The 124074-nt window shown below is 39.5% G+C and overlaps 7 protein-coding genes, 1 long non-coding RNA gene and 1 other non-coding gene across 18 annotated transcripts in view; 4 read left to right on the top strand and 5 right to left on the bottom strand.

Moving 5' to 3' along the window:
- enox2 (ecto-NOX disulfide-thiol exchanger 2) overlaps window positions 1–7076 on the bottom strand; it is a 209965-nt gene extending 202889 nt beyond the window's left edge. For 2 of the 3 annotated variants that reach the window (XM_066714985.1, XM_066714984.1), the window contains exon 1: window positions 6921–7076. The gene's annotated coding sequence lies outside the window, so the exon portion shown is untranslated. Of the gene's footprint in view, window positions 1–103; window positions 191–6920 lie in introns of those variants that run through there. The other variant, XM_066714986.1, reaches the window with a different exon arrangement.
- Window positions 7077–11150: 4074 nt separating this feature from the next.
- selenot2 (selenoprotein T, 2) lies at window positions 11151–16990 on the bottom strand. Its single transcript, XM_066714989.1, has 6 exons — window positions 16628–16990; window positions 14636–14746; window positions 14360–14486; window positions 13183–13270; window positions 12809–12955; window positions 11151–12162 (listed from the first exon to the last, which is right to left on the bottom strand). The coding sequence occupies exons 1-5, from the start codon at window positions 16840–16842 to the stop codon at window positions 12834–12836; spliced, it is 663 nt and encodes a 220-aa protein (XP_066571086.1). The 5' UTR covers window positions 16843–16990; the 3' UTR covers window positions 11151–12162; window positions 12809–12833.
- Window positions 16991–29461: 12471 nt separating this feature from the next.
- On the top strand, window positions 29462–34258 carry LOC136759883 (zinc finger protein 32). Its single transcript, XM_066714990.1, has 2 exons — window positions 29462–30108; window positions 33118–34258. The coding sequence occupies exons 1-2, from the start codon at window positions 29811–29813 to the stop codon at window positions 34014–34016; spliced, it is 1197 nt and encodes a 398-aa protein (XP_066571087.1). The 5' UTR covers window positions 29462–29810; the 3' UTR covers window positions 34017–34258.
- A 5528-nt stretch (window positions 34259–39786) lies between these two features.
- Window positions 39787–44261, bottom strand: rab33a (RAB33A, member RAS oncogene family). The gene is made up of 2 exons (XM_066714991.1): window positions 43581–44261; window positions 39787–41900 (listed from the first exon to the last, which is right to left on the bottom strand). Exons 1-2 carry the CDS (start codon window positions 43842–43844, stop codon window positions 41454–41456), a joined length of 711 nt encoding a protein of 236 aa, XP_066571088.1. The 5' UTR covers window positions 43845–44261; the 3' UTR covers window positions 39787–41453.
- Window positions 44262–44503: 242 nt separating this feature from the next.
- mars2 (methionyl-tRNA synthetase 2, mitochondrial) lies at window positions 44504–48359 on the bottom strand. Its single transcript, XM_066714992.1, has 3 exons — window positions 47631–48359; window positions 47083–47417; window positions 44504–46644 (listed from the first exon to the last, which is right to left on the bottom strand). Exons 1-3 carry the CDS (start codon window positions 47938–47940, stop codon window positions 45439–45441), a joined length of 1851 nt encoding a protein of 616 aa, XP_066571089.1. The 5' UTR covers window positions 47941–48359; the 3' UTR covers window positions 44504–45438.
- Window positions 48360–48728: 369 nt separating this feature from the next.
- Window positions 48729–60187, top strand: aifm1 (apoptosis inducing factor mitochondrion associated 1). 4 transcript variants are annotated; one of them, XM_066714993.1, is made up of 19 exons: window positions 48729–48968; window positions 50171–50301; window positions 50519–50624; window positions 51059–51085; window positions 51843–52055; window positions 52938–53009; window positions 53383–53510; window positions 53682–53812; window positions 54000–54090; window positions 54195–54279; window positions 54746–54822; window positions 56208–56316; window positions 56977–57084; window positions 57226–57314; window positions 57847–57987; window positions 58343–58485; window positions 58848–58972; window positions 59238–59434; window positions 59631–60187. In XM_066714993.1, exons 1-19 carry the CDS (start codon window positions 48884–48886, stop codon window positions 59700–59702), a joined length of 2130 nt encoding a protein of 709 aa, XP_066571090.1. In that variant the 5' UTR covers window positions 48729–48883; the 3' UTR covers window positions 59703–60187. The 4 variants fall into 4 exon arrangements, with proteins under 4 accessions (XP_066571090.1, XP_066571091.1, XP_066571092.1 ...); XM_066714994.1 differs by lacking the exon at window positions 52938–53009; XM_066714995.1 differs by lacking the exon at window positions 51843–52055.
- Window positions 60188–60993: 806 nt separating this feature from the next.
- trnae-uuc (transfer RNA glutamic acid (anticodon UUC)) lies at window positions 60994–61065 on the top strand. Its single transcript has one exon. It is a non-coding gene; the product is annotated as a tRNA-Glu (tRNA).
- A 707-nt stretch (window positions 61066–61772) lies between these two features.
- elf1 (E74-like ETS transcription factor 1) lies at window positions 61773–114170 on the top strand. 5 transcript variants are annotated; one of them, XM_066715000.1, is made up of 10 exons: window positions 61773–61950; window positions 64391–64522; window positions 102690–103101; window positions 107644–107815; window positions 108775–108912; window positions 109203–109367; window positions 109868–109951; window positions 110650–110842; window positions 110978–111343; window positions 111891–114170. In XM_066715000.1, exons 3-10 carry the CDS (start codon window positions 103030–103032, stop codon window positions 112795–112797), a joined length of 2097 nt encoding a protein of 698 aa, XP_066571097.1. In that variant the 5' UTR covers window positions 61773–61950; window positions 64391–64522; window positions 102690–103029; the 3' UTR covers window positions 112798–114170. The 5 variants fall into 5 exon arrangements, with proteins under 5 accessions (XP_066571097.1, XP_066571098.1, XP_066571096.1 ...); XM_066714999.1 differs by lacking the exon at window positions 61773–61950 and adding an exon at window positions 73138–73399 and having other exon boundaries at window positions 64430–64522; XM_066715001.1 differs by lacking the exon at window positions 64391–64522.
- On the bottom strand, window positions 64496–75123 carry LOC136759889 (uncharacterized). Its single transcript, XR_010820124.1, has 3 exons — window positions 74260–75123; window positions 65319–65482; window positions 64496–64574 (listed from the first exon to the last, which is right to left on the bottom strand). It is a non-coding gene; the product is annotated as an uncharacterized LOC136759889 (long non-coding RNA).
- Window positions 114171–124074: the final 9904 nt, after the last annotated feature.

The following is a 124074-nucleotide window of genomic DNA, read 5'->3' on the forward strand; positions in this document are numbered from 1 at the left end:
GGGCACCAGTGAGCCTGCCTTGTCTCCATGAGACAGTCAGTACTCCTAGCAACGTTTTAGCCATGTGGGCTTGCAGTGTGGAAAGAATCAAATTATAGCTCACGCTTTAGGGTGAAGAGTGTATATTGCCAGCAACTCTCGCGCACCTGTACAAAGGAGGTAGCAGTCGATAATCCTGAAACTGAAAGGGTTCAAAATTAAAATTCAAACAAAAAGAATAAATGTGTAAGGATATAGTCTTGGAAACAACTTAAAATACAGCAGTGTCTAACCTGAGTTATGCTGGTTGAAGCGAAATATATCTAGGCTGCTAAAAGGAATATTAAATTTAACCAGCTTATCTTGTTCTAAGCAAGGTTATTTCAAATGTATTCAACTAGGAAGAAGAACTCTGAAGCATGTAACTGGTTACTTGATAAGTTTACCTGCCCTACACCTCATCTTATTCCAGAGGACCTGCTGAGATGTTTTTTTGGTCAATGAGATTAATCCTACAGAAACAATAAATGCCACAAACGGTTTCCAAACTTAAATGGATCCGTTCCAGTTAAAGCAGCAAAATATATCCGTTTTTGGCTCCCCTTCATTTTTTGGTTTAAGCATTTACTTTACACACTACCTACAAATAAATATCATGAAATGGAGCTTGTCACTTGGGGAAATAGGCCTAACTATTATACATGTAATTTATAAAGTTTTAAAGAGATGGATATGCAGTCTACCAAAACAGAAGACCACATCACAATATAATTATATTTTTGCTAGTTTTAGGACTTTTTTATATATAATTGAAATAAATCCATTTAAGGCATCATTATTCCATAAATGTTTCAATTTTGTTTTAAATCAGAAACAAAATAAGAGGCCTAAATGTTTTTAAACAGAGCAGCATTTGCATAAAAACATAAATCAATAAAGTCAAAGACTATCATTTCAAAATGAAAATTAGGCCGGAATAAGCAACTGAATAGGATTTTTTTTTTTAGTTTATTATCTAGAGATTTCAGATTCAAGCTATAAATATTACTGCACGATTATGAACAATGCTGTTGTCAATGTTATTTGCAGCACCATACTAGAACTGTAATTCCATAGTTCGTAACAATAACCATTTATATCACTCTGAACATTACTAACAAAATGAGTAATAGAACTGGTCCATTACCTGCAAATAATGAAAATAAATGCATTTAGTTGAAAATTCAAACAGTCTGTCAACATTATACCTAGAAATATATATATATATATTTATAAAGCGGAGGAAATATAATATAATATTTTTCATAAGCAATTTCAGAGTCATTGTGATGCCTGATAAACTTAATATAACCACTGAGCATACATTGCTAAGTGATACCAGTGGTAGCAACACTTTCATGACACTAACAAAAAAACATAAACATACAAAACTATTGCATTGTAAGGCAAATTTGTGTCTGTTCTTCAGTAAATCTAATGAAACAGGATTGTATTCAACCAGAAGCACTCACATCAGTGTTGCACATAGCACAGATAACTTGCACAATCTGGAAAACTAAATCAACGTAGGAAAATCGGTTTAATATATATATAGGCATTCAAAAGTCACATTCCATTCAGTTAATCATTCCATCATATATATCTATAATGCTTTCAAAATACTTATTAAGCAAGGTGTCACGTTAAAGTCATTGAAGGTAATCGTCAAGCATAAAACTGAGATGCACATTTTACTTTTAACAAAACAGTTAAGCAAGAACAGTGTCATTAATGTTTGAAAGCCTGTTTACTGGATACCCCACAAATATAATTTGTGGAAAAACATCACACAAAACAAAGGCAAAGAGAGTCACCACCACTATAAAACTTGGGTTCCTTCAGTTACACAAAAGGAAAGAAAAGCGTTTTCCCCTGATTTTGGGTGCCTTGTGCAGTTGAGTATTCTGAATAAACACTTAACAATATTACACTATTGGATCATATTTTTCAAAAAATGTGCCTACACACATACAGTGAGGGAAAAAAGTATTTGATCCCCTGCTGATTTTGTACGTTTGCCCACTGACAAAGAAATGATCAGTCTATAATTTTAATGGTAGGTGTATTTTAACAGTGAGAGACAGAATAACAACAAAACAATCCAGAAAAACGCATTTCAAGAAAGTTATCAGTTGATTTGCATGTTAATGAGGGAAATAAGTATTTGACCCCTTCGACTTAGTACATGGTGGCAAAACCCTTGTTGGCAATCACAGAGGTCAGACGTTTCTTGTAGTTGGCCACCAGGTTTGCACATCTCAGGAGGGATTTTGTCCCACTCCTCTTTGAAGATCCTCTCCAAGTCATTAAGGTTTCGAGGCTGACAATTGGCAACTCGAACCTTCAGCTCCCTCCACAGATTTTCTATGGGATTAAGGTCTGGAGACTGGCTAGGCCACTCCAGGAACTTAATGTGCTTCTTCTTGAGCCACTCCTTTGTTGCCTTGGCTGTGTGTTTTGGGCCTTCAGACGGGCCTGTACATGTGCTTTCTTGAGCAGGGGGACCTTGCGGGCGCTGCAGGATTTCAGTCCTTCACGGCGTAGTGTGTTACCAATTGTTTTCTTGGTGACTATGGTCCCAGCTGCCTTGAGATCATTAACAAGATCCTCCTGTGTAGTTCTGGGCTGATTCCTCACCGTTCTCATGATCATTGAAACTCCACGAGGTGAGATCTTGCATGGAGCCCCAGACCAAGGGAGACTGACAGTTATTTTGTGTTTCTTCCATTTGCGAATAATCGCACCAACTGTTGTCACCTTCTCACCCAGCTGCTTGGCGATGGTCTTGTAGCCCATTCCAGCCTTGTGTAGGTCTACAATCTTGTCCCTGACATCCTTGGACAGCTCTTTGGTCTTGGCCATGATGGAGAGTTTGGAATCTGATTGATTGATTGCTTATGTGGACAGGTGTCTTTTATACAGGTAACGAGTTGAGATTAGGAGCACTCCCTTTAAGAGAGTGCTCCTAATCTCAGCTCGTTACCTGTATAAAAGACACCTGGGAACCAGAAATCTTGCCGATTGGTAGGGGATCAAAAATGTATTTCACTCATTGACATGCAAATCAATTTATAACTTTTTTGAAATGCATTTTTCTGGATTTTTTGTCAGTGGGCAAACGTACAAAATCAGCAGGGGATCAAATATTTTTTTCCCTCACTGTATGTATTGTCATTGTAATATGTGTGTGTGTGTATATATATATATATATACACACACACACACACACACACACTCACCTAAAGGATTATTAGGAACACCTGTTCAATTTCTCATTAATGCAATTATCTAACCAACCAATCACATGGCAGTTGCTTCAATGCATTTAGGGGTGTGGTCCTGGTCAAGACAAACTCCTGAACTCCAAACTGAATGTCTGAATGGGAAAGAAAGGTCATTTAAGCAATTTTGAGCGTGGCATGGTTGTTGGTGCCAGACGGGCCGGTCTGAGTATTTCACAATCTGCTCAGTTACTGGGATTTTCATGCACAACCATTTCTAGGGTTTACAAAGAATGGTGTGAAAAGGGAAAAACATCCAGTATGCGGCAGTCCTGTGGGCGAAAATGCCTTGTTGATGCTAGAGGTCAGAGGAGAATGGGCCGACTGATTCAAGCTGATAAAAGAGCAACTTTGACTGAAATAACCACTCGTTACAACCGAGGTATGCAGCAAAGCATTTGTGAAGCCACAACACGTACAACCTTGAGGCGGATGGGCTACAACAGCAGAAGACCCCACTGGGTACCACTCATCTCCACTACAAATAGGAAAAAGAGGCTACAATTTGCACAAGCTCACCAAAATTGGACAGTTGAAGACTGGAAAAATGTTGCCTGGTCTGATGAGTCTCGATTTCTGTTGAGACATTCAGATGGTAGAGTCAGAATTTGGCGTAAACAGAATGAGAACATGGATCCATCATGCCTTGTTACCACTGTGCAGGCTGGTGGTGGTGGTGTAATGGTGTGGGGGATGTTTTCTTGGCACACTTTAGGCCCCTTAGTGGCAATTGGGCATCGTTTAAATGCCACAGCCTACCTGAGCATTGTTTCTGACCATGTCCATCCCTTTATGACCACCATGTACCCATCCTCTGATGGCTACTTCCAGCAGGATAATGCACCATGTCACAAAGGTCGAATCATTTCAAATTGGTTTCTTGAACATGACAATGAGTTCACTGTACTAAACTGGCCCCCACAGTCACCAGATCTCAACCCAATAGAGCATCTTTGGGATGTGGTGGAACGGGAGCTTCGTGCCCTGGATGTGCATCCCACAAATCTCCATCAACTGCAAGATGCTATCCTATCAATATGGGCCAACATTTCTAAAGAATGCTTTCAGCACCTTGTTGAATCAATGCCACGTAGAATTAAGGCAGTTCTGAAGGCGAAAGGGGGTCAAACACAGTATTAGTATGGTGTTCCTAATAATCCTTTAGGTGACATATATATATATATATATATATATATATATACACACACACACACAGATCAGCCATAACATTATGACCACCTGCCTAATATTGAGTAGGTCCCCCTTCTGCCACCAAAACAGCGCTTTCAGCAGTGGACAGGGGTCAGCGTGGGCACACTGACTGGTCTGCGGCTACGCAGCCCCATACGCAACAAACTGCGATGCACTGTGTGTTCTGACACCTTTCTATCAGAACCAGCATTCACTTTTTCAGCAATCTGAGTTACAGTAGCTCATCTGTTGGATCGGACCACACGGGCCAGCCTTCGCTCCCCATGTGCATCAATGAGCCTTGGCCACCCATGACCCTGTCGCCGGTTCACCGCTTTTCCTTCCTTGGACCACTTTTGATAGGTACTGACCACTGCAGACCGGGAACACCCCACAAGAGCTGCAGTTTTGGAGATGCTCTGACCCAGTCGTCTAGCCATCACAATTTGGCCCTTGTCAAAGTCGCTCAGATCCTTACGCTTGCCCATTTTTCCTGCTTCTAACACATCAACTTTGAGGACAAAATGTTCACTTGCTGCCTAATATATCCCACCCACTGACAGGTGCCATGATAACGAGATTATCAGTGTTATTCACTTCACCTGTCAGTGGTCATAATGTTATGGCTAATCGGTGTGTGTGTGTGTGTGTGTGTGTATGTGTGTGTATGTATTAGTTGTGTGTATTGTTAAATCTAGTCAGACAGTTGGAATTAATTCATATAATTATTTTTCTATAGAGAAGGATCTTCATTACAACTCAGTATCCAGTGTAGAGCCCTGACTCAGACTTCAAACTTCTTTAATTTGCTTTGACGCATGGGAGATTGATCAGAAGACTTTTACTAAATGTTTTAGACACAATGAAGGACAATACACTGTGTGGTTAGTTGGGGGCCTGTCAAATCTTAATTGATCTCCCATTCTAGAGCTGATTCTCAACCATGGGTAACTATAGTAGCTGATCACAGGTGCAAAAGGCAGAAATATTAAACAATTATCATTGGCTAAGTGTTCTAGTAGTACACTTATCTTACAGTTTCTTTTTGGACTCAGTCATTCTCATTGGTATTTAACCACATTTAATCTTTCTAGTACACTATAGTATAATGTTTTACTTTTTAAACTGTTATGATGCAATCTTTCAAATCAGTCATCAGTTCTCAGGTAAAGGTTTGTTAATATAATGTGCATGTGCATATATCCCAATGGAACTGTGTTTCCATAGAAAAAGCACATCAGGTATTAGCCAGTGACGGCTCAGATTCAGATTGCATCACGTCTATTGTACAGCACTGTGCAAGCCCTTTTTTCCGATCTTAAAAAAAACAGCCTAGGAGATGGAGCAGCTTCTAATCCCACCTATACAGAACATAGCTGCCTGTCTTGTTACTGCACTAAAAATACTTCACATTTCAAGACAGCTCAGCTCAGTGATATTCAACTCCACAAGGTCTAGCTACTACCAAGCAATATGTATGGATGTTGTGTATGTCAAGACGCCGATGTTCCTACGTTTTTTCGGTGGCAATGTCTGCACATAACTATTCTGAAAGCGGGATATTGCCTGCGGACACACACTCCGGTAATGCAATAAAAAACAATGCCTGGATTAAGAGCAATCTATGGTTTGCAGTCCCTTCCTATGGGTCTCCAAAGCACATTTGAATGTAGACGGGGAAACGAACACCTTCATTTCAGCTCATTTAAGACGCCCCCTTCCCCTGCACAGCTCAATGGGAAACGACCTGCAGGCGGACTGCATGGCTCTGTCGTGTGCATGTAGTCTGTCAGTGGCTGTGGCGCTTGCTCTCGATCGTGTCAGGAATATCGCATAGAAATAGTAAACACGTGCAAACAAGACACAAAACGCAGCAGACAGTTTTACGGAGCACTACAAAAGCACACGGGTTGCGTTCTTGTAGCGCAGATTTCAGCAGTTCTGCACAGATCTGCGCTTTTGAGCCAGTTATATCACACGCAAAGTGCAGCTCTGTGGGAGTCTGCGCTGCAACAACGCCACCACGATACTAAACACCAGGAGAAAGTTATGGCGCACAGGCTGTGCATCCCCGCGTTTGTGTCTTTTAAAGAAACGCCGGTTTGGCCAGTGCTTGTGCCCGAGGACAGCTCTACAGTTTGTATTGACACAGATGGAGCTGAATGGGATATGAGACTGGGTGAGAGCATGCGGGTCCCCCCCGACCACCATGAGACCTGCTCGTATAAACAACAAGTGTGACGTTTGTAAACCTTGGCGATCGTGACCACAACAACTGAAACTTTACCCGCACTGTGGCGCGGAGGGGGCAGCGTCCGGCTACAGGAAAACTGTGTCGTGATGCACGGAAACCAGAACAGCAACGGGGAATATTTACATCCAATATCCACCGGCGGCCCGCGTTATTAAATTGCATATTGGTTTACTTACTTTCTCTATTTGTGAATTGAACGTCGTGCCCCGAGGTACCTTATCAACCCCGCACTTCCTCCTGGTTACCAAGCAAGCAGAGAACAAGTAACGATGCTCGCCGAACAAGAGCGACCCTGAGCAGGCGCTCTGCATTCTGGGAAGCTGGAGGACGTGTGTTTGCCTTCCTGCTTTTGTGTGGGACAGGGCGCCACCTAAAGGAAGAAGTACAGATATACAGTATGCCCAGAAATGAGTTGCCATGTTATTTTAAGTAACCAAAATAAGCAAGGTGCCCTTTGTTGTGATTGATCTGGACAGTGTTGTTTGCATTGCCTTGAAAGCATATGTTGTGTAGAAGTACAATGTATATTAGACTACATTACATTCCTGCAATACTGCACTACACTACAGTATACAAACTTTATTCTATAACACGACAGAACTACTATAAGCGAATTCGTCTACTTATTATACAGTGATAGCCCCCAAGACTAAATAAGCTTTTTCAACAAATACAAGAAGATAGGCAAAGTGTGGTACAAGGCAGCCAAAAAGTGTCATAGACGACCACACAATGTAATGCACATCCAAAAAGGCATACCCTACCAAAAATGCCTTATTGGAGATAAATAAAAAGCCATGTAGCACCTTAAAAGTGTCATACACAACTAACTATGGGACTAAAAAAGTAATCAGACTGCAACCCACTGTAATGCGCATTTTTAAGTGAAATCTGGTGGACAGCAGAGTTCATTTTCTTTCAGAGATTCGGCCTAAGATTGTTAGCTTGTGAGTTCTTTATTATGATCAGTCTGTGTGTGAAAACATGCAGTCTTGTTCTCTAGCAAGATCTTTATTATTACTTTTGTTACTTTTACTGATGCACACTACTTCTTAACCAAGAACAAAGCCAGGGAGAAGGAGAGCATAGCATAAGCAGTCCACAATGAGCTTGATTGTGTAACATAGCCAGACTACTGTTACTACAGCTGCTAATAATAATGAAGATCCTGAGAGTGAACAAGACTACATATTCTCACATGCTAACTGATTCATTTGCCACTCGAAGGTGAGCAGGGAGGGGTAAATGTAATGATATATGGCTCCCTCAACTTTACTCACCTGTCTTTTACACAGACACTTTATCTCCTCCCATAAAGATGGAAAATAAATCCTATCTATTGTCATATGGTGTAAAGACCAAGCAAAACAGACAGTCAGGAGTTTCACATTATGAAGGTTTACGATATACCAAGTGCTTAGACAGGATATATTGTAGACTATACATCATAGAATGTCAGTGGGACGCCAAGTAATGCTATGTATGTTAAGGAAATGTATCTGAATGCAGCAACATAATGCACAGGGTAGTTAAGCACCTGTAAAAACACAGTCAATTTATTACATACATGGTTCTAAGCATAAGAGGCATTGAGGTATAGGAATTAAAAATCAAACTGCTGACATTTTTATTTCAGTATATTTAGATAGTTTAACAGCATGAATACTGTATATTTTGCAATTAACCAAGTGAATTGCAACATCATGGTTGAACATCTAATGTTTTCATACTTTTGGTTTCAAATATTTTATGCTGGATGATGTTCTTAATGCTTGAACTTCTTTGAGACACAAAGTCTCATACGTAACACCTGCTTCAAGATTTTCTATTAAGTCATCACAACTGCACTTAGCAGTCTTTGAGACACAGCTATTTCACTGAATCCCACAAGAATTATTACAAATAAATGTGGGAGAAAAAGTCTGTTTCTTCCTACATACAGTTTTCAAAGCACTTAATGCAGTGTTCACTGTCAAGCCCAGGCAGTCAACCTTGTCGCAAAGAGTGCTACTTATGGTGTTTTTAGAGTCCTGTTGCAGGAGTTAATGAGGTGTTAAAATATCTAAGATAGACTGGAAGCCTGGAGACCAGGGTGGTAAGGGGGTTACAGACAGCAAATTATTGCACACTGTTCTGCAAATTAGTTTCCATCCTATGAATGCAATGACTCTTCATTGCAGTAACAGTAGGTCATTTATTTAGCAGCAGGCTTTGCCACTGGGGTTGCTAATTAAACATCAAAATCAAGGAACCAGAAATACAAATTTCTAGTACTTTACAAACTATTTTTCTTTTTTATATATATAAAATAAAATCTTAATTACAAAAGAAACAGAATAAAAGAAAAGGTATGCCTGAGAGAAAGTTAGGTCTATGTCCAGACATTATTTCAGTCCAGAGGAATGTTACTAATGCATAGGAAGCTCTAACAAAGACCCCAAACTAGTGGAGGACACATTTAAACCAGGCCGGATCAAGTGCACTGCAGACCAATACGTTTCTGTGTAACAGAATTACTTCCATCTCCTTGACAGCAACTCTGGTCTGGCAGATTCCCTCTCCAGATGCCAAGCGACTCAGCACTACCAGAGGCTTACAGCAGTGTATATTAGCAAAGATGTGGTCTATAACAGGGGTCCCAAACTTTTTTTACCCAGGAACCCCTTTGCTGCCCAGATTTTGGCTGAGGACCCCTACTTACCAAAGAATGGTGGTGGAGGTGTGGGGGAGTGGGATGCTGATGATAAAAACTTATGATAGCAGTGGGGGGCAGGGTTGCTGACGGTAAAAACATACGAAAACTTACTGACGGGCGGGGACTGACGGTATTTTCGCAGGAGTGCCAGACCGCATTTTAAAATAAAACTTTTTTGGGGGGGGGATCTTTCCACGGACCCCCTAGCACCCCCTCGTGGACCCCAGTTTGGCAACCTCTAGTATAGAAGACAGTCAATTTCCCTGTTTAACCACTACGAACCTTTACTAATAAAACAATGAAACTGCAAAAAGTGTATTGAAATATTATGAATAATTTATTCATGTTCCCAAATTGAAATTGTTCATTACATTACTCAATTTGAGGGACATTCATCCAAGTTTACAATCACCCCTTCTCCACCATGTTTATTCTGTATTATCATATGAAAACCACATGTAACAACTGTCAATGTTCACTAGGGGGAATTTATTAATAACAGCAACAACAAAAATTAAAAGAATAAAACACAAAATCAGCAAATCACTCTGGGGTGTTTTTCATTAATGGTCATTTCATAAGTTAAACGGATAGTGAGAGAGACTGGATCAGTTTCATACCATTAATGCCCTGCCCCACATTCACACCCCACATCAACTAAACTACATTTCCTATATGAAATCAAATTGGAAATTGAGGTTACAAGGGATTTAGGATTACATGCCTTTGTGTTAGTATTCATAGTTCATTATTGCATTACTTGTATCACAGAGACATTAACAAAATACAGAATTTTGGTTTTCTGTTGTAAGAAAAAAATTACTAATATAGTACATGCAATTTAAGCTCTGTTCAAATAAGTTTTTAACAATTGGGATTAGTATAATACAGACAAGCATTGCTTGAAGCTTTTAAACCAGATCAAATTTCTTAATAAGGAGAAAAAACATAGGGTTGGATTCCCCTCATCTTTAAAAAAAGTCTGATAATTTGAGACTTTTTTATTATGAAAATTGACAAGCATCTACCAATTAATAGAAAGAACATACCCTGGATAAAGCTCTAGTTATGAAGCTTGACTTAAATTACAGTTTACAGTGATGTGCATCTTTGTTATGCCTGGCTAATGGGTTCTTGAAATTCTATTCTCTGAATGCATGTAGAAATAATCTTCAAACCCTTTGCAGTTTCAAAAAGTTGTGACAGCGCACATCATTAATTAGAGGCACCAGGCTCCAGCATCTCTGCCTAGGGAAAAAAGTAATTTATAGAATAGTCCCATCTGATAACTTGACAGTTTTTCAAAGGGAATCCAAGAGGGTTTATTTAATGGATAATGTATAAAGTATGTAAATTAAGAGTAATATGGTGGGATACAGAACTGGAGTGTGTGTGTGTGTGTGTCACAATGCTTGCTTAAAGACCGCAAAATAAATGTGCACATTTTTAAGACATTTAACTCATTACACTTGTTCAGATTACCAGTTTAAATTTAAAATGCAAATTAATGGTTTAAAAACCTCTTGGGCTGTGTATAACCCAGTTAAGAGTTCTCATTTTTAACATTTAACAGTGGACTTTTCTACCATGGGTAAGCAGCTGTGGGACAGACTGTATGTCTCTTCTTCAGCAGAGATGGCAGGGACAAAGTTTTGATTTGATTCATGTAGCACTAACAGATGAAATAATGCAACAAAGTTAACAACATGAACACTTTCAACTAATGTACTTTATTGACTTAGATCAGGAGTGCACAACTCTGGTCCTGGAGGGCAGCAATACAGGAGGTTTTATAGCTTTTTGAATGATTAGCAGCTTAAAAATAAGGTAAGAATAATATTGGTTGAATTTAGCCAACATATATGTGAATACACTTACACAGTTCAGATGGATGAAAACCTAAGGACATTGCAGGCCTCCAGGATCAGAAAATTTTACAAATTAAAATATGCCTTTCAAGTGTCTGACATTTTGAGCTCCTGGGAGTGTTTCAATTAATTGCAACATAGCTCAGATTCATTACAGGCAATTTATAAACATACATTTCAGGAACATTTTGGAATTCCAACAGTTTAATTAAATAGTGGTTTTACACATCCCCCTTCTAAAAGTTATTCTGATGTGAGGTATTCATCAAGGAGATGAGAATTTCTGTTTTGCTAGTTGAATAGATTTCAGAACAGCAATATATGAAAGAACATAGAACTGAAATAAACACTACCTTTTACCGCAAAAGGTAAAACTTAATAAACACCTGAGTCATACTTTAACTTAACTAACATAAATTTCACCTATTCAAGCAAATTTTAACATTCAGCTAGAACTTTTTTTTTCCTTTAACAACTTGCAGATCCTCTCCCAAGAATAACAAAATTAAGATGATTAAAATGAAGCACATACACCTTGGCCCACATGTATATGACAAATAGAAAATCATGCTCTGCAAAATGGATTATGTTAACTTTCACTGAAGAGGCTGTCCAAGGAGAATTAATCAAATTATCATTTTCTTTTTCTTTTTGGAAATGCTGTAATAGCAGTCCAGCGAGATGATTGCCTTTATGTATGGTTTTGATTTCCGCAGGTGGAGCGTTTCCTAGAGCTGCAGCAGTGTGCACTGTGGCGGGGACATCCAGCCTGTACTCACAGCAAGCTGTTTGCAGCGCAGGCCTTCATTAAACCACAGGACAATCCCACAGATCTGGGAAACCTGCTCCGGCTGCCTGCAGGGAAAAAGAAAATAATTAAATCCAAGTTTAAAAAATGAATAATGAAGAGTCTTGGGCCACCCTGGGTTCCTGGTCTTCCACCTCTCAATCTGTTGAGGGGAGCACAGGGACTTTTCAAACAAATTACAAAAATAAGACAAGTGGATACATCCTGCAAGTTTATGGATACCGTATCACATTTTCTATAATTAGAACAAGGTAAATCGTATTGTGAATTATTGCAGGTGTATAGGGACATTTCAATTACCCTGTATTTATTAATTTTAAAGGCAGGGTGTGAACATTTTTCTGACAGGTTCTGAAACTGACATCTCATCAATATAATGAGCCATATTGCAACTGCTGATTTATGAGATTTACCATGGATTCATATGCCATAAACGTAAGATGTTAAGAATTTTAACCTGGCCTCTAAGAGGATACAAGAGATGCATAGTTACTCACAATCACTGAAAGCTAAACCTTTGAAAAAATGTAACAGCGAACAAAACATTATTTAATACATGGAGCTGTCAATCAGACTGTAGCAGTGACGGCCAAAAACTAATCATGTTCTTTCACAGGGCTTCATTAACTGCCAATCATTTGTAAAGATTGTCAACTGCTAAGCCATGATGGGCAGACTGGTTTAATTACTTACTAATCTGTCTGTTTGAAAACCAATGTTATGGAGTTGGAAAGGAGATCTTGTCTACTTGATTCATCTTCAGGTGATTATCCAGGATTTGAAAAAGCTCTTGGATGTTAGGCACATATCCCGACTGCAGCTTCGACCAGATGGGTACATCTTCAGAGAGTAGAGAAAGGAAAAGGAGGGGGGGGGAGGGAAATACAGAATCTAACTTTAGGAAACAAAAACAATATGAAAAATATACATAGACTAAAATAATGCATCTTATTTAAGGTAGAAATCTTAATATTTATTGTAATCGTTTAAAGATCAACATATTTGCCTCATTAAAAAAAAAATGTGTATCTTTCACAAAATGGGAAGCTTATGATAAAGGCACTTACCATTCAGTGTGATTTCAAAAGCACCCGTAGATAAGCACTGGGTCTCTAACATGTTGCTGAAGAAAAATGTCATGAGACAGGAAAAAATCTGATGAAAGAAAGAGAGGTATGTGTAAGAGGTTTTTTTTTTGGTCAATTCAACAAGAACCATTTTTCAACTTAAGATGACAAATTCATAAATGAAAAATCTAAAACAAATGGAACAAGTAAGTTTGTCACATCTGTGGTATATCTACATAACAATGGTTGTAGGTTGGTGTTGTTGCTGCCTTGTTTTTGGAGAGTCTTGTCCAAAAACAAGGTAGGATCACACCTCCCCCTGAATCTCCACATCAGACGCAGTGACTCATCCTACATTTTATCCGAAGGACAAACTGTGCATCGACAAACATAGGAGTCGCACACAAGAAAGACCATCGACGTAGGCAGAGGATTATTTGTTTGGTGTGTCTGGACTCATAGTTTTATCCTCATTAACACAACTCCATGTTGGAGCTGATCTGTGAAATTCATAAAGCAGATTTGCATCAAGCTTCCACGTTACAACAACTTTCAGGTGTGTGGGGTTCTGAAAAACATCCCCATGGGAGCCATCTGGCAGCTAATTTAATCGCACCAGATTTGTTTCTCCACTCACAGGGATCCTTAGAGAATAAGCTGAACACACATTTTGGGAACCAGCCTTCTACCATATTCAAATCTTGTTTAGAAACTCCTAGCAATGTATTAAGTAGACTTAATGTTAATAATAGTTTCATCATTTCATTTTCTTCACTACTTAATTATGAGCAACAGTCTGGTGAACCATCCAGATTAAGCATATGGAGTCGGAATTGAGCTCCTTTTTTCTGTGAGTATTAAAGTGCATGTGGTGTCAGTGTTTTTAAGACAAAAACACACCTATGTAATACACTGCAATGCATGAACACAGTTCTGCATAAAGATTCTAACAAATATTATTCTAAATAAATATCACTTTATTTAAATGTTACTTAAATAAAGGCATACCTGTTTGTGCCTGAAAAAACACTGGCTGGGAAAAACTGCTTTATGGGTTTGCCATGTCAGTCAAAATATATAAGGCTTTTGTATGACCTCTAAAGGAATGAGATACTTTCAAAAATGACTGGAGGACAAATACATTAAAAGATCAAAATGATTTAAAAAAATGTTTTACCTTATTCTCTTGACTCCATGTCCATATTCTTGGAGTGTCCATTCCAAGTACAGGAAAGGGATTATACCCACTCACAACCAGCGCAATTGCAAGAAGTTTAAAGTAGGAAATGAAAGATGCAATATATCTAGGAAAAAGCAAAATTAAAATGTTACACTGAAAAAAAAAATTAATGGTGAAAAGTGAAAAAATTTCTCACAGAATGATCCGAAACTATGGCAGTTATGCATGTATCACAAGTTAAGTAGGCTCCACTGTAAACATGCACAATCTTACCTGTATATAGGCTTGGCAGGGTAGTTCTCGCCTTCTATTTGGATGTCCGGGTACAACTGGCCAATAGACCGTGAATACTCCTCGAACACCCTACTGTACCCTCAGGATATGCTGAAAAGCAATTCACACACACTTGTGAAAATCAATGCTGTCTCCTCAGATAAAGACATGCTGAAATTATTGAAGAATGAAGTATAATGTGGTGGATTTCTTCAGTTACAAAATCCCACTGTAGGTAATGTTTCTATTAGGAGCCACAGCTGTCAATGATCAGTCCAGTTCAAGTAGTCTTTATTCAACTGAGTGCATGCAGGGAGGCACAAGCATCACCCATCAATATGCTTAGTGGAAATGCTTCTTGGGTGCAGTCTCAGATATAGCCATTTGTCACCTTAGGATCTATCATTATTATGCAGTGAAGCCTTTTATCACATAAACCCTGACATTTAACAACAAAATTCACATTTTTGGGAATTGAATTTACAGACTTTTGTGTCTGTGACATTCTCATGACTCTGAATTTGGCATTTTGCCTGATGTCAACACCATCTGGTCGTTGTCCATTATTTTGTGCAGAAGTATAAAAAAACAAAATCTCATAATATAAAACAGCATAAGTACATAATTAGCCTATAATACTGAGTTAATGGTGGAGGTTAAAACTGAGAACATATTGACCACTTCAACACAAAGGGTGTTTTAGTCATACATTTTAGTTAGGGTAGCCCAATATGTAGTCAGATGGGAGAGAAAAAAGGGAGAATATATACAGCTCTGGAAAAAATTGAGACAATTGCAATGTGTCTTAAATCAGCATCTCTACATGTATGGCAGCCATTCAATTCCATTCATATTTGTATTTGGAATTTGGGAGGAATGTTGTCAGTAGTTTATAGAATAAAACAAAAATGTTCATTTTACCCAAACGCATACCTGTAAATAGTAAAACCAGAGAAACTGATCATTTTGCAGGGGTCTCTTAATTTTTTCCACAACTGTATATATTTTTATATACAATTAAAATTGAACCAGTCATTGTCACACCCTAGTTTGGATTCATATAAAATAAAGACCTCTCTCCTTCCAGATGTTTATTTTATCTTTTACAAATCAACGGATTTCCAGCTGTCATCAACAAACACAAAAAGTAGTCACTTTAGAAAAGCTGCAGGTGTTATAATCTGAAATATGCAACGCTCTCAAACCTCTTGTTTAAGTGTTAGACAATAATAAATGCTGCCTTTTGGCCTAGTTATTTTTTCGGTAGTCAGAGTTGAGGCCAGTTCCAGTTCATTTCTAGTAGTAGAAAGTTAAATATAACATTTTTAAAAAATGATTACAGAATTGAAATTGGAATTGATTACATTAAATTCAGTTGGAAATGTAACTGAACTTAAGAAACTGACCACCAACTCTGGTTGAAATGGATGTGATAGACCCAGTTTACCTGATCCTAAACAAATTCAAATATTACAGCATATTTGAATGATGCATGTCTGCAGTAAAATTGAATAAATTGAAATATTGCATTTGTATCAATTGTTTGGGGTCATTGTTAGTTGAATTTCAATAAGAGCCGTTGAAACTCATGCTTACTCTTTACTTTAAAGTCTTCTCCTGAAGGCAAAGGATCAATGTTAAATGTATCTGAGCAGGTGTAAGTACCACAATGCACTGCAACAATTAACTGGCCTGTTTATGAAACAATCATCGAATTTACCTTCAATTACGTATGACATGTTCCTATGAATGATAGTAGAGGCTCGTTTGATATTATATAGATACAGTAACAAACCATTTCAATTGAAATTCAACTGACCGATTTCCCTGCACTTATTTATAGACGCATTAACATATTTATATAGCCTACCCTTTCAAATTATCCTTTGCATGAGTTAAATGACATGCATACCAAAACAATATAGTTGTATTTTAATAATTCATCGGTAAAATATTCTACTGTGCATCAACATAAGTAGACGATTTGCATACCAGAATTGAAACTTCAGCACTGGGCCGGTGTACATCTTCTGCTTGGCCGGCTTGTGAGTGTCCATGTCCCGCAGGCCGCCCGACCCTACGCCCAGGCTATCAGCGGCCTGCTGCTGCTGCTGAGCCAGGTTCTTTCCCATATAGATATCCCGCACAGTCACTACCGTGAACAGCAGCAATGCCGTCAAGATACCCGCCTGGCTATATTCCGCCATCCCACCCCGGGTAAGGGGATGCCCTGCGTGTACTGTAAACAATCCCCCAATAGCAATAAATATCGCTGCAGATCTTAATGAGACCGAACCGGGACAGATCGCCCAGCCTCCCCCACCCAGACCTGCCGTCGACGAGAAACCGTTCCTGTCTGGAGAACATGCTCCAGGTTATCCTGCTGATAGACACCACCAAGTGGCCGGAGGTCTAAATGGCGCTTACAATTTGCACGCTTAATAACTGTACCGGATGGTTTGGCAGATATGGAGCCGTTCAGGAGAAGAAAAAAAAAAAAAAAAAAAAAAAAAAAAATTATATATATATATATAGGTTTGTAGAAATATACATTGGTTTAGTTTGATATACGAGTCAAATGTATTCCACTTAATATATTTCTTAACCAATGCATATGTACAGTGCATCCAGAAAGTATTCACAGCACTTTTGTGATGCCTTATTCCAAAATTGATTAAATTCATTAATTTTCCTCAAAATTCTACAAATACCCCATAACGACAACATGAAAGAAGTTTGAAATCTTTTTAATAAATTTGCACACAAAAAAAAAAAAAAAAAAAAAAAAAAGCACATGTACATAAGTATTCACAGCCTTTGCTCAATACTTTGTTGAAGCACCTTTGGCACCAATTACAGCCTCAAGTCTTTTTGAGTATGATGCTACAAGCTTGGCACACCTATTTTTGGGCAGTTTCTCCCATTCTTCTTTGCAGGACCTCTCAAGCTCCATCAGGTTGGATGGGGAGCATTGGTGCACAGCCATTTTCAGATCTCTCCAGAGATGTTCAATCAGGTTCAAGTCTGGCCTCTGGCTGGGCCACTCAAGGACATTCACAGAGTTGTCCTGTAGCCACTCCTTTGATCATCTTGGCTGTGTGCTTAGGGTCATTGTCCTGTTGGAAGATGAACCTTCTCCCCAGCCAGAGGTCCAGAGCGCTCTGATGCAGGTTTTCAACAAGGATGTCTCTGTACATTGCTGCATTAATCTTTCCCTTGATCCCGACTAGTCTCCCAGCTCCTGCCGCTGAAAAACATCCCCACAGCATGATGCTGCCACCACCATGCTTCACTGTAGGGATGGTATTGGCCAGGTGATGAGCGGTGCCTGGTTTCCTCCAGACATGACGGTTGCCATTCAGGCCAAAGAGTTCAATCATTGTTTCATCAGACCAGAGAATTTTGTTTCTTATGGTCCAAGAGTCCTTCAGGCAAACTCCAGGCGGGCAGTCATGTGCCTTTTACCAAGGAGTGGTTCCCATCTGGCCACTCTACCATACAGGCCTGATTGGTGGAGTGCTGCAGAGGTGGTTGTTCTTCTGGAAGGTTCTCCTCTCTCCACAGAGACACGCTGGAGCTTTGTCAGAGTGACCATCAGGTTCTTGGTCACCTCCCTGACTAAGGCCCTTCTCCCCCGATCGCTCAGTTTTGCCGGGCGGCCAGATCTAGGAAGAGTCCTGGTGGTTCCAAACTTCTTCCATTTACGGATGATGGAGGCCACTGTGCTCATTGGGACCTTTTTTTTCTGTACCCTTCCCCAGATCTGTGCCTCCATACACTCCTGTCTCAGAGGTCTACAGACAATTCCTTGGACTTCATGTCTTGGTTTGTGCTCTGACATGCACTGTTAACTGTGGGACCTTATATAGACAGGTGTGTGCCTTTCCAAATCATGTCCAATCAACTGAATTTACCACAGGTGGACTCCAATCAAGTTGTAGAAACATCTCAAGGATGATCAGTGGAAACAGGATGCACCTGAGCTCAATTTTGAGTGTCATGGCAAAGGCTGTGAATACTTATGTACATGTGCTTTTTTGGGTTTTTTTATTTATAATAAATTTGGAAAGATTTCAGACAAACTTCTTTCACGTTGTCATTATGGGGTATTGTTTGTAGAATTTTGAGGAAAATAATGAATTTAATCCATTTTGGAATAAGGCTGTAACATAACAAAATTTTGAAAAAGTGAAGCGCTGTGAATACTTTCCGGATGCACTGTATGTGAACTAATATATTTATTAACCGATAGGCCTATATATATATGTATGAACTAATTTATATATATCTGAACCAATATATTTTTCTGAATCGATGTATATACATCTGAACAAGTATATATTTCTGATCCAATATAAAGCATACATTTCTGAACTGATGCATATTCTTCTGAACCGATGTATATATATCTGAACCAATATATATTTCTGAAGCGATGTATATATCTATTAAAAATTATGTTAATAGATACAATCCAATCAATATATCTAAACCATGTGTCTGAACCATAATTATGCAAAGTAATGTACATATTCATAGAATTATGATTGTTCCCCCCATAAAAAGATATGGATTCAGATTTATTGGTTCTGCGATTTAACCCTTCCCATACTATATGTGTTTAGAAAATGTACTTGTAAAAAAGTAATTAATTTACTATTTTATCCTTTAAAGCCTCCATTCATTTAGCACGATTTGATGTGCGATCCCACTATTCTCTCGGTTGCATTTTCATTCCAGACCCGGGCGACCGCATAACACACATGTCTATACGTATACAGCGTATGAACAGTATTTTAAACAGCAGTTATCTGTCCGTCTCCTTTTCTGTTTAGGAATTTAATTTGAAAAAAGGAAATCCTACCCCAAATGTTACATTCCCAATTGTTGGAAGGGAACATACACTCAAAAGGCAAGTTGAGTAACTGCTTAAAAATACATGTAAAAAAAGTGTAGAAGTAACTCGAGACATGGTGATCACTGGGTGATTGAATTCTTTATTTATGTATATTTTGATTAAAATATCTGGAGCTATAATCAATCTGCGTCCTCTTAGTCTTTGTAGAGAAGAGCATAAACTCAGATAGATGAAATAGTTGTATTAATGCATAGAAGTTATTTCAGAGGGGACGAGCGAGGCCCACAATGATGAAATGTAAAATATGCATATGCTTGTACACAAAGTACGATAATAATCTAAACTATTAGACAGACATGTAGTTGAATGGCCAAGGGTAGTGATGCACAGAGCCTCAGTGCCTCTTCCAGCCGATACAGCGACTGCATTGTGCGGACGAGCTGCTCCCGGCCGAGCAGCCACAGTTCACTATTGCAGGTGAGTTTTGCGACAGTGTCGGAAAAGTGAGAGGATCACTTCTGTTCAAATGTAGCAATAACCCAACTAGCAACCTAATGCATCGTCCATACGGAACAATGATCATCTTATCATATATCACATTGCAGCACAAAGGATGAATATAAAAGATCTGATCACTGCGGCTCTGGATGGGAAGGAGCCGCGGCTGCGTAATGCGTCACTAGAAGCGCGTCAGTCCAATTAGGGGTGACGCAGAGCCCAGTTCAATTTTACACTGGACACCCTCTGATTCAAAGAGGAAACACAAAAAACATGAACATCAGGAATGATTAGTATTATTTTCTAATGTGGTAGTGTATCTATCGCTATCTATCGCTTTCCCACCAGTTCGTCACACTCAGCTACACTACAGTGGTAGAGCATTGAAGATGACATTTGGAAATGATCATTGGACGAACGCGATGTCAATATTGTATTCGGGTTGTTGATTGGTTAGGAAGGACGTCCTCCCTTGGCGCATCTTTTTACGTGTGTTGGCCGATAACAGATACGCATGAACAAAAACGAAGTACATTCAATTGATATAAGAGATCCCGTCCTCCTCTGCCCCCCAGCACCGCTTCACACAGCCTGCCCTTTCCCCTCTGCCTGCAGGTGTCGCTGTTTAAGCATTATAATCAGAATTTCAATAATGGATTTTTTCCAAAGAGGAGAGAAATGATTTTAAAAATGATACTGAAATTTGGTAATGGTTTATTTCAGGCAATTACTCTTTTTTATATTTTGATCTCCCTCTTGCCTCTGAAAAATAGAGGAGGAGCAACCTCCTCTGCCTCTATGGACCAGCCTCCTCTGGCATGTATGTGTTTTACTTTAAAATGATGTTTCTCATTAATAACCCTAGGTATCAAAACTACTGTTGGGCTGCACTTGTGCTGTGTCCCTCTTAACATTAAAGTGTTCAATGTGCAGGATGCATTGGCTTGTGACTTCCTGAACGACCCTGAACTTCTAGATCTGGAACCAGTTCCACCGCTGACAGATATGAGGTACATTTGAACAGTTTTAACTCCATTCTGCCACTTTCTAATATTACAAAATTGACAGAATATTATATATGTTTGGTGCATCTTCAAATACATTAGCACTAAATTAGCACTTTGATCTCTTCAGTGTTACTTAAGGTAGTGAATGGAGTGCAGTGCACCTTGTGGATTTGGTAACAGCTCAACAAGAAAATACATTCTGATGTGAAAAATACATTCACGACGTTCCTATGTTATTGATTTATACAAAGGCTGAATCTTACATTCTTGATTAACTCTTCTTCCCCCCCCCTCGCTCTCTCTTCTGCAGGGAGCAGAAGGAATGTCATCGTGGCCTCAAGGAGTTTGATTGCTTGGCTATGCTGGGAAAAGGCACATTTGGAAAGGTATATCCCAGCCATCCGAGTCATCATGGTTGTAATGTGGGGCAGCTCCAAAGAATAGATTTCTGCTCGACACCACTTTTCCTAAAATATATCTTTGGACACTTTTGAACTGACACCCACCTTTTAACCTTGAACAGAAGCTTTGTCTGTGACTTACTTAGGTGCAGCATTAGTGAGGATGTATTACTAAATGCTTGTTTTGTGAATGTAGATCCTGGGTTTGAGAGGAGTTTGCTCATCTTGAATCTGTCTTGCTTTGACAGGTGCTGCTTGCCGAGCACAAGAGCTCTGGATCAATTGTCGCCATCAAGACCATAAAAAAAGCAGACGTTGTGGCCCGTGGTGACATCCACAGGTATGGCTTAATTTGTGTTCTAGTGAGGCTCCTGGGTTTGTAAGCAGAGATTGATAGATAAACCTGGTCATGTTTTTAATGCTACACAGCAAGGGACTGCAAGATCTTCGTTTACTTTTTTTACTTTCTTACTCTCACCTCAGGATCCTGTGTGAAAAGAGGATCCTGGAGACGGTGAACAAGCGAACCCTTTCTGGTTAATTTCTTCGGCAGTTTCCAGACGAAGGATCACTTATGCTTCGTCATGGAGTTCATGGCAGGGGGAAACCTCACGATGCACATGTACAGAGGGAAATATTCGGAGCCCCGGGCTGTGTAAGTGAACCATCAAGTTGGATGACGTGAGTTTAAAAAGCAATGATGAAAAAAATTGTAACTGTGTTGTTGGTCTCTTTTCTTGAACAGATTTTATTCTGCTTGCGTGGTGCTTGGTCTGGAGTCCCTGCACAAAAATAAGATCGCACACAGGTAAGTTATCACACATCAGCCATTTTGACAAACTGGGATGTGAGACATGTATGTTTCCTTTAATGGCTGACAGGAAAAAAAATAGTGTTCCTAGCAAGTCCTCTCTCTATTCTGCAATCCAAGTGATTATTCTGTATTTCCCAAGAAGGTACATAAGGACAACAAATAGTTTTGATTTCCAAGTTTAGCACTATTTATACACTCACCTAAAGGATTATTAGGAACACCTGTTCAATTTCTCATTAATGCAATTATCTAACCAACCAATCACATGGCAGTTGCTTCAATGCATTTAGGGGTGTGGTCCTGGTCAAGACAATCTCCTGAACTCCAAACTGAATGTCTGAATGGGAAAGAAAGGTGATTTAAGCAATTTTGAGCGTGGCATGGTTTTGCTGCCAGACGGGCCGGTCTGAGTATTTCACAATCTGCTCAGTTACTGGGATTTTCACGCACAACCATTTCTAGGGTTTACAAAGAATGGTGTGAAAAGGGAAAAACATCCAGTATGCGGCAGTCCTGTGGGCGAAAATGCCTTGTTGATGCTAGAGGTCAGAGGAGAATGGGCCGACTGATTCAAGCTGATAGAAGAGCAACTTTGACTGAAATAACCACTCGTTACAACCGAGGTATGCAGCAAAGCATTTGTGAAGCCACAACACGTACAACCTTGAGGCGGATGGGCTACAACAGCAGAAGACCCCACTGGGTACCACTCATCTCCACTACAAATAGGAAAAAGAGGCTACAATTTGCACAAGCTCACCAAAATTGGACAGTTGAAGACTGGAAAAATGTTGCCTGGTCTGATGAGTCTCGATTTCTGTTGAGACATTCAGATGGTAGAGTCAGAATTTGGCGTAAACAGAATGAGAACATGGATCCATCATGCCTTGTTACCACTGTGCAGGCTGGTGGTGGTGGTGTAATGGTGTGGGGGATGTTTTCTTGGCACACTTTAGGCCCCTTAGTGCCAATTGGGCATCGTTTAAATGCCACGGCCTACCTGAGCATTGTTTCTGACCATGTCCATCCCTTTATGACCACCATGTACCCATCCTCTGACGGCTACTTCCAGCAGGAAAATGCACCATGTCACAAAGGTCGAATCATTTCAAATTGGTTTCTTGAACATGACAATGAGTTCACTGTACTAAACTGGCCCCCACAGTCACCAGATCTCAACCCAATAGAGCATCTTTGGGATGTGGTGGAACGGGAGCTTCGTGCCCTGGATGTGCATCCCACAAATCTCCATCAACTGCAAGATGCTATCCTATCAATATGGGCCAACATTTCTAAAGAATGCTTTCAGCACCTTGTTGAATCAATGCCACGTAGAATTAAGGCAGTTCTGAAGGCGAAAGGGGGTCAAACACAGTATTAGTATGGTGTTCCTAATAATCCTTTAGGTGAGTGTATATGTATACTTTACATGTGTACTACAATGTGTTTTTTTCCAACTTTCCTTAATTGTTCTTGCTAGGAGTGGGTGTCACCGACAGGATGAGTGCAGTCTGTGGGACTCCCCTCTATATGGCTCCAGAGGTACTGTTGCGGGAGCTGTACACCCGCGCTGTTGATTGGTGGGCACTGGGCGTGATCACTTTTGAAATGCTGGTTGGCGAGGTGGGTGTTCTTAACACAACTTCATTTTTATACCCCTTGATTTTGGAAATACCAATCTATACCAAAATGTAATCTTCTAGCTCTTAAAACTGAAACACAAGTTAGTATTTCATTTCATACAGCTCTCTCCTGCACACAGAACCGAAAGCACATGCCTTTATTGCCAGGTTAAGATCGCAACTCTTTCAGGACACTTTGTTCACCAGGTTCAGTTCTCAGTAGGATTGCGGTTATTGCAGCCATGCATTTTCCTTTGTATTGTATAATTGATCTGCTTTAATAAGTTATGGCTAAGTTGTGAATTGACCAATTTGTTGTGCAGTGTACAATATTTGTGACTTTTGCATCCCTGGGCTCAGATTTTGAATATTCAAAGGTTCGGTCCGGAGTAAGCCTTTAATGTGCTCTCCTCTCTTTCTCCCTGTGCCCGTAGCCTCCTTTCTTTGGTGAAGGTGTACAGGAGGTGGTTGACAATATCGTTAACCAAGAAGTACAGTACCCCAAGTTCCTGTCTGCAGAAGCTTACTCCGTCCCGACACAGGGGCATTTTATACATTTCAAACAGACACACAAAAGAAATCTTTCCTACACAATTAAACTCACATACACACAAACCACATACAGCTAATTATAAAAATCCCCCTGTCTAAATCCAACCCCAGTCCCGTGCATAAGTCCAATGTCAACAATGCTTCCCATGTCCATAGTGCACCCAGCTCTCCTTCTGGAGGGATAGCCTCGAACTAGTATGTCCATTAATTCATCAATTAGCAGCGGTTGTCCCTGTCCATCCCCGCGAACTCCAGTCATTCAAAAGAGAGGGCGTTCCTAAATTGCTGAACCCCAGTTATCCTCTTCACATTCCTTTATACCTGATGCAGTAGGCTTTTTAAAAGAGAAAGGTACTTAACTGGCCAGCGGAACACTCTACCGGACCCCTCGCCCCATCAAATCTCCAGCCGGCTCCTCTCCTTCTGCTGCGCTATGCAATCCAACACCTGCCCGCACGAGCAAGACAAATGCCCCGCTCTAGAGCATCACACAGTGATATTGCGGAGGGGGAAATTCTGAAATACGGGGGTGTACGTCTATTAGGGTATGCGTGTCTATTAGGATGAATACAGCATTATAAAATAGTCTAATGAGCTTCATGACTCTTCTAGCAGAACGGGAGGCACAGGTAAGTTAAGTTCCAGGCAGTATGGATGCATTGAAAGACAATAAAAATAAGTTCTTAAACAAAAACAAGAATGGTTGGTTTCTTCTGTGAACATGTGGGTTATTGAAAGGGAGGGGATTTTGCATTTCATTTGCTCTTGTTCATCCAGGAATTTGATGACCACCAATCAAAACCCTTCCTAAGAGTGAGAAGCAGGGACTGTGTGGCCATCTGTAGTCGACACAATATTGTTATTCCTTGAACTGCACAACCGGTGTCGTCTTGCGTTCCTCCTTGTCTCTCATCCCTCACATTGATTTAAAACTGACTGCCGCATTAGTGGTTAATGTACAGTTCTCCCTCTCATTACAATGAGTCACTCTGGGTGACAGACTGTTTTGTTTCTTTAAAGCATTTTTGTCTCAGGGTTGGAAAACCTTCTGATTCCTTTCGTTTTAAAAAACAGGGATACTTGAGGAACAAATCCCATTTGCTTATTTTAACTTACTAGCTAATTAGCTAATGTAGCGTTAAGGGGGGGTGTATTTTGATAGAGCATTCCAGCCCTGAGCTGGAGCTCTGATCTAAAGAAGACTTCTCCCCCCAAAGTTACCAGAAATTCTGAGCTCATCGGCCCATGAACTGTTCTATGTCAAAATGACAGTTTAGGGAGTCGACTCACCTAGAATGAGCCAAATGACTTGGAATCCCTGCTGTGAAAATGTCTGGGGAATATGGTGTGGAGGTAATATAACCCTTTGAAGTGGGCGAGAGCCGAAATCCTGAAACAGAGCTACGAACCCAGGCAAACCGGCATTTCCAAAAGATGGCATGGATTTGCATCAGGCATGAATTGAGCCTCCTCCAACAGGACACTGGGGGCTGGCACAAATCCAACCTCACAAACTCAAGAACCAATCGCCTATGAACTGAAGGCATAATAGGCAACACACAGCACTTTCTCTCTCTCTCTCACCTGAACCAGTAACTCGCTGCCTCAACTCAACTTGCCTGTTGCCAGAACCAGGACCGGAAACCAACCAAGTCTTTGCCAGCAACAGAAGAGTTCAACTGGGAGAAGGAGATTGAGCCGTACAAAGAAATCTTTAAAGAACTTTATTAAGTATAGAACTTTAGAACCTGCGCCTGCCCGCCTGTACCCACCTGATCAGTGGAGTGTATGCAGCTGGACAAAGTCAACTGCAATACGAAAGTGTTCAGTCATTTAAATAGCTATTGAGTCTTAAGAAACTTGACCATTGGAAACGAACAGGGCCCTGCTTTCCTCAAAGACTTTGTCTTCAAGTAACTATGGTGGAAAACCCTGCTTGCCAAGAAGACATCCTGTGCACACCCTTGGAGCCTTCAAACCAGTGGAAAATCTGTGTGGAAAACACTCTGTTTTTCGCGAAACCCCAACTTCCAGGAGCATCGACTAAAGTGGAAATTATTGGAAAAAGCCGAACCGGACTGCCTTTGTTCCAAACCACACGGACCTCGTGCCGTGTGTTTATATTTGAGCCATAACTAGTGTGGTGCTACATTTTATCTTTGTTTTTAATAAATTTGAGAATGTATATCTTTGGAATTGGTGTCTGCGTCCAATTATTGCAGAAATTGAGTTCTACAAGATTATAGGATTCTTGATAAGGTGATACTTAAATTCACTTCTTTAACTGAAATGTGTACCTTACGCTACATTTGATAAGCTGAACTTGGACTGTCCCGTTAAAGTAACGAGAGAAAAAAAACATACAGCCAGCCAGCTATCTGATTTAGTTACACATTAATGAGGAATAAGCCTTGTAAAAAAAAATGCAACATTGATGAATGAGTGCATCTAGGAGGAAATAGCAGAAACAGGAAGAGATGCAAGAGGAGATGAAGGGTTGAGAATAGCGAAAAGACAGGAAGATCTAGGCATCATCTGCATAGAAATGGTAGGAGAAACCATGGGATGTGATAAGGAGGCCCAGAGAGCATGTGTAGAGAACAGGAGGGGGCCCAGGAAAGAGCCTTGGGGTATGCCTGTGAGGAGTGGTTGAGTTGTTGAACCTCGCCATGTCACTTGGTAGATCCAGGTGTTGAGGTAGGAGGAGAACCAGGCGAGAGCATTTCCAGAGATTCCGAGATCAACGAGGCATGAGAGGAGGATGGAGTGATTGATGGTGCCACAGGCTGTGTAGAGATGAAGGACGATTAGGACTGAGGAGAGGGAAGCCGCCCAATCACAGTTTGACTGCTAGGAGAGCAGTTCTGGTGGGGTGGGCAGTGCGGAAGCCGGATTACAGAGGATCGAGGAGTGAGTGATGGGCAAGAAATGAGACGTCATGGGATGTCACAGAGAGAGTGGAAGGGGAGTAGCCTCTGGAGAAGTTGAGGTCCAGCTGGTGACCTGCCCTGTGAGTGGGGGGAGAGGGAAAAGTTGAAAGAGTGGAGGAGGGGATGAAGTCTCCCAGGAGGATGGTAGTGGAGGAGAGGGAGGAGAGAAGAAGTCCAGTTCATCCAGGAAGGAGGTGAGTAGACCAGGAGGACAGTAGAGAACTAGAAGGAAGAGGTGACATGAGTTCTACTGCAAGGAATTCAGTGCTGTTAGTTGAGACCGAGGAGAGAAAGGGTGGGACAGTGAATGGGAGAGCAGCAGTCCTGTCCCTCCTTCCCACATGGTAGGACGAGGGGAGTGGGACAGTACAAATAGAGGACAGGGCTGCAGCGGTAATAGAGTTATCAGGGGAAATCCATGTCTCGTTGAGAGCAAGGAAATACAGAGAGGTGGGAGGCAATAGCGGAGATGAAGTTGGCTTTGTTGGAAGCTGTGGCAGTTCCACAGGCCTTCTGAGAGGGGAATGGAGGGGAGGGAAGATTAGTGAAGGCAGAGAGATGAGTTTGGAGGGATTAGGGAAGCAGTGGCGAGCAGGTGACTGCCGAGAGGAAGCAGATTGGAGGACAGGAATCAGAGAGATGGTCATAGCTGCCTAGTGTTGATGTGCAGCTTCTCCTCGCTGAAGTCTGGCAGCTAGAGTCATTGCCTTTGAAAGCCTTTGGATGGGGGGGCACTGAAGACTGCTGGTGCGGAGGTCCTGGAGACCATTAAATAGTCCACCTGTAACTAACTGGATAATGGGTCATTTGAAACCAGGAAACAACTATATACAAACTATATCTCTTTACTAACAGGCAAATTAAAAACTGGGTATACAATATGTGCAATTTAGGCAATAATACAACTGTCACAACATCAAAAAGCAATCACAATATAAAGTCAATATCCATATAATACGTCATTCAATTTCATAGTCAGATCATTCCTCATACTTTTATCCAAAGGTTATATTCTCATTACAGCAATGAACATTCATATAAAAACCAAATAAACTATACGATGAATAAGCACACCAAGTAGATCAGATAACCACACATCCTAAACAGCAATTCTAATATAAAAAGCAATACACAAACTCCAATATAAACCCACTAACACCAAATTGGTTAATTGCCATTTTAGATTAGTTAACGTAGTCCTACTCCTGCTACGGACTCACTATGGATAGTACCATACTAAGTGGATAATTATTATTACTACTACTGCTACTAATAATAATAATATTAATGATAATAAAAAATTAAGGAAAATAAATAATAGATCATAGACCGTTCATGATACTTATTTATATTATATGATTATTGTTATTCCATCCATCCATCCATCTTTGAAACCACTTATCCTGGTGAGGGTATTATTGTTATTATTATATACAGCAACAGCACAGGGGATACTACTACTACTACTACTACTACTACTACTACTACTACTACTACTAATAATAATAATGCTTTTATTCCAATACTATACAGTCTTTGATTGCACAGTGTTCTAAGCTAGAAAAATATCTTAAAATAGGTGTTACATCATATCTCTTTAGACAATAGAGCTGAATGATTATTGATGTTGTGCTTTTTTCAACAATATATTTGTTAAGGTCAATTTAATATATATATATATATATATATATATATATATATATATAGTACAACAATCATTTGTAATCAAATTGTGACTAATTTGTGATTGGCTGCAGCATCTGAAATACAATTTCCTAAAACCTTTAAGAAACACATATTTACACAATCTGTATGATTGATCATTTATTCTCCTTCACTTAAAACACCAATGACAGGTATTAAATGTACCCAATCAAAATGTGAACAAAATAATCTGTAAAAATATTATCATGATGACTCAACTTGTGTTTATGACATGTGATTGTCCTCCAAGTGACCTTGTACCCTCCAATGTAACTCCAATGACATAATATGTTTGGGACAGTTATTACACTAAACTTATTAATATATTTACATTCTTTAATATATGTTTTACTAGTCTATTAGGTCAAGTAAACATATACTAATACCTCTTAATTATTAAAACTAGGAATAGTCAATATATTGTACAAGATATTCGGATGACCATTTTGATGGAGAGTACATTAACCACCGCAACTGCAGAATGACCCAAATGTATTAAATGTCCTTGAACAAAGACATAAGGACATGTCCTTCATCACGTTTTGCTGTGGACCACTACACTTAAAAAAGAATGAAAGTTAGTGTTTTTGATTTCCGGGCTGGTTCAGGTATGTGATCTCTTTAGGACGCCCCCCTGCGAGCCGCAACTTCCCTCTGGCTTCGGCACCTGGGAGGACCGGCAGCCCTGTTTCTCTTCTCCAGCCTCGCATTTCATATGATCTCTGCTTGAGGTGAAATAGTGAAGAAACGTCGTGTTTGAACGCAGTGCACTGAACTGAACCCGGGACGATGCTTCTAGTCGAGGGCTTCAGACAGCGCCTGTCCTCGGCTCTGGGCGAGCTGGCCAGGGCCGCGCTGTGTGAGGCGTGCGGGGCGCTGGCGGAGCTGCTGGCCGAGCACCGAGTGGAAGTCACCCGCTGGCAGCGAGAGAACCGGGCGCTGAAGCGGAGGCTGCGGGAGCTGCAGGCGGCCAGGCGGTGCGAGGGGAGCCGGAGCTCTGAAGCGGACGCACAGCCGCAGAAGAGCCCAGGAAACGGGGGACTAGAGCAGAGCTGCGGAGAGAGAGAGCCCAGAGGAGCTGCTGCGGGTAACAGTTGGCCTGTTTATTGTTGTATGTATGGTGGGACAGTACTGTTTCCTTTAGATTGATAATGGTTTTATTTTGTTCATTCCGTTTTGTCTGTAAACGGTTCATACTTACTCCTGTCTGGCGGAGACTTGTACAGTTACTATTTCAGTCGGCACGAACAGTGTACGGGTTGAGTGTTTTTGGGGAACAGGTGTTTGGAAGGGAAATTGTCATGTATTATTCTTTGTAAGTACTGTATAGATAATACACTATTTTGGTTAATTGCAGTTATAACATTTATACATGTAGATTATTTAAATCCCCTCGTGTTGTTAAAACACACAGACTGAGTTTGTAGGTCAAGTTTGCACCAAAAGGCTTCAGGAATCAGCCTGTGTATAGAAAGAAATATCCAGTTTAACACTGTATTTATGCTTGAAACCTTGATATTCAAGTGTAGACATGACAACTAAATATCCAAGTTCACAATCGCAGCCTGCTTGTTATCCAACATTTCCTTTTCTTTCTCCACCTTCCTCTTCTTTAAGGAACTGTAATTCAAATAGGATGTAAGCAAGTTTAAACAGTACATGTTCCAACAGGCTACAAATAATATAGGTGGCTGAATTATTAATCTATATTTCTATATGGTATATTGTTGGCCAGCACAGAGCTATGTGTAATATCTGCATCAGTCTGGGATCAATTATATTGAACACCACAGCGTTTTGGGTCATTGACATTGATGCAATTAAAAAACAATTAAGTTATTTGCAATTATTTGTCAGGCTTCCTCCCTGGCTTTTGCAGACACAGCAGTATTGGTTTTATTCAATATAATGTCCTTTGCCTCCTCATACCCTTCCATAATAAGCGCTGAAATATGGCAAGCCAAATTATCATTGAGATATCTTAAATTCACTTAAAATAATTCCAGATATCTTGAAATATTCAAAGATATCTGCAAATAATTTAAATATCTTATTGTAAAGTACATTTAGAGATCTTTAAATCATTTGCAGATATATCTACATTATTTAAAGATATCTCTGAAAAATGTAAATGACAGTTTAGCAGATCTGTTAAGCCAAATTAACATTTAGAGATCTTAAGATAATTTGGAGATATCTGCAAATTATTTAGAGAGATCTTAAAAAGCATCTTAATTAGATATCTGTAAATTGTTTAAAGATATCTGAAAGTCAATTTAGAAAGATCTCAAAATATTTAAATTATAATTTGCTTGCCATACTGAAATAGGCAGAACGCTCTTTTGCCATCGCCAAATTATAGTTTCGGCATGCAACTGAGCACACTAATCCTCAATGAGCGAAGTCTGATTTAAGCTAATGAGCTAATTAAATCCAAGATGAACATTAGAAGAAGGGGGTCAGTCAATTTAGCCTGAATTTGTTAAACCACATAAGAAGAATGGACACCTGCAGTAATCCACACATCAAACAACAACATTAATAATCTCAAGCATATGTTAATTATTATGAATATAGTAACCCTATTTGTACATCTTTATTTTAACAAAGTGTAGTCACTTCTGATATATAACACTGCAACATATTATCTATCTCTGTAGGTTTAAAAAGGGTTCTGCAACATGAGTGATCTTTTCTTCACTTCATCTGAAAGGACGGATCCGTGTTAACCTGGGTTTATTGTTTGTAATATACTTGTTCGCCTTCTTATTCTACCTCTACATATGACTTAATGTATGTATGTGTTTTCAGTGTAGTTCACAAATTGTTACTTGTTATTGTTACTGCCATGTCCCATATGGCTTTGCATTGGCACTTGCAGATACTGCTGCACTGCATTTGTTTTTGGGTTTAGATCATTCATGGCGGGCTAAACACCATCAAAACGGTGAGTTCTGATCTTGCTCCCTACTTTCGCCTACGACAAAGACTCACTTGTGTTGAGAAGCACATGTCTAATTGTAAGTACATCTTTGCGCTCTACAATGGTTGCTCTGGCTCATGAAACACTAAAAGTAGTAAAAGTACTCCACTACATTAATTTTTAGGACTATGTGTTATGATGTTTATTTCAGCTCTAATATGTTTATAGCCCGTCATTTACATAACATTTGTTAAATATATATATTTTTTTTAAACTGTAGCTATTTTTTTTACGGTAATAGTGTCAATACAAAATGCCCCTCAACCTACAACTAAATAAACTACATCCACATCCGCATGGATTTCATGCTTTAAAATCTACATTCGTGAATTTGTCAGCTCAGTCACATCTCTAGAAATGCATTTAATTTTTTCATAATCATAACTTTCATAATTCAAACTTATGCTATTTATCTTGGAAAAAAGGTGATAGTGTTGTTATATAGTTTGTATAATCATGATCAACAATGCAGAAACACTCTGTAGTTTGTATGCTTTCATTTTAATGGTTGTGGCCCTTATAATGGAAGGACTACACTTTTGTGCGGATTTAGTGGTTTATATTTTCTCAAAACTTTTCTGCATAGGCTAGATTCTATAAAATGCACAATATTTATTCATTTTGTATGCTTTTTTCACTCAACAACTTCTACCCAAAATAACATTTTCATCTCAATATTTTTTTTAAAAACCTGCATGTTTTATGGACATTTGTGGAGTGACTTTTTTTTTTTTCGTTTATTTTATCCTATAAACCTTTCATTATTTGTATCCTGTGCCTCAAAACAAGCTGGTCCTTTTTTCTACAAAACAGAAGCCTCCTGCCAGTTGATTGGTGGCAAATCCCATTGGTTCCCTCCTACAGTCTGCAAGTCTAACATACCGCTAACACTCACTTATTGGTACTCACTCTTATCAGCTAGGTTTTCCCAGAATAGAAAAAAAATGCTAGCACTTTGTATCTTTGAAAGTTCTTAAGTCAGGGACCTACATAAGTTATTAATGTGATGATTTGATTTCTTGATGACTAGTGTATATTAAATTATAATGTTAAAGTGCCTGTCCTCAGAGCTGCTGTTGTCAGTACTCTTATTGTCTCTTGTCTCTCCACCAGGATCTGTAGAGGCCAGCACTCTCCCTGACTCTGGGGAAAGGACTCCCACTGAGCAGCAGCACTGTAAGCAGGAGTGGGGCTCCAGCCTGAGGCAGGACACAGAGCCCACAGATACTGAAGATAAACAGGGGCTAACTGAGCAGTCCAGGGGAAGACGGAGTGAAGAGGAACTCAGTGGCCTGGAGTCTGGCCACAGGGAAGAGCCCAAGACTGAGGGGTCAACACCGGGTCGACAAACAGAATCCATTGCCTTGGGGACAGAGCTCAGTGAAGGGAGTGACCGTGCAGGGAGGGGTGAGAGCCCATCGACACAGTGTAGACCACTGCATCCCAGACCCTCCAGCTCCCACACTCCCCCCTCACAACAAATTCAGAAACACCAGGGCCGCCATTGCTGCTCCCAGTGTGGGAAGACTTTTGGTAACATTGGAAGCCTTAAAGAACACCTGTGCATTCATCCAAGAAAAGGACTTTACTTCTGCTCCCAGTGTGGGAAGAGCTTCAGTGTGTTAGGAAGCCTTAAATCTCATCAGCGCATTCACACAGGAGAGAAACCATACTGCTGCTCGCAGTGTGGAAAGAGCTTCAGTAGCTTAGGAAGCCATACGGATCACCAGCGCATTCACACAGGAGAGAAACCATACTGCTGCGCCCAGTGTGGGAAGAGCTTCAGTAAGTTAGGAAACCTTAAACGTCACCAGAGCATTCACAGTGGAGTGAAACCGTACTGCTGCGCCCAGTGTGGGAAGTGCTTCAGTGTGTCAGGAAACCTTAAATCTCATCAGCGCATTCATACAGGAGAGAAACCATACTGCTGCTCCCAGTGTGGGAAGAGCTTTAGTAACTTAGGAAGCTTTACATATCACAAGCGCTTTCACACAGGGGAAACTCCCTGCTGATGCTCCCAGGCTTCAGTACATTAGGAAACCATAAATCTCACCAGCACACTCGCACAGTTAGTAGATCACACAATAAAAGAAAGTAGGAGAAAGGGGTGGGCGATATTAACTGAAATTTATATTACAATATTTTCCATCGTCCGTATGATAACATTGATATCACGATACACAAATTTGATGAGCCCCTCTAATAATAATAAGAATAATAATAAAAACCTGAAAAGGTGAGGCATTGGACATAGTATGCACCTGAATTTGTTTTATTGTGCAAATGTTTTTTTAGTTGTTTTTTTTCTGTAGCAAAATTGTGCAAACGCACAACTTAGATAAACTACCCATGGCAGTTGTACTCTGTTTTTCAACTGTCACTTTAATTTCACCCTTTTAATCGACTAATGCATCACTCTGTTGGCTTGTTTACTCAGGGTTCGTTCACATCTCGCAGACTTTCCTCATTCTATGCAGAATATGACCATTAATTCAATGAAGGCTCAGAATTTCTACAGTAAGTGTGAAGGACACTGATCTGATATTCCAGTAATACATATTGGGCGGAAAACTTATTAACCATATGAACCAGCATGTAAAAGTAAAGTGGTAAAATCTTGTATTTGACCTGAAACAAGAGGTCAAAGTCCAATAGCAAAAGCGACTCTAATCTTCAATCTGAAAGCAGTTTTATAAGGCAGAGAAACATTGAACCCAAAAGGAAGTTCAAACTTTTTTTTTTTTTCCCCAAAAGAACACATTTGGGCACCTATGACATGATTCGTGATGACTGGGAAGGGTATTGTAAACTCTAACCCTGAAATGCATGAAAATCTTATTTGACCTGGAAAGCGGTCATGCATGGATACAGCTTACATGGTTTTCTATATATGTTCTATTGTGGCCATCATTGTATCTGCCACCCATAAGACGTTATAAGCCATCAAAGTCAACATGTGTTTTGGCAATATCCCATGATCCATAGCTCCGATTGGAAAATAGAAAGCATTTCTGGAAACTTCATACTGTTTCCTATCTATATTCCTTAGTAACATTACTGATAACACTGTCCTGAAAGCAGTAATGAGATCTGAGGACACTTTCTAAAGTAACCAACCTGCAGTATCCAGTTCTGAGAAGGTCAGTGGTCAGAAGTAATGATATATTCATTTCATATTATTTCCTATTGGTGATCAATTGTAAGTATGATGCTAAAAGCAACCTATCAGTAGTTATTAGCTGTCAAATGTTTTGTGGTCCTTGGGGATGAGCAATCAGCACCAAAAGTAATAGCAGCCATTTTCAGACATAATACAGAAAGTGTGCAATGTGTCATTTTAATTGTTGAAAAAACGGTAGGTAAACTTTTACAAAAAGTGGTCAGAAACGAGAAGAAGAAAAAGAAGAAGCAGCAGCCAGAAAAATAAACTGAGAAAGAACAAGAGCTGCATTTTACAATGCACATCGTGTCCATAAATCCTTCAACAATCCAATATTTTTAGTAGATCTTTTACCCCATCTAGTGGTTGTGTAATGTACACAATCAGATTTAGGAAAGAAATGGTTTAATTTAAATGTAGTTCATATTATATGTAAATATATCAGAAGTATGCAAATGGTAACCATATTGTAGAATGATCCATATCTATCTCTCTCTCTCTCTCTCTCTCTCTCTCTCTCTCTCTCTTTCTCTCTCTCTCTATATATATGTGTGTGTGTATATATATATATATATATATATATATATATATATATATATACACACACACACACACATACACCGATCAGCCATAACATTATGACCACCTGCCTAATATTGTGTAGGTCCCCCTTCTGCCACCAAAACAGCCCTGACCCATCGAGGCATGAACTCCACTAGACCTCTGAAGGTGTGCTGTGGTATCTGGCACCAAGACGTTAGCAGCAGATCCTTTAAGTCCTGTAAGTTACGAGGTGGGGCCTCCATGGATCGGACTTTGTTTGTCCAGCACATCCCACAGATGCTCGATTGGATTGAAATCTGGGGAATTTGGATGCCAAGTCAACACCTTGAACTCGTTATTCATCAGACCAGGCCCCCTTCTTCCATTGCTCCGTGGTCCAGTTCTGATGATCACGTGCACATTGTAGGCGCTTTCGGCAGTGGACAGGGGTCAGCATGGGCACCCTGACTGGTCTGCGGCTACGCAGCCCCATACGCAACAAACTGCGATGCACTGTGTGTTCTGACACCTTTCTATCAGAACCAGCATTCACTTTTTCAGCAATTTGAGCTACAGTAGCTCGTCTGTTGGATCGGACCACACGGGCCAGCCTTCACTCCCCACGTGCATCAGTGAGCCTTGGCCACCCATGACCCCGTCGCCGGTTCATCGCTTTTCCTTCCTTGGACCACTTTTGATAGGTACTGACCACTGCAGACCGGGAACACCACACAAGAGCTGCAGTTTTGGAGATGCTCTGACCCAGTCGTCTAGCCATCACAATTTGGCCCTTGTCAAAGTCGCTCAGATCCTTACGCTTGCCCATTTTTCCGGCTTCTAACACATCAACTTTGAGGACAAAATGTTCACTTGCTGCCTAATATATCCCACCCACTGACAGGTGCCATGATAACGAGATTATCAGTGTTATTCACTTCACCTCTCAGTGGTCATAATGTTATGGCTGATCGGTGTATATCTATATATATAGTAAGTCAGTATATCAATTCCTAGAGAAGAGCCGCAACTAATATTTTCTTTGCAACATTATACACACGTGGATTTTGATATATCAGACCCTTCATTACATCTCTTATGAGAAGCTGGAGGCAGGGCTTAATGGTAGGCCCAGTATGAAGACAGAATGTCAACAGACTTCATCAAGACCCAAATAGTCAAGAGAATATTATAAGCATGTTTCTTTCCACATCTTTGATTCACACATCAAACTTCTTTTAAAGGACATGAATAGCACTGCTCTGTGTATGTTGATGAGAATACAAAATTATTTGGGATGAAAATACACTGATCCATCGACCCAAACCTCTCATGCTAGGTTCCTTTACTACATAGCAAGCTACCAGGACCCTCACCAGATATGCACCAAATACATGATCCATTATGTGAAATGTAAGTGGTAGGTCCAGGGAAAATGTAAGAACTTCATTGTTTGGTCATTGTACAATTTTAGAAGACATTTGTAAATAATCTAATGGAGGAACAAAGGCTGATTGGGCCCTTCCTTTTGGGTTCAAATTACAGGTTTTGGGGTATTTAGCTTAATTTATGTATGATTGCTGTATGAGTTTGTTTGCAGCTCTTTTGGTGGTTAGAGTATTATGGATTGTATTTTTCTCATGATTGATTGAATTGTTTGATTGCGCTGCTGTTTGTTTAAGACCTCACTTTACCCAAGAGTATGCTTGCAGGTGCAGGCAATGGCTAGGCATTTGAACCCACGAGTGTAGCCCCCCAAATATATAAATAAACAAAGCTTGTTAAAATTCAAATTGGCCTAACCGTATTATCAAACCATTCCAATCATCTGTTTGTGCTGTGTAGCAAAGTTAGGTGAAAAGCAATACCCTGTAAGGGGTGGATTTATACATTGTAGTGTTAATGAAATACTGGTCAGAAAAGTCAAATCCTTTGAAAGAGCAGAGTTTGTTTTAATTAATTATTAATTTAAATGCAACATTTTGCTAGTGCTTTGTTTCCTATGTTTTGTATGAATTTCTGTAACTGTAGAAGTACAGCAGACCTGTCAATTTACAAGACTATGTCCGCCCCAATGTAATATTGTTAAAGTAGGCAAACAAACACGATGACAATGCTACAATTCAAATAAATGTAATTTGGTACATTATTATAGGCTTAATTCTTGTTTTCCTGTATTAACTACAAATCCAATATAAGCAACATCCATCGTGTTTCCACACAGTGGTTACCAAAACAATCAGAAAAATAGGAAGCAGGAGACTGCTGTTTTTGCAGTAATGTAGGTAGACAGACAATTTGTATAGGTAGTGCTCAGTGGAGTCATGCAATGAAGATTTATTTGTAGTTTTTTGTTACAAAAATCACAGGATCTTGAACTTATTAATGAGCTCATTTATATGTAATTGTTTGGGTACTCTCTTAAGTATTGTCATTACTAATTCATGTCACTGCAGCCTCATAGAAACTCTGTTCCACATTCTGCATTTGATGCATGGGGAGCATTTAATTAGTCATAAACACAAGGTGATCTGAATGTTATAGTCTTTTTCACTCCAGGCTGGATGTAAAACAGTGTGGTCAGGGTTTGTTTATGCAATCACAATAGTGTCTCATGAATTCTATTAAATGCAATGCTAAGGACAGAGTTCTTTTAAATTATTCATACACTTAAAATATTTAGAACTTCAGTCATGTCTGCACTAATTTTGTTCCTGTTCTTTGAAATGAATTGTCATTTGTTTTTGTCAAACTCCGGCTACTTGATCAATCAAGTATCTTTCCACTTATGTTCAAAGCCACTTTGCCAATGATTCTAGTTTCCATGACGATAACTCTTCTGAAGACAGGAAGAAGGGGGAGTTATGATGCCAACTGCGCAGATAAACATTTATGCATGAAGTCCAACTACAGATACATTCTGTTGTGATTTCTGAACAAAAAAATAATAATACAGAACTGGAAAATTTGCTTAATCTTTGCAAAAGGAAAGAATGAAAAGTGGAAACTCAGATTCACATGAATTAATATGACCATAATTTAAATGCATAATGTGAAAATTCCTTTGCCTTTTAAGCATTTATGTATTTATTTTCCCTTGTGGGTAAAATGTATATTGTACTGTATGTATATTCAGTAATGAGCAATAAATGACCAATGACAGCAATAATATTAGTGTGATATGAAAGAAACAAATAATACATTATATAAGTTACCTTTCAATTCACTGCCATCAAGCATAGACAAAAACTGACTGAGATTGAATGTGTGATGTTAAAATTGCTAGAATTCACCCAGTATGATTAGGCAGCTTCTTGATTTGCTATTCCTTACCTCCATGTAACTCACTCATGCATCGCTCTGAGCAATTCAATTTCCCATATGACACTGGTTGTGAATAAGGTGTAATTCTATAATAATTCAAAGAGCGAAATAAAAACACTCATTTGGCATTTCCTGCCCACCTCGTAGTGCCCACGAGTGCTTAGGACATCAGGGAGTTGGTTAACTCTCCCAGTATTTGGCTGGTGATTGCAGGGGCAACTCTATCTCCCAGTTAAGCTAAAATATATGTATATTTGTTTTCTGGGTGGTATATTCACTCTGAAGACTCAAGAGTTGTTTGATGTTTGAAAGCCTATGACAAGACAAGGGCCTTATTTGGAGAAGAATAGTGCAGTTGTCTTTATTCATGGTGTCTGAAAATGTACCTCCTACTGCCATACACCCAATAATTATCCTGTCAAATACTGATAAGAACAAGCATAATGATAAGAAAAAGAGTCCTGCCACTAAACATTTTATTTTACATCTATTTTGTCTGTCAAAAGCCTAGAAATCCTAACAGAAGAGTGCTAGTTATTTACACCATTACAAAAATAGATCAATTAAATAAAGAATAATACAAAACAAAACATTATCTGAAAATCTCATAAGGAATGAGTGTTAGATTTAAATATGAAAATCTGCAGATGTACTATACTCACAATTCAGTCACCACCATATTTTTATATTCTTAAAAAAAAAAGCCCTTATGAAATATTCAGCCCAGTGGTTTATCATTTTCATAACTCACCATACAATGATTTTTCAGGGTTGTTTTTATTCATTTTTGTAAAAAGGCAAAGACCTCAATAAACATAAGTTCCTTTGAAGATATGTGTGACACCACATTCAGGAAGATCACAGTATAATCTCCCTACTATATACAGAGAAGCATACTTTAACAGTTCCAGATGCAACCAGGAGATGTCCCATAGCCACAGTTATAGTTCTCTTCATTCCACAGATCAGTTTCACATGGTAGTCTAAAAGATTATTTTACACAGCTAGCAAAAGGCAAACAGAATCAAAAGACTGCCCTGAACTGAGGCATATCAGTCCAAACAGCATAAGACATCTGAAGAAATCATACACCTGGCTTTAAAAAAATATTTTTAGAATATCCCCTAAAGCATTGGAGGTGACAAACAGGGCGCTTGCTCAACACCACTTAAAATTAGAACTTGTCACAAAAGGACAGCCACGTGTTTAAGGCACCAGCAGTACAGACAGTCTGAACTGGTAGTGTATCAAATGAAGCCTTAAGGACAATAAACGTATATAACATGTCTTTAAATAAAATATGTTAAATGTGTTATTGCTTGGGTCACTGCATTCTAATCAAAAGCAAATGAGTCTAGTCTTATCCACAAACATTGCAGCCCCATTCAGGCACTGACAATATGTTAGATCTATTGTAAGTTCGTGAAAGATCTTTGTATTAAAAAAACTATTTATGCAGACCTACTTAAAACTGGAAATAAATACTTTTGACAAAGCAAATTAAAATACTTATTTTATCTGGATTTCTAGTTTTAAATGCTCATATTCAGTGACAGCCAACTCATTCCATTGGGAGAGGGGGAAAAAACATCAGAGAAACAGGATGACAGGTTCCAGCTGCATCTAGCAGCCTGTACGCTCTTTCCTTGATGAAATACTGGCTCTTCATATGCTGAAACTCTGCATATACTAAACTCAGTAGAAAAATAACATAAAAATCGTAATTTTCCAGCACATCGGCTCATTACTATGGGATGTATAAAAGGCTTGCAGCTCTTTATTATTTTTCAGACTACTTAAACTGAAATGTGTTCCCCCAAAGAATGACTTTATATAGAAAATTGGTCTTTTAGGATGTCTGGGATTGCAGTCAATATTTCAGAGTTGATTTGCTGTGAAAACATCTTGTCTCAGGGGTAATAACACTTAGAAATGAAAAATGTATCCTGGTTTGATACATGTCACATTCTGATTTACATTACCAAGAAATAAATTTGCCTTATCTAACTCAGGCAGTGGTTTTGTATGAGTGCAAATTAATTTCAGCAGTGTGGACCAAGACTTTATAGAGACACAGCAGCATTGCACAACCAATTGATTTTTCAGTTCTTGGCAAATGTAACAATCCTTGAACGTCTTTTTTTTTTTTCCCCTACAGAAGGCCATAAAACAGTTATAAAGAAGAGGCAGTGCAATCTTCTGCTCAAATGTTTTCCCAAGGCAGGTGACTTCATAGAGAAAACCAAGAAGGTTTCATCTTGCAAAACATTTTTCAAGAAAAAAGCAGGCACATTCTTTCACCTTAAATTAAATTTCTTCTATTCATATATCTTTATATACATGTATATTTGGAATTCTTGAAACCCTAGTCTAGGAGGACAGAGGAGAATGAGGGGAGGAGGGACAGAGAGTGGTTGTACCCCACTCAGCAGGGGCAGGAATTTTTGGCATTGGGCTCCTGAGAAAGCTTCAGCCTCCCTTCCTCTCTCTCCACATCCCTGTACAGCAGGGACTTCTGTGCCTTCAGTCGACAGGCCAGGCACATGAAGATGGACTCCACGTTCTGGCTCTCCTTGGGGTCCTTGGCGGAAGTCTCGAACAGCAGCATGTTGTGGGCGTCTGCAAACTTCAGGGCTGTGTTGGAGGGCACCTGAATATGGTCAACCAGGTCACACTTGTTGCCCACCAGAACCCGGGGCACGGAGGCAGAGACATGGTGCCCATTGCACTCCTGGATCCAGGTCTTGAGGTTCTCAAAGGAGGCCATCTTGGTGACATCGTACACGAAGACAACAGCATGCACATTGCGGTAGTAGTGCTCCACCATGCTCTTCCGGAAACGCTCCTGGCCAGCCGTGTCCCACACCTGCACCTGCCAGCGGAGGAACCAGAGAGACAGTTAGACCAGGCCAACATAGATGCTTTCATTTGAATTTGTTATGCTTTTATTTAAGATATAATACAAGGATCATTCACACAAGAGAACATGAAAGAGGAGTCTGTGGTTGTCCAGGAGACTCAATCAAATCAAATCAGGACTCTCACTAATGCAAACTATTAATCTCCTGGACCTTCTCACACTGCAGAGAACAAAGCAAGATCTACCCTCTGCCCTTTGTAATTAGTATTAAAGATGCACTGGTTCTAATTAGCAGACTGGGCAATTTACACTTTACTCTAGACTTATTTATTTCAGAGATCAGAGGCCTTGTTTATTTTTATATAATGAATTCATTGCTAATAAAGTGTTCAAGCACAGGTTATACAGATGAGGACAACAAAGGGGGTCTGGTGCACAATGGACGGAGATGTTTTGGAAAGAGAAGTCCACATATATCCACACCAATCTGCCTGCTGCAGCATCATAACACTTTGAAGTCTAAACCATTTAGAATGAAGGACAAAAATGCAATAATTAGTAGAGATAATGTTAATTGTAATGCTTTTGCAGCAGGTTTGTTATACAGACTCTGCACCATCACATTAAAGAATACCACTTTAATAATTATTATTTTTAACTGCCTGATAATATGACTCACACAAAACAAAATCATAGTGTTTTGTATTTGTCCACATGATTAGTACAATAGTTTTTTAGTGTGTGTTTTTCACAATCGTTTGACAGATGCAATACATCATGCCCTGCTTATGCAGTGTGTTGTTTGCAGTCTCATGTGTGTTACATGCTTGCATACCAGGTTATCAAAAGTGATGCACATGTACTGTACAGCTGTGTGCTTTGCATTTCAGTGACCTGCTAGTTTGTAGTGAGTGTGACTAGTATGGGGACCAGTATGGGGACCCTGTCTGCATATCATGCTGTCTAAACCTATTTGGTTAACCTAGCTGTAATGTTCTGGGTATGTTATACTGGAAGGGCTTTCACACAGTACAACTTTCTTATGTTCTAACTTATTATTTCAAAACAGAGTTGAGACTGAGGTGTAAACTTTTGAGGCTGCTATACACATGATGCATATATAAAGATCATTTGAGGAGACTACTCCCATGCACAGTTTCCAGTCTACATGGTGAGATCATTGTAAACATAATCATTCAAATCAGGGAGCAATTCTTCTATAAACCACCAGCACGGATGTGATTCAATGCGCCAGGGTCACAGTCCAGACGCAATTATTGCGCTGCCAGTGCACACTGCATTACCGCACTTTGCTTAGCTCAATAATCTAGTACATGTATGAACAATGAACAAATAAAGCAGGTTAAGCTATGCATAGAATGGACGTAATCGCATATTAAACATGACAGAAACATGCATCCATTCACTTCTTAACCAGCTTTAGAGTCGGTTCATACTATGAAAATACCAAAATCAAAAAAATGAGCTGAATGTATTATTATCAATAATTATAGTAATAGTGGTAGTAAGCCATTATTATGATGCTATTATTTAAAAAGACAAAATAAATCGGATATACTGCAGTTGACCATTAGTCACCCTCGATCAAAAAGGGAGACACAAAGAAATGGCTTTTTTTTGTTGTTTCTTTTTTCAGGTATTAACCTCATCAAAGAAAAAAATCTAAATTACCTTAATTTTCTCTCCTTCGATCTCCACGGCTTTCTCCCTGAAATCCACGCCGATAGTGGCCTCCGTTTTGTCGGGGAAACTCCCCCCGGTGAAGCGGAAGGTTAAGCAGGTCTTGCCCACATTGGAGTCCCCGATCACGATGATCTTAAATATGCGAGTCTGGACACTTTGGTCTATAGACGAACTCATCTCTACTGAGGAGGACAGACCCTTGCTTTTGCAGCGGCTTGGTCCCTCTTCGTTAGCAAGAGAATGGTTTGCCATGATGTACAGTACTGGTGTATTATTCTGCCGTGACTGGGAGCAGGGAGGTCTGCTAAGACAACGAGAAACCAGTCCCCTTAATACATCTGTTTGCAGTAAGCAGGGTTAACATCAGAGACAGTCCGACACTTCAAGGCGATGGCGAGCTCTTTATGTTGCTTGTATTGAGTAAAGGTGAATTTCCCCGTTGTTACTCAAAATAAACCACAGATAGTACTACCCCGCCTATTGTACTCATCCAATAACATCCCAAAGCGAGCGAGTCATTGAAGGGTTAGGAAGATGATTTGTTTTCGTCTTGCAAATGATGTCAGCGCTGATAGTGTTGCGGGATTGTAGCTAAATGTCGCACGCAAGGCTACATAGTGTTGCATCCAGTGTAGATGAAAGGACGCTACTTGTGTGCTCAGATCGAGACTGTAGCAGGTGCTGGTTGAATGGTTGCGTTTTGTAGAGCATATATCTGCAGGTCTGCGCGGATCTGCGCTGCTCCACCAATGGGATTGGTGGGATTCTGCAGATGTGCGGAAATCTGCGCTACACGAACCCGACCACTGTTCCTCTGTGGCTCTCCCTCCACCTCTTTCCCTCTGGCCTGACTGAAGCCCCTCCCCACATTATAGGTGCAGTTTGCGAGGACAAAGCGGCGGACTCAGTGAGCAGGTGTACGGGTTTCTTTTTTATTGCCATCATTACGTTGCAAAGTATAAATTATAAAAACGCAGCATCGAGGGAAATACGCAACAGTAGTTTTCATTTAGATCACTTAAGTATTTTTAGAAATGTCCTGTTCTACAACAGGTCAAAAACAAGTTAAAAAAACTAACAAACAACGACACCCAGAAGAATTGTTGTAATTATCTTTGTAAACCTGAGAAAGGGAGAAAACAATATTAAAGGGAAACAATACAAACAGATAAACAAATAAATAAGAAGCCCCCCCACTCAGTGGCTTACTGATCCAATTTGTCATCAGTCCAAAGGATCTTGAAGGATCTTCAAGAATCAGCTTCTATGATGTGGCTTGGTTACCTTTTCAATACACCTGCGAGCTGCAACTCTCTGTGTTAACAAGAGCGTCTTATTTTCATTTCTGAAGGTAGCTGTCTGATGTACTTGTATGTACCTAGAATTAATGTATCAAATCCATACAAATATAGTCTGACCACAGGGAGTCGATATGAGCTATACCACAGGCATTTCAGAACCAATACATATAACAAAGCAGCCTCCAGATTTTCAAATTGTTTTGTAGCAATCCAAAAATAGCTACTAATGACAGTTATTACATGCAACAATAACCTTTTGCAGTGACTCACAGACATATGCATCCACAAACATGCAAGCACATGGGAGACCCACACTGGCTGACTACAGGGAAAACCTGGTACATTTTGATTTTTTCCATTAGTAAAAAACAAACAAAAAAACTCACACCAAAGCCAATAGTTTAGGAGTTCCTGCTTCTATTATATTTTGGAAGTGAACATCCAACAATGTACCTTTGACCCTTTTCTCTTCATATAGACAGTGTTTATTAACATTACATCAACAAATACTTAACTGCTGCAATCTCTATTTTTATATATACTTTTTAATTTGAGCCTTTTTGGTTAATTGTGGCTTTCTTAGTCTTCTTGGATTCTCTTTCTTCCTTGGGAGGCCTGTCTAGTCGGCTGAACAGGACCCCGGTGTCAGGGCCCAGCGCCCGGCCCTCAAAAGGGCAGCTCTCACCATGGTGCCGTGCCAGGAACCTCAGCCCCTCCCAGCCCCTCTCTCTGTGCCCAACGGCCAGCCTGGAGAGGAGCTTGTCGGCAATCATTGGCACCACTGGCTGCAAGAGGGCCCCATAGAGCCGGAGGCACTCCAGGGAGACATGGAGGATGGTGTCTAGCCAGCGCTGCTGTTGGGGCTGTGAGCGGTCCAGTTTCCATGGCTTGTGTCTCTGGATGAAGCCGTTGGTCTGTCGCACACAACCGGCAATGGCTTCCAGGGCCTTGTAAACCTGCAGGTTTTCAAAGCAGGTCTCCACCACCCCTGGCAGCCCTGACACACTCTCCAGCATCCTGTAGTCCTCCTGGGTAGTCCAGCTCTCACTGCCCCCAGCTGCTGGCTCTCTGGGGAAGGACAGGCTGCAGAAGCTGGGGTATACCTGCTCAGGGTTGAGGGAGGGGGCTGTGCAGCGGTTCAGCAGCCCCCCCAAGGAGTCAGCCAGCTCTGCGTTGAGCAACTTCACCACTTTGTCATCATAATAGTCGCAGTCTGTGTCTGGGACACCCTGCCTGAGGAGGAAATACCTGATCCCGTCTGTAGTGAAGCTTTGGGACCTCTCTAGGGGATCCACCACATTCCCCAGGCTCTTTGACATCTTTTGTCCTCCAGCTGTCCAATGGGAATGCACGTATACAGCCTTGGGAAGGGGAAGTCCGGCTGCCAGGAGGAATGCTGGCCAATAAATGGCGTGAAATTTCAGGATGTCTTTGCCCACCACGTGATGAGCAGCAGCCCACCACCGAGAATGGCCCTGAGGATAGCCAGCCACTGTCAGGTAATTGACCAGAGCATCAAGCCAGACATATATGGTCTGCTCTGGGTCACCAGGCACAGGGATGCCCCACTGGAGCCGGCTTCTCTGGCGGGACACAGAGAGATCTGGCAGGTCCTCCTGCAGCCACTGAAGGACAAGGTGGTGGAATCGCTCAGGCTGCACGGCCCGTGGGTTTTCTGTTAGCCACTTCAGCAGCATGGACCGAAACCCTGACAGGCGGAACATGTAATTATCCTCCTTCATCCAGTCCACCTGGCCATGGGAGAGACAAAAGTAGACTTCCATTTACTATTTGCAAATAGTACTCTGTGAATGTCAGAGAAACAATACAGTATGTATCTGAACATCTATGCAGCCATTCACATCTTATATGTTAAATGTATGGTACTACCTGTCCACTGTGTTGAACTTTCACTTAGATCTAACCCTAAACTTAATCCTAGTGGAAATGAACACACTGACCTTCAAGAAAACATCACATGGAATTAATACAATAGGAATCTAATGTCTCACTGCAGTTCCCCTTTCTGAACCCAGACTGGAGCATGTCAACCACATTATTAAAAGTCAAGGTGAAAGCAGACCTAAGGCATAACACCAGCTCTGCAGCAGACAATATCTGTCTGCAAAAATCAGATTATGCTATGGTAAAGCATGCATTTTTCTGTGCAACATCAGACTCAAACACACCTTGTGACCACTTTCCAGGGATATCTTTATTGGTCTTCCATCCACGTCTGTGCTGTCGTGCACCTCAGAGGGGGTCAGGAAGCTCTCATCCTGTGTAGAATACCATCCCTCATAGCTCCCCTTGTAGATAAAGCCCCTGTCCTGTAAGGCAGTCCAGAAATGCTCCACAGCATGGCGATGCCTGGGCTCAGTGGTCCTGATGTAGTCGGTATAAGAAATGTCACATTGCTGGAACAGAGCTTGGAATTTCTCAGATACTTCATTGCAGAAAGTCTGTGGGTCTTTTCCTGCCACTTCTGCTGCCTGTTGGATTTTTAAACCATGCTCATCTGTCCCTGAAAGTAAAAGCACATTCATTATGTAAATGAAGCTTGGAATTGGTTCAAAATAAACTGAATGAAAAAACGCTTCCAACACAATTACATCCTTCTGGAAAATAGTTTCACAACAAGTTAAAGCTTTGCATCATTAAACAAACATATGAATGATGAACTATGAAAGCTGAAAATTGCCCTGTGCATGAAATAAGGCATGTGTCTGCCGCTTACCTGTAGAAAACATGGATTTGAACCCACGCATCAGTTTGTACCTGTGAAGGCAATCTGCACTGACAACGGAGTATAAATGTCCTATGTGGGGAGCGGCGTTGACATAAAATATCGGAGTGGTGATATAATACAAGTCCTCGTTGTGAGAACTAGCGGTGACTTCCTGAATCCGCGAACATTTTGAATGAAATCGTGTTTGGCAGGGAAAGGAGGAAAATACCCCGTTTCTCGACACATGCCAATAGGAGAGCCAGTTTGTGACCTTAACACAACCAAAGCTTCTCATTACGCAAAGACGATACAGTTTCATTATGACTGGCTAAATACAGTATATTTTAGTAATCTCATTCAAACGTAATCAACTACAGCAGGGTCATTGAATTGATTGAGTTTATCAAATTGTGTTAGAACGGATGCTTATTTTTCCCCGTATGCAATTCATATATTCAGTTCAGTGTTTTCACAGTTTTCATATTTGCCATTGGAAAATAATTTCATTGCAGTCATTTTTATTTTGTTCTTCTGAATGCACATGGCATATATCGACGTTATCCGGTGCACGAACTAAAAGTAAAGTACATTACTTGAGCGTGGTTCCAATTAAAATAAAGCCCGTAAATGCAGTCTTGGTATTTAAATTATATTGACATACTGTACAGAGCTGAAAGTAAATCACTCCAAGCAAACCTCAACTCATGCGCTTTCTATGTCCATGTGACATTGAAATAGCTTCTTCCGGTAATCTTGTACAGGAAGAAAAAGAAAGACTATTGGCCAATCACGTATCACAATAGAAAACTATTCGCTCTCGCAGCTTTCCCAAATTAGCCAATCAGAGGCTTAAAAATAAGAAGGTGGGTAAAAATTAGATGGACGTCTTTAGTAAGCAATGAAATCCTGTAACTGCAAGTTGTGTGACCTTTACTTTTACAAGAGGAGGGCTTTCATAGCTGAGCGTAAAAGTGAGCCAATCAGCTGCAAGAGAAAGTGCCGATCAGGATTGATGGCTTATCTAGCCTATCACAATACAAGCTCGTAGATATTGTAACCAACCACAGGGCTGGGAAGGCGGGGTTTAGTCAGTCGAGGGACGGGGTCGGCCTTGTGCTCTGTGAGAAGGAGAGCTGACAAGATCTCGGCTCGGCGGTTTGGGGTCGGGGAGAGAGGTGGACTCGGTGTGCATTTGGCGGTGAACTGTAGTTTGTTTTTCACTTGTAGTGAGGCAGTGCCGGTGCCGGGGACATTGATCAAATATGTTGAAGTGCAGGGCATTCTGGCAGAAGCTAGCTCCATTGACGAGGAGCTCCTCCACGTTATGTGGAAAAAGCACTACCAGAGGTAAGGAACTTGGTGTATGTTGTTGATTGGTTATTTAAAAAAGGGCCACAGTTATCACTCATGTGCTCTGTCTAGCAACCAGTCCCAATGATCTTGAACCCGGGTCTAAATCAGCTCAGCGTATTTCTATTCGCTAGTACTTTACTCATACGATAAGCTAATTCAGTGCACTACCTTGAGCCTAAGTTTTAAATTACAAACCCAGAAACAGACTTAAGACAGCTGCTTTTGAATGAATATTAGCAGGCCGCACACCCGTGTTCAAGTTCAGTTTCAGTAGAAACGTCAGTGAAGTGTGCAGTTGTGTCAACAGACGTACAGGACTTCAGTGTTAAAATAGTGTCACCCATTGTAAAGCCGCTGTCTCCCGGTCGAGTTACGTTGAACTTCACCTGTATCGACAATGGATTTTGGCCTTGTGTTTACACCTTGTCGCAGCTATTTAGTATAATTGACTTCCCACAGAAAGCAGGAACTTTGCCACTTTCAAAGGCCCTCTCCTGATCAGCTCTTTGAAATGCTCGACTTTTGTTTGATCGGATAAGGAAGCGCATACATTTAATAATTGTCACCGAATTATTATTTGTGTAGCATGTGTAATGTATATCAGTCCTCGAAAGTGTTTTTGAACAGTACGATGCCAAGGTCGTACAAAACCCAAGGCAGTAACACTGCAGTACACCCCAATGAGGGCTCTCTGTAGGCCTCTATGTGCCATAGGTTGGTTGCTTCACAGTTTTCGCTTAAATATTGATTTGAAATCCAGATGCTAGGAAGGCATGTACAACTTCAGTTGCATCTCATTTTGTAATTTTATGAAGCATTCTTGTTTTGTGTGCTTTGAAGAAATTCAACTGGAGAATGCCTAATTGCTTGTCTTTTACACTGTTGCATTATTATTGGAATTGGTGTCACATTCACAGATATCAGTAATTCCTATTTATCTCATGTTGATTTATTTTTCTGTATAGAGGTGAAGGCAATATATAGTCCTCCGGTTTCTTTTTATCTTTCTTCCAAATTCTTAAGACACTTTAAAATCTCTCTTAAGATCTGGAAATTATATTAATATCCCCCAAATAAGAAAATGTAGTTCATATATTCTCCTGAAAAGCAAAAACACTGCTTGTCTTTTTTGGTCTTTTTGAATATGCAGAACTGATATTTTTTTCTTGTCTGGTTGTCTTCTTTTTCCCATCTAGTTTTAAAATGCGAGAGCTCTGTGAGGACAATGCAGAAAGCCCGGATGTCATCTGGGCTCCCCAGAGGAAGTGGGGACAATATTCTATATTTTGTTTTTGTCGGGGGGGCATTTCTTGGTGGAGGAGCATATGTAAGTATTTATCAAAAAATACACATTACTGATGTATTTAAAAAATCCCCTATATTGCAAAGTTCAATAAGATTTTAAAGGAACATTTTATGTATGCATCTTTCCTGGTAAGAATGTCCTAAATCATATTAAGACTTACCTAAAGTAAAAGGGATATACACTTGCTCATGTATGCTCTTAGTCATTGTGTAAGCTTTACTAAACTTTTATTTTGCAGGCATATAACCTTTTGAAAGGGGACAAGCAGAGGTACCAAGATCGAATTTCTGAGATTACCTCAAGAAAAAATAAGGAACGTGTGCTAGCAGAGGTTGAACCAGCGGGTAGGTGAAATGTAATGTTTTCTAATATTTTGTTTCTCATATATTTAGAAAATACATGTCATAGTTGTATTTTTTGTTTTAGTCTGTAATTTTAGGAGGTGGAATACACACTTGGTTACTAATTTTCCCTTTCTTAAAGAATCTATCAATTTGACTGAATCTGAATATTATGTAACTGAAATTTGAATTAGTGATACAGAATGCCCTTAAGGTTACATTTAGCTTGAACACTGAGCATTATATAGGATAATTTAAAGGTAAGTGGAGAAGTTAGGGTTACATTTGTGGTCTGGTTTTGGGTTTAGGCTGCATACATATACCTTAAGGATGTTTTTAGAGTATTTAGTTTAAGTAATTAATTTTTAAGTGATCAGATTAGCGTTATTTAAAAAATATGCCCCGTCAAGAAATGCATATTTGTTTTTATTTTTCAGAGAAACATGCAGCTGAACCTTCAAAAGGTGAGTGATGATTTTTGGAAAGAACTCGATTACACAGTTGGTGCTATAGTGTAAGAAGAATCTTTATATTGAATGATTTGAAGTTTGAAATTTTATTTTGTACATTGTAGTTTAGCAGATTATGATTAGTTTCTTTGTCTTTAGTTTACAGCAAACTAATTAAAAGTAATACTGTATCTCGGTACACTTGGAAAAGTTGTTTTCCTTCTGAATTAACTATTTAAAGTACTCCATTACAATGCACCGTACACCTGTCGTAGACTTTCAGACTGTAACGGAACACTCCCTTTTATTCTCATTCTTTAAAAAGTCCCTTGAAGTTTCCCAAGAGGTTTTTTCTTCTTTGGAACGTCTGCAGCTTGTCCTTTTGAAGTTGCTTATTCAATATGTTTGCACAATAACAATTTCAGAGAAACTTTAAAATTCAAAAAACTATTTATTTGTACCATCTCACATATTGAAACAATAAAGGTGTGAGCACCGACATTTCCAGACAAGCCTTTGTGATTAGAAATAACTACACTATTTTTAGTTTTATGATGGCCTACTGTATTTCAGTTTACAAGCACAATAACCACAGATGTTTTTTTTTTCTTTTATAACCCCCCGCTGCCAGTGCGTTATGCAACATATCATAATTTATCCTGTCTTTCTTTGCTTTTGCGTGATGCTGAATGTCTTTGCATTTCATGTCATCTATTAAAAAAAAAAAAAAGTCCCTAGATTTTGAATTTGCTTGTAATTTCTCACCATCAAGAGCTGGTTTTGCCGAGTTCTGTGGAGGAGGTGGTGGTTTTAGCTGAAAACGTGAGCCCTGCTTTATCAGAGGGGCAGCCTCAGGAGCAGGACGTGGGGGCTGCTGTTGTTGAAGAGGCAGCCCCCGAGTCTCCCGGAGAGAGTTCCCAGCCCCCCGCTGCGGAACGGACAGCACTGGAAAGCAAAGCACCTTTGGATGTCTCTGAAGATCAAGGTTCAATTTCTCAAACTTTGATAAGAGAAGACTTCAGATGTTCATTATAGACATTACAGATCTTTGTAAAGAAGTCGACAAAATCACAGCAGTTCAGTATGCTTTGCTTGCCATAGTTTGTATAATTTTAACATCCACCTCAAAAGCAAGCAAAATGCATTAATTCTGACCAAACATTGTTTTATTTTTAAATTGCTGTAGCCTGTGCATATTTGTAAGTGCAACTATGTCACAGCTACTATTAGCACCAGCATTGTGTTCAACTTTGAATTTGTCTCTTCTGGGCATTTGTGGGCCTTTTCAGTTTATTTTTTAATTTTTTTTATATATAATCTTTAACCCTTAAACCTTGGATGAAGGAAAAAGCATGCTTCTTTACCACCTCAACTAACCCTGTTGTCGTGTGGTTGTCTGGAACTTATATCGGCTAGTTCACATTGAAGTGCAAGAAAAGAAGACGTACAAAACTGTTTGACATTCGTGAAATCCTCATGAAATATGTCTGAAGCATTTGATTCATTTTTTGAAATCAACCAATTCTGCCTGGAAGTCCTATAACTGGGGATGCCTTTTTATGTTTGTTGAAATGCTATGGAATGGATCTTCCCAAGAATACCTCTTTATTCCATTGAAAGCTTTTACTGTGTTGAAAGTTTTTAATGAAGATTAACCCAACTCTTTCTTGCATTCCACTCACTGGTTTTCAACATGTTGAATGCTTCATGTGACTACTTCATCATTTCCGTTTGGTGTTGGGTTCGTTAGAGACCGCTTACTTACTAACTTTTTCAGTCACACGCATGCCTTTTCCACCGTTTTTTCCCTTATGCTGGACATTTACACTCAAAAGGAGACTTTTGTTGTTTTGGGTTTCACTAACAGAGTCTGCGCCCCTGTCAGAAACCGTCCCAACAGAGTCCATAGAGCAGCCCCCAACAGCCACAGCTGCCAGCGGTAAGAGCAGAGCCTAACCACAGAGCGAACTAACTCCTGGAGCTCAACAAGTGCTCCTTACTAATAGATGCCTGCTTTTATGCACTTGGAAAGTTTTCGTATTTTTCCTACTGTTATTCCTTCTTTGTCACAATTGGATGTAGAATAGATTATTTTTGCGAAGGCTGTTGCTGCTGACTTCGTTTTTCATTGTTAAACACAAAATGATTCAGTCAACCGTCTTTATTTACATGTTTTTGTCCCAGTTTTCCAGAGGAGGTGGATCACAGTGCTACAATGCTCCTCGGTCATTCAGGTTGCATAAGTTGCCGTGATGGGAACTGCATTTTATGATGGACATTAAAAAAATTAAAGAGATTCTGTTCCCCTGCAGCTCCAGAAGATAGTCCTGCTGTGTCCCGCCCTGAAATCCCTCCTCATGCGCCTTATCTTCTGATTGGGGGTGGCACTGCCTCTTTTGCTGCTGCCAGGTCCATTCGAGCACGGGATCCAGGTGCCAGGGTGAGTTTCCGCCCTACCTTGTGCGTAAATAACAGCTTTGAAGGTGGAGACATTTTGGGTCATGATATGTGTACTGTATATGGGAGCTTTTACCCTTATGCATGCCAGGATTATTATTTTAATTTTAATTCAATCAGTTTTTTGTTTTTGATTTGATTAATCTTTGGGCAGGTATTGATAATCTCTGAAGAATCTAGTCTGCCATACATGCGCCCCCCTCTGTCCAAGGAGCTCTGGTTTTCTGACGACCCCAATGTGACTGACACACTGCAGTTTAAACAGTGGAACGGCAAAGAGAGAAGGTACTCCTGTTGATCTGCTATTGGGGACTGTTTCAGCTTGTCATTCCAACTGACATATCTATTACTGTGTTTTTTTTTTTTTTATGTATGAGGGGTGGGTTAGGCCACAAATCCAGGAATATGGTAGGAGTGTGGTGTACAATTTCAGACCTCTATTTACAGACATAGCTGTTTTGTGTGTGTGTAGTATCTATTTCCAGCCCCAGTCATTCTATGTCAAGCCTCAAGATTTACCTGAAGTAGAGAATGGAGGAGTAGCAGTTTTAAATGGCAAAAAGGTCTGTATTGTGTTTATTATAATTGATGCATTTCAGAGGGATATATTTACCATAGAGATTAACTTTCACTGACCTGGTTTAAATGCTGTTTCGCACTGTGATAGGTGCTGTACATGGATGTAAGAGGGAACAAAGTGACTCTGGATGATGGCACCGAAATATCCTATGATAAGTGCCTGATAGCTACGGGTAAGCCCTCTGCCAGGTTGTCTGTTATGGCTGAAGTTATTGGTCCGGATCTGCATACTTATCTCTTGTTCTATTTATAATTGAGAAATTACCTACTGAAGGAAATACCGCTTATGTAAAATCTGCATCTGATTGATGCTAAAAATATAATTCTGTGTGCCTTTAGTGGAATACTGTTGCTGTTTACAAATCAATTACTTATTTTACATTTATCGTAAAACCCTGATTGCATTGGTTTTACTTGAGGCAGATCCTGGAATGTCTTAGAATTAGGAAAACAACTTATATGTATGACTAGAAGAAATAACATGGCAACAAAAACTAAAGCAGAGGGGAAAAGAGCAGTAATCAATAATCTCTATTGTCTCAACTCTGTAACCTTGATTTTGTGGTAACATCTGTCTGAGAAACAGGGTTCTATTTCTTGTTCCTATTTTCGCTAATCACGTTTTATTTCTAACTTAAGGTGGAAGTCCTAGGAATCTCCATGCCATTGAAAGGGCAGGGGAGGATGTGAAGAAGAGGACAACACTTTTCAGGAAAGTGAGTTGACTTGGAACTTTTTATATCAACACTTTGATTCTTCATCATTGAAGTACACCCAATATACACTGATCAGCCATAACATTATGAGCACTGACAGGTGAAGTGAATAACACTGATAATCTCGTTATCATGGCATCTGTCAGTGGGTGGGATATATTAGACGGCAAGTGAACATTTTGTCCTCAAAGTTGATGAGTTAGAAGTAGGAAAAATGGGCAAGCGTAAGGGTCTGAGCGACTTTGACAAGGGTAAAATTGTGATGGCTAGACGACTGGTCAGAGCATCTCCAAAACTGCAGCTCTTGTGGGGTGTTCCCGGTCTGCAGTGGTCACTACCTATCAAAAGTGGTTCAAGGAAGGAAAAGCTGTGAACCGGCGACAGGGCCATTGGCAGCCAAGGCTCACTGATGCACGTGGGGAGCGAAGGCTGGCCCGTGTGGTCTGATCCAACAGACGAGCTACTGTAGCTCAAATTGCTGAAAAAGTGAATGCTGGTTCTGATAGAAAGGTGTCAGAACACACAGTGCATCGCAGTTTGTTGCATATGGGGCTGCGTAGCCGCAGACCAGTCAGGGTGCCCATGCTGACCCCTGTCCACTGCCAAAAGCGCCTACAATGGGCACGTGAGCATCAGAACTGGACCACGGAGCAATGGAAGAAGGTGGCCTGGTCTGATGAATCACGAGTTCAAGGTGTTGACTTGGCCTCCAAATTCCCCAGATCTCAATCCAATCGAGCATCTGTGGGATGTGCTGGACAAACAAGTCTGATCCATGGAGGCTCCACCTCGCAACTTACAGGACTTAAAGGATCTGCTGCTAATGTCTTGGTGCCAGATACCACAGCACACCTTCAGAGGTCTAGTGGAGTCCATGCCTCGACGGGTCAGGGCTGTTTTGGCGGCAAAAGGGGGACCTACACAATATTTGGCAGGTGGTCATAATGTTATGGCTGATCGGTGTATAATGTTTTGTACTACTTCTAAAGCAAAACTACTTTTGAACCAAGTTTGGATCTGATAGGGTCTACTGGTTGTACTCCAGTAGGTTACTCCTCAGTAATCAGAATATGTATGTTAATCAAACACTAACAAAACAGTGGGAAGAGTGCATTTCTTATACTGTATTAGTTTAAGGTATTTTTTCCCTATTGAAATATTTTTGTTACATTGGATATTTTAATACTTCCAGGTTGACTTTCAAAATGAGCATAAACTGTTGCTTTTATTGTTAGACTTGCAACTCAAACATTACAGGGGCTGGCAAAAAAATTTGAGAGCAGATTGTACATCCTATTTTCTGATTCTCCATTCTGAATGTTTGTATCCAGAAGTATCTGCCTCTTGGTAAATGTTTTTTATCTTACTCCTGTTCCTGTTTTCAGATTGATGATTTCAAGTCCTTAGAAAAAATCTCAAGGGAAGCCAAATCAATCACAATCATCGGTGGAGGTTTTCTAGGGAGCGAATTGGCTTGTGCATTGGGGAGGAGAGGTATGGTTTTAAAAAGTGATATATCTGAAAATATAATGTATAATGAATAATACATTTGAGTAAACTTTTTCTAATCCATATGTTGTATCTGGGATTTAACATATGGCCTGATTTTAAAATGTACTATATTTTCTTCTCACGGTGAATTTGCAATTTTGAGGCAGTCGCACTGGCCTAATGATTGTAGCACTGCTATAAAGCACTAATCTTTTTCACTAAATAATACAACTCACAGGTAGCTTATTGTAACAGTGGGATCAAATGTATAGTTTTATAAGTGTAAGGACTTTCAGAGGTGTTACAATTTGTTTCCTGTACTAGGTAGATGGGAATTGAGGACACTCAACCTTCTAAGAATGTATTATGAATTATGGAAAGTGTATGCATGAATTTCTGAAAGGGAAACAACATATTGTGTCTCCTGGGATTGCATACTTTTTAATTGTGTGTAGAATTTGCTTTTTTTCTGGTAAAACATACAATATAAAGTCTGTGAATCTGGGAGACTACTGTTAATCTTTTAAAAATATTTTAACTATTGTCTTCACCTGCTGACTTAATAAAATGTACAGCATCACCACAAGATCACCATGCAGAGTCTCCAACATCATTATTCATATTTTTTGTTCTTTCCCTCTTTCTCTAAATCCAATTATGTAGCAAAAGACTCTAGTTTGGAAGTGAACCAGATGTTTCCTGAGAGGGGTAACATGGGGAAGGTGTTGCCAGAGTATCTCAGTAACTGGACCACTGAGAAAGTCAGAAGAGGTGAGGAGGAGGCAGTTTTTTGCAAGATTGAGGGAATTGTCTAATCAGTAGCAGTAGAATTATACATTTGTGCTAGTGTTGGGTAGAGCAATCCATTCTTGTCCTTTGTGAAATCTTCACCCCTCTGATCTCCTGTTGCAGAGGGGGTTAACGTCATGCCAGAAGCCCTGGTGAAGTCAGTGAGCTATCAAGATGACAAGGTGGAAATAAAGCTAAAGGATGGCAGAGTGGTGAGTGTGTAAATCTACATCAGGCCTACACTGATCTCCTGAAGAAACCCAAACAAATATATTCTCAATCATATAAATTGATTATTTTGTATTAAAGGTGTTTTGATAGACTGAGCTGATCTTACAGGTTCAAGATACATTTGGAGCAGCTTTTGATTGTGGCAGTGAGAAAGTGGGAGGTAGTCAGGCATAGTTTTCACATACTCTTGTATTGAAATCTAATCTCATCAACAACGTAGTTACTACTTAACTTGTTTCGTAAAAACAAATCAACCCATAAATACTGCAGCTTCAGAGTATTGAGGGAACTGGAAAAGGTAGAACATTATGTAATATGGCAAACATCCCTGAAATGTAAAAGGAAAAAACAACAGGATGTATTCATTTTTAACTGCATGATATATCTGAGGAAAAGAGCACTGTTGAAGTAGTGAGACAGCAGATCTGTGCTGAAAAACTGCAATGGTAAAGATGGCCGCTCTTCTAAGTACTATGAGGCTGTGTGTCACACATCCCTCTGTGGCTGGGACAGGTGAGGACTGATCACATCGTGGCCGCGGTGGGGCTGGAGCCCAGTGTGGAGCTGGCCAAGTCTGCGGGGCTAGAGGTGGACTCCGATTTCGGAGGGTTTAGGGTCAACGCAGAACTGCAGGCTCGCTCTAACATCTGGGTGGTAAGTTGTAGTTTTCCAGGTTTTGTTTCCCAGCATTTTTAAACAGTTTTAAGAAGCCAGCTGTGCTGATTTTAAAGTGTTTATACAGAAGATCAGCAGTTGACAGAAGTCTATGTTCTGAGTTCCAAAAATTCCAAGTTTTGAAAATGTCTGTGTGAGGGGCTGGGGGCAGGCAGGCTGGAAATATCAAGATGGGAAATTGAAGAACACTAGCAGCTTATAAAGAAATGAAAAATGAAATCTGAAAGTTATTTGAAAGAAAACAATCAGCCCTCAATATGTGTAGTCAGATATGAAAATTCAAGAATTTAGTGTTTGGTTTGCTGAGTGTGATATCGCTATGCTGTGATCGCAGGCTGGTGATGCTGCCTGCTTCTATGACATCAAACTGGGCCGACGGCGGGTTGAGCACCATGATCATGCCGTGGTGAGTGGCAGGCTGGCTGGGGAGAACATGACCGGAGCCAACAAACCCTACTGGCACCAGTCCATGTTCTGGTAAGACATCCTGCTCCTGTAAGGAGGTTATCATGTGGATCCAGGGATTTTTTGCTAAACAAAGACAGGATGGAAAATCTGGGGAAACTGTGATCCAAAGAAGTAATGGATACATTTCTTTTGTAGGGGGTGGTATATTTTAAATTATGGAATGCCTTTTTTAATTATTTTATTTAACAATTTATGATCAGGATGATAATAAACATGTTTTCTATATCCATCAATTATACAACTATTAAATTGCCAGGACATATTTACTGTAAGCATTCAAGGTTATGAAAGGGTTCAGGAGGCCTAAAGTCTTAGTGTTTTGTTTCTTTGATTTAGACAGAATTCAAATGCTTTGTCATTTTGTCTTATAGGAGTGATCTTGGGCCTGATGTGGGCTATGAAGCCATTGGGATTGTAGACAGCAGCCTTCCCACTGTTGGAGTTTTTGCCAAAGCCACTGCAAAAGACACCCCCAAAGCAGCTACGGAGGAATCTGGTAATGTAATCGATAAGAGCATGGGTATTCCCTTAGAAAGCATTTTGTACATCAGTCTAAACAGGAGACAGTAACTTATGTTTGATGTGCTGAAGAAATATCCCCAATCCTGTTGAACAATAAGTAAACTACTTGGTATTATAACCAGGAAGAAAACCTTTGGAAAACAGGATTGTCTTGCCAAGTTATTAAAGAATTGCTGGCAAACCTCTCGTCCACTAGTATAATTAGTTCTGTTCCTCCTCTTGCTGGGAAATTATTCTAGGTACCGGAATCAGGTCAGAGAGTGAGACTGAGGCGGTAGCCAGTGGTGCCACCGTGCCAGCCAAGGTTCCCTCCATCCCAAAGGTACCAGAGCAGGGAGAGGACTATGGCAAAGGGGTCATCTTCTACCTGCGGGACAAAGTGGTGGTGGGCATCATACTGTGGAATGTTTTCAACAGAATGCCCATTGCCAGGAAGGTGAGGACCATAGCTTGTAGCTTTTTAAGATTATATGTAATGTGTGTATGTGTGTGTGTGTGTGTGTGTGTGTGTGTGTGTGTATGCATGTATGTATGTTAAAGTGTACATGCAAAGGTTTATTAAGCATGCCCATTACATTATTATCCTTATCTCATTATTAAAAGCTCCTGATTTTTATTTCTTTCTCCTCCAGATTATCAAAGATGGAGAAGAGCATGCCGACCTCAATGAAGTGGCCAAACTCTTCAATATTCACGAGGACTAGAAGTGGGCTTGAAAATCTCAGATGTAACTAATTTAAGGACTTGAACTTTTAAAGGCTTTGTCACCTTTTTGGATTGGAATAATATTGACAAAAGTGCACCTGATAAGAGGGAGAGGAAAGATGCTTCATGCATGACAAGAATCTATTTTGTGTACGTTTTTCACTGTCTAAATTGGTCGATATGTTTGTAAAATTTATTAAATGAAGCCGGGTTCTTCTGAATATTCTATGAAAGTAAGTGTATATTAATTGAATAACATTTGATCAAAGTAATGACCCCCCCCCCCCCCCCCCCCCAATCGTTAACGTACATATTGTGATGAAATTGTAAGAACAACAAAACCATTCAGGACTGTTTTCTTTCAAGTAATAATCTGGTGGCATTTTTTTTAGATCTTAGTGGATCTGTGTATCCTTGCAAGATCAGCCTCACTATGGCAAGAACAAACTTGAATAAAGAACACGCTATGGTTTTATAAATTGAATGAAGCCATCATGTTTTCAATTGTTTTGCATGATTAATTCAGGAGTAACTTAAGTAAATATATACATTCCTTAACTTGAGAAACATGGATGTTTTGTATGCATGAAAAAAACAAAACATCCAGGTTGTGGTCATGTATTTAAATTAAAAAATATATTTTCCAAATTAACTTATTTAAATCTTTGTCGACTTCACCCAACTGCATGAACCATTGTATTAGTGTTATTTTACAGGGAAAAGAGTGGCGTTGTTGAGGAATCCCCTGTCCAAACATTTTCCACGAAACCGGTTTATAAACGCTGCATTCTTCTTCCAGACTCGATACATTTATTTACATTGGAACAAAGGTCTCGACATTCTCGAATGAATGGCTTCCTGTACTTCTTCCAATTTACCAATAGAGGTCGCTTACTACATTGTTCTTTGTGTTAGAGTAGATGAAACGGGTCGTTCAGACACTTGAGAAGGCGTGCTTAAGGGCTTTCCCTCTGCTAGGTAAATACAAACTGCTTTATTTTAGAAGATTTAGAAAATGACTTTCCCTCAAAAATAACCCTAAGGTAAATGAAAGTAAAACACTTGAATGCTGTCTTGCTCTTATACTAAGTGGACCATGTATACCACTATGTAGCAGTTTGAATCTCATCCGGTTGCCTTCGTTAAAGACTGGACGCTTTGCTTTAATTTAATTTAATAGAAAGATTGCGGAAGGATAAATGGTCCTTGAAACTAGATTGAAGTATTATATTCTAATGCCATACTGTAATCTTATGAAAAAGCATGCATTTGTGCAAGTTTTCATATAGTTCCCATATGGTCTAGCGGTTAGGATTCCTGGTTTTCACCCAGGCGGCCCGGGTTCGACTCCCGGTATGGGAAGATAGTATTTTTTTATTTAATTTAATGTAAATGTTTTATATATTTTGAACATGCGATGAATTTAATATTTGTTTTTTGCCAAAATGCTACCATATAGAGAGCGATACCTATTTAAGATCGCAACAGAATAAGATCATCCCTAAATGTTTCTCGCACACCTGTATTTATGCAATGCACATCACTGACCTTATTCAATTCTGTCTGGTTTATCTGTTTTTCAGTGGATGACGGATTCCCGCAGTAATGAGTCCACAGACCCGAAACTGCCCGGTGTCGGCGGGGATCGGACGGCCGATAAGAGCAGGGACGGTCTCCAAATTACGTGGCTCTTTAAACGAATTAAATCATGTTATACTTTCCATAGGCATCGCGTTATCAAATATACAATTAACATTCCATGTCATGTTAATCGTTTTTAAATGGGATAAGTGGCTGTACTGTACTGCTACAAATATAAATTGCACAATCTTCACTGAGTTATGTTGGTTTTACCGTCATCGCTTTAGTATATCTACTTACTGAGATACCGTATGTGCGCATAAAGTTTAATTCTCGAAGAAAGCAACTATTATCTTCTGCGTTACGTCCACGTTGCTTTGTGATTTCTGTGCAATTTAACGACACTCCCTAAGTGTATCTGCTGGCCAATGTTATGGAAAAAATGTGACTCGCCCACGCTGGCCAATGGAAGGAGAAGAGCGCTAGGAAATCCCCAAACATTTACTGGCATTTAAACCGTGAGCTGCCCCGGCAGGGTAGGGAAGCAGGCTGCCGTGAGATCTTCCCAGGGTCTGGACTTTCACAAGGGCCAGAAAGAAAGAAAGAAAGAAAGAAAGAGAGAAAGAGAGAGAGAGAGAGAGAGAGAGAGACGCCTGGCAGGATCATGTGAGTAGCTGAACAGTGTTATGGGATTCGAGGCGATGTGTGCCGGTGGGTCCAGAAAAACGGCATTCAAAAGTAAAGTCGACATTTTCTGAAACTTCACGGCAAGTTTGAGTCCCAGAGCTGAGCTGGGAATTTGCTGACATCACTCGGTTTGCGACTGAACTTACCCATTCATTTGTCCTCGCCCTGCTGACGTTTCTGAAATAACAGATTCGGTGTCCCCTCCGAGTTCGCTAATCTTCGGGACTTTGCTTAGGATGAATATGTATTTGCATTTCGATGGGTTTCGGGTCTATAGGAAACGAACATGTCATTTTAAATATGCGTTTGATAGGATGTACTAAGTGCAGTCAGTGTCAGTCGCGTAATGTGAGCGATTCCCTGAAAATGTCTGTAATATAATATACCTTTTAGTTTTGTTATGCCTCTTTAATATATTTACGTACAGCGTTAATGTTTTACATTCGCTCCTCAAAACCGAATTCATTGCATTTGTGTTTGTGTGTTTACATGAGTGACTTTTATTAACGTGGTGTTTTGTGCATGGCATCCTTCTGTACAGTTGGAGATGCATGTAATATAAAATTTGCCCACATGTTCAGGTTTCAACATAAACCCCGCTACTGTAGTGCCAGTAAGACTTGCCCCTATGATTGACAGCACATGACTCCTCCAGATCTAGTATATGATGTCCAGGACCCATAGCCTGATGCTCTGATACCTTATTCTCTCTGCTCATGCTGATACCTCCTTAGCTAGGAATTATCTTTTGTTATGACATAATACAATATACGTCCTTGTGCTGTTTCGCTGAAGTGAATTGTAAATGTGGCCTTGTATTACAATCTGCCACAGAATAAATATCATGTGGAGTTGGGCTACATATAGACAAGAGACTGCCATAAGGCAGAGCCTACAGTTCATGTCATAAAATGAAAATCAATAATCCACTCCAGTTCAAGCTGTCTCCCCCGCCCCCCACACACACATTTATCGGATAACAAGCTCTTGTAGTGGCCACCTATACTGTAACCTACATGTTTTTATTATTCACTGTCGTGCAAGATATGCCCCTAGATAACTTTGTGGTTGTTAGGATGGTGTACTTGGTTAAGATTAATTAATGCAGTCCTTATAATTACGTTACAGTTGGTGAAATGCTAAGATAGTGTTCTCATTAACTGTTAATTGATTAATCAATGTACTATCTTTTGCCTGTTGAATGAAACTCTGGGGGGGAACTCTGCATTCTGTAATGTATATGCTTTCTGTAGTAACACACAGAATTAACTTCCCTTTGCTGTAGAGCACATCAGCTGACCTTCCCCTCCCTGTGGCCGACAGATAATATGGAAATCTCCGTCTTCTGAAGCTAATTATTCTCAATAAGGGCATCTAAATATACTTGTCTGGAGCAGTGTGGGTCTCTGCCCCTTTGTGAACTGGGACCTTTCCTTTTTAAACTCCCTCGTGCCCCCCTTCTCCTCCGTTCCCTCTCTCCATTGCAGCAGTCATGTGCACTGACCCTACTCCCGCCTTTGAACTTACTGCCAGAGGGATTTCTGGGCACAAAGGGACTTTGAGTTAACCTCCTTTGCCTTTCATCAAAGAGGGCTAGGATTAAAATGTTAGAGAATGAAAATTAAGGGCATTAGAGAGCAGTTTAGGCAGGCTCAAAGAACAGGGCACTGTCAGTGGGGCTAATGGGACCCTGGGACTCGATGTTTGGTTGTGATGTCATTGCCAGCAAAGTGCTCGGTCTATAGCTGGAGAGGGGAGGGTGTGTATACAGACAGTCAGCACAGGGTCGGACTCTAGGTACTTTTTCTTGTTTTCGTTTGTGTATAGTGGAAAAGGTGCATTAGATCATTTTGAGATTTTAACGGACAACACAAAGTGCTCAATTGTATTATTTTAATGGTGACATAGGCCTAATATATATCAAACTGTGTGTTTGTACACAGTGATTAACTACTTAAAATAAAGTCCACTCTTTGCAGGTTGGACACTATGAGAGTCTTTTTAAGTAGGAGCAGAGCAAGGGGGAGTCCTTTCAGGGCTGGGTCTCTATAATGAAGGAGTGGCCAAAGGTGTTGTAACAAACTGTCAGAGTAACTCGCACGAACAAATTGGCCTTCAGCAGCTGTTGTGTTGCTAACAAACCTGCTGGTTGAGGGGGCTCGTCAGAGGTCACACACTAATTATTCAATAGACAAAGCACATTTCAGTCAGGGAGTTACAGAGCAGTCACAGTAATTTATTTTTCTTATACTTTAAATTGTAGTAGTTCATGGTGGTTACAAGGTTTGCCTCCAGGTGGTGCTGTTGGTTCAGGTGGTGTAGTGTCAACACAAACTGAATATTTCTATTTAAAACTATACAATACCCTCATGATGTTTGTTTGTTTGTTTGTTTGTTTTTATCTGTTTTTCCTCAATAGCATGAATGCATGCCTCTTGTAGTCCTGGCGTCCCCTTGAAGTGAAGTGATTTCAGTGAAATTTGACCCACAAGCTTGAATGGGTCTCAAGGACATCCAATCATTGTATAGATGACCCAGCTGTTAACTCCAGGTAGGTTGCTTTTCATTTAGTCTGTCTTGCTATATGCTCTTACACACATGATCTGTAGTGGAACAAGAAAGATAAGGAAAATAAATACTTCTTCTTTTCAAAATGGAGGTTTATTTGCTGAATAACAAAAGCTTGCTTCTGTTGAAAATCAATGGGGAACTGCAAAGTGCTGTTCCTCATTTTTGGCATTAGGTTTCCTCATTAAGGCTTGGTGTCACCTGAGTCTCATTTCTGGGCTCAGGTAACAAATCATTAAAAGGCACAACACGTGTGGCGGACCCTCTCTGTGAGAGGTTTGGGAAGCTAGGGAAACTCCATTTATGGTGGCTTGTTGTAAATGCTGTTTTGAACTTGAAAATTCCTGAAATTACTAATCTCTTGGGGTGTTGGGCAACGTGTGGAATTTTTGGTTGGATTTATTTCCAATTTCTCTGAAACAACATATATAATTTAATAGAAAACTGTACAGACTCCCTTTTTTGATCTATGTGTAGAAATTTAAAAATAGAAAGCTATAAAATTGTAAGTCTATAGAATAATACATCAATTTAGCATCATCTGCCCTTTCTCTTTCTGTATCAACAATTCTTCTTGTATTATTTATTATATCATGTTGTGGAAAAGGACAATAACAGCTTTTGATAGTTTTACAATCGTTTCTGAGATTAGAAACCTTTGAGCCCCTATTGGTAACTTAAATAAGCCCTTATTAAGACTTTTTCATGTCATCTTCTTGCCTGTCTAGTTTTAAAATATGGCTTGATAGCAGTGTCTAACATAGCCTTTTATATCTTACCTCTTCCTGTCTCTAACCCTCCACTCTCCTGCTGATTTCCTCATCAGCCTCTCTTTGGCTCTGCTCATGACCCTGCACTTGCTCCCAGCATATCACTGCTCCTTGAGTTTCAGGGTCTACGGGAACTCGTAACCTCCGCCTGTAGCATGCAACAGCAGCATAGCCTATATCCACACAAAAAGAAAATGGACAGAGAAACAAACAAAAAAAGCATCAACAAAAAATGATAGAATGTTGCATGCATTTTAAAACATTTTGGGAAGGAAAAACAGAGTCAAATCTGAAGAACAAATATATTAAAAGTGATATAATCTTGTCCTGCTTTATCTAGATTGCAGTACAAAATGTCTTGTTTTTATATATACAGTAATTCAGGCCTGTTTATTTGCTGGAGGGTTTGCAAACTTTGCTCTGTGACAGCTAGACTTCACAACCCCAGCTGATGTCTGTAAACATTTTGTGAATCTTGTGTTTTGTTTTGTGAACAGAAGAGAGCTGATAAGTGACGAACTGCATGCATGCATCAAAGTTTTGAAATTCTGTGTTTCTGCCACCATCTATTCGACTTGTTGCACATCTTTGAGTTTGCTTGTTTAGGTGTTGCTAACACTTCACTTCGAAGCTCCACCACACTCCTGTGGTTCATTTAGCCCCATCAGATACTTCAGAGGCCGCTGTATTTTTAGATGGTGTATTAAATGTATCAGATATTCTAATCTGGTGGGAAGGTAGCTAACTGCTGTATGCTGTTTTGATGATTCGCCCTTAAATCATGTAGTCTTTTATCTTTAACTGCACTAATATCGTTTGGGATATGAGGCTTGTCTCATTGTGTGATGATGTTTTAATTAAGCATCTCATAGTTCACATTTTCATTTAAATTTGAAAATTCAAAATTCTCAATACACAACATAGGCTAGTTCTAATGTATAATACCCCTCTTAGTTACTCCTGTAATGCGATAGAGTAGGACTTTAATTTATATTCTAATTTGAAATTTTGGTTGTAAAAACTTGATAGTTCTACTTGTCGGCAATTCAGTTATGCAGTTCCATTGATTTATGGGTTTGAAAAAGAAAACAAAGACTGATTGTGACTGACTATAAAAGCAGCCCAGTACAGAAGAAACCCAGTCACAGACACGAGGTGATTTAACACCACATGGGGAGAGTATGAAAAACATTTAATGGACAAGAAATTACTGCATTTTCTGTTTTAAATCCGGGGCAAAGTTAGCCTGCCAATAAAAATATTGTACTTCAATTCTTAGTGGAAGGGGTTTTCTTAGAAGTTTTACTCCTTATAAAATATGTGCTTCGTGCTCAATTGTAGGTGAACTAGTTCCCATCCATTCTCAGTTCCCTTTTCTCTGAGGCAGAAGACGGACAAATAGTAACATTCAAATCAAAGTTATTCTTGTGAACACTGCAAGCCTTGTCTGCAGAAAAGAAGTCTTGAATCACATCTCCATCTCAGAAAGATCTCTGGCCCTTTTCAAATGAAAGCAGCTTGCTCCTTAGGCATCAAGAACATAGTCATGATGTCATGATGGCATACTCCTTTTACAGCAGAAAAAATCATAACTGATCCATTGTATGTGAAAATCAAGCTTAAGGCAAAGGTATGTTCTACTCTGCAGCTTGTTGTCAGGGGTCTGCCCTTGTCATGTTGCACAAGACGATGTGTGGTAATTCTTACTTTTTGCCAAAGTATTCAAGAAAATCAACATTCTTGGTAAAATAACTATAACCTGTTAACATGATCCCAATTCATATGATGGATTTTCCTGCAAAGGCATGTATTCTGCTAAACCAGACCCTCCACTTTGAACACGTCCCCCCCCACCCCCTTTCTTAAATGTATACAAGCTCCTGGACTGCTTAACTAAAACTGAGGGAGATGTTTTAATGTGACTTCGTCCTTTACAAATTCGAATGTCTTACACACTGATTTTCTGGCTTGGATTCTTGTGTGTGTGTTAATGGTTAATGCAGGGCACTGTGTAGGTCGGGCCGGGGGTGGCACCAAATGTTCTTCGGCCTTGATGGTGTCAGCGTGTCATTTTGTTTTTCTGGGAGTGGTAGTGGCTGGAATACCCTCCTGGTGTATCTGTTTTGCTGATGGCAAGCATGCAAGTATCTGTAATTGTGCTTCACAGACCTCCTCTTTATGGGTTAAAAAAAAAAAAAGTTAAAATAAACTGTCTTTTTCATCTCCCTGGTCAGTTGGTTTAAAGCAGCTGAGCAGTGTTTTGTGGAAGGAGAGAGCTTTGAGTTCAGGGCAGTAATGTGAGCCCTGCCAGAGACTGGAAGTGTGTTTCTGCAGTGCTGCCAGAAAAAGCCCAAGGTCAGTCTGTGGGATCTGAGAGTGCTCTCCCACATGGAGAGATGATGACTTCTTATAGCAGCATGCTGAGGATGGAGTGATTCTATGCTTCATATGTTATATTTTGGAATTTGGATTCCAAAATTCATTATTTAACTTTGCCACTGTGCCCTGTTTTATGGGTGAAATGAAAGTCTGTTGAATTGCCTTTTTGTGTACATTCCAGCACCCACCATCCTCGTCTCCCTATCCCAAGATCACCTCTACCCCTTCGCTGAGCCCCCCCTCACCCAGCCTCTCGGCCATGTTTATACAAGGTTTTCCTGAGTACTAGTGACTCATAAACTGTTCATCATCGTGCAAAAACCCCCAACTATTTCTGTGGGGCTGGAACTCGCACTGAATTCTGTGTTTTGTTTTGTTTTGTTCCTAATTTAATTTTATCTTTTAGTTTTTATGGATATTTTTTTTTTTTACATCATCTGAGAATGGAGTGCCTCCAAGTTCAACAAAAGACTATTGTTAGCACCCATGACTTCAGTAGATATGTTTGTGCTATAACACCTCCATGAAAGTTGCTCAATAATTGTAGGTTTGCTTTAAGTGGTCATTAAAGGACTTATTTCGCAAGCTTTAGGGTACCTAGTGTTTCTTCACCAGCCTTGCCACACTTCCACATTGTAACACTGTGCTATGTCATATTTATGAGCTTTCTACAGTTAATATAACATGGAGACCGAGACTGGCTGACCTGTGACTTTGAAAAAGGTAATAGACCTATTAGTCGAATGTATAATGCAACAGGGTAGGTCTTGTCTTCCAAAGCTCCTAGTCAATCAGGTTGTTCATAACCTCTACTGACAAAGCTTTGTGAAATCAAAGAAAACTGAAGTAGATCAATGGATACTTGAAGTGAAAAGTTATGTCTACCTTTGACAAGTCAACGTACACCAAGACTGTTGGGGAAAAATCAAAAGAAGTGAACATGGGATGTAGTGCATCTGGAAGAAACGGCACACTGTTGAAAGGAAATCTACCCATTGACCTAAAGAGAAAAGTATTTGATCAATGCATAATACCAGTGCTCACGTATGGCTGTGAAACCCTTACTTACTTGTCACTTAAAACTGTGCACAAACACAAAGATAAAGGTATATTTGGGATAACAGAAGAGACAGAAACCTAAATGAATGGATCAAATGAAAATATTATGTGATTGAAAGCATGAAAATGTTAAAATGGGCCTTCATGTTGCAAGAACAGATCAAAGATGGACAACGGAAACTCAAATGGATTAAAAAAAAAAAAAAAAGACCTAGAATATGACCATATAAAAGATGGGAAGATTAAATAATAAACTTTGCAGGAGTGACATGGAAAAGCGTGGAAAGATCTTGGGGGGGCTTCATCCAGTAGTGGATCGATATGGGCTGATGCAGATGATGTGTATAACATGTGCGTGTGTATGATTAAAATGAATCCATTTGATCTGTTGCTGTAGTCCTACTGCTACATAAGTTAATACAGTGTATGATATTATGTAAAAATACTCCTGTCTGGAATGGCCTATGGTTCTTTTCAAGGCTAATAATCTAATCTGACAAATATGCAACCTTTTGGTCTTCTGTAGTGTCAGATGTTTCAATTTGAAATTTGAAATGCATCTCGGGAGTTCATAATATAAATTCTGTACATTGTTTAGTTGGTAACGAATACACTTGTATTGAAACAATTGAAGTTTAATTAATTCCATTGGTTGTGTATGGAAGTGCATCCACACTGTGCCTTCCTTGTGGTGCTCTTTACAATTTAACCTCCACAAACTCAGCTGTTTCCCTGTCCGAGTCTAAACTGAAACCTTAATTTTGTTCCCGCTGACTTTTGTATTGCATAAAACATCTGGCTACGTTTTTTTACTGTTTTTTTTTTTTGTTTTTTTTTGTTCTGTAAAGCACATCAGCAGGCTAAAGGTTTGTTTAACATTAATGGTGTTATTGTTTCTACTCTGAAGAAAGTCTTCATTTACCAGGAGTTGTCCAGAAAATTTAAATAAGCTTCAAAAATAATGTTAGCCATTAACTTCTGTATCCTTTTGTCCTTTTATACAGAAATTGAAATAATCCATATCCACTAGTGTTTTAATAATATTTGAAAAAGTACTTATTTAATTTCTTAAATGTATTTTATTGTTTATAAACCAATTGTCATTGTATTCTTATAGCAGTCAATGGGAATAGCAGAGAGCGGAAATAAATCTGCTTTTTCCCATCCAAAAGGAAGATTAATTAAAAACAGGTGTTTGCTAGATAAGAGTTCATAGTCTGTCATGTTTTTTTTATTTTTATTTTATAGGTAGGATTTTAATTGTCAACAAATTACTGAAATATTAGGTCAGAAGTCAAGGTGATGGTCATTTTGCTTGACCTTTGACTCATGTTGCTTGACCTTTTTGGTAGTTTGTAACAATGACCACTCTACAAAGTGTGTGTGTGTGTGTGTATATATATATATATATATATATATATATATATATATATATATTGATCCACTGCTGGATGAAGGCCTCCCCAAGATGTTTCCACATGCTTTTATCTACAGCTTCCCTTTTCAATGTCACGTCTGGAAAGTTCAAGATTTCATCCTCCCATCTTTTATGTGGTTGTCTTCTAGGTCATTATATATGTATATGTATAGTAACAGACAATGTGTAGCAAAAGATAAACAGACTACTGCAAACTGGTGAAATGAGTACTTCTGAAACTTCTGGTACGTCAGGATTCTGACTTCCTCCTCAGAATTGCAGAAATGCCTTTCACATAAAGTTAATGGTTTTGATTATGCTGGCAAGGATATGATCATTAAAGCAGAATGATCGGAATAAGTTTTTTGTGCGTGAGACGTAGCCCATTGTAGCCATGCTGTTAGTTTTTACAAGGTGGAAAACAAGTTGAGGTTGTGAAGCCATCACATGAGTTGTATAGTTACCAGATATCAATAAGGAAAGGTGAGAGTGATATTTTAGTTTGATCATTTTACTTTAATAAAAACATTGAGGAATTATGGGTGGTATACAAACGGAGCCGTTTCCCTTGTCTGTTGCTGATGCTCTGGTGAGAGTGCTCTCTGAGTCTTGCTGCAGTGAGGACCGGGAGCTGTGTGGCATTCCTGTGTTTCTGATCGATGGCTGTGTCTGGAAGAGCCCCATTAGTTCACTTGGCAGTAGATTCAGTGAGCAGCCTGAAGTCTTGTGTTCATCTCTTATTTATTTGTGTGTTTAAATGTAAAGGACTGCCCCTGTCTGCTCTCGGGACTCGTATACCTTTGTATAATCACCATTTCCTTTCCTAACTGCTTCTGTTGCTTTTTATTATTAGCAATGCTAGCCACTGCCAGCGGCTTTAGAATCTGAACAGAAATCTCAATCGGAGGAAACAAAGCATTTACTAATTTTCAATCCGAAAGCCCTATGCTTAGTTAGGCTTGTGAGCATTTAAAAATAAATACATAAATTTAAAAAATCCTTTACAAAAACATATACATTTTGATGACTTTGAACAAAAATCCAGTTTTGTTCTAAAATATGTATTGTTTGAGTTGTGAGTTTGTGAGTTTTTTTTTTTTTCCCCCAAGGTCTTTTATTTAGTAGTATAATTGGCATACATGCATATCTGTGCAGGGTCAGCTCACTTTAAAAATGTGTCCTATCTTTGTTGTGTGAGAAGACCTTGCTCCAGTGTGTATACATGTCTCAACGTGGCAGCCTTGTTTGCTGCTCTCACAGCAGGGTTGTTAAATCCAAGCTATTTAGATGCTCCTACTCTAGATCCAGTTTTGTTCACAGTGGGCGTTTCCAGTTTGATGGGTTTCTTGTAAACTGCAGTCCCCACCCTATACCTCAGCTATATGCTGTGATCCAGACACCACAGAACCTGCTAAGACCAAAGTACAAACCTAAGTTCTTCTTTGCCAGAGTGAAAAAACTACATGCATACATATGTACATAAGTAAGTGTTAAGTCAAAGACTGATCTTCATTAGTTTTGTTCTTCAGTTGATTTTGGAATACTTGGCAGTATCTACTTGGAATACCCAATCTTTTCAAGCCTTAGTTACAAATACTTAATTAAAAATTCTGTGCAACACACCAACACCTTTCGCCTTTCCGCCCCTTTATAAACTGTATAATTAAATCTGTTAACTGAAGCTGTTAAATGTTACGCTCAAATTATATTTAGTAGTAAAATAATGTTTACATGTTGATATGGTCTAGGGTTAGGGTTTAATTCTCCAGTAAACATACTTTATTTAAAGTTTTCCTACTTAGTTAACTGAATCATGTGTAGATTTGTATGGGCATAGCTTGAAACTTAAGTGTTGGGAAGGGTTGGGGTTCAGGCAGTTCATTGGCCTTAATATGGCCTCTACATTGTTTAGAGAGCATTATTCAGTATTTGTTGTACATTATGCAACTTTGTTGGTCCAGGGAACGATCAGGGTTAGAGTCCCCAGAAAAAACTTAGGCTTTTAGGCCTAGTATTACTTTTCTACTTTTCTAGATTTATATGGGCCTAGCTTGAAATTTGGGTGTAGGACACGGTTGATGTTCAGGCAGTTGTTTGGTTTTAATATGGGGTCGGAAAATGATATAAAACAACAATTTATAGTGAAATGTCTGCAATGCCACCGCACACTGGTTGAGAAACACAGACTTAGAGTCAACAGTCAGAGCTGATTCAAAGCTCTGCATGACTCTTTGCTGAGGCCTTTATATTGTGTTTTCTTTGTTTGCTGCTTGTTTTGGTTGCACCTGGACAAAATCAGAAACGTACATGGCACACCTTGGATGTTAAGAATAGCAACGGTATTAAGTGTGTTTTTTGGGGCTTCTGCTAGTGTCTTTGCAAGGTGTGATTAGCCAGTGGTCAGCTAATCCCTGAAGAGATGCTAAGCAACAGTGGTGTTAAAGTTAAAAAGATGGAATTATTGATGTGGACTTCACAGTTTACCATAGTAATGTTTGTTTAAGCATCATTACAAGCATGAAAATGGATTGGAATTAAATAATAGTTTTGTATTTTCGTAATATTGCATTTAATTTTTTTTCTTTCTTGAACCATTATTTACCTTTTACTAAACACAATTTTGGACCTTCAATGACAACCTGTGGCATGTATTAATTTATTCATTTATTTAACCAACCTTTTGGATCTAAAGGGATGCATAACATGCCATAGAACACATGTGACTCTCTCTCCTCTGCCTAGAGCACCAGCCAATCTTCATCAAGAAAAGCTCTCACCTGAAAATATTTGCATACCAACTCCACCTCCACCCTCTCATTGGCCAGGTGTGGGGGCTATGGCCTCTCCTGCAAACTGATTGTCTGCTCCATGACTCACTGTGAGAGAGCAAGTTGCTACACCACACTTCTCCTTTTTATTTCAACAGCAGCCATTACTTCTTCTTTTTCTTTTTCTTTTTTTTTTTCCACACAGAGAGATCAAGTTGAGGGTTCGTCTCGGAGTACACCAGCCTGCTCTTTGGCACACCCAAGGATTATTCTCTTCAGCGCTCTTTCACATTCTTTTTAAAGTTTCTGCGTGGATTTCTTCTCTCTCTCTCTCTATCTATATATAGATATATATATATATATATATATATATATATATATATATGCTTTTTTTTCCACAAGTTATAGACCTTTATTTTTGTTTGCACTTAAGATGGAGACCGAAACCAAAGCTCCTGTTCTCTAAGGTTAGTAATTTTTGTTGCTTTATTATGGGAATGTGTGTGAAGGAGAGTGAAATGAAACCTGCAATGATTCACTTTGGTAAACCTTAGATGGAACCCATTTGGAATTTAAACTCCTGTTAAGATATGTTGAGCTTTTCTCTACTAATACATTGTTAATGGTGTTTAAAAATCAAGTGAAGAGCATCATGCAAAATATATTTTGCAATTCCTTGAACCCCATCACAGCATCCGCTCTATTTCAAAGCTTGACATTTCCAATCAAATGTTTTTGTGTGTGCTCTACTCCGATACGGAGACGTGGTTTGACACTTTTTTGGAGTTCAAAATCTAATGCAATGTATCTTAGACAGTCAAAATTACATTTCGGAACCAAAGGCTGTATTTCATGTATATGTACTTAAAAATGCAGATATTTTTGCATTAGCATCACTTAAAAGGAAACTTTTATTTGTAACTTTGATCTAGGCATAGCCTTGACAATGTGTTGAATACGTTAATTGAGAGTGTTATTTGTTATTTTGTATGTTGTGTTCTATAGTGCAAGCAGGTTTCTTGTTTTTCTAGCTTATTGCCTTATATGGGTTTGCAACTAGGCGGGGAGCCATGTTTCGCAAGCCCACCGGCCAAGCCTATTTCAATGGCGCAAGTATCAGTCTGTGTTGACTTCTGACTGTTGCTTTGTTCACATGGGAATTTTCCTTTCTAATCTGGCCTACGGCTGGATAGAAACTGCATTTGTGTATGACAATGCTGATGTCAGAAGCCTGTCACAAATCCTTCTTAGATACCCACTATCTTTCACTCTGTCCCAAGTACTTCTTAAAGAAAGGTCAAATGCAAGAATGAAAACATTTTCGTACCGTGTTATATACGTTTCTTGATATCCAGCGTGGCTGAATGTTTCTTGCCCAAATGTTCAGTTATCTTTTTCAGATTTGCTTTGTCAGTTCAGTTGGCAGTGTCCAATAATGAAGGCTGTTCTTCCAGTTTTTATGGCTAATCATAGAGGCCGAAGAGTTTCCCAGGAATGTAAAAAAATAAATGTAGTCATTGAAGTGTCAATAGTAACTTCAGAATGTGCTGAGGACAGGGTTTCATTTCCACAGTGCAGCCTTGACTTGGCAGTGAGACAAAAGTACATTGGGCTTCCTGGAAAGAATGGGTTAAACACACTTTTTTCTTTTTTTTTCTTCTTTTTTTTTTAAGTAAGCCACAGAGATAACCGTGTGTTTCCTGTTTCACACAAAAAAGAAGAGAGAAAATGTAATCTGCTTCACTTCTCCCTAACTCTGTGCCTGCAGGTGCCCTTTACATGCAATTCTCTTCTGCCAGGCCTTGCTACTCCTACCGTTCACCGTCTTCAAAATGTAGAGATGTCAGCTTCTTCTTCACTTCATATTCTCCCTGCCTCGCTCCTTTCATGCTACTCCTCTATTTCATAATCCTCACAGGCTTCAAATTGCTGTCTAAATTACTTATCCACTGCTCTCTTCACAGAGCTACTCCCTCCTACCTTCAGTCTCTAATTTCTCCTAATATTGCACATTGCCTGCTCTATTCCAGTTCTTCAGGTTGATTAGTTGTGCCTTCTCTCGGATGTCCATCTGCCCGAGCACAGTCTTTGTCTTGTCCTACAGTGGTGGATTGATCAGTCCACAACCATGAGAACTGCACAGTAGCTTACCACCCCTGGATATCTTTAAAACTGTAAAGACAAACACTTGTGTTTGTTGAACCATGTCAGGTGCATTGGATAAAGGTGTGGGCGAAATATTTCACCGATAATAAGAAAGAAGAAGAAGTTTGTAATTGCAGTTTCATAGGATACCTAGCAGAACAGGCCAGGTTGGTCATCTTAGTGTGTTTTTAAAGTTCCATAACTTTCTCAAACAAATTTCCAATACATTTTTAACTAGATCTTTATATCCATGACATCTCTATAGTGAGTACAGTGTTCAACCTGATTATTGGAGGAACTCTACATCTATGTCTTCAAATGAAGTGTGACTTTTGAATGTGTATATTTTTTTCTGAACAAGATCCACATTTTAATTTTCTAGAGCCTATTACATTGACAGACCTAGGAGTTTAGTAGTGCTTAACAGAAAGAAGTGTGTGTTGAATGTTTTTCCACTGACAGCCTGTCTACTTGATCTCACATTATTTGTAAATGGCTGTTCATTTTCATAATTTTGCACCATACTTAAGGGCTGTCATACACGATTATATGCTCCAAAGTGTGAAATGTAGAACATATTTGTGTATATATAGTTGTCTTTTTTCTCTTTTATTAAAATAATCTGCTTTATCTGACAGGTTCATGAACTGAAACTAGTGCATGTGTAATGAGCCATGGACTGTGATTCTCTTTGCTACGGTTGGTGTTTATTAAAAATAGCAGCCGGTATAAAATGGGGACCTGTCTCTTTAAGGCTTTGCTATGCTGAGTGCTGAAGAGACTTGTTCCACAGCATTGTGACCTGTAGCCTAGGGGTGTGCGTTTGCAACCAGCTGGCCAATCAAGTGCAGCTCTCCTTGTCACTGGAGAAGGGTGTGCCACAGTCCTGGACTTATTGCCCATAACCAGAGCAGGGAGATACGCCATCTCATTAAGAACACAATTGCAGACAATAGATATAGAGGGAATGCTGGTTTTTTCACATTGGTGTTTTTCAATTAATAACATGGCATCTATTTTTTATGTTTTCAACATCAGCTACATACCTATTATACTTATACCGTGCATTCCAATATACAGTATGTGAGTGGACTGCATTATCTGTCAGTGACTTATATCTTTTAGATTGAGTCGCTGTTTTTTCCCCCAAACTGTAGTATATGTGCAAAGGTGGATAAAGTACCTAGGTTTATAAATGTTTTCTTTCCAATACAATACAATGCAGTGCAAAAAAATGTAATTTATGACTGAGGCAATTCTTAAACCAGAACACGTACAAACAAAAAAGAACAACCGCATGTGAGATGGAGATGATAGTTGCAGGCCTGATGAATGAGAAGAGGAAGTGGGCTGGCAGCAGTAACTATTTGCCATGCAAGTTCCCAGTACAATTAACAGTTAACAGGTGATTGCTGGTAATAAGATCATTATAGCACAGAGCAGAAGGGAAGGGGATATTTAATCATTATCTGCTCTGTTCTGGCAGAATGCGTAACAGAAACCTGTGTGGCAAACTGCTCGTGGTTTGGATTGTTCATCATTTTGTTGTGTATTCCCCTCCATTTGTGGTTGTTTTTGTGTGTGTGTGATAGGGAATTGTGAGGCTGTTGTATAAGGAGTCATAAAATGGTCTTTTATTTTAGTTATTTTAATACAAAATGCAGTATGTTAATGTGAACATTGTCTGTGGGTATGTTATGGTATGTTCATCATCTTAAGTGTTGTATCATACTGATGCCAGGCCAGGCCTACTTAATTGCTGTTTTGTGTATTTGTGTGTTTATGGGTATGCACACACAGCAGTGGAATATGGTGCATGAGATCTAGCCGTAGCTGACAGTGTTTTTCTTTCTTCCCTTCCCCCCCCCCCAGTTCCCTTATGTGTGAGTGTGTGTATATATGTATATATATATATATATAATTATAATTAAACCAATGTACTACAATGTTGCCCCGGCCACATCCTCATTTCACCCAAGCAGGCCTATTTTCTAATTTTTCTCACCAGTTTGAATACAGATGCTCTCACTACTAGTCCTGCAGACCTAACTGATGCTCTTAACACATCTTCACACATCTACTCAGTGCTTCCCAACCAGTCGTTGCTGTCACAGTTCCCAGGCATGCATGCCTAGAAGGCAAAGGAATATGTGTCCAATCGTTCTGTCTGCTGGCTCCTTTTTCTTCTCATGTGAGTGAATTATTAATGACCACTGTGAGAGGTGTCCCTTTAGGGCAGTGTGTTGTGAGAGCTTTTGTCAAAGGCTGTGTTCTGCTTTGGATGTCTTTCAAGGGCAATGACTTCATGGTGTGTGTGTGTGTGTGTGTGTGTGTATTGCACAGGTGTGCAAATGCTCAGTAGAGCCACATCAAAAGTACACCTAGAGAGTAGAATCAGAGTCTATACAACTCCAATAATAATGGGAAAAAAAAACTAGAAAATCTATATTAAAATGTAAATCATTAAGCTTTACACTGACAATTTCAGCAAGAACAACAAAAAGCTAGAACTTCAAAATAAATATTTTTGTTTCTTAAAATCATTGATCTTAGACTAAGCTACTTAAAGGAAATCACTTTAAAACTGGTATAAATGAAAGTGAGGTTTGTGTGCTCCTGAGATAAAGCTTCCATTACTATAAAGTCTGCCTGTGTCTGATGCCATGAACTCTGCGTATTTGCATCTCATTTTCATACTGGGCATTTCATTTCCATGGAAAAACACATGCTCCTTGTGCTGCAAGGGTCTGAATTTGTAAACAATCTCTTAACTGGTGGTCTATTGTTTAGAGGGATAGGTAGGCTATAGGGATAGGTTATATATACTTGTTTTATATTTTATGTGTTTATATCTTTCCAAAAGCAACATTTTAATAACAATGTCTCAAAAAAATCATGAGAACATTTAAAGGCCTATAGATCTATCACAAGTCACCTCTTTGCAAACTGAGCCAAGCATAAAATCAATCTATAAAAATAAATTCTCATGCCAGGACCACAAGGAAATTGTCATCCTGAAGTCACATTGTGATTGTGTGTGGAGAAAACTAAGCTGAAGCCATGCTGATCAGGTACAGCCTAAAGGTAGGAGCAGGGGAGAGCTTAGCTGTTGTGGTAGCAGCTGAAGGTTTTGCTTTGGCAGTAAAGTTTGAATGCTAGAAATAAATCTTGATTTTGTTATCTTTGTATTCACCTTCGTATTTAGACTTTACAGGCCCCAGAAGCAATGATACAGAGAGTGGTCATCATTCTAGCCTTGTGTGCAGTGGAACACTGTGTCATGGTATTTATTTTATCTGTTAAATAATAAGTTAACCAGTATAAAACGTAGAATGCTGACTAGGACCCATATAAGCAAATTGGCAAAATACAGTAGAGTATTATACGGCTTACTTTGTAATGCAAGAAATTTAAATGTAAATGATTTCTCAATGCCCATTTTATTGTTTGTATTATATTTTATAACCACAATGGAGGCAGGAGCAGGGTATTGTTGTGAGGCTTGTTGTAAACAGATAGGTTGTCTTAAGCCGCTGCTGTTCAGTGAGGGAGTGGTATTGTCAATGTGTGTGATTAAAAGGGCTGGCTGTTTGTCTGAGATATTTATTGACACACACATCCACTGGCCCACCTGTCAGGGCCCGTTGTTTCTTTATAGTACAGGTCATACATGTGGCCAGCCTTGCCCCTGGCTTTGCAAATTTGAGCCCTGTGATTAACAAGAATGCCACTAAGTGCTTTACTTTTCCTTCTGTCTTAAAGTGGATATTGATACTGACAGCATACACTCATTTCATGTAGTTTATCTGGTTCTGTTGCTATTTAAAAATAACAGAAAATGGTACTTTCACTGGCTCTTTGGAAAATTGTTGCAGTTATGAAAACTGGTTTCACAATGTAAAGCAAGGCTAGCTTTTCTGTTGCTAGGGTAAGTCTTCTGTCCCTTAATGCACTCTTTCTTGAGGAGGAAACTTTATTATATACCTTCTATGGCCCATTTTGAAATGTTTCTTGTATAAGGTAATAATAAAGTCACAGTCATAGCCCTATAAATAAAATATAGGACTTATGGGGGTAGGGAAACATATGTATTTTGATATAGAGGTAAGAGGCAGTCTCCACTGGCTTTTGCATATTGCGCATGATACACTTCAGGTGTATTTTCTAAAATAAGTATTCAGTAGCTGACCTCTGACCACAGTGATGCTGTCAGGTGAGGAGGCAGATCTATACATTTCAAGCTCTTACCATAATTATATCAAGATTTTGTTCAATGTGGAGAACTAAGACGCATTCAAAACAAACTGCGGCAGGATTTATGTTTTCTAGGCAGCGTTACGGATGGCAGTAGAGATAAGAAATGGGTGCAGTTAACAAACATGAGTAGAGTGAGTTTGATTGGAAAGACAATATGTCTGTATAATTTCAAACACTACATATTGTAGCTTGAGGCGTCAAACATTGAGTAGGATATTTCTCCCCTTTTCTTTTAGTTTTATCTACCAAATAGGCACACATACTCTCCTGTGTACTGAGTTTCGACTTATATTATAGACTGTTAGAACAGTGCTCAGTTGTGGTGCAATATAACGGAACAATAAAACATCACAGTGACAACCCAACACCCTGTTTTTTGCATTTCCTTCACAACAGTGACAAAACAATGCTTACAAACAAACAAAACCAACCTGAAAGATGGGTAATCATGCAATGTTATTATTCCTGTATTTTTTGTATTACCTCAGTGCCCCCCCTTGAATGAGGCACTTTGTTAATCAGTTTCCATTCTGTGTGCAGGACTCTGTCGTGAATGGGCCCTTGAGAAGTCAGAGGCGTTTTAGCTCCTTGTGTTTTCCTCCACCCTGTGTCTAGACATTACTCTCATGTCAGCCCTTTTCTCAGAGGGGCTGCTTTGCCCAGGGACCTGTAGAGTGCTGTCATTGACGGAGAACTAGGGAGAAATATAATTGGAAAGTCCAGCTCAGCTAGTTATTACTTTAGAAGAACAACATTACTACTCAACATGTTTAATACTTGCAGCACATGGTTCTGTCATTTTCTCCCATCCCCCCCAACATATAAGAATGGCAAATTTCTCAATTCTGCTTTGGCTGCTGGTTCTTGGGTATAATTAGTTCACACTATCTACATTTCCGTCTCTTGCCTTTAGCTCGGCGTTATGTGGTTGAGAAGGCTGCAGCAACCCCTACACAATAGGGTGGGTGAACTGCGTGAAGTTACTTTCCAAACTTACAGGCAATGTGGTCAGTCTGCACTTAATCTGCTAATAACAGAATTCTGTGAAAAATATATTAAAAGAAAAAAAACAAAAAAACTCTTTAGTCATTGTGTATTTCATACAACTAGCTAACCAGCCCATCAGCTAGAATGGCTAATTAACAACAGGGACTTTATATACCTAACTGTCCTTCTAACTGTCCTAGTGATTAATAGAGCAATATAGGCATTTTATTATTATAGATTATATTTATATTATAGATTACAGATTATATTCAATCTGTCAATGCTCATTTTTCCCCCCTCGCACGCAACATGGCTTTCAGGGTTAGTATAATTCAGGACCTGACTTTTCAGTCTATACAACATTGATTTGGTATGTTGGCATTGTGGCATAATGATGTTTTGGAATATTGTATTATGATATAAGGATTAAATACAATCAAAGCCCAAGGCAGAACTGTTTTTGTTTCATTTTTGTATTCATCTTTTGATTTAGATTTTGTTTGGGCTGCAATTCTGTAAATAGTTTAACAGTGAGTTAAAATAGTGTAATTTTATGTTTTCTTCTGTCCGCTTGGCTAATCTTCAAAAAAAAAAAAAAACTTTGTAAGAGTAACTATTTTTAATACCATCGTATCCAATTAAATGCAGAAAACCTTCTAATACATAAGGCATATGAACAACAGAACATTTGAGTGTGGTGTATTTATGTATGACAGATAGATAATATTTGCTGTTATGGAGAAAAACAACAAAGAAAACATTTGATAGAAGCTCTAGATGAATATGCCCTGAAATATTGAATTCAGATCTGTGCTTTAAGTTTAAGTCACAATATTTTCTCCTGCAAACATCTACATATGGTCATTTGATTTCCAAATTATTAGAATAGTTGTGTTTTTCCAGTAGGCCCTAATTCAGTTTTTGTGCAGCCTTTTCTGCATTTAATTGTATACATTTCCAAAGAAAAACTACGGCTCTGGGTGTAGTCAGTTATTGTATGATTTCCCCCTTCAGATGACTTCTGCTTTTTCTTCTGTTCCCTTTGCATGTGCTAGTGCATGGATGGCTTGTTCATGTTTTTGTTTTCATTTCGTGCACATTTACCCTTTAATCTGATGCAATTTCACAGATGTCTCAAAATGCACAGCTTAATGCAGAGTCTAGTCAGGGTTCCCAGAACTAGCCTTGGTGTCTGCCATTGAATTGTTGCCAGCGAGCCTGCATATACTGCCAGAAGATTAAGTCATTAAAGTTCATCCTGTAATGCAGTTGAGCACTAGGACTGAAACAAATAAATAATAGCATGACAGGGAAGAGAGGCCTCTGTGTTGATACTAAATCTACTCTGTTATATGAAATCTATATAAAGCAGTGAGTGTAATTTACAAATACCTCCAATTGACCCTTTACAAAAGATCAATAAAAACACAAAGACTGCATATTCTTTCAATAAGTAGTGCTATGTGAAGAAGAAATTTGTATTTTGGTCAGTCAGTTGGTACAGTGTACCTTTTTATCACTTTTCTATGGTGGCTTTACCACAAGAAGTCGGAGTCTGTTCTCTGCTATCAGTTTAGCCCATGGAAATGAATCTGAGTCTAAGAGTTAAGTTTAGTGTCTTTGCTTAAGTGCCTACAGACTGACCAAAGAGCTGAAATGTATCATATCTGACCTGTTAGCCATTGGGGTTCCTAGATCTTTACTTTCCTCACCTTTTTATTCTACTTTTATCTTCACAACCGTTATCTCCCATATGCTAATCGTGATTGGGTAAACATTCTAAACCAAATTTAGGAGAAAAATAAGATGGGTTTTTATTTTGCGTTTCTTAATTTTGCAATCAAGCATTGATGGAAGTGACATTAACGTAAAGATCAGTGATGGGATAATTTATCATTCTTTATAAAGTCTGCTAGAGATATTAAAAAAAAAAAACAAAAAAAAACTAAACAACATTTGAGTGCATCAACTCGGAAGCAGAATTTCCCCAGTTTGAAAACGGGTTGTCACTTTGAAATTCAAAAGTGTTCAGCATTTGTAGTGTAGTGCAGGCTCTGTACTGACTGTGATTTCATTACCCACACATTCGTTGCTCTTCACCGTTACTCAAGATTGATTGATTTTTTTTATTTTTTATTTTATTTTTTTACAAGCTTGGTTTAAGACTGCTTGGAGCCATGCTGTATGAGGCGGTGTGAAGCGGGACACTGGTACACTTCCAAAAATCAGGGTTTCCTGAGGGGATAGGCTTGCAGGGCCTGTGAAAGAACCTGTTCTCATAATTGTCCCCACTGCCCCCCCTTTCTGTTCATTTGACATTAATATAAAGTCATACTAGTGAAGTGCCTTCAAAGTATGTGTCTTCAAAGTCCTGTTCCCTAGCAACAGCCACTCCTAGTTTGTCTATTGTTCGCCCAGGTATGACTGGGCACTTAAAAATGCAAAACAGAGCTTGGTTCCACCTCCAGGCCCCTGTTTATATAGGCCGGCGCTTTCAATGGACTAGCCCAGCCCAGCCCTCTCCAACAAAGCCTTGCTCATGTGATCTATGGTGAGCATTTCGAGAGAGAAACATCAGCGTGTTTTGCCTGTCCAGGACCCGGGGCTAACGTTACATGAAGCTCCGACAAGATAGGGAAAGTTTTGTCATTTGCATATGGTGAAGGCTTTTTGGCTCATGAACAAGTTACTATTTGATTTTGTTTGGTTCATTGGCTTTGCAATTTTCAACTGCCACTTTGTAGTTTACATCTTGGTACCCCAAAATAATAATAAAAAACACACAAAGAACAACAACCTGCATTTCTGGTGTTAGGCCTATATATTAAGCTACAAATTTAACTTACTCATTGCGTTGTTGTTTCCTGGAAGACTCTAACTAATGGAAAGGGAAAGGTAAGGGAATTCATTTAACTCTAGATTACTGTGGATGTTGCAGAATAATCCATCACCTTCAGAAACTATGTGGGATCCAATTAGCACTTATCTGATTCCAGAGCCACATGGCTTCTTGTGGTTTCAGTTATTTGACTAAACCTTCTTTATGGCAAAATGTTTACCCGGAAGGTATCAGGGATTAATAAAGAGATAATTGTGATATCCTCTGGAGCTGTCACCTAGTATTCCAACCGGCGCCTTCATAAAGCTTGCATTACAGAGTACCAAGGTTCACTTTCTGTAGGCGCGGGATATATTATACCTTTCTGCATCATTGTGGATCTGCACGCTCATAAACAAATGACTTAAGCTGTAAACCTACTCTGCCTGCCATGGTCTCTGCAGCTTGTCAAATATTGACCCAGCTATTACTGCACCTACTTTGGCTTTAAGTTCCCTCCCCTCCCCCCTCCTGTTCTGGAGAAAGCCCTGTCAGGGGTATTTGAGGGTATCGGTGATAACTCTGAACTAGCTGCTATACACAAGAGATTAAACGACACAATACCATCTCCCTCTCTCTTTCTCACACTTTTTTATTTTTTTGTATTGTGAAAACGAGATAAGGGAGGGTCCAGTTCTTGTTTTTGGAGTATGTTCATATACATTGTTCTGCTGCAGCTATTCTCGTCTTGTCAAGGACACATTTGCTAACTGGCATGGGTGGGTTTTGGTGCTCAAAAACAAGTTTTTATTATTTTCTGTCATGGAAAAATACATGTGTATTTCTTCTCATATAATGGTGTCCTTTGTTGTCTTCATACAGTAACAGTATACTAGCAACTGATCAGTGTAGTATGTACTGTTTTACGTTATTGCTTGTTTTTAGCCATCGGGCATTATAAGATGCCACCAAGCACAGTCCTTGTTGATGGCTATTTTTTTTCTTTGAGCCTGACTTCAGACATGATCTCTATTTTGATAGCTGAGGACTTAGATGTTATGCATTGATTTTTGGCACTGTTGGGAAACGTACTGTTGTGACCTAAAGACAAGGTTCATTATTATTTCATCAGCCCAAGATTCCTGTGGTCTTTTTGAGTGTTTTGAATGCTATGGTTTTAACACCTCCTTAGAAATAAGTCTGGTAAACATGTTTTCATTAACACATTTCTTAATGTATTGTTTGGAGAGCAGATTTTTCAGAACCAGAATCCAGAATTTGTATAATGCTATTATTTTCAAGTAATGTAAAACAGGCTTTAATTGTATTTAAAATAATGAGGATTCTTCCCAAAGTTATTCCCCATCTTATCAAGTTATTTATAAGGTATGAACAATGAGCATTTTGGAAATATATGCCAAAGTCATATTCAATGCAAAAAGAAACGCTTAGCCACCTGTTGAACAACATTATCTTGCCTTCATACTTGCAGGCTATGGATTCAACTATGCCTCCTACCTTAGATCAAAGTGAGTCATCTTGCTCCATCTCTACTTGGAAAGCCACCAGCTTATTGACCATTACCGTAATTCTTTCAGAAAGATTAGATTGCAAGCACCAATGAGATATTTTGTGTCGAGATAATGTTTACCACCTTACCATCCAATCTACATCTTTCTCTACTCTCTTACCCACTTGCTAAATCCATTTAGGTGGAGCTAGTGGACTCCTGCGTTGGAGTTGTGTTTTATCATGAGCTAATGGACCACACTAGATTACCCTGAGACAGGACAGAGTGGATGCATTAAAGAGGTATTGAGCAGCCCTCAAGGATCCGCAGTAGATGGAGGGCTATTTATACCCACTCAAGGCTGACTTGATTGCCAGTTCTTCTTCGTGTTACTTTTGGTCTTTTTATTCTGTACACTTGCTAAGGAAATCCTGGCAAATCAGTGTTTACGTTCACAGGTCAGTGAAGGGTGCTTATTTTATTAATCACTTTGCTTAGTATTCTTTAGTAGGTGAATATGCATATTTAAAAATAAATGAATTTGAGAACAGGTAATAAAGTGTGGTTTGCCTTCACTTTGTCCCATGCTTTGTAATTGTGTGCTTCAGTTTGTTGTTTATGGTCAGGTTAGACCAGCAATCTGTTTTTCCAATGGTGACCTGAGAGTATTTTCCCTGGAGGTAATTGTTATACTAGTACTATGCACTAAGAAAAAAGGCCACCTTGTCACACCCTTTTCATTAGAAAGATTTGACCTGATATGTGATAAGGCAGGTTTAGAATTCATAATATAGCCAACATCAGTCCTCAAAGCTATATAGTGTATTTTAAGAAACAATGCTTGTAGCCTGAATTCACTATGGCTACCCTTTTCAGACACATATTTCTGTTATTTATAGACACACTTTAGTTAATTGCCTCTATAACAGCAAATGCCCATCACATATACAGACCACTTCACCTGCTCTGCCTGTAGGAGCTCATTAAGCAATATCCAGGATTGTCTTTAGAAATCATACAGATTTTTAAGGTTCACTTGCTCTCTCTCTCTGTAAATGTTGCAGACTTGTTCTTTCCATGTGACCTCAGACCTCAATCTACTAAATTGTAGTAACAGTATTTACCTACTTGTATGTTACATTGCCATCTTACAATGTATAAAGCACTCTGTATCATGTGAATAATACCACTTGTTATACTAGTCAAGCAGTGTTTTGCATTTATGCTCGTTTTATATATATATATATATATATATATTTTTTTTTTTACATCCACACTGTCAGCACAATGATGTATGCAGAACACATCTGCATACACAAATACACATGCAAGAACAGGGTGTCCTGTAGCATGATTACTGACTACTGCCTTTTACGATAAGCAGTGCTTTTATTTTTACAGAAGAATCTTAATTGGGCTACACCTGCATGCATTCAAGATCAGCAGGTTTTCTGCCATGATGGCAACTGACTAGCTGCAAAACTCCTTTCCTTTTGTGTTTGTCAAACGTGTACACTTATTTTTCGTAGAAGTGGGAGTTCAGTGGGCGGAAACCGAGATGATTAACTATTCTAGCTATTGTATGAAGATAATAGATCATTCAAGATACAGCTTCACTCAAGGAGTCTTACGCAGTCTAAGGAGAAACTATGAATCGCTTACAGTTTTGTTCTGTGAATTCAGAGTTTCAATTTCAGGTACACTATATCAGTTGGGTGTCTAGGTTTGAAGTATAATGTGGTGACATCACCATGGCATGGAGTCAAACTGAGTCACTTTGCAGCACCGTTGCAGTAGTGGGTGGAACTGGGTGACAGATCAATGGTTCCACCCCCTTCTAAGTGCTTGTTGGAAATGGTACTTCACAGGGGGGAAGAACACATCGCACGAGTGTCATGTGACTGTGACAGGTATGTGAATGAATTATGTTGCAAGTGAGGTGACTTCATTGGTATCTTATGACAGCTACTCACCTTTGATTAGGCTGTTGGGATTTCTTTCTTTTTTGTCAAGCAGGTCTTTTCACTTTTTGTTGTCTTCCCATATTAAGCAGACAACTTAATCCAAAACTCACTTGCATAGCATTATAAACACTAATGTACAATGGTTATGGGTAATTGGATGGTAAATTGTACTTGGCAGAAACTATGCAAGATGCAGAATTTGCAAGAATCAGACATTTGTAGCAGAGACAGAACACGGAGCTCATTAACTTGTGAACAGTTAGGCTGAACAGTGTTGTCTAAATTAGTTCTTAAGCCTTATCTGCAATGTGGGCTTCTTGTTCAGTTGGGGTGGATTAATAAAAAATCAAAACAGTGGAGAAACCTGAGACCTGCCATCAGCATCACTAAACAAAATCTCCATACCAAGCCAGCATTAATGCATTAAGGTTAATACTGTCTGAATACTTTTTTGTTGTTGTAGATAAACGTCATTGGCAAGGATCTCACAAATTAGTTGATTACTTGTGTGAATTGTCCCTGTGAGCTTTAAAATCTCTTTGACTTCATTTGTGTTTTATTCAAAGAAAAAAAATGCAGCCTTGTTAAAAACAATTCACAATTCCATCTTATGTTGATTTTTGATTTTTATGAATGTACTTCAGTTGAGATATAATGTACTCCCTTTCTTTCTGGGAATTTGGCTCAATATCTAGCCTAAATATCAGTACTGGTCTAATGAAGTTGATGATGTCATCGGTGTTATTCTGTTCTTCTGAATTCTTGTAAACAATTTTGTTGCTCTTGGTTGATTGCTGCATAGATATACACTCACCTAAAGGATTATTAGGAACACCATACTAATACTGTGTTTGACCCCCTTTCGCCTTCAGAACTGCCTTAATTCTACGTGGCATTGATTCAACAAGGTGCTGAAAGCATTCTTTAGAAATGTTGGCCCATATTGATAGGATAGCATCTTGCAGTTGATGGAGATTTGTGGGATGCACATCCAGGGCACGAAGCTCCCGTTCCACCACATCCCAAAGATGCTCTATTGGGTTGAGATCTGGTGACTGTGGGGGCCAGTTTAGTACAGTGAACTCATTGTCATGTTCAAGAAACCAATTTGAAATGATTCGACCTTGGTGACATGGTGCATTATCCTGCTGGAAGTAGCCATCAGAGGATGGGTACATGGTGGTCATAAAGGGATGGACATGGTCAGAAACAATGCTCAGGTAGGCCGTGGCATTTAAATGATGCCCAATTGGCACTAAGGGGCCTAAAGTGTGCCAAGAAAACATCCCCCACACCATTACACCACCACCACCAGCCTGCACAGTGGTAACAAGGCATGATGGATCCATGTTCTCATTCTGTTTACGCCAAATTCTGACTCTACCATCTGAATGTCTCAACAGAAATCAAGACTCATCAGACCAGGCAACATTTTTCCAGTCTTCAACTGTCCAATTTTGGTGAGCTTGTGCAAATTGTAGCCTCTTTTTCCTATTTGTAGTGGAGATGAGTGGTACCCGGTGGGGTCTTCTGCTGTTGTAGCCCATCCGCCTCAAGGTTGTACGTGTTGTGGCTTCACAAATGCTTTGCTGCATACCTCGGTTGTAACGAGTGGTTATTTCAGTCAAAGTTGCTCTTCTATCAGCTTGAATCAGTCGGCCCATTCTCCTCTGACCTCTAGCATCAACAAGGCATTTTCGCCCACAGGACTGCCGCATACTGGATGTTTTTCCCTTTTCACACCATTCTTTGTAAACCCTAGAAATGGTTGTGCGTGAAAATCCCAGTAACTGAGCAGATTGTGAAATACTCAGACCGGCCCGTCTGGCAGCAAAACCATGCCACGCTCAAAATTGCTTAAATCACCTTTCTTTCCCATTCAGACATTCAGTTTGGAGTTCAGGAGATTGTCTTGACCAGGACCACACCCCTAAATGCATTGAAGCAACTGCCATGTGATTGGTTGGTTAGATAATTGCATTAATGAGAAATTGAACAGGTGTTCCTAATAATCCTTTAGGTGAGTGTATCTTGGCCATGCTGGCTCACTACTCTAGAAAGACCTAGGAGTTGAAAATTAAGGAGTTGAAATGACAGGATGTGTTGTCATTTGTTGCACCAATCAATGTAGGGCATGATCTTCTTGCTTTGTATTCTTCCAGGCAATATTCTTTGAGAGGCTGGAATAATTAATCTGGAATGCTAAATCAATGGAAAAGAGTAATGTAGATTCAGGTAGGTCACATGTAAGACAAACCGTAAATAATGCCAAAACAAAAAGTCATATAAACGAATCTTTAAAAAACATCTCATGTATGATTGCTGTTGGTCCTCAAAACTAAATGTCCTGCTCAGGTGTCATTTATCTGGACTCACCTGGAATTCAGCCTGTATTGACCTGCCTGCTCTTGATTTTTGTGAGCTGGAGTCAGGAGGTTGATTTTTGTTGACAGTCTCTAATCTGGTCTCCTCAGAGGTTAGGACAGCAGATATCATGCGCAAAGCAACACATTTATGTAAAAATATTGTTTGCTTTTCTAAATCTTATGATTAATTGTACATAAAAATATAAATAATCTTAACCTGTCAGGCTATGTGGACCAAAGAGGGTTTCATCTCACTTTGCAATTGAAGAAATGTACAGCCCCTAATCTGGAATTTAAAATGCACATCTTCTAATAATTCTAAATAAGAAAATAATTACACGGTGTGGAGCAAAGACATTGCTTACTCAGTATCAAAAATATGTTGGTCTGTACCATCATGTGGAATGTGCTCATACCTTTTAGCTGGAAGTAACTTGAAGTCTTGAAGAATCCTGTGGAGTCCTGTCTGGAACGTGAAAGAGTAACTGTACGTAGTGGTTGAGGTTTGAGCTGAAGCATAGGTTGCGATCGTATTTTGAAACCCGATTCTGCAACATGTAAAGAAGACGCACCTTAAAATCAATTTTGTAATTGCATATAGTTTTTTCTTTGATATTTTACTTGCAGCAGCATAACTTCTTAACTGTGTTCTAAATCGCTTTATGAAACATGTGCGAGAGGAACTATTCTGTGCCTGGTGTTGCATGATGTGATATGCTACGCTGAAGCCCCATTCTTAGCCTCCTTGTTTCCGTATGGCCTCACACTGGGGCCTCCCATCCCCCAGATCATAAACTTAAAGCTAGAAGACGAGGAACCAAAAAAAAAAAAAAAAAAAAAAAATCAAATCATTGTTTTGTTGTTGCTGCTGCTGTTTGTATTTTTCCAGTTTTCCCATGCTATGACATGTTACCAATGGAATGAGTGTTCAAAAGGGCTGGATGCTGGCACCGGCGTTGTGCAAATCGCGGGGGAGGCCCTAGTACACTGCTGAACATCAATTGTAACCGGGGCGTGTTGCAGCTAGTGCTCCCCCCACCCAGACATCCACCTAGCCTCCTTACCTGTTTCTTTCGCAATTGTGAAGCAGGCCAAAGAGAGCATTCCTCAGGGCATTGTCAGCTATCTTTACTGATCAGAAAAGGCATGCAAAATAAATCTGAATTTAATCAGAATGGTAACCTTTCTTGATCTATTACAGAAAAGTGATGCATTTAGAGGATTAGTACAAGTCCTCTCCCTCCAAGCATTGCTTTAGTCTCTGAATAATAAAACAATGTTCAGGTCAGTCCAGATAGATTAAGAATTATTTTTATTGCACAAAAAAGCAAATTTCAACAGCAGTGCTATTAGCAATAATAACCCTATTTCATTGAAAGCTTCTCCTTTCCAGTTGTAGGGGCATTTACACAGTATGGAGGACATTAGGATTTTATTTATGAAAGAAATATTGTATACATAAAGGTCAGCTTGGAAAAAATAAATGCATCGGTATCAAAGTGCATGTAAGCCATGGCCATGCTTGTGCAGGCATTGTTAACAAATTGTCTTCACTGTATAGTCAAGCTTGATGTCGGGTCAAAGGGGAAACCTAGCACAGTATGAGAATTTCTTCTGGGCTTTAACTGATTTATGAGGTTAATTTATTGTATGAGCTACAGTTTGTAAATATGTGGATGTGAGCCTTGCCGGTCTCTTTCCCATGGCTCTTCAGTGTGTAAAGGACATTGAGAGAGAGCCAGAAAGATACACAAAACTGTGGCTATGTTTTCATTTTCCAGTCTGGTCTTGTACCAAATACTCACTCAGCAGCCAAAATAACAAAAGTATGTTCAAACCAAAGTATTTGAAATATTTGTGCAACAGGGGTTTTGTTCATACAGAAAAAAATGACTTCTCACAGATATTGAGAAACATGTGCTTTGGATTTTATTAAAAAAAGGTTTTGCATGGCCCTATGTTTGGAGGCAAAAGCCTGGTGTAACCTAAAACATGGTCCCACATGCCAGTTGTAACCTACAAGCCTGGTACATAGTGGCAGATTTCCACTATGAAGATGGAAGAGGTGCCTGGCATCAAGTATGAGGTTTGTATGTGGCTGTTATTGGCGATGGATTAAAGTTTGGATCTGGGTCAAGCACAATTGTGTATAGTTTTTTTTTTTTTTTAGATATATTAGTAATAATCTGCTAAACTGTATTGTAAATTCTCTTTACTGAAGACCTCATAATATACAATTGATAGGGTTTTTGTAGGACTAACTTGGTCATGATTAGTGGTTTCTCAAACTGACATAGCATTGAGTCTTACTTAAGTTTAACACTTGGCTTGTTTAGCAGTGTGCCTGCTGTGTGTATAGCACCTTTAATCACGAAAGAAGGGTTTTCATTAAACAGTCAATAGTATGTTTTAGTAGAGAATACAGTTGCTTGCAATGCTTCTCTTCACCTGCCTCCACATTCCACCTTTCATTTAGGCTTTTTTGAACTGTTGAATGAATGGTGCAGCCCAATCATCTTAAAAGGCCCCTCATGATGTGTGGTTAGAAAACCGGCCACGAGCGGCCTTTCAGTCTTGTCACGCTCTGCCATTAAGCCCAGCTGGCCGGTCACATGTGTGTTTTTGGATCTGTGTGTTGTCAGATGTTCTGCTTTTGTTTTTTTTTTTATTCATTTCATTTTTTGCTTCATATTACTTCTGCTTTACCAAAGCTTGGGAGAGACCTCAAAAAGCGGTCTGTATAACACCTGAATAATCTTATAATTTTCAAACATATTTACTTCCCTAGGTTCGTTTTTCTGTGCATGTGTGTAAATATTGCAGCTCAATTGCTTGTTTCCTGTTCAGATTATGACCTAAAATATCAAATCATTATTATGATGAATTTGTTTCGTTATAATAAAGTTTTCATCCAGTCTTCTTTGCTTTAAAAAAAAAAAAAAAAAAGTCAGTAATCTTAAATTCTAAAGTCATTTTTGTGCAATTTCCTGTCCTGTTTTCACAACCCTTCATGATGGTTCCTATCTGGGTTGTGCGGCCTTTTGCCGCATAGCAGAAATAACACATTGGGGAGGGTAGCAGAGTAGTTGTCTATCTGCATCAAAAAGAGAGATTGCAAGCTAGTTTACACAACAACCCTGAGTCAAGAGGGACCAAGGTCTGTGCCAGTTTGCAGTGAGTAAAAGATTTATGGTGGTTGTCATCTTCATCTTCTGTATGCAGATAACACCCCTTCAAATGTGTTTTGCTGTAGTATACATGTTTATTTTATGGATGTTTGTTCAAAATGGGTGTGCTGAATTGTAAAGTGTGCAACAGGCCTGACCTGTAAGGATGAAGAAAATTGTTAATGGAAAGCTCAATCAGACCTAACTACATCTGTTAATTTTAATTCTGCAACTAGACATGCCATTCTGTTCACTTATTGTTTTAAGGCCCTTGGTATGTTGGAATGTTAGTTGCCTTCCCATTGCAAATTGTTTATTTGTACACTTTTCAGTACTGTCTTATATTTGCCTTTATGGACTTATGTATGGGAAGCAAGGTTACCAGTAGAAATATCCTTCAAAATATTGTTAAAGGTCATCCACACTTACTTGTTACTTGTTGCACCTCATAAAAATAAAAAATAAAGTTCTTAAATTTGTTAAGTATTGTATGAAACCAGATCAATGTGTTCCTTCAAGAATCACTCCTAGATGTTGTGTAAGGATCACCTGCAGTAGAGGATGTTAGTGAGCTCTTCATGACTGTTCTGTTCTTCATCTCTTATAATCTTTAAGTCTTTGAGCTTCTCTATCAGAAAATGAGTATTTACTGACTATAATAATGATAATTGATAATAAAAACTTAAAAGCAGCATTGAAAATACAGGAACTCATGTTGTACTTCTCGGAAGAGATACCACGTTCAGAAAGTGTAACCACTGAGTATCACTTAGCTTGTGTCACTGAAGCTGTAGCTGTCTCTCTCGCTCTTTTTTTTGTTACAAGGAATCAGCAACTCCATCTCGTGAAACAGGAACTGGTGATGGGAGGGGCTGGGGTCTTAATGCTTTCTTGGGGGGGGTTGGGAGTGTGAGAGTAGTATGTGTTTGTCTGGCATTAACTGTGTGAAAGTCTAATATATTTCCATTCCTCTGCATGAAATCATAAAAAATGGCCATATAAATAGGCATTTAATGGTTGAGCGGCAACTCCACCATTTGCATTTGCGAATCCAGTCCATTTATTCTCTGCAATGTAAAGGGTGATATTCAAAGTTTCTGCTTCAATCTTTAGTTTAGGTTCTCATCAGCCCATGTCCCTGTCTTGCTTCATGTGCGTTCTGTTGCTGCTGAGGCTTTCATTCTGTTTTGTTATGTGTGGTCCAAGTCAGTGGTGCAGGAGCAGAGAGGAAAGCGGAGGGAATGTCTATGGTATCCATGACACCTGCGTCTTCATTTCCTCACCTACATAGCAGAAGCAAAATCCATCTAAAGGTTGCAGGAACAGATATTTTCATGTTACAAGTTCTGCCCATTGTCGAAAAACCTATTCAGAAGACAATCGGTAACACTCAACATGGAAAAACATTTAAAAGCTGTTTACCATAGACCACAGTAAAACTAAACAGCACCCCCTTAACAAGGTTAAAACACCATCTAAAATGTAGCAGCTGAATAATTATCATGTGTTCTTTTTTATATTAATTAAGGATTAATGCAGTTCAAGACATTTAGCAGTGAAATTACATGGTATATGAGCAGAGAGACTCAGAAATATATTGAGAACATTACAATGTCAAAATTCTTGACCAGAAACTTCAAGCACAACAAAACTTCAAATCTGATCATTATTTTTGAAAAACTAAAATCAATTTTAGGAAGAGAGAGTTAGTTCAGAGTTAGTTTTGAAGAAGGCTGGAAAGTTAGGGAGGATTTTTATCTGGGTGCAGCTTGCTCAGTCTAATTGGCTGTCATGTATGTGCCATCAGCAAAAAAGGACAGAAAATTAGATTTTTGTCAAAACTACAAGAGAAAGATCTCATAGTGGTGTTTGTCTTGATGTCCTGCTGCCGTTGCTGTCGGACCTAAAATGAAAATCCCATAGTCTGTTTAACACAACAGAATTATCAGATTTATTCAAAATAATAAGTTAAATCTAATTCTGGCCTACGATTTTCGCAGTAGTAGTGAAAGTACTTATAAGTAGTCTTATTATTTTCTAGAGAAGCTCATGGTAATTCTTAAAGTAATCTTTTTCCTCTCTTCTGTTCAGGTATTTGATATATTTTGCATAAAAGGTGCTATATAGAGCATGGATTGATTGATTCAATGATGGGTATCATACAGCTGGAGAATTCTCGAAACTCACACTCGGATGATCAAATCTGTATACTTTTTTAAAATTGCTGATGCAGTATGGTAAACAGGGTTCCTGTACTGATGCAAATAATCACAAATTCGTGAAGGAAATCTGACCACTAGCTCCACAGTACTGTTGGGAAATGAGTGCATGGCACATAGTAACACAGGACAGGCCAGAAAAGTTTCAATTGCACTTTAAAAACCCATTGTGTACAGTGTATCATTCTTAAGTTCACATGATTTCTGTTTGGGTACGTTTTCCATTTTATGTTTGTAATGCACTCTGTCAGTGTGTAGAAGTGAGAAGGGATGGAAGGCCTACCTCTCATTTCTACTTGCTTTTGGGGGTCTCCAGCAGTTAGTGTTAGACCTCTTTTCATCCTTGTTTGGCAAAAGAGCAAACCTGTAAGGCCACATTCCTTGTTATCATGTCTGACAAGTCTGTGCCTGCTCTGTAGGACTGAAACCTCATAGGCACCCCTTTTCTGTCCTTCTGTACTACGTGAACAATGTAACATGGATTCACATACATGATATCCATGACCTCATAAGGATGATGATGATGATGATGAAATGTTTTTAAAGTAGCGAGGAAATGTTATAGGACTTTGAAAAAGGTAGGGCAGGGGTTAACAGTGTCACAGGGCCTTGATCAGTGAAAGAGAGTTTCCATGCGCACTTAAAGAGAGAAGTGTTAGTCTGACTGTGGTCTAACAGTCAGGAAGCAACAGAAAACCCGCTTAGTGATGCATTTCCTGTGAGTGTAGGATTCACAGGTCAGTTTGTGGGTGTTTTTTTTTTTTTTTTTTCTCTCTCTTGTCTTTTTTCCCCCTTGGTGTTTCTTTTTCTCTTCTCTTCCTGCATTCTATATTTACTAACATCGCCTGCTTTGCATTGATAAGAGGAGTATTTTTAAAAAAGGAAAGGCGTTTGTAGCTGTTTCACATAGAAAAAATACTAGCAAATGCTAAGCTATACAGTATTTATACAATATAAATCTTTCTATACGTTTTTATTTAAATACACACACACACACACACACACACACACACACATACGTACACAAATGTCCATACATATTTATATAGTTTATATACATGTATATACACTGATCAACCATAACATTATGACCAGTGGGTGGGATATATTAGGCAGCAAGTGAACATTTTGTCCTCAAAGTTGATGTGTTAGAAGCAGGACAAATGGGCAAGCGTAAGGATCTGAGGACTTTGACAAGGGCCACATTGTGATGGCTAGACGACTGGGTCAGAGCATCTCCAAAACTGCAGCTCTTGTGGGGTGTTCCCGGTCTGCAGTGGTCAGTACCTATCAAAAGTGGTCCAAGGAAGGAAAAGCGGTGAACCGGCGACAGGGTCATGGGTGGCCAAGGCTCATTGATGCACGTGGGGAGCGAAGGCTGGCCCGTGTGGTCCGATCCAACAGGCGAGCTACTGTAACTCAAATTGCTGAAAAAGTTAATGCAGGTTCTGATAGAAAGGTGTCAGTACACACAGTGCATTGCAGTTTGTTGCGTATGGGGCTGTGTAGCCGCAGACCAGTCAGGGTGCCCATGCTGACCCCTGTCCACTGACGAAAGCGCCTACAATAGGCACGTGAGCATCAGAACTGGACCACGGAGCAATGGAAGAAGGTGGCCTGGTCTGATGAATCACGAGTTCAAGGTGTTGACTTGGCCTCCAAATTCCCCAGATCTCAATCCAATCGAGCATCTGTGGGATGTGCTGGACAAACAAGTCCGATCCATGGAGGCCCCACCTCGCAACTTACAGGACTTAAAGGATCTGCTGCTAACGTCTTGGTGCCAGATACCACAGCACACCTTCAGAGGTCTAGTAGAGTCCATGCCTCGACGGGTCAGGGCTGTTTTGGTGGCAAAAGGGGGACCTACACAATATTAGGCAGGTGGTCATAATGTTATGGCTGATCGGTGTATAATGTTACAGCTGACATTTCTCATAAGAATACCGTGACAAATATAATGGCAAACTTAATCTAGTCTAAATCAGAGTTTACATCTAACCATAGAGACTGCTTTGGTCAAAGTGGAAAATTATATAATCTGTGCAGATTCAATTGCTGTTTCTGTTTTGGTCCTCTTAGACTTGAGTGCTGCATTCGATACTGTAGCCCATTAAATCTTAATTCACTGACTTTCAGCAGCACTTGTTTTCTTTCCAGTTTATTCTAACTGTGTTTAAGGATCTTTATCATGTTGAAATACTTCACCTTTATCCAAATGTGACTTTTCTGGGCTGATTGCATATCACGATCAAATGGAATATGTTTTCTTCCTTTACTGTGTCTTTCTTCTGTTTGTGCATCAGCAAAATAATCCCCAAATCTTCACATTTCCATTTCCATTTCCAAGTGAAGTGTTGTCACAGCTTCAAAGTGTACTCAGTTTTTTCACCTTGCACAAACTTTGGACATCCTGAAATGGTGGGCTTGTTCCCTCATGGCTGGGACAGTAAAATTCACACTATAGTAAAATTTGTTCAGATCTGACTCTGACCCATTCCTACTGGTCAGTCTCATGTCTGCCTTGAGCTCTGCTAAAATGACAAATAATGTTATTTTTTCCCCTCTGCATTGCTTTGTGAGCCTTGGTTATTTGGAACAATGTGAAGCTACAGCTCTAGAGAAACCAAGGGATCAGATTTAAATGCATTCTATCTTCAGGAAATCTGGATGTGTAGTGAAGACTCCTGTTTCTGTCTTTATTTGTATTTGGCATACCAAATCTCAGAATAACAGTAAAAACTTGGGCAGCATGTTCAGAATAAGTTCTACACTGTTGTAAGGCATCTCTTGATATTATGATAGCTGTTTTATGAGGTTGTCATGTGTTTGTGCCCTGACCTGGAAAAGCAACTGCCCATGTAGACAGGATTGACTTCTGTGTTTCAATAACAATTATATACAAGGATTTGCAAAGAGTTGGTTCATTTAACATGCATTAATAAAAACAAATGCATTTAATATAGAGTGAACAGGCATAAGCCATTTGAACAGAATGTCAGGATTCCAAATATGTCTTTGCATGTGGGATTTGTTAATATTGTGACATGTTTTTTACTACTTTGAGATGATTTGAGTTCTTTGCTGTCTCTTTTTGAATATATGTATTGGACTATCATTCAGTACTGCTTGACTTTCAAAATGAACAGGTGTCTCAAAGTTTAATGACTCTCTAGTTATCATTTGGCTTGGGGGAGTCTTTCCTTTCTCTATAAACACGTACAATCTTGACCATTGTTTGTACTTCTTTACATGTCTGGTGTAGGCAGTGACAGAATGTGTTTAGGGAAGGTAGGTGAGATGTGTCCTTGCAGTTTTGTGACATGGAGCCCTCATGAGGCTCAAGTGTTATCAGAATGAACATTCCTTAATATTTGATGAGAAGTAAACTAATCCTCCGAAAATCTTTAGATGAAATAAGTCCCTGCCTGGGTAATATATTACTCCCTGTATCGTAAACCATACTGTCGATAGAATGACGAATGACTGCTGCCAGAAATCACAAGATAAACCCCCTTTAAATCCAGGTGTATGTTTGTGTTTGTGTGTGTGTATTTGGAGGGGTGGGGTTGATGATGTCTGTTTCAGAGAACACAGCTGTTGAGTTTTCCACACCCAGATTGTCTTAAACTCCCCCCAAAATGGGAAAAAATGTAGTCAATATACAAAACTGATTTCTGGTTGGTTTTTCCTTTGACTTTCAGGCATTAGTATATTTATCTGTATACTGTAATATACTATACTGTGTATATTTAGAATTAAGGTTTGTGGTGCTTGATGGCTTATCCCAAATTCTCTTTCGCTAAGGCAGAATTGTGCTTTTAGCAACATATACAGAGAATGCTCTCTTACTGTGAAGTCCAGATTTCTGTATCAGACTTCCTTTCAAAGTGCACTCTAAGAGTCTCACAGTGCCTACTTTTTTTCAGAAATTCATGTCTGATAGGTTTCCTCTGAGTATTCTTTTTTTTCTGTGGTCATTAGATCAGAAGCTATTCTGAAGTTTTAAATGTTAATACTGCATGGGCCATGATCTCACCATTCACATTTAGCAATGAAGCTAAAAAAGTGAAAAAAATAAATAATAAAAAACACCGCCCAAATCTCGCCACCTCGGAATGCGTCTTTCGGATCAGAGAACTTGCAGTTATTATTTTATGATTCATGCCCCTTGGTGGAATACTGTTGGTGCTTCGTGTTCCTGACTAGGCAACTTATTTTCTGCTTATGAAGTTACATGGAGTGTTTGTCAGTCTTAGGCCTTTTATTTTTTCCCCATGTTTTTTCAGACCACTTGCCGGGAGCAGAATGACTCAATGCTTAACCATTCAGTTGAGTTAAATTATCTCCTTTCATGGTCAGCGTCGGACGGCACAGGGCTGTCTATAGCAGTTCTGATGTGTATCATGGGAAATGTCGTTTTTATTTTTGCTTGATCTGTGGTAAGCTCGGTTGTTTTCCTTTTGCTATTAAAAACATCATCACTTTCATTTTCTAAAATTATGCTACATAACATTTATAAGCTTCAATTACAAACACTTTGAGAAACATCAAGAAGTGACAATGTTTTAAAAAAATATGTATATATACAAAAAACAGAACCCTAAAATTCTTGATTACAAGGCACTTGTGGTTTTTCAACACATGCTTTCGGGTATGAAGCCTTCAGAGTCCCGAGAACCATATCTGACCACACCACTCTTCAGATTTACATTTTTGCTTACGCCTTCTATTTATTTAATTTGTTTCTTTACTTTATTTTAATTTAATCCAGTCAATGGTATATTACAGTTTTTTTTGGTTGTGTTTCTTTAAACGGACCATCTCTCGATGAAGGGATGTATAATGCATTGTAGTGGAACACACTCCAGTCTGCCTCTCTCTCTTATCACAGCAATTTGCTTTATGGCCCGGGGATGGCATGCTACACTCTGCATGGTCAAAGTTTGCTCTTGTAAAACATGGGCTTGTGTCGAGTCACAGCAGTGGTGTGGGGCTGTGATGTGAATCACAGTGAGTGGGATTTGTTTGGGCTTGACTCCCCAGTGTGTGTGAGAAGCAGGGTAGAAGCAGCTGCTCTGAACTTATTCACTTAACCGTTTTCTCTCGTTTCATACTGATAGTGCCACCTCCTCCCGAAGGCCTGATTGTTTTCTCGAGATATTTTTACCCTGCCACTGCAAACAAGAATTTATCTGCCCTATCTTTGCCCTTCACAAATGTCGATTGAGTGTTGTGGGTAATTCAATAACACTGCAAGAGAAAACACAGAACATGAACTCTTCTTGAGTATTGTACAGCGTTAAATTAAGTCAGTTGTCAATGTGTTTATTATCCTGAAACATTACAACAAAAGTATCTACAAAACTGTTCACCTGGAGTCTTATGTGATCCTGAAGAGTTTATAATGTTTTTGTATCTAGATAAGGTGAGGGAGGAAGAGATGTTGGGATTATATCAATCCAGTGGAAGCCATCTTTGGTCTATTGAAATGGTAGGTCTGTCTGGGACAGGGACTCACATGGCACAGCTGAGGGAGTGGGAGTCACTGCAGTCTTATGATGATAATTGCAAGGTGACTGCAAGCAGCCTGATCTTTTTGATTATAGCTGAGGGGAGTAACTCTGAGGAGGGGTAAGTGATGACTGAGGGACTGGGAGGCATTGGCGTGAGAGGATAAGAATCTACAAACTGTCGCAGTTTCAATTTTATTAGGCGCATTTTTACTGCCATTTCTAATCCGGACCAAATGCATTGGTGTCATGGCTACACTGCCATTTTATCAGGATCAACTGTCAGCAGTCCCAGGTGTCTATATACCCAAACTAGCACATCTAAGCTTAATTATATTTATATGTTAAATTAGTAATATAGAACATAGAGCTATATCAAAAACAACTGTTTTATCTCATTATGAATTATTCTAACAAGCAAAGCCAACACACTTGTATATTTCTTTCACAACCAAAGCATTTTTAATAAAAAAATGTCCTAACATACGATAACAAGCCCATGTACTGTTAATTTTTACTATTTTATTCATAATAAAGGAAGTAGGGAAGTCCACAGATGTCTGTCTTCCGCCTGCTTTTAAAACAAATTATATCATTGGGCCGCAGTGCATGGCAGAACTTGAGCCTGTCAAGTGTCCTCTCTGCCATCGATGCTTTTGATCTGGATCTGTACCATCTCCCTGAGAGGTGCATTTGATCTGATTGCTGAGGGTTTACACTGTCATTTCTGAGCAGGATCAAATGCTACTGATGCATTTGATCAGAATCAGAAATTGCAGTGTAAACACACCTACTGTTTGAGGGGTTTGCGCCCGAGGCAGGCTGGCACACTGGATGTGTGGTGTATAATCGGCTGGTGCTGCCCAGTGGTTACAATGAACCCCTCTGTGAAGGACGCTCAGACTCTCTTCATTTCCCACTTACTTCATGTTTTACATTCCCTGGCAAGGGAACTTGCTTCACCTGCTTGTGTCTGAACATTGTACGAATAACCTGGACCACAATTAGGGCAATCTAATTCATTCTCTGGGTTTAATAATCTTCAAACTTCAGCTGGGGAATGAGGACAGAGCACGCTAGCCTTGAGATGCTACAGCTCCGTTTGTATACATCTGTGGGGCTGGCGGAGCAATGTAAGTGGTTGGCAGACATCTCTCCTTAATGAAACAATAACCACCCCCCCTTGCTCCCCATCCTCTCTTCCTCTGGGGAGATGTACAGCAAACCAAACCCACATGCTGTGAACAAATCCACCAGCTGTTGGAAAGAAAAAGGCCTTCGTAATACATTTATTTGACCATAACCCCGCCAGCCCCCCTCACACACACACAGCCACCCAATCTCTCTTGTAAATGTGCGGAAATTATCCAACCTGGAATGCCCAGAGCTAGTTTCATAGGCATTCGAGAGCAAACAAACCCCACCCTGTTAAAGGCAACAGCATGGCCACAGGGGCGATGGGATGCGTGCCATCTTGGATTCATTGTACTACCCCTGCCAGCCTTCCCTTTTGTTCCGTTTAATCTTTAACCTCAGTTCTGATCATTAATCTGGGGTAGACTGGCCCCTCCCTTTCCTACATTAGGTGCAGCCATTCATAGAAGGAGCATTTCTCAGACCCTCAATGTTTTTAGTTTATTTTTAATTGCAGAGGATTGTTTTTTTCTTTTAAATAACACTTTTTGAGAAGATGATTAAAGGACTTTCACAAGCACTTCAAATTACAAGTACTCTGCGAGTCAAATGCCTTCAATCCCCTTAACTGATAAAATTGTGCTGATTTATGATTGCATTCTTTTCCAATGTCAGTGATCTCATACCCCACACAGTACACTCCGGCTCCTGGCTGGGAACTCTTTAAACCTGACCCAATTTGACTCTAAACACGACAAGGGAGTGGGACCGACCGTTAACTTGTGATGCTTTGTGAAGCCTGTGAACTTTGAAGCTTGCACTCCATTAAATTGCTGTAATGCTGTGAAGAAGAGGAATGATATACAGTAAAATACTTATTTAAGTCATTAGTAAAGCACTTTCCTGGGCTACACTTTGAAAGGTCACAGCCTCTTGTGGAAGTATGTTGGGTAATGAATTACCTTAAATGTTTGGTAAGGAGTTATTAAAACATGTTTTCTATATTCAATCAACAAATTAGCAGTAACAGGCCAGAAGTATTTTAATGCAGAATCTAGATTTCTAGATTTTTAGTTTTCCACTGTCACTTTTTTTTTCCTTCAGGTTTTGCATCATCATATGCTCAAGCAAAAATAGAGAGGCAAGATGTGCAAATTGAAAGTTGTTACATTTAAAACACAAATGCAAAGAATAATGTTTTAAGGCATTGTTATTATGTTCCTGTTTTTAAAAACAATAGTAATAAAGAAAAGTTGTATATTGACAATCCAAGGACAGAAATGTCTGGTGCTCATCAAGATTATATGTTACTAATTCATGAAGAAATACAATTGCAGAACAGAACAGAATGGAATGATTAATTGTGGAAGAATGAATCCTAAAAAGTCAATTGAAACTGGATGTATGAATTTTGGACTGTTTTGCTTTGTTCTGGTTCTGGTTTGGGCAGTCCAAGTTGTTCAGGACTGCCTTTGGTACAAGACCATGGGAAGACATTTGATTGTATTGACATTGTAAAGAAATTCTCTCCAAGGTTAGTTCCCTAATGACATTTTAGTGATTTTCACCAGTGACGTTTCTGTCTAGCTTTGAATGTGTTGTCTAATACAATTGTCATCCAGCTAATCTTAGAAAACGCCTCTTTTCCTGACATCTTTCTTTTCTTTTTTCCTGCAGGCTGGGGACAGAAGGACATAGACAGACAGTGAAGATCCAGTCTCATCCAAGGAGGGTGTTGACAGCTGATTACTGGATTTTGTTTTGTCATTGGATTACTAAATCACCCCATCGAAAAGAAAAAGAATTTAACAAACTGAAATACCAAAGATAAAAAGGAACCATCACCAGATATTTTGTAAACGGTTCTCTTCCCTTCATCTGCCTTGTGAAACACTGAGCTACCTCAGCTTCCTGTTACTCTTTGACAGCTTCCTGTTTTGCGGCGAGCTGCTTGAGGGGAGGGAGCCCTCTCTCTCTCTCTCTCTCGCTATATCTCTTGCTCTCTCGTCTGGTCGTCATGACGACTGCAGTCCAGCCGAGTGAACTGGTGTTCGAGTTCGCCAGCAATGGAATGGATGAGATTCATCAGGTAACCACAACTTTATTATTTATTTATTTTACTTTTTTGGCCTGGCTTTTCATGACTTCAGCAACATTCCTGCAACTAAATTTCCAGTGATGTTAAATGTATATTCCTCCAGTGCTATAGACTCACAACAGCAGCAGCATCCACATTAAAGCACAGCTGCCGTAGAATATAATAAAATCTATGTATTCTGAGATTCTGGAATGATACTTTTAAAGGATCCAGACCCTTAATAACTAGGTAAGACTGAAACTTTCAAGAAAGTCTGGGGGAAAAAAGTAACTATGTACACACTTTGATCAGCATAAAATTAATGGCACAACACATTTACACTTGTCTATATCTCAGGATTGTCATGAAGGTCTGTATAATTGTGTTTGGGGATGGAAGATCTGTAATTTGGTGTGGAGAATCACTCCTGGTATTGTTTAGAGCAGCAGATTGCAAAAGAGCGGAGTGTATTTCAAGAGAATTTAAAGCAAAACACAAAACCAAGAAAAGCCTGGGAGGACACACAGTGAAGCTCAAGACAGAGGAGAAGAGGGAAGTGTGTGTGTGTGTGGTGCTTGGGTCACACAGCCTGTCTGAGTGCATCAGCCCTGACAAGGTGCCATTTCGTACTTGCCCTTTCCACGTATTTACCTCATTACAATGGATACATGATCAACCTGACAGACCTGTTGAGCCTTTTCAGATGCTTGGGTAATCTGTTGAATGTTTACCAAAGCACAGCTTAGGACTGTGTTGGAGTCATACAGTGATCATTGCTAGGCTGTTTGGTTGTTTTCCATTTATTTATGTATATATGTTTTTAGCAGGTATTACCAAGCTTCATTTTAATTATAGACGTAAAAGCCATTCATAGCCAGAGTAAAAAAAAAAAGAAAAAGAAAAGAAGGGTCTTTGTTAGTGTGCGGTGTGTCATCTGGAAAGCATGTTTACTTTTCCACTTCTCAAAATTGCACACGCACGATTGGATTTTTTTTTCTGCTGTACTCTAATTATTAGCTGTGGTTTATTGCATTTTGTAAGGTCAATAATTACCACTACAGTGTCGGTGTAATGAATCCTAAATGGCATTTATATCTGTCCTGGATGGCCATTACAGCACAGTCCAATGGGGCAAGTGGTTACATCCAGCTTATTTCTTTTCTTTTTTTAGCTGTCAAACCTGTAAATGTGTACACTGAGATGATAAGCTCAGAGCATCCCCTGATCTTGGTCTGTAGCGATCTAGCCCTTGTTGGAAATGAGGCACACTTACTTTTGTCTGTATAGGTGTATTGTAGTCTATTACAGCAAGCCCCATTGACCCTCACAGCACAGCCTGCTGGAAAAGCAGAAGGGGGAATAAGGTAGGGGAACTTTTGTATTTTTCCTTGTCCTGACAGGGAAGTCAGAAATGCAAATCCCCTTGCCTGATTATTATCGTCAGGTCAAAACCAACATGGAGCGACATCCAACAACAATAACAACAACTGGAAAACTAGAAGTAACTGAGCGGCTCTCTGGTTGCGACCATCTACTTTTTTGTTTGTTTTGTTTGAATAGCAACTCCCATCTGCCGCTCCAGCACAACAGTCGCTCAAAAAATAAAAATCTCAGAAGGGATTATTTTTCTTAGTTTTTCATTCATCATTATTTATGTATGTATGCAATTATACTGCAGTTGTCAGATCCATCTCCCTCCAGATTACATACATCACCAAAATAAAAGAATGACTCCTACCACTGCCATCAGCAGCTTCAAAACCATGCTGTCAGTAACCCTTGTACTGAATTCTCCCTTTATTAGTCTAATTTACTAATTTAACAAGTCTAATTTTTATTAAGAAGCTGACGCAACACTTTTCTTAGTCCAGAGATGTGTTATCTTAATCAAGGGCTCTAGGGAGGAGTCTACACTCATGACAGATGACAAGATGAGAGTAAATACTAGTATTTGGGCTGCCCTTTAGCAGAGATTGCATTCAGAGTGCATTCAGAGTGCTTTTCATCCGATCTGTGAACTCCTTGACTGCCGATTGTCCTATTTTCATGGTTTCTGAGAATAAAGTTATGGGTTGAGGAACTGGAGAGGAACGTCTTTGTAAACAGTGCTGTGTATCTTTTGGAGTCTTAATAGCCGAAGTCAAATCCAGATAAGAAACATGCCTGAATACATCAAGGTCGTGCAACTGTCTAAGCACTCTTCTGTATGCCTCAATACTATTCTACAGAATACTTTTGTGTTTTGGATCTTCATTTGCAGTATTGTACCTACCTGTATGATATGCTTAACATTTTTGTAAGCAATTAAACTGCATATACTGTATAGTCACTGTATAATTTGTGTTAAAAGGATTTGAATATTTGTAGTTTTATTGCTATATATTTCCAAATTTTATCATTTGATTGTGTTGTGATGAGGGGAGCTATTTTTAAGACAGTTTCTCAATGGACAGGACAGAAGAACCGTTGACTTGACTTGATGGAATCTACTACCATCTTGTGGCCAAAACCTGCAATTGCTACTGGCTTCATTCTAATGGGCATTACAAGTCATTCACTGGATTATCTTAATTCTTTGAAGTTGTTCGCACAATAGTTACTATATCACCTGTTATTGATGGTGGAAATCAAGCAATATTCAATAAAGTGAGTCTTTAACTCATATGAGTCTGCAGTTAAACAAGTAATATTTTACTTTTGAAATTGTTGAGTCGATTAAGTGTATTTTCCAAAATGAACTTTGAAAAGTCAGATTTAACCGTGCAGTGCAGTGTGACATGAGTGAAGCACAGCGAGAGAAGAGCAGCATCACAAGGGAAGGTGAAAACAGTGGTGAACTATGACAGTGAAATATGGGCATTGTCACCACTTTCAACAAATTCAGTCAAGTTCCATATCCAGTTTATTTTTGCTTTGCCCATTCTCACAAGTCATTGTCATTTGAGATGTATAGCACTAGGAAAATAAAAGGCCGAACTACAGGCGGAGGTCATCAGCAGATGATGCTGCTTAATCTCAAATCAGACAGTTCCTCTATCTTGTCAGTGGTACTTATCTACTCACAGAGACCTTTACCGTTTACTCTTTCACCTTAGCTTTAATGGGCCTTTTCTTTCAGTTGATGTTTTTGCTTGTATTGTGTAGATGTTTTATCTAATTAACTTTGGTTAGTAATTACACTGGTTAAGCATAGTCTATAAATAATAATTAAAAATGTAATCTGCATATCTTCTGTTGTGAAACAGGCTCTTACTGAACAGAATCTGCAGATTTTATTTTAAAAGCTACCCTCTGTTTCACCATGCACTACTTTTTATATTCTAGCACTCCGAGCACGACAACTAAATACGAGAGACCTAAAACAGCTAAACAAAACCCAGACCAGAAAATACATTTAAAACATTTGTTCTCATTGAAGTGGAACAAGGGAAGAATTTGTTTAGTTTTGTCTGTATGGATTTATTTTCCCATGAGAAAAGGATTTTATCTCCCAGGGGTTTAGTTGGTCTTTTTCTGAATTTGTCTTCCTGAAGGCTAAGCAAGATTTAGGCAGCCTGCTGTCTCAGTTGCGGCTGCGGGTCGCACTCCGGAAATGAAACCACAAGATGTTTCGTAGCCCTTATCACAGTTCAGGCTTGTTGCTGACTACTGAGAAATCAAATGGTGATAATGTCGAGGCTCAAAAATAGCAGGGGTCAATTCCACTTTTTCCAATTCCAATTCTCTTTTTCAGACCCATTCCAAATTCCATTTCCAGTCCTTTTTTTGCCATTGACATAATAGGCTCTACTGGAATTGGAATTGAATTGAAAATGGAAAAATTACAAATGGAATTGGAATGGAAAAACTGGAATCGCCCTCAAACGGGCATAAGAGCTTCAATTCCACGGAAGGTTGGCGTGTTCCCAGGCAGTCTCTGTGGATTACGTGTGCTTTAAAGGGGACTGAAGCGCTGCATGTGGTTTTTATTTTTATAACCAACCCCACCTTATTCTTACAACATACTCTGTGGAAGCTGGAAATGCCATAAAATGTAGTCAGGAGCTGAGAGATGGGCGTTTCCTGTTGGAGCACCACCACCTCCTCGTTTTAACAAGGACACGTTTTGTTTTTCTCCAGCTTTTCTTCAGAGAGTCCAAATGTGGAGTGATTTGCAGCTTGTTATGTGTAGAAGAATCAATTCACAGGGACACAAGGTTTCCCATTCGGTGGCGCATTTAAGTAATCAATATGACAGCAATCTAGTTTATATGATTCTAAAATAGAAGCGTGAAAAATATTAGAATTTCATACTGTGGGAACTTTCAAATATGACATAGCCTTTATTTAATGTCTGTGTATAAAAATAAGCATGGAATGGGCATTATATATTTATATATATATATATATATATATATATATATATATATATATATATATATATATATATATATATATATAATGTACATGCAAGTGTATGTGTATACCATACTATGTTGATTGTGTGTGATTATGAATGCCAATACTAGTGTGTCACTGTCTAATGCCACCCCTGCTCCTTCTCTGTCTGTGCAGCTGGACGACCCCTCGGTGTTCCCTGCCGTGATCGTGGAGCAGGTCCCTGCGGCTGACCTCATGCAGGTCTACTCCGGCCTGGAGTCTGACGAAGTGCCCAATGGGATCATGGCCGACACATCACTGGATGTGGCTGAGGAACAGATCATGGGAGGAGACATTGGGCTAACAGGTACAGTGCCAATCCAAGTCCTTTAGGGCATTAATGTACCTGAGTACCAGTTATACACTGAACAAAAATATAAATGCAACATGCAACAATTTCAAAGATTTTACTGAGTTACAGTTCATATAAGGAAATCAGTCGATTTAAATCCATTAATTAGGCCCTAATCTCTGGTGGACATTCCCTTAGTATGCAATTGCACACCCCCTCAAAACTAGATACATCTGTGGCATTGTGTTGTGTAACAAAACCACATTTTAGAGTGGCCTTGTATTGTCCCCAGCATGAGGTGCACCTAATGATCTTGCTGTTTAATCAGCTAGTTGATATGCCACACTTGTCAGGTGGATGGATTATCTTGGCAAAGGAGAAATGCTCACTTACAGGGATGTAAACTAATTTGTGCACAAAATGTGAGAGAAATAAGCTTTTTGTGTGTATGAAACATTTCTAGGATCTTTCATTTCAGCTCATGAAACATGGGACCAACACTTTACATGTTGCATTTGTTTTAGTTCAGTATAATACATACATATTAAAGTAACTAACTGTTAAAAAACATAGTAATGTGTAAATGTTTTATCTCAATCCAATGGCAGGCCATGGCCAGTATACATGTAATCATGTTTAGTAGCAGATGCCATCTATGTATCCTATGCTTATGCTGTTTTCACCGTTGCTGAGCTCTAAGCCTATGAAAAAACACAAGCACATTAGTCTCATTAACTGTGGTGCTGTGTGGTCAAAGAATGCATATTTATGAACAGGATGACTAAGAAATTTCCCTAAAACATTGCTTATTTGAATACCAAGTTACACTGTGGCATCTGTTACTTCCTGTAGGGGTCTAACAGCAGCAGCAACTAGTCTAAGGTGATCTTTGAATTGGATGTATGCATGTATTCGTGAGGCTGACTGGCCTGCTGTTTTTAACCTCCCTTATGTCTTCTTAATATTTTTAAAAGTGAGTCTTGTGGGTTTTTTCCCTCCGGCAGTGGAGTCCTCAGGCCCGGACACAGAGGATAATATGGAGACAATAGAAGCGGCTGAGGCACTTCTCAACATGGAGTCACCCAACAACATCCTGGATGAGAAACGCATGAGTAAGAGCTGCATCTGGCAACTGCTTGTGGGGGGATTTGTGCTATTTCATTTTTTTACACTGCATTCCCTGCTTGCCGATTTAGTGCTGGCATATGCTTTTAAGCCTCGATTGCACTTTGTGGCCCTGTGTATTTATCTCTCCACTTATACTGTATCTACTTTAGTGAAGGGGTGTACATCTCTTTGCCAGGGGCTCATTATTACTACAAATCTGTTATCACCTTTGCTGATTAAATGAAAATGCAGTGTGCTGAGAGAGAACATCATCTTTTGTCATCCTGCTGTCCAGTCCACAGCTATGGGAACTTGCTGGACTCTGAGCTCACGTACATCTCCCTGCGGCCAGAGCAGCTCCCCAGCCATGGCAACGGGGTGGACGTGTCGTTGGATGAGGAGGAGTCCATGGACGAGATCCAACCCAAGAGTCCCACCAAGCCGCAGAGAAAAAACAAAGGTATTGTGCAGCTTCTGTTCCCTTGAGCCTCTGCTTTGGGGCTTGCTAAAGTCATTACCACCCTTGGCATAGCAGGTGACCAAAAATGTGCCATCTTGAAATACACCTTGTGAAACCACGTAACCGCTCAATGCATCTTTTCCCACCAGGGTGTTTGATCACCTCATAGCTTTTTACACTATTGCTTTGCACCCTCAGTATCATAGTGTCCAATACATCAACCAACCTATCATTAAAATCTGCAGAAAATGTTAACTTCTGTATTCTTTCATGTTATCATAACACAAAAGGTATCACTAAGTGTTACTAAGTGCTTTTTAACCTGCAGCTGCACAGCTGTAAAACCAGCACCAGAATAAAGACAATGCTCTAACTGTGAGCATTTTTCACTTCCCGTTTGACTTCCAGTGAGTCAGTTATTATATAAACCTCAACTGAAAGAGCATGTCTCTGGTGTCCGAGAACTGAATTTGTATCTTGACCTCCTCTCTCCGTCCCAGTCCGCAAACCCAGAACAGTACGTCCCTGTTCCCCTGTCACAACCCCCAGCCTCCCACTGAGGAAGAAAAGCAAGGATGGGAAAGGTAAGGCCATCTCAGAGGGGTGGGAGGGAGGAACTGTGGGTGTTGATGCTAATAGTTTAGTTTTTTTCCCCTTTTTTTCCCCTTTTGCCTCTAAGGAGCCTTTTTCTGAACAGCCTTCTGCTCAGCAGGGTTGGCGTTGGGTTATTTAATTGATGAGGAGCTCTCAAACTGCTGTGTTTCAGAGAAAAATAAAACTGATTGCAGGCTGGAGGGCATTCAATACAATCGTGATACAACCTTTCTGCCTGCATTCCCCACCATGCTGTACTGAGAGAGTCTGACTGCATATTTATCACTGTGCTATGGCAGGCTGGACAGAATTGGTTGATGGCAGTGTTTCTGTTTTTAACCACTCCTTGCCAGACCACTTGCTCGACGTCAAATAAGACAAATAAAAGCAGTTCAGGACTCATTTTTTTCTGTCAAGATGCATTGCAGGGCAGGACCTAGAGAATTTATTTGAATTGTGAATAGTTCTCCTGTCTGGACTTAAGTGCACATTTGGTTCCCACATCAATAACAAAAGTCTGCATAGAAAAGGTCAAATCAGTATTGTAGTAGGTAAGCCACAACACAATAGGATGCGTCCTTCAGTTAAATGTGAGCATGTGCACTGGTGCTAGATGAGAAAACGCCTGGCTATTAGATTAAGATTATTAGAAGTATATTCTCAGACATTCTGCCACCTCTCCCCACAGGAAACACAATCTACCTATGGGAGTTCCTCCTGGCCCTCCTGCAAGACAAGAACACCTGCCCCAAATACATCAAATGGACTCAGAGGGAGAAGGGGATCTTCAAATTGGTGGATTCCAAGGCTGTGTCCAAGCTGTGGGGCAAACACAAAAACAAGCCCGACATGAACTACGAGACCATGGGCCGAGCACTGAGGTGAGGATAACAAAACTCAATCAATAACTTTATCAGGTGTTTCCGAGACTAGTCTTGGCCACCACAGTGCAGAAGGGATTCTCCATGAGGTGAAGTCCTCAGCAGCTCCCATGACTGTGTTCCTTGTTTCCTAAGGTACTACTACCAGCGGGGCATCCTGGCCAAGGTGGAGGGGCAGCGGCTGGTGTACCAGTTTAAAGAGATGCCCAAGGACCTTATTGTGATCGACGACGAGGACAACCAGGGGTCTGACTCCAGCCCTGGCCACGGAGGGACCCACTCTACCCCCCATGGTAGAGCTCAATCCCGGGGGATATCCCGCGCCAGCCAGGGCAGGACTGCTGGCCAGCCAGTACTGGTGCGGCCCATGAAGAGGGAGCAGAGCCCAGGGGTGATGTACCAGGGAGTGAACGGCAGGCAGTCGGATCAGCTGGTTCAGACTGTGCATGTCCTTCAGCCTAACCAGGGCGCTGCGGTCCCAGCCTCAGCTCACACTGTCCGGTAAGCCTCTAAACCCCAGCCCTGCTTCCACGCAGCCTGGATGATTCATAAAACATCGGGGATCTAATGTCAACAAGCTGTCAACTGTGTTTCCAGGGAATTGTTCATGTTAGGCCTCATTAACCTTTTTATCATTCTTCTTCTTATTTATTTTATTCTTTTAAAATAATAAATAAAAATGTTGTCAGCATTTTTTATCCAGTGTGATCATAGCATTGGAACTGCTGTATAGAAAGCGTAAATCCAAAAAAGTGCTTTTCAGCTTTTCCATTTCTCATGTGAACGTAGCCGTGCATTACCTTCTTTATGGCTTTACTGTTTAAAACCGCATTAATACAGCTGTATGCTATACAAAGTAGATAATGTCTACCATTGTGTGAGACTATAATTTCACTTGTCTGGGTGAACAGTATTGCATTGCTAATCTGGGATGCCAGCCAAAGCACTTGTAAATGAAATGGGGTCACTTCCAAATAGAGTGGTGCAGATGCAATCAGCGGGGATGTCCCGTGCACTTGAGTTAATGTTTCACCCTCTGTCCTCACAGGACCATCAATGTGCCAGCCTCTGTCCAAGCCACGGTGCCCATGGTGCTGACTTCGGGGGCTCAGGGAGGGGGCACTGTTACTCTGCAGACTGTGCCCCTCACCACCGTGCTGGCCAACGGGGAGACAGCCCACACCTCCTCTCAGAGGGTCATTCTGCACACAATGCCCTCCTCAACGCCTGGGATAAAAGACATGATGACCTTCCAGACTGCGTCTTTGACTTCGATCCCAAGCAGCCTGGCTGACGGTCCCCAGCCTCCTCAGCTCCTGGTCACCAGCCTAGGCTCCTCCTCAGGCGGGGTGATCAACACCACTGCCCAGTCCAGCTCCTTGAATGGCATCACCCGCCTGGTCACAGTCAATGCCAACGGGCAGCCCGTTGTGGCTCAGCAGCCTGGCACCGTCATCGCCACAGTGCTTAAGCCCAGCGAGTTCAACGGCATCGAGGTGAAAGAGGAGATCTTAGACTCCCAGTACTTCCAGTCTCTAGTCAATCCCTCTGCACATGCCAGTTACGACGAGAAAGAGCTCTCGCTGGATGTAGGGGGAGCGGAGATCGGCTACAGAACCGTCATCATCGGGAGTGGCACTCACGATCCAAGCCAGGGCTTTGAGAGCAAGATCAACGGACACTCGGGATCGTCTGAGCCAGGAGACCAGAGCAGCCAGCTGAGCAGCAGTCCCACCGTGGGCCTGACGCCCGTGGAAGAGCTGGAGGTGAATGGGGAGTCTGCCTTGGAGTGTGAGCACAGATCCAAGCAGCTGGACACGGCCCTGCACGAGCTCTCCCAAGGCATCACCGAGGTCCAGCAGCTGCAGCTCGCGGGGTGCCAGCCCGTGACTGTCCAAGTCACAGCCTCCCACTTCAGCCCTGTACAGATAAAGACAGAGCCTGTGGACACATAAGACAGGATTAAGCCAAAGATAATTAAAAGCAAAGTTAAACAAATCCAAGACTTTTTATATACCCCAGTCATTTTTATAGTAGGGATTCTTAATTTATTGCTCAAATAGGTCAAGGATTGGCCTGTTGGAATTCTGTTTACTTACAAATATGTGCCTAAATTTATCATCAATGGATTTGTTATAGTGCAAAGGATGATGTTATCCCTAAAACACAGCATAGATGTTGACCGCAAGCCACAAGGAGCAGAGCCATTTGAGAACTAGAACGGATTAATCCGATATACCAGTTGGACGCCCTATTGTTCCTGTCTGCGCTGCTGCATGAAATAAAGTTTGGAGTGCACTCCACACGAAACAGGAAAAATCCTTCTAAAACGAGATGGACTGTATTGTGCAATGCAGGATAAAGAGAAAAGCACAACCAAAAAATACAGTAGCGGTTCATATTATAATAACAGGTTATGCCATCGATTTTAAGGAAAGAAATCGTGTTTCAATGCTCTGTATTAAATTCATCAGCAGGCTTGAGTTTGAAGAGGTATTGTTCCTGTTAAACTGCAAAACTGTTATTTTCTAACCAAAATGTGCCCTAATAAAATAGTTTTAATATTTGTAAGGAACAATATTTTTGTATGGAAACCTTTCCAGTACAATTTCAGGGACCAGGGACAAATGCTCAATGTTGTTTTGACAACCCGTGCCCTGACTTACTGAAAGAACTCTGAAGGCCACACTTGGTTCGGGCCTCCCTTCACCTCCATAAATGGAGAAGATCCACTTGGGTACCTCCTGCGCCCATTGCTTATTGCAGTCTTTAGTTTAGGAAAACTGTGGCCTTATTGCCTGCCATGGAAATGGGCATTTCATCTCCTCATAGACAGATTACAGCCATGTTGTATATAGCTAAAGACTCTGATGACAGTGCTTATTGCAGGTGGAAAAAGACTGCATACTTCTTGACTGGAATCAGAGTCTCTTTCCAAGCTTAATGAAATGTTAATAAAATAAATAAATATATATAAGATTATACTAGTAAGATGGAACTTTAGGCCAAGAATTTATTTATTTTGTAGGAAATTCTAAATTCTGTATTACAAAAAATATATCTCGAGGCACATTTTTTTATATAATTTGCAAATGCAAAAAAAGAGGGATAAAGTTAAACCTATGGACAGACCAGAAGTTATAACGAGTAGTTGAATCTTTTAGTTCATTTTGGAGTAAAGAATATTCAGTTCAGTTCAACATTCCGTACTTAATGTAATCTACAGAATATTTTATATTTTCTTACTTTTTAAACTAAAAAAACAACCAATAAACAATGTGAATCTGGGATATTTTTTAAGTAAAGATACTGTGTTATTGAGTGTAAATATTCTCTGTGATGTGTTTGTATTTTTAAATGTTTTTTTTTTTTTTTAAACATGCTTTGAATTACATCTTGCAGCTGACATATCCCCAAAGCTTCGGCACAGTATGCCACAGAAAACAACTTTTTTTTTTAGCCCTTGTTTTAATGTGATGCTCATTTAAAAATGTTCTCCTACATCAAGTGTAATATATAGAATTCTATCAAAAACATTGCTAAAATGGTTAGGGATAACTACTTTTTTAGAAAACCAAACCATTTTACCATTCAATTTCTTCCACTGCCTTAGAAACAAATACTTCACTCTCATACTCCCATACTCTCATTTATCCCTTCACCTCTGCAATGACAGAATATTTGTATTATTTAAAATGAGGAAGACACGGCCCTCTGCTTTGGAGTGTAGGTGGATGTATTTATTCAGTGTATTCAATATGAGGAAAGACTTTCATATCTGTCCTATGCAAATGTTGAATTGCTTTGTAGGAGCCTTTGAAGCAGTTGTGGATGTTAGACTTAACTTGTAACTTGTAATTCCTGAGTTGAACCAAACTGATCTGAGCTCAGAGTAACAGGCTTTCTTGGCCCTTCATCTGCACACTACTGTGAAGAACGTGTTAAAGTTCACAGGTGTAAAATCTCTCCTAAAATCTATTTTTAATGACAAACTGCTCTGTTCTGAGCACCAAGAACAATGAGGAGAATCTATTGCCAATGCATGAAGTGACCGCAATCACCTTCCCAACCTAAACCACAAAACGTTCAAATTTTAAATTTCTTCCTGTGCAAGGGAGTGAAGTTTAATTTGATTGATTTTGATTACATTTTTAACCATCTACCCCTGTATTAAATGCAATCCTCTAGATATTTAATGCAAGTGTCATTATGTAGATAACTATCTGTGATCAGCTATAACCCTTGATGCTTTAAGCATCCTCCCACTTACACCTCACAGCAACAGAATGGACTCCTACAGTTCAATAAAAGTGATCAATTAAAAAAGAAAAAAGCATCAGTGGGCACACAACACACATGCATGAAAATCAGAGGGCTTGAACATTGGAGAGCTGATTAATAGCAGCCTTGTGTTCTGTAACCTTTTAAGCTTAAAGCTAAAGAAGTCCAGCAATATTTCAGCAGCACAGATGTGTGTTAAAACCAAAAAACAAATAAACAAACCAAAAACAACACTTGTGCACATCCCTTAATAACCAGAACAGAAATCTTTTAACAGAGCAGCAGCAATATACGGAGTATGAGCACTGAAATTAAAAGCCCTTAAACCTCTGTTGTACAATCGTACCCAGGTGAGGTATCACAATTTTACAGCCCATCCCCCATATACACACTCCACCCCACCCACCATGCCTCTCTCCTCATTTCCTGTACTCTTGGGGTCACAGGGCTCACACGCTGCCATGGTTTGTGGGGGAATGTCAGCTGTCCTCTTTCTGTCCTTGATGGTGGTTGCTTGCTGAGTGCTGTCTGTCCCTGTTGGGCAGGTTTTTGCATTCAAGCATAAGAAAGTAGTGTAGTGTTTTGTTTTGTTTTTAAGAAAAAACAAACCAAATAAACCTTCCTTTGCTAAAAAAAAAAAAAAAAACACAAACAAAAACTACCTGTTTGCAGTTTTATTTATCAAGTCTGTCTGTCTGTATGTCTATGAATCTATCAGTATTGAAATCGTTAAAATAATTGTATTGAATTGTCAAGAATCTGGCAGACCAAAGGAGACTTAAGTTAGAGAAGTTCTCTCAACTAGATCTTACCTCACTGCAATTAATTTAAGGAAACAGGGTCTCTTCCTTGCATCACACTTCAGTACTCGTTAATGCCTGTTTATCTGCATGGGGAGATGATACTGAAGGTGTGAAGAGATGCTTTCAGCTTTTCCACAACACCTTGTTTAAAATAAGTTCTGCAGAAACAGAACTTCCCCATCAAGCCATCTGTTCTCCCTCTGCGTGGCAGCAAGATTAAACGCAATCGCAGAGAATATAGAAAGGACACAATTATTAAAGCTTAATGTGTGCATTGTTTCTAAGATATGTCAGTGAAAAAAAATGCAAATCAAGGACTTTAAAGGATGTTTCATGTCCAGGAACAAGACTAAAAATTACTTAGCAGCTGTTGTGACTTTTGAGGGAACCCTTTGGCACTCTCTTGAGAAGTTGCATTCCTTCTGACATATAGTGTGTGATTTCAGGATGGAGAGATGATTGAGAGGGAGGAAGAGACAACCTAGCATTCATTCCTCTCCTCTCCACCTTTACTCTCATGCCTTCAGCTTTAGCTCGTCTGGATGTATACATTAGTCTCCAATTTGGCGTATGTCTCCAACAATGGCTCCAATGAGCAATGTTGTTATGGCCAGGGGGTCTGTGTGTTTGGCATGTGGACTAGGACTGTGCCCAGGGCAGGGAGTCTGTCTAACTGCCCACCTCTCCAGCTGGACCAGTCTGCTTGAAAGTCTGTCTGAGGAGCAGCAGACCAGACAGCTATATGTAACAAACAGCCTTTTGATGAATATAACTGGAATATTAAAAATATTGCGAATAAAAACATGACATCTATTGAAAAACAAAGAAAATGTAAATCTTTGCCTCTCGGTTTGTCTAACTGGCCGAACTGTATCTATCTGTCACATTTGGAAAGTGATTAATTAAAGGTCATTTGAAAGAGAGTTGTAATGCATGCGTTCTATAAAAAGAAAATGGGAACTTGGATCGATTTTGATTGGCTGAACTGCTTGAGTTCTTCAGAGAAATGAGTCGCGCGGGCAACAGGCAAATAACTTCACTAAAGCCATGAAACTTGGCCAGATCCTTTAGGGTCACTTCTGCCTTAAAAATAGATGGAGAAAAACATGCTATTTATGAACCAAGGCGACAAGTGGCTCCCAGCAAATGACACAATGTGAGAGAGTGAGTGTTTACTGCAGTCTTTCTTCTCACTTTGGGAACTGTTGGAGGATGATGTCTGACATCCTCAAGCCTCTAGCCTATGTCAGCAGACGCCAAGAGATTACTCAAACGCTGTGCCGTGAATATACACTGCCCAAGCAACATGAACTAATCCAATATTAGGCAACTTGCAATTAAATAGGAAACCTCCGGAAGTGTCTCTTAGTTTAGATATTGTCTATTTTTATATATATTATTTGAAGTACGCATTACAAATTATTAAGTTTGTATTTTTGTGTTCATAAAACACTGAAACACAAATACAAAGAAAAACACCATGAAAACAAAGCTGTGTTGTAGTGGTTTTCTTTTCTAATTACATAGTTTATTTAAATTTTAGGGACTGCACCATTTATGTAGGGCAAAGATGGTTTATTTATCAGCACCTTCAAGCCCAGACTGTTTAGACTTTGTGTCATGGACAGGAAATAACAAACACATTTTCAGTTCTAGTTAGGGTTCAATTATTTGAATGAGAACTGGAACAAAATGTAGAAGACATTGCTGGTGTCCTGAGGATCAGGTTTCGTAGGGCTTCATTTTAAATTGTACTTTGTGTGTGTGTAATGCAATATGCAATAGTTACCACAGGATGGCAGTAGCTCCACAGCCTTCTTCAGAAACCTGAGCAGTTGGAAACGCAGGGCTGAAACACACTTTCTGAGCCCTGACGAGTTTGCATTCTTTTGCATCTCCGCTGTTGCCCCAGGAATATTGTCACCTGCAAAAGGATATAAGCAAAAACCATAAAAACAGCCTGGATATATTAATTAATAATAAAAACAGTACAAAATAGCACAAGGATAACAAAGGCAAATAATCCCTCTCCCATTGCAGAACACATTGGGAATCGCTTATTAATGTTTTCTCGGGCAGGATTGTAATGTTCATGTTACCCTGCAGCCTTTTTTTCCTTTTTTTTTTTTTTTTTTTGCATGGTTTCACATTAAAAACAACTGGAAACAACCAAACATAATTGTCAAAATACCCAAAGGAAACAAATGACAAAAACAGAGAGGATAGATATACCATACTGACTATATGATTTGATTTTCAATATTAAGCTAGAAACAACAAGGTTAGGGAAAGGGAATTCTGGGGTGGCTGAACACGTCTATGTAATAATGCTATGATAAGGATTTGGGTACAGGGGAATCTATATCCTTGATATTAATTACCTCCAGTTCGGATGGAATGATAAAAAAATAAAAAATAAATAAAAAAATCTTGCTCCTAATGTTATCTAATGAAGTTTGCCATGGTGAAATGCTAGTCCTTGAGAGTGGCAGTGTCTTCTAATTTCTTTTCCATCTAAACTCCATCTAAACCTAATTCGACACCATTTTAATTTTTAATTGGACCAATGTAACAGCATCCAACGCGCTGTGATTTTAAGGATGGGCCTCTTGTCCGAGTAACCCTGGAACCACACAACCGTGAGGACTTGGTTAAATCAAATCCAAGGTCATCTTCTAAGAGACAAAAGATATTGAATATTGACAAAACTTTTTTATGGCAGAGGCAGGCAAGCACAACTATTGGGTCCATTTGCACTCCAATCCTGCTTCTGCAATGAAAAGAAGAGCTGCAGGGTCTTCTGGTTTTAATTCCAGCTATACTTTCTGTTCCTTATTTGGACCAATTATGGTATTAAGAAATAAACCCGAGGGATGGGGGCTCACTATAACCAGCATGAGACACCACTGTCATAACTGAACTAATATTTTGCTTAGACTGGACATTTTTATGTGTTCATTCTTAAACAATCAGATACAAAAAAATAATATTTCTGAAACAATTAAATTGGTCAAATTGAGAGAATTATTCGCTTAATTAAGGGCTTGATTTAATAACCGAGAACTGCGCTGGACCAAACAGGAAAAATGAGACAACTGGGAATCAGACGTGTTTAGATTTACTTTTGGAAATGTTCTTTACATTACTTTAAATGAACTTCACTGTGTCTTGTATTAACAACTGTATAGGCCACATTTCCTTGTAACATATTGAGTGGACAAAATTAATTATTAAGGACCTGTAATTGAATGAGCACAAGTGGGCAACATGTCTTAATTAACTACTTATTTTGGTTATACTTTTAGTGTAACAAGACAAGTTTCAGATAAGCACTGAAGTATGCCAGCATAAAACTAATTCACTCTGTGTATACTGAATGGGCTTGACAAATAAAAACTATGAATCGCCACAACCGAGGATCACATAGACTCTGCTATTTATGCATGTGTGCATTTATTTTTACACCATTATCCTGGATGGTAAAACAAATTCTGACGAAATCCAATAGTAATTTAGAAGCCTAGCACTTGCAATTCATCCTACTGCAGGCTTTTATTCTAACAAATTTGTTAAATGATTATTCTTATCAGCTGTAATTTAATAATTATGGACATGGACAGAATCAATTTGTGACATGAAATTTATTAATAGAGCCCAGACCAAAACTCTGACTATAAAACATGCAGATCCAGAGGCATAGAGTTAAACGCTCTGTCAAGGCTGTCTGATTTTTTATTTCTCACACAATGTTAACAAACAAGTAACTCATTACCATTTGCATAATAAATGTTGTGTAACAGGGTTAATAATGTGCGAGTCTGTTACGGTAACCAACCTGCATCCAGAGGTAAGTGGGGTCTCTGGTCGAACATGCAACAGTGCCGTGACCCAGATCACGGAGACTGATGCACTTCAGTCGCTGAGGTTGCTGTGGAGGAGGAGTTTAGAGGGGGGAGTGTAACGGGACTCAGCTGCCTTCACAATAGACAAGTCGAAAATCAAGTACTGTCACATTTTCAACCCGAGACAAAATCTGAAGCCGGGGTGAACTCACCCGTTAGAGACCAGGGTTGAGATTGGGGGCTTTGTCCTCACACACTCCAGTTGCACTGTATGCTGTTTAAAAGCATGAACATTTAACAGAAAACACAGCACAAACTAAGGGTAAACTGTGACCAAAAGCACTAGGCCTCATAGGTGAAATTGATTAATTTATTAAGTTGATTAAGATTTGCCATTTGTGTTGCATCAGAGGCATAGCATTGTAAGAAGATAAGGTGGGACTGAAATGAATGCTGAGCCTAATGAAGGGAGTAAGGCAGATTTAATCAATCCTGGCACACTGCAGGGTACAGTGAAAAGGAAATCAAATCTGTTAATCATTGGATATGCAGAACGAATATGTGGCAACTAAGCCCCGAGAACAGTCAAAACACTTAACGACAAAACAAAACAAATGCCAACAAAAGACAGACTTGCATAATAGATGCCAGGATTTTCTTAAAGTTATGCATTACAACCTTTCCTGAATTAAAGCTTTTGTACTCTCCTGCGAGCAGATTGTTTTGCTCTACAGAAGACAATCTTCAGTTTCCTCTAATAGAATTTGATATTTCCATCATCCCACTAACTGTACCGCAATTTGAGCTTTATGATCAACATCTGGTTGGCTCTAACAACACGCTATCAGGCTTTTGTTAAAGACGTTCCATGTGCTGTTTGAACGCTCTATTGGCAATGAACTCAGGCAGCTAATCTAAAGCGTCTATTTATCAGGGAGTCCTTGCTGGATTGACAAGGTATGATAGATGGATATTCACTATCATCTGAACACTATGCACACACAATAGCCGGCTACACTACATTTATATGGAGGCTTCCTCTATTATCTACCATCCACAGCTCATTTATTTATTTATTTTCAGTTCTTATAAACTTTGCTGCAAATCATAAGGTGAAGAGACAAAGCAGAGAAGTGTTACATCAATAAATGAATAAAAATTAGGAGAACTAGCAGAGATTTATTTCTTAAGGCATTTTAGGTACTTAGTTTGGTTACGGCAGAACGTATGACTAAAATATTGACTCTCACCTTGGCTTTTACTGGAAAATCAGCCGCAGGCTCAGAGCTACATTGACTGATGTGCTGTGGACTTACATTTGCATCTGCCACATCAGAAATGTAAAATGATTATATCATTATTTTTAGAACATGCATTTCAGTCTTTAAAGCCAGTTAAAGCCTTGGTATACCAACAGGATGGTTATTATTATAGATTTTTCTTGTGTGTGTGTGTATGTGTGCAGATTTAAAATATTTCTGGGCATTTTGAGAACATAAAAAACAAAAAACACAATGTCACCTATACATTTTTCTCTTTGCATTTGGGTCACATTTGAGTTTAGTGTTTCCACGTTTCTCTCCCTACACTCAAGACCAGGCCTCCATTTTAGGCAGCGCAGTACTTTTAAAAACCTGAAAGGGATAACACTAATGTTTGGTTCTCTGCCTTTACTGTGTGATTTGACCTGCTGACCGGGTGTGGTCTGGGCAGTAGTTACAAAATGGGACACCGACAGTACAAATCATCATTGCTGAACGCCGTAGAGCAAATGTTTACGAACTCCATGCAACGGTGCACACACTCTCTCTAGGCAAACACACACATAAACCTCAGTCCTCACCTAATAAACAAAATTGAAAACAACAACAACATGGAGCTACTTTCTTTGTTTGCTTGTACAAACTACTCTGCTAATTGAACAACTGAAGGTTAGAGGGTGAGTTATTCATATGGTTACAATATCTAAAGCCAAAGGTTGTGAAAATGTAGCCAGCATTAGAGATTTGTGATATGAAGCTTGATGATTCCCCCCCCTCTCTGGTTCAGCAAACCCAAACATATATATGTTTCCTGAGACTAATTTTTCTTCAAGGCAGTTACGGTAGGTTTATTAGATTTACGAGCGCAATAGCAATCTCCCAGTGTCGCTTTTATTTTAACAGAAAAGCAAGTAATTGCTGGAATAAGCAAAATGACAAAAGGCACAATAACAGCAGTGTTAATTTGCCTTTCAACAACAACAAAAACAACACAGCTGAAATATGTTTAACAGAATTCCTGTAGGCTTTCTTTCCTGTATTAAGGAACTTACACATTAAACAAAAACAATGCCGCCACACTCCACAGAAATGTAACTCAAGACACACAACATTTAGGTTAAAATTGGCATTTAACTATTCCTTTCATTCCCACATGAACAGCTTTATGTTTATTTTTGTTGTATTGGTACTAGTAGTATTTAAATGAACATTATTAAGCATTGCTATAGTATAACTGCATATCCCATAATAGCAGGTATAGTAAATAGATCAATAATCAGATCTAGACAACTTTAAAACATTTTACTCTTTTCTTCAGGGGGCGGGGTTTACATGCTGTTGAGATATGGCTTAACAAGGTTTAAAATTTAGCACTGGTACACAATTCTTACTGCCTTTTTCCAGCTATAGCTGAGTTCGATTGTATGGCCAAAGTATATCTGTAGGCTACTTCTACTGTCTCAGCTACATAACTAACCTCTAGCTTGGTCAGCACACAGTCATACCTCATACCCAGCCAGGCCCTCCACATCTCTATGGGCATGTCTACATGAACCATGTTTTTCTCATTTAATGGCAGCTTGAAGCTAGAGGGGATACGGTCCACAAAACAAGATAAATAATCTTAAAACTTTAAAGCAATATAAAGCTAATTCCCAGACATGTAATGTGTTTTTCTTGTCAGTTGTTTTACACATTTGTGGGCCTGAATAATAAGAGTACAGGATATGTGTCGTTCCTCAATGTGGAAATGGATAGGTGGTAAATTCTGGTTCTTTAGAAAGCAAAAAGAAAATTTTAATGTGTCTTATGATTATAATTGCATTCATAACTTAATGTAGTGTAATTAATAAAAGTCTCTGATGACCATTATACTCTAATGTAAAGGATTATATATTGAGCAAGGTAGGAGCTGGTAATTTTTTTCAATTAATAATTTAAGATTAAAAAAAAAAAAATCTTATCTAAATTATATGTAATATAAGACATTGGTACGTTGGTACTTTGTTTTTGTCTCATTGTTCGACTTTTTAAAAATGCATGCCGTGCAAAAGCAAGTTTATCCTCACACTCTGGCACAGAGGCAAGAAACCCAATGACAGGATACCTAACAGACAAGTTCTCCTTTGGTTTTTCCCTTAAACCATTGGTCATGCCATGACATGATATTTTACTCTACAGGAAATTAATCTATTTTTTAGACAGTCTCTCTAAGATGATATGAAATGCTGTGCCTCAGTCCTTCAGGAAGACTTTTCCTTTTACCATCTTGAACTAAATCAAATTATAAGTTATACCTCCTTGGAAAATAAGGTTATCTTGAAAAACAGAAAAAGGCATCCTATTGATAGAGAAATTGAGAGCTAGATAGATAAACAGACAGATATATAGATAGATAGTGAGAGAGGGAGAGTTTAAATTGAGAACTGAGGGAGGGAGGATTTCTGCCATTTCTGTACATTCGATTTTTACTGTAAGGTTGTAGGTTTTATCATTACCGCTCTGTAATGTATTAAAAGCTTTGGCAACACCAGAGAATTCTTGTCACGCCAATAAAGCTCATTTGATTTGAAAAACTGAATTGACAGAGAGAGGAAACACAAAGGTCTGCACCCCTGGACCCGGAGAGCCGTTGTACTATACGTTTAATACATCAATTTTAATAGTACATCAGTCTTGTAGAGCTTGTACTAATTAAGCACACAATTGGTCCGATTAAGTGATTCGGATCTTAGCTGGAAACCAGAAGACACAGTGGCCCTACAGGAGCAGAGCTGCAGACGCCTGGTGTGGAGGAAACCAGGTTTGGATCAATGACTAATCCGTGGTAATTAAGTTATTCATCCTGATTGCATTTAATATTTAATGTGCTTCTTCTATTGTTTTTTTGTATTGACCTAAGAAAACCAGCAAAAAATAAATAAATTACAAAACCAAAACCAAATGATTGTTCGTGTCTGAGGAGCTGGAGTGTGTCAGAGGGAGTGGGAGTGAGAGATAATACATAGGAGGACCACAAACTATAGGAAGTTATTCCCAGGAAA

The sequence above is a fragment of the Amia ocellicauda genome, chromosome 10 (assembly GCF_036373705.1).
Source record: "Amia ocellicauda isolate fAmiCal2 chromosome 10, fAmiCal2.hap1, whole genome shotgun sequence".
Lineage (NCBI taxonomy): Eukaryota > Metazoa > Chordata > Actinopteri > Amiiformes > Amiidae > Amia > Amia ocellicauda.

Bases quoted from the DNA above. Each gene is read 5' to 3' on its own strand.
- elf1 (XM_066715000.1), top strand. From the start codon at position 103,030: ATGACGACTGCAGTCCAGCCGAGTGAACTGGTGTTCGAGTTCGCCAGC. The intron at 109,952-110,649 runs GTAAGGCCATCT...CTCTCCCCACAG, and splicing joins GAAAAGCAAGGATGGGAAAG to GAAACACAATCTACCTATGG. The intron at 111,344-111,890 runs GTAAGCCTCTAA...CTGTCCTCACAG, and splicing joins GCCTCAGCTCACACTGTCCG to GACCATCAATGTGCCAGCCT.
- rab33a (XM_066714991.1), bottom strand. From the start codon at position 43,844: ATGGCAAACCATTCTCTTGCTAACGAAGAGGGACCAAGCCGCTGCAAA. The intron at 41,901-43,580 runs GTAATTTAGATT...CTCCGCTGGCAG, and splicing joins TCGAAGGAGAGAAAATTAAG to GTGCAGGTGTGGGACACGGC.
- mars2 (XM_066714992.1), bottom strand. From the start codon at position 47,940: ATGAAACTGTATCGTCTTTGCGTAATGAGAAGCTTTGGTTGTGTTAAG. The intron at 47,418-47,630 runs GTAAGCGGCAGA...TTTTACTTTCAG, and splicing joins CAAATCCATGTTTTCTACAG to GGACAGATGAGCATGGTTTA. The intron at 46,645-47,082 runs GTGTGTTTGAGT...TCCCATGGCCAG, and splicing joins CCCTGGAAAGTGGTCACAAG to GTGGACTGGATGAAGGAGGA.
- aifm1 (XM_066714993.1), top strand. From the start codon at position 48,884: ATGTTGAAGTGCAGGGCATTCTGGCAGAAGCTAGCTCCATTGACGAGG. The intron at 54,091-54,194 runs GTCTGTATTGTG...GCACTGTGATAG, and splicing joins CAGTTTTAAATGGCAAAAAG to GTGCTGTACATGGATGTAAG. The intron at 57,315-57,846 runs GTGAGTGTGTAA...TGGCTGGGACAG, and splicing joins AGCTAAAGGATGGCAGAGTG to GTGAGGACTGATCACATCGT.
- LOC136759883 (XM_066714990.1), top strand. From the start codon at position 29,811: ATGCTTCTAGTCGAGGGCTTCAGACAGCGCCTGTCCTCGGCTCTGGGC. The intron at 30,109-33,117 runs GTAACAGTTGGC...TCTCTCCACCAG, and splicing joins GCCCAGAGGAGCTGCTGCGG to GATCTGTAGAGGCCAGCACT.